This window comes from Salvelinus alpinus, chromosome 28, assembly GCF_045679555.1.
Source record: "Salvelinus alpinus chromosome 28, SLU_Salpinus.1, whole genome shotgun sequence".
Lineage (NCBI taxonomy): Eukaryota > Metazoa > Chordata > Actinopteri > Salmoniformes > Salmonidae > Salvelinus > Salvelinus alpinus.
In genome coordinates, this window is record NC_092113.1 from 36402773 (window position 1) to 36546951 (window position 144179).

Consider the following 144179-nt stretch of genomic DNA (forward strand, 5'->3'; position numbering starts at 1 on the left):
TGATACCCTCCTCTCCCACACGTCTGGAACCTCTCCTCTCCCACACACGTCTGATACCCTCCTCTCCCACACACGTCTGGTACCTCTCCTCTCCCACACACGTCTGGTACCTTTCCTCTCCCACACACGTCTGATACCCTCCTCTCCCATGCACACGTCTGATACCCTCCTCTCCCACACACGTCTGGTACCTCTCCTCTCCCACACACGTCTGGTACCTCTCCTCTCCCACACACGTCTGATACCCTCCTCTCCCACACATGTCTGATACCCTCCTCTCCCATGCACACGTCTGATACCCTCCTCTCCCATGCACACGTCTGATACCCTCCTCTCCCACACACGTCTGATACCCTCCTCTCCCATGCACACGCCTATTACCCTCCTCTCCCACACACATCTGGTACCTCTCCTCTCCCACACACGTCTGATACCCTCCTCTCCCATGCACACGTCTGATACCCTCCTCTCCCACACATGTCTGATACCCTCCTCTCCCACACGTCTGATACCCTCCTCTCCCACACACGTCTGATACCCTCCTCTCCCACACACACATCTGTTACCCTCCTCTCCCATACATACATCTGATACCCTCCTCTCCCCCACACGTCTGATACCTTCAACTCCCAAACGTCTGATACCCTCCTCTCCCACACGTCTGATGCCCTGCACTACCACACACACGTATGGTACACTCCTCTCCCCCACACGTCTGGTACCCTCCTCTCCCCCACACGTCTGATACCTTCAACTCCCACACGTCTAGTACCCTCCTCTCCCACACACGTCTGGGACCCTCCTCTCCCACACACAGGTCTGATACCCTCCTCTCCCACACACGTCTGGTACCCTCCTCTCCCACACACAGGTCTGATACCCTCCTCTCCCACACACGCCTGTTACCCTCCTCTCCTAAGTCCCGACCCGAAAGACTGAAACCAAATTATTTAAATACCCTCTGTGTCAGGAAACCTGCGCTAGTTGAATATACTACCCCCATATATAAACATGTGGATTCAGGTAGGTAGGCCTATGTTATCCCCACTTTCCTTTAACATTATCATGTTGTCACAAAACGACTCAATACATGGATGTGTGCCTGAATGATACCAGTCAGGGAAAATGACTCAATACAGGGATATGTGCCTGAATGATAACAGTTATGGAAAACGACTCAATACATGGATGTGTGCCTGAATGATCACAGTCAGGGAAAACGACTCAATACATGGATGTGTGCCTGAACGTTAACAGTCAGGGAAAACGACTCAATACATGGATGTGTGCCTGAATGATCACAGTCAGGGAAAACGACTCAATACATGGATGTGTGCCTGAATGATCACAGTCAGGGAAAACGACTCAATACATGGATGTGTGCCTGAATGATCACAGTCAGGGAAAACGACTCAATACATGGATGTGTGCCTGAATGATCACAGTCAGGGAAAACAACTCAATACATGGATGTGTGCCTGAATGATAACAGTCAGGGAAAACGACTCAATACAGGGATATGTGCCTGAATGATAACAGTTATGGAAAATGACTCAATACAGGGATATGTGCCTGAATGATAACAGTTATGGAAAACGACTCAATACATGGATGTGTGCCTGAATGATAACAGATATGTATCAGGGAAAGAGAACATGGCAATAAAAAGTATTATGAGAATTACAAACTCTTCTCAAAAGTAAACTCCACCATCGCCATGGCTACAATGGATACGCTCATTCCCAAGCCTATCAAACGCTTTTGCAAAATCCACGTGACATGTAATTAACTAGACATCATGGGCAACAAACATTTCAAAACACTCTACAAAATGTTTCCTGTGAAGTGCATAAAATGTAAATGTCCGACTGTCTTAGGCAGCTTGAAAGAGTTTGCATAGGAGAAAATGTGCTCTGGAGTCACAGTGCGCGACACGGTGTTGAATGGACATCTTGGGCAGTTTGTGTTTTTGTGGATGAGGTGAAGGACAGCCAGCTGGGAAGATGAGTGGGTTTCTCAGGCCTGTTGACAGTGTTGGGAGCCTTCGAGGTTCCCAGGCAGTAGTTAAAGATAATGTTATTGTTCCACCTTGCCCAGTTTTGGCCTTCATGTATTCAGCCAAGAGACACAGATGGAATTTTAAGTTGAGGAACAACCTTTTTAGCTCCAGACAGAGTTGTTAAGTTGTTTGAGAGTTCATCATATCATCGTGTTGCATTCTGTTACTAAGGGTGAATTTTCTTTAGGCTAAATATTATTGTTCTACTGTAAATACAATGAACCTCTGATGCAGTCTTGATAAGACCAGCTACCACAGTTTTGGCCTTCATTTATGGCCAGCAGTGGCCCGTATGAGTGAGTTACGGGCTAATCTTGGCACAGCATACAGCTGTTAAGCCTCAGTCAGTCAGTAGCTGACTGCTGTTCCAATGTGTGGTAACACGAGGAGCAGCCCCACAGACTCAGCTGCCTATGTTGACTGAGACCCAAGCGTGATGCGGAGTGTTTGAAAACTGGGTCAGAAGCATATCAAATATAGGTTGGATGTCATGGTATCACATAAATCTCTTTACTAGCCATGTTAAAAATAAACCGAGATAAATGTGAACCCTGCAAACAATAATGAATCATTAAGACGTTCCCCGTGACATCCCGAAATGTTTGCCTCCTAGTAGATAACCCTAGCATGCTAGTAGATACCCATGGACTTCCAGTCATTGCGCTAGCGCTAGTTAGCATTGGCTGGCAAAACAACCTCTAACTTCCTTCATACTGGACACAGAGACATAGAAATGGCATCCACAAGTTCATCAGACTCTGGGGAAGTAGATAAGGGCCTCATTGCCAAAATCACGAAGTATCGCTTTAAAACCCCTTTACCATTTCATTGCTTTACCTATAATGGTATGGGACCTGGGTCCATCACGTGACAAAAACTTCCAGGGAACCATGATGCAATCTCCCAAGAACATTCAGGGTCCTTCAGGGGACCAGGACACAACATCCCAAGAATGTCCTAAAAACTTCCTCGGGACAAACTGGGAACTAGACAAAACCTCCACGGGACCATGACACAACATCCGAAGAAAAGTCCTAAACATTTCCTTGGGACGTCCCCGGAACAAATCGGGAACTAGACAAAACCTCCTTGTCAAAGAATGTCCTAAAAACATCCTAGGGGACAACCATGGAACATCTGAGGGACCTTTGTCCCCCAGAGAACGTTCCCTTGGGACCATCATGCAACATCCTAGGGGCTAGTAAAATTAAAGTGCTGAGAACATCCTAAAAAGTTCCTGACATGGTCCTCAGTGACATCCTGGGAACATACAGGGAACAAGTTCCGACAGAGAACGTTCCCTTGGGACCATCAAGCAACGTTCTTAGAGCCTTCTCAGAACGTCAATGGGATAACCTGGAGCCGAAACCCTTAAGGTACCTAATGGGAACATCACCGAATGTCCTCAAGACATCCCGTTTGCTGGGAATCTCCCATGACGATAGGAGAGGGATCCTCAATACTTAGCAGGAACCAAAATGTTCCCTGTAGACATTGAGGTAGGCAGGCTACATACTGTAACTACAACTTAAAACTTAATTAAGGTGCATGTCTGGTAAAAACGAATTTCTGCCTTTCTGTATGCCAATTGCAAAACCAAAAACGAACACATGATCAATATCCAATTTTTGGATTTCCTACCACAGCTACTGTAACTGCACTATAAATGCCAACTGAGCTAAATCCGAAAACGCTACAACCATAGAGAAAACAGAACGTCAAGGTTACTTGTCATACACCTCAGCAGGGAGTTGAACACTCAGCAACAACAGGACAGGCCCCCTTGACCTTCACTTATCCGACCCAGACCCACCAACCTTTCCCTCTATAACCCAGAATCTTCATTAGCACAACCTCACTTACTTGCATTCATTTGATGTGACCTTTCCACTTTTGAACACAATGAACGTGCTGGCTCTTGTTAGAGGGGAGTGAAGCACATGCCACTGAGGACATGCTGCCAAGGCTATCTGGTTTTCATGAGCTCCGCTTAGACCACCTCATTACAGCAGTCAGCAGACAGGCATACTGAAAGGCCATCTGGTACGGAATATGTCACAATACCTTGGCTACAACAGCTGATTGATTGGCTGGAAGTACAGCATGACAAATAGAGCAATCAGAAAACAGAAAGCTATTGAAAGAACACACTTTACAGTAAACCACCGGCCAACATGAAGCCACAAACTTCACATTTTGAGACAACGGCACAAGGAGTGTGCTGCCATACCCTGTTGTTCCCTTCATCAAATATATCCACTCCGTGAGACACTTTCCAGAACTTAGATTAAGCCAGCTCCTGGACTAATTAGCAGGCCCATTGGAAAATCTGTCAGAGAAATAGGCCCTTAATGATGTGATGATGCTTCTTATGAACATTAGAGCCACTCTCATGACCGATTGAGTGAGTGACATGATGTTTATCATGATGTTTGAGTGAGTGATGTTTATCATGCTAGTAGCAGCTCTATAAAGGGTAGGCCTAACTACAGCTTGACTGGGTCTTGGTGTAGTTTGGTTGGTGCAGGGCACAACAAAGTTTCTCTAGGCTCTAAACCGGCAGCATAGTTCTGCAATGATCACTTTAAATACAAAACCCCAAATTACATTGACATTTGGACCATTTTATTGCACCACATTAGGTTGTCGTTAAATGTCTCATATCAAGCAGTTAGAGAAAGCTTACTTACATCGGTAAAGTACTTATAATGAAATACAAATAAGGCTTGGAGTCAGCAAGGAAAACAAACAATGATAGCAACAGTAATGTCCATGGCATCAATGATGACAACAGTATTGTCCATGGCAACAATGATGACAACAGTAATGTCCATGGCAACAATCATCGCAACAGTAATGTCCATGGCAACAATCATCGCAACAGTAATGTCCATGGCAACAATCATCGCAACAGTAATGTCCATGGCAAAAAATGACAGCAATGTAACCTACATGACCAAATGTATGTGGACACCTAGTCGTCGAACATCTCGTTCCAAAATCATTAATATGGAGTTGGTCCCACCTTTGCTGCTATAACAGCCTCCACACTTCTGGGAAGGCTTTCCACTAGATGTTGGGATATTGCTGCAGGGACTTGCTTCCATTCAGCCACATGAGCATTAGTGAGGTTGGGCACTGATGTTGGACGATTAGTTGGTGTTCATATTCATCCCAAAGGTTTCGATGGGGTTGAGGTCAGGGCTCTGTGCAGGCCAGTCAAGTTTTTCCACACTGATCTCGACAAACCATTTCTGTATGGACCTTGCTTTGTGCACGGAGGCATTGTCAAGCTGAAACTGGAAAGGGCCTTCTCCAAACTTCAATCAATCAATCAATTTTATTTTATATAGCCCTTCGTACATCAGCTAATATCTCGAAGTGCTGTACAGACACCCAGCCTAAAACCCCAAACAGCTAGTAATGCAGGTGTAGAAGCACGTAGAAGAACTTGCCACAAAGTTGGAAGCCCAGAATCGTCTAGAATATCATTGTATGCTGAATGCTGTAGTGTTAAAATTTCCCTTCACTGGAACTAAGGAGCCTGAACCATGAAAAAGAGCCCCAGACCATTATTCCTCCTCCACCAAACTTTACAGTTGGCACTATGCATTCTGGTAGCGTTTCTTGGCATCCGTCAAACCCAGATTTGTCCATCGGACTGCCAGATGGTGAAGCACTGCTCCAGAGTCCAACGGCAGGTAGCCTAGTGGTTTGAGTCTTGGGCCAGTAACCGAAAGGTTGCTAGATCGAATCCCCAAGCTGACAAGTTAAAAAGCTGTCGTTCTGCCCCTGAGCAAGGCAGTTAACCCACTGTTCCCCGGGCGCTGAAGACATGTATGTTGATTAAGACAGCCCCCTGCACCTCTCTGATTCAGAGGGGTTGGGTTAAATGCAAAAGACACATTTCAGTTGAAGGCATTCAGTTGTACTACTGACTAGGTATCCCCCTTTCCCCCAAAGGCGGTGTGCTTTACACCACTCCAGCCGACACTTGGCATTGTGTGCTTCCGGTGAACAGTTCTTGTGATGATGTTGCTTCCAGAGGCAGTTTGGAACTCGGTAGTGAGTGTTGCAACCAAGGACAGATGACTTTTATGCGCTACACGCTTCAGCACTCGGCAGACCCATTCTGTCAGCTTGTGTGGCCTACCACTTTGCAGCTGAGCTGTTGTTACTCCTAGGCGTTTCCACATCACAATAACAGCACTTACAGTTGACCTGGGCAGCTCTAGCAGGGCAGAAATTTTACAAACTGACTTGTTGGAAATGTGGTATCTTATGACGGTGCCACGTTGAAAGTCATTGAGCTCTTCAGTCAGACCATTCTACTGTCAATGTTTGTCAATGGAGATTGCATGGATGTGTGCTTGATGTTATACACCTGTCAGCAACGGGTGTGGCTGAAATAACCAAATCCACTAATTTGAAGGAGTATCCACATACTTTTGTATATATAGTGTACTTTACCGCACACATACCTTATTCTACATTACTAACAAACATATATTTCCTTATTATAGCTTGACTTGTATGTAAAAACTGTATGTCATTTTTTTTTGCATCTACAGTGTGTTTTTACATAAAAATTAATAATGAATCCAAAAATAACTAATTCATTTGGATGTTTTTGCAGAGGATGTTTTAGTTGCGCAATTTTCTATCTAACTAAGGTGTTTGGTGAAGTATTTCTCAAGTAGAAAGATGTGCGAGGTGTTGTCTCTCATGTAAATGAAGTTCGAGCTGCTGGGAAAGTCTATCTCACTGTCTATACTATTGAATAGCGAGCAATCACTGCAGCTGTTCACCCCATGTTAATGGGAAAATGGACATTGTCTCTTTTTTCTCTTTTTTAAACGAGACTGACTTTTTGACTAAAATGATCCTATTTACACTTTATAGTCAATTTTGACACTAGAATAACTGTTTCTGACTAATATCGATGCCACATAGGCGTTTTCAAAGGGATTCGTTGCGTTTTAAAGGCAGTCAATCTTTAAGGCAAATACAAAAGATTATTATAAGATTAAAGATTAAGATTAAATACAAAAAGAAATTACACACTTATAAAAAGTACTTATTATTTGTTTTTCAGTCTTTTAGCAAACTATATGTTCACTATCATTATACTTAAACACACGCACTTCAATTGTATATGCTTTAATTGTAATTTTGTATATTAATTCCTAATTCACTTGGAGTTGTTTTTCAGTTGAAGCATTGATTTTATGAATAAAAACTCTGCGGTAGAGATACTCTGAATGATCAGATATGAAAAGACAACTGACATTTACTCCTGAGGTGCTGACCTGTTGCACACTCTACAACCACTGTGATTATTATTTGACCCTATTATTTGATCTATGAACGTTTGAACATCTTGGCCATGTTCTGTTATAATCTCCACCTGGCACAGCCAGAGGAGGACTGGCCACCCCTCATAGCCTGGTTCCTCTCTAGGATTCTTCCGAGGTTCTGGCCTTTCTAGGGAGTTTTTCCTAGCCACCGTGCTTCTACACCTGCATTGCTTGCTGTTTGGGGTTTTAGGCTGGGTTTCTGTACAGCACTTTGAGATATCAGCTGATGTAAGAAGGGCTTTATAAATACATTTGATTTGATTCGATTTGCTCGTGGTCAAGTACAAGTATAAGTATAGTTTCCAATAATGAGTTTAGAAGTATTTTCTGAATTCCTGTTCAGAAGAGTGCAGAGAAAGTTGACAATGATATTGACTGTTTATTCCACATAAGGGAACAAGCACAGCTGAGGAACATGCTTCTTGAGAGAATGAATATTTCATATATCAAGAAAATGTACTTAAATGACAATTTCATCCAAACAGCTTTGGGTATTTGTTTCATTAGTCCATTGTTGATATTTGACACTGTGTTAACAACCCTCCAGGCGAGCTTCAATGCCATACAACTCTCCTTCCGTGGCCTCCAACTGCTCTTAAATACAAGTAAAACCAAATGCATGCTCTTCAACCGATCGCTGCCTGCTCCTGCCCGCCTGTCCAACATCACTACTTTGGACGGCTCTGACTTAGAATATGTGGACACCTACAAATACCTAGGTGTCTGGTTAGACTGTAAACTCTCCTTCCAGACTCACATCAAACATCTCCAATCCAAAGTCAAATCTAGAATTGGCTTCCTATTCCGCAACAAAGCATCCTTTACTCATGCTGCCAAACATACCCTTGTAAAACTGACCATCCTACCAATCCTCGACTTCGGTGATGTCATTTACAAAATAGCCTCCAAAACCCTACTCAATAAATTGGATGCAGTCTATCACAGTGCCATCCGTTTTGTCACCAAAGCCCCATATACTACCCACCACTGCGACCTGTACACTCTCGTTGGCTGGCCCTCGCTTCATACTCGTCGCCAAACCCACTGGTTCCAGGTCATCTACAAGACCCTGCTAGGTAAAGTCCCCCCTTATCTCAGCTCGCTGGTCACCATAGCAGCACCTACCTGTAGCACGCGCTCCAGCAGGTATATCTCTCTAGTCACCCCCAAAACCAATTCTTCCTTTGGACGCCTCTCCTTCCAGTTCTCTGCTGCCAATGACTGGAACGAACTACAAAAATCTCTGAAACTGGAAACACCTATCTCCCTCACTAGCTTTAAGCACCAGCTGTCAGAGCAGCTCATAGATTACTGCACCTGTACATAACCCATCTACAATTTAGCCCAAACAACTACCTCTTTACCTACTGTATTTATTTATTAATTTATTTTGCTCCTTTGCACCCCATTATTTCTGTCTCTACTTTGCACTTTCTTCCACTGCAAACCAACCATTCCATTGTTTTTTTAAAGTTTTTATTTTACTTGCTGTGTTGTACTCACTTCGCCTCCATGGCCTTTTATATTTTTATTTATTTATACATATATTTGTTTGCCTTCACCTCCCTTATCTCACCTCACTTGCTCACATTGTATATAGACTTTTTTTTTTTTTTCACTGTATTATTGACTATATGTTTGTTTTACTCCATGTGTAACTATGTGTTGTTGTATGTGTCGAACTGCTTTGCTTTATCTTGGCCAGGTCGCAATTGTAAATGAGAACGTGTTCTCAATTTGCCTACCTGGTTAAATAAAGGTTAAATAAAATAAAAATAAAATAAATATAGTCCCAACATGTTTTGCATCTCAGCAACCTTTTTTGAATGTTATTTGATTAGATTTTATTAATTAGGATCCCCATTAACCAACGCCAATGGCGACAGCTAGTCTTAGTGGGATCTGACACATAACGAAAAAGACATTACAGACAAAATACTTGATAATTTACATACATTTAACAAATATTAACATGTAGTGTACATATCAGTACATACACACAACAAGTAGGTCACATGGGGGAGAGACGTTGTGCCGTGAGGTGTTGCTTTATTTGTTTTTTTGAAACCAGGTTTGTTGTTCACTTGTACTATATGACATGGAAGGGAATTCCATTCACTCATGGCTCTTGAATTTGTTCTGGACCTGGGGACTGTGAAAAGACCCCTGGTGGCATGTCTGGTGGGGTAAGTGTATGTGTCAGTGCTGTGTGTAAGTTGACTATGAAAACAATTTGGAATTTCCAACACATACATTTTTATAAAAACAAGTGACGCAGTCAGTCTTTCCTGAATTTGATCTTATCCTTCTACACACAATACCACATAATGACACAAAAAAATTTAAAAAATGTTTTTAGATTTATTGAAAATGAAAGACAGAAATATCAAATGTACATACAGTACCAGTCAAAGGTTTGGATACACCTACTCATTCAAGGGTTTTTCTTAATTTTTTAAATATTTTCTACATTGTAGATTAATCGTGAAGACATCAAAACCATGAAATAACATATGGAATCATGTAGTAACCAAAAAAGTGTTAAACAAATATATTTAAGATTTTTCAAAGTAGCCACCCTTTGCCTTGATGACAGCTTTGCACACTCTTGTCATTCTCTCAACCAGCTTAATGAGGAATGCTTTTCCAACAGTCTTGAAGGAGTTCCCACATATGCTGAGCACTTGTTGGCTGCTTTTCCTTCACTATGCGGTCCTACTCATCCCAAACCATCTCAACTGGGTTGAGGCCGGGTGATTGTGGAGTCCAGGTCATCTGATGCAGTACTCCATCACTCTCCTTCTTGATCAAATAGCCCTTAAACAGCCTGGAGGTGTGTTTTGGGTCATTGTCCTGTTGAAGAACAAATGATAGTCCCACTAAGCTTAAACCAGATGGGATGATGTATCGCTGCAGAATGCTGTGGTAGCCATGCTGGTTAAGTGTGCCTTAAATTCTAAATAAATCACTGAGTGTCACCAGCAAAGCACCCCCACACCATCATACCTCCTCCTCAATGCTTCACGGTGGGAACCACACATGCGGAGATTATCTGTTCACCTACTCTGCGTCTCACCCAGACACGTTGGTTGGAACCAAAAATCTCAAATTTGGACCCATCAGACCAAAGAACAGATATTCACCAGTCTAATGTCCATTGCTTGGGTTTCTTGTCCCAAGCAAGTCTTTTCTTCGTATTGGTGTCCTTTAGTAGTGGTTTCTTTGACCATGACAGCCTGTATCACGCAGTCTCCTCTGAACAGTTGATGTTGAGATGTGTCTGTTACTTGAACTCTGTGAAGCATTTATTTGGCTGCAATCTGAGGTGCAGTTAACTCTAATAAACGTATCCTCTGCAGCAGATGTAACTCTGGGTCTTCCTTTCCTGTGCCGGTTCTCATGAGAGCCAGTTTCATCCTAGCGCTAGATGGTTTTTACGACTGCACTTGAAGAAACTTTCAAAGTTCTTGAAATGTTCCGCATTGACTGACCTTCATGTCTTAAAGAAATTATGGACTGTCGTTTCTCTTTGCTTATTTGAGCTGTTCTTGCCATAATATGGACTTGGTCTTTTATCAAATAGGGCTATCTTCTGTATACCACCACTACCTTGTCACAACACAACAGACTGGCTCAAACGCATTAAGAATGATAGAAATTCCACAAATCAACTTTTAACAAGGCACATCTGTTAATTGAAATGTATACCAGGTGACTACCTCATGAAGCTGGTTGAGAGAATGCCAAGAGTGTACAAAGCTGTCATCAAAGCAAAAGGTGGCTACTTTGAAGAATCTCAAATATAAAATATATTTTGATTTGTTTAGCACGTTTTTGGTTACTACATGATTCCATATGTGTTATTTCATAGTTTTGACGTCTTCAATATTATTCTACAATGTAGAAAATAGTACAAATAAATAACAACCCTTGAATGAGTAGGCGTGTCCAAACTTTTGACTGCTACTGTAACTATTCACACATACTTTGTAGAAGCACCTTTGGCAGTGATTACAGCTGTGAGTCTTTTTGGGTAAGTCTCTAAGAGCTTTACACACCTGGATAATGCAATATTTGCCCATTATTCTTTTCAGAATTCTTCAAGTTCTGTCAAACTGTATTTAGATCATTGCTAGATAACCATTTTCAGGTCTTTCAAGCAGATAAGTCAAAACTGTAAGTCACCCACTCAGGAACATTCACTGTCTTCAGTGTAGATTTGGCCTTGTGTTTTAGGTTATTTCCCTGCTGAAAGATGAATTAATCTCCCAGTGTCTGGTGAAAAGCAGACTGAACCAGGTTTTCCTCTAGGATTTTGCCTGTGCTTAGCTCCATTCTGTTTCTTTTTTTTATCCTGAAAAACTCCCTAGTCCTTAACCATTACAAGCATACCCATAATATGATGCAGCCACCACCATGCTTTAAAAAACGGAGAGTGGTACTCAGTAATGTATTGTTTTGGATTTGCCTCAAACATAACACTTTGTATTAAGGACAAAAAGTGAATTGCTTTGCCACATTCTTTACAGTATTACTTTAGTGCCTTGTTGCAAACAGGATGCATGTTTTGGAATATTTTTGATTCTGTACAGGCTTCCTTCTTTTCACTCTGTCAATTAGGTTAGTATTGTGGAGTAACTAAAATGTTGTTGAACCATCCTCAGTTTTCTCCTATTATAGCCATTATTTCCACTCTATTTGCCTCATGGTAAAACCCCTGAGCGGTTTCCTTCCTCTCTGGCAACTGAGTTAGGAAGGTCACTTGTATCTTTGTAGTGACTGGATGTATTGAAAGAACATCCGAAGTGTAATGAATAACTTCACCATGCTCAAAGGGATATTCAATGTCAGTTTTTTTACCCATCTACCAATAGGTGCCATTCTTTGCGAGGCATTGGAAAACCTCCCTGGTCTTGGTTGAATCGGTGTTTGAAATTCACTGCTTGATTGAGGGACCTTACAGATAATTGTATGTGTGGGGTACAGAGATGAGATAGTCATACAAAAAGACACTATAGTTGCACACAGAGTGACTTTTATAAGTAAATGTTTACTTCTGAACTTATTTAGGCTTGCCATAACAAAGGGGTTCAATAATTATCGACTCAAGACATTTCAGCTTTCGAAAAACATAATTCCACTTTGACATTATGGGGTATTGTGTGTAGGCCAGTGACAAAAAGATTCAGGCTGTAACACAACAACATGTGAAAAAAGAAACAACAAAATCTGGAAAAAAATCAAGGGGTGTGAATACTTTCATAAAGTACTGTATGAGAAAAGATACTTGAACAAGGAGAGGATGCAGGGCGGTAGCTTCACCCCACTCACTCTGCAAGTTTCGGTCAAATCTATGGGCCAAATGTCCCCTGCCCTTTCGAATTTCAAAAGATGCTTACACCCTGCTAAATCGTGATTTGTTCAAATAACCAGTGACCTAAAACCTGCGATCCGGAACAACTACAGATAGTTGAATAATCAAAATGTCAGAATGAACAAAATATTTGCATGATAACCAGGCATTTTCTGAACTCTTCCACCACATTTAGTTCTATGAATTGTTGTGTTTGATTACTACCTCCTGCTGCTCACGAAAGCTGTGAGAGCACCTTCTGGTCTGCCAGTGAAAGATAATGTGTAGTGTAGTCTGGCACAGTGCTGGGGATAAAACATTAAGTAGCTGAGATTTGTCTCTGGAGGTTTAGGGTAGAGATGTCTATCATAATCTCAGCATTAGGTCAGACACAATCAGTTTGGCTACTGTAGTTATAGGGAAACATAGAACTGCCTTTAGAAATGCACAACAATTACTTGTAGTCTAGATTATACATGATATTGGCAAGGAACATTCAAATCATACAGAATTCCAAAGCTGGGTGACCAGTAGGGGCAAAGGTACTACATGAAACAGACTTACATTTGTGTATAGCCAAAAAACACCGATGGGAGTGAAGAGGAGTGAAGACAATACTATCTCTCATTGAGCTTGTCGGAAACATCACACAATGTCTGTAAATGTTAGCTATATAATAAAAAGTAAGACTTAGAAAACGTGATTCAAAGAAACAGGAGGCATTCGATGACAATAGCGTCAATGCACTAACTGCTATTCAGTTCTCTCAAGTGCTGTAAGCTTTATAAACTTCCTCCCAGTAAGACTGACTTCCTGTTGCAGAGACTCTGCAGCCATGCAGAGTTCAACAGGGCTTTGCTTACTTACTCAGAATAATGTCTATGTATCTACACACTGAGCAGTAGCGGGAAAATGTAGTCAGGTTGCCATGGAAATGTCCTGTGCAGCTCATCAGGAGAATCTATGATCAGGAAGTCCACGAGGATGTGGCTATTGAGTGCCCCTCGACCATCTCCCTTCTTTCCTTCCTTCAGTCTGCCAAAAAGAGAGGGAAATCTCACCCTGTATGAAATCACACCCTGTATGAAAAAACACCCTGTATGTTCCTTTCACTGTCTTCCTCCTTTTCACACATTTCTTTCATTTGGGACTACTCATCTCAGCAGTTGTCTTCTCCTCAGTGTTGCGGCCTGTCCCCTGTCTCAGGGCCACTGTGTCATCTCGGTGTTGTGGCCTGTCCTCTGTCTCAGGGCCACTCTGTCATCTCAGTGTCGCGGCCTGTCCCCTGTCTCAGGGCCACTCTGTCATCATAGGTCAGTGACTTTATTCTCCACGGCAGCCGAGATCTGCTGGAGCCTGTATCCCAGCTGCATCTTCTGAGCTGTAGAGTCCTCCTCTAGAGCAGTGATGATCTGGGAGGAGGGAGTACCAATAACAGGTTCAAGTAACTGTCCAGTGAAAATCTCACATTTAAAATTTTTATTTTTATTTTTCACTTTCTTCATTTTTTTACATTCCAAAAACAAACTCATACGTACGAATGACAACTTACAGACACATACAAACAATGACTACATCTCATCTGTCCAGACCAGCCTGCTCACACCCCCATCCCTCGTGCATTATTGTTTGTAACTTGGTCTAAAACATTTTTTTGTCTCAGTCGTCCATGCTATTGCAATATTTAAATCATAAATAATTAGATTTTTCCATTGTGTCAATGATGGGGGATTGATTGACTTCCAAGATTTTAGTATACGTTTTTTCAAGATGAGTGATGAGAAGCGAATCGTCCAGACCATTGGGTATCTCACTACACCCTATATGTCATGTCTTGAAATATGCAGACAGATGGATTAAAAGTAAGTTTATATTGTAATACTTCCAACAGCAAACGTTCTAGCTTCTCCCACAACTTCCCGAACTTAATGGCATTCCCAGAAAGAATGGATTATTCAGTCTTTATTAGTTTTACACTTTTCCAACATGACTCTGCCGTTGTGCTGTATAATTTATGAATTTTGTCTTATGTATAATACATTCTGTACATTCGTTTATACTGGAGCGTACATTGCCGTTAACTGTAATTTCATTAGTTATGCTCCAACTCTCCCTCCATTTTATGCCAATATCAGTTCTTTTTAAATCTTGGTTCCAACAGTTTATATTGTTTTCTAAGAGATTGTCAGGTGGATATGGTCTGCAAGGTTTTGTAGATCTTTCATATGAACATCCTAATCTGACTCATATAAGATTCCCTCAAGGTTGCTCTGATGTCCAAAAGATTTCAAATCGACATTTGGTGATTTGTAACTTTTAAGTTGCATGTATTTGAAATTATCTACATTGGTCAGTACAAAATGACTCTTTAATCCTGTCATGGATTTTTAAAATTTTCGGTTACCAAGTCAATTACGGTTTCTATGCCTTTTGATTTCCATGTGGGCCTATTTCTTGATTCATTCTGAAAAGGTCTCCAAGGATTATTCCGTAAGGTTGTGTTTCTAGGGAGTGATATTGGTTCTTGTAAAATATTTTTCATTTTCTTCCATATCGTTATAGTGTTCTTAACTATATGTCGCAAGTAAAAGCCTTGGGTAGCGAGTTGATACAATTCCAAGTCTGGAAGGTTAAAACCTCCCTCAGACTTAAGAAGATGTAAAACTTGTATTTTTATTCTAAGAATTTTATGTGCCCATATAAAGTCTATAATGATCGAGTATACTTTTTTAAAGAATGTCTTCGGTGGGGTAATTGCTATTACCAAAAATAATACAGAAAATTGATACAAAAACTTTGGCAGCCATGCCATTCTAAAGAGGTTTATTCTACCTATAAGATTTTTGGGAATATTATTCAATTGAATTAAATCTCAACTTTATTCCATTACTCAACAATATGAATTATCTTTATATATTTGTTGATTATTGTCAATTATTAAGCATCCTAAATATTTCATATTTTTTGTGGTCCATTTAAAGGATTTAATTCATCAGTTATTCTTTTCCTTTTTCCTATTGCCATTATTTTGATTATTCCACGTTCATTTTATAACCTGAGATTTTTGAGTATTCTGAAAAAAATCCAATAACGTATTATTTGTGTATATTTTTGCTTTAGGATATTTATACAATATATTTTTTATTAAATGTATTATTTCAGCTGGAAAGTTAAAAGCTTCCAAAGTTTTGAATAGAAAAGGCCATTCAAGACGATCAAAAGCCATTATTGATTAAAAGTTAATATTCTGTTAACCTTTTGTCAATAGGGGGGGCGCCATTTCCACTTTGTAAAAATTCATTCCCAAATTAAACTGCCTCGTACTCAATTCTTGCTCGTACAATATGCATATTATTATTACTATTGGATAGAAAACACTCTCTAGTTTCTAAAACCGTTTGAATTATATCTGTGAGTAAAACAGAACTAATTTTGCAGCAAACTTCCTGTCAGGAACTGAAAAATCTGAAATCGGGGGCTCTGTTCCAGGGTCAGTTTATAAATTTGCATGTAATCTATGGGTCGACATGCACTGCATACGCCTTCCCCTAGATGTCAGTAGGCAGTGAGAATTGGAATGGGGTGTCTAGCTAGATCTGAGGCGGAACAAGGTTGGAACGGAAGGACTGGTCTTTTCATGGTTTGACCTGACGCAGGAAGGACCTCTCCATCGCGCTCTGAAAAGCTTTCGTTTTATAAGTTAGATATCTCCGGCTCTGATTTAATTTGATATATGTGTTAAAAACATCATAATGTAGTTATTTTAAACCGAGTTATATCAGTTTATATCAGTTTAATGCGATTTTCGGTATTTTCTTTGTTCAGCGTTATGCTGAGTTGGCCACTTATGCGCCACATGGCTAACGTTTGCTGCTAATTACACAGTTGAAGACGACCTTCTACAACCAAACAACGATTATTCTGGACAAAGGACAACTTGTAAAAGATTCTGATGGAAGCTCATCAAATAGTAGGAACAATTTATGATGTTAATTCGTATATCTGTCGAAATTGTTCAGACTAATATTCCGCCATTAATTTCGGGGCGGTCTCGCTATAACGTAAGCTGTATGTCGTAGTAACGTTAATTTTAAAAATCTAACACAGCGGTTGCATTAAGAACTAGTGTATCTTTAATTTGCTGTCCAACCTGTATTTTTTAGTCAAGTTTATGATTAGTTATTGATTAGATTAGGTGCCTCTCCAAGATTTCTCCCGACATTTTGTTTGCAGTTTGGCTACTATTCACATTGTTCAACCACGAATTGTACCGCTAAATATGCACATTTTCGAACAAACCATTTATGTATTGTGTAATATGATGTTATAGGACTGTCATCTGATGGAGTTTGAGAAGGTTAGTGAAAAAATTAATATATTTTGCTGGTTTATTCGCTATCGCCAACGTTATGTTGAATGAATGGGGCTGTGTGGTAGGCTATTGTAGTAAGCTAATATAATGCTATATTGTGTTTTCGCTGTAAAACACTTAAAAAATCTGAAATATTGGCTGGATTCACAAGATGTTTGTCTTTCATTTGCTGTACACTGTATTTTTCATAAATGTTTTATGATGAGTATTTAGGTAATTCACGTTGCTCTCTGTAGTTATTCTAGTTGCTTTGGTGAGAGTTGTGATGGTGGCTGCAATGTAAAACTATGATTTATACCTGAAATATGCACATTTTTCGAACAAAACATATGTTATACAATAAATATGTTATCAGACTGTCATCTGATGAAGTTGTTTCTTGGTTAGTGACTATTTATATCTTTATTTGGTCGAATTTGTGATAGCTACCTATGCAGTAAAAAAATGGTGGGGAAAAAAAGTTGGGTCTTTTGCTATCGTGGTTAGCTAATAGAAATACATATTGTGTCTTCCCTGTAAAACATTTTAAAAATCAGAAATGATGGCTGGATTCACAAGATGTGTATCTTTCATCTGGTGTCTTGGACTTGTGATTTCATGATATTTAGATGCTAGTATTTACTTGTGGCGCTATGCTAGGCTATGCTAGTCAGCTTTTTTACTGATGAGGGTGCTCCCGGATCCGGGATGAGTACCAAGTAGAAGTTTTAACTCATACCCAAATAATGTTGCTGACTCATCCTATACTCTTATTTGTGGCCAACGCATAAATTGAAAAACATGTATATCTGAAACAGACCGATTTAAAAAATGCTTGCTATTTCCTCATTGAACATGATGTCATTCTCAGCGGTCTACTCGCTTCTTTTAACATACTTAATCAAAACTATTTGGAAGAAAAACTATTTCACTCATATTGTAATTAATTATAGGTCATATTAGAGAAATCTGGAAACACTGGACAGTTACTTTAAGACAGACAATTGCTTTTGTTTATCTCAGCTAGCTTAATAACATCTAATGGAAATTACAAGGAAGGGGCTGAAAAGCCTCGATGGATAGAAAGGACTCACCTCATCATAGTACTTGTTGATGTACTTATACAGCTCATGCAGGGCCACAAGGTAGTTCACCTCGCCAGCATAATTCTGTAAAGAAACAAGGTGGAAATACTCAGTAAAACTTTGTTGGTACAGAACTTCTATGTGATCTATAGAAAAACAACCTAAGACCTACAGCACAATATTAACCTCAAAACATGCACCAAGGTGTAGTTATTTTAAAATGTAACATACTCGAGACAGTTCTGCAAGTGCAGAATTCATTTCCTGGTCACTGGCAGAAATGGTCTGCCTGATGTCAGCATAGTATCTGAAAGGAGGGGGGGGGGTAGTGAAGGAATGGGCATCTGAGATTATTGCACCCTCCATAATATCCATATGCTATCCATGTCTCATACAACACTAATTCATCAATTTCATGCAAATGAATACATTACAATTCTTCTGACATGAATTCCCTATATAGCTACGGCAGTGGTGTGTGCTGCCAAGCCGACAGACTCTCCCCAGAAGAATCCCTGCATGCTCAGTGAGCCCGCTCCATTGGCTGTGCCCTCTCTGCCTTGCCCAGGGTCGTATTCTCACCTCTCTACCATCTGCTTGTACCGTGGGATATCTCTGGCATACAGCAACTTGTTGATAGGAGAGTCCTAGAAGGAAAAAATAAAATGTTCTACTCAAAACACAGTACAGTTCCATGAGTGTTGAGAACCTGCATGCTCTCATTCTCTCTCTCTATTCTTCATTCAATCCCCCCTTGGCATCTCTACTTTCAACTTCATTTCTGCTAGACCTTCCATTCCCCCAGGCCCTTAACCTCCTCAGTAATGTCTCCTCTTCGTGTTTGTCTCACCCTGCCCAGCTTGTGCTCTGCAATGGTACAGGAGTCCATGAAGGTCTGGGCTATGACAGACAACACAGCGTCCACGTGGTCTGATGCCTGAACGTCAAAGATGAACTGAGGGTTTTTCAGGATGTTAATCCAGAACCTCAGGGGTAAACTGGTGGGAAAACAAACAATTAGCTCAATCAATTTAGGAGTCTACAATCTCACCATGTTCAACCTGTAGACCAACGTGCCTCACAGAGTGGAGTCTAACATTCGCAATGGCAGATGTACTTTTGAGAAGATGAGTAATGTTGCCCATGCTACGTCAATGGGCCACTCGGTGCATTCTGGGCGATTCTGGGACAAGCTCATTCAAGGAGTGAATGGGATTCTATTGAGCGCTAGCTCAAAAATCTAACATTAGCACAAATTTCCTCAACAAGAACTTCAACATTACAAATATTTTCAGAGATGTGAGATAATTGTAATAATAATGTAAGTAAGATGGCGCAGGAGAAGGCAGACGTTTCATGTGCCCCAACCGATTGTGTTATTTTGTTAGTTTATTTGCAACTTATTTTTTTACGTGTTTTGTACATAATGTTGCCGCTACCGTCTCTTATGACCGAAAATAACTTCTGGACATCAGGACTGCGATAATTCACCACGGACTGGCAGAATCCTTTTTTTCCTTTAACGAGTCTGACGAGGCCGACGCGAACGATATACTGCTTTCTCGGGAACAGACCCAGATCCCCGCGATTTGTGTGAAGAGGAGGCAGAGAAAAAGGGTCCAGAGGGTGGGCTGCCTTCTGAGAATTCGTAGGCAATCGAATAAACCCCCACTTCCTTCCATTCTACTAGCAAACGTGCAATCTTTGGACAATAAAATAGATGATCTACGTGGAAGATTACACTACCAACGGGATATTCAAAACTGTGATATCTTATGCTTCACGGAGTCGTGGCTGAATGACGACACTATCAACATACAGCTGGCTGGCTATACTCTGCACCGGCAGGATAGAACAGCGGCATCTGGTAAGACAAAGGGCGGCGGACTATGTATTTTTGTAAATAACAGCTGGTGCACGATATCTAAGGAAGACTCGAGCTATTGCTCGCCTGAGGTAGAGTATCTCATGATAAGCTGTAGACCACACTATCTACCTAGAGAGTTTTCACCACAGTCAGAGGCTGGCACTAAGACAGCATTGAACGAGCTGTATTCCGCCATAAGCAAACAAGAAAACGCTCACCCAGAGGTGGCGCTCCTAGTAGCTGGGGACTTTAATGCAGGTAAACTTAAATCTGTTTTACCAAATTTCTATCAGCATGTTAAATGTGCAACCAGAGGAGAAAACAAACTCTGGACCACCTTCACTCCACACACAGAGACGCATACAAAGCTCTCCCTTGCCCTCCATTTGGCAAATCTGACCATAATTATATCCTCCTGATTCCATAAAAAATTTAAGCAGGAAGCACCAGTGACTAGATCAATAAAAAAGTTGTCATATGAAGCAGATGCTAAGCTACATTACTGTTTTGCTAGCACAGACTGGAATATGTTCCGGGATTCCATCCGATGGCATTGACGAGTACACCACATCAGTCATTGGCATCATCAATAAGTGCATTGACGATGTCGTCCCCACAGTGACCGTACGTACATACCCCAACCAGAAGCCATGGATTACAGGCAACATCCGCACTGAGCTAAAGGCTAGAGCTGCCACTTTCAAGGAGCGGGACTCTAACCCGGAAGCTTATAAGAAATCCTGCTACGCCCTCCGACGAACCATCAAACAGACAAAGTGTAAATACAGGACTAAGATCGAATCGTACTACACCGGCTCTGACGCTCGTCGGATGTGGCAGGGCTTGCAAACCATTACAGACTACAAAGGGAAGCACAGCCGAGAGCTGCCCAGTGACACGAGCCTACCAGACGAGCTAAACTACTTCTATGCTCGCTTCAAGGCAAATAACACAGAAACATGCATGAGAGCACCAGCTGTTCCGGAAGACTGTGATCACGCTCTCCGCAGTCGATGTGAGTAAGACCTTTAAACAGGTCAACATTCACAAGACCGCAGGGCCAGATGGATTACCAGGATGTGTACTGCGAGCATGACAGCTTCACTGACATTTTCAACCACTCCCTGTCCGGGTCTGTAATACCAATATGTTTTAAGCAGACCACCATAAAGTCTGTTCCCAAGAACACTAAGATAACCTTCCTAAATGACTACCGACCCGTAGCACTCACGTCTGTAGCCATGAAGTGCTTTGAAAGGCTGGTCATGGCTCACATCAACACCATTATCCCAGAACCCCTAGACCCACTCCAATGTGCATACTTGCCCCAACAGATCCACAGAAGATACAATCTCTACTGCACTCCACACTGCCCTTTCCCACCTGGAAAAAAGGAACACCTATGTGAGAATGCTATTCAATGACTACAGCTCAGCATGCAACACCATAGTGCCCTCAAAGTTCATCAATAAGCAAAGGACCCTGGGACTAAACACCTCCCTCTGCAACTGGATCCTGGACTTCCTGATGGGCCACCCCCAGGTGGTAAGGGTAGGTAACAACACATCCGCCACGCTGATCCTCAACACAGGGGCCCCTCAGGGGTGCGTGCTCAGTCCCCTCCTGTACTCCCTGTTCACTCATGACTGCACAGCCAGGCACAACTCCGATGACACAACAGTGGTAGGCCTGATCACCGACAACGATGAGACAGCCCATAGGGAGGAGGTCAGAGACCTGGCCGTGTGGTGCCAGTACAACAACCTCTCCCTCAACGTGATCAGGACAAAGAAGATGATTGTGGACTACAGGAAAAATAGGACCGAGCACCCACCCATTCTCATCGACGGGGCTGCAGTGGAGCAGGTTGAGAGCTTCAAGTTCCTTGGTGTCCACATCACCAACAAACTAACATGGTCCAAGGCACACCAAGACAGTCGTGAAGAGGGCCCGACAAAACCTTTTTAGGAGACTAAACAGATTTGGCATGGGACCTCAGATCCTCAAAAGTTTCTACAGCTGCACCATCGAGAGCATCCTGACTAGTTGCATCACTGCCTGGTATGGCAACTGCTCGGCCTCCGACCGCATGGCACTACAGAGGGTAGTGCGAACGGCCCAGTACATCACTGGGGCCAAGCTTCCTGCCATCCAGGACCTCTATACCAGGCGGTGTCAGAGGAAGGCCCTACAAATTGTCAAAGACTCAAGCCACCCTAGTCATACCGGAGCGCCAAGTCTAGGTCCAAGAGGCTTCTAAACAGCTCCTACCCCCCAAGCAGAAAGACTCCTGAACACCTAATCAAATGGCTACCCAGACTATTTGCATCACCCCCTTCTTTTACACCACTGCTACTCTCTGTTGTTATCATCTATGCAGTCACTTTAATAACTCTACCTACACGTATATATTACCTCAATTAACCTGTTCCCCCGCACATTGACTCTGTACCGGTAACCCCTTGTATATAGTCTCGCTATTGTTATTTTACTGCTGCTCTTTAATTACTTGTTACTTTTGATTTCTTATTCTTATCCATATTTTTTTTAACTGCATCGTTGTTTAGGGGCTCGTAAGTAAGCATTTTACTGTAAGGTTTACACCTGTTGTATTCGGCGCATGTGACTCATAACATTTTATTTGATTTTAATTATCTTGCTATCTGTAGTATCGTATAGCTTTGGAATCGTAACATTACGTACTTTAAAGAAAAATAGACGTTTCTCCATATATACACTGACTTTAAGAAGGGACTGTGTTACGATTAGTTTAGCAACTGTGTGACGCAGCATGACAACGTGAACGAGATTGGTCGACAGTCTGTTGTGTGGGGAGATTTCTATCTCCTTTCTATAATATCTCTGGCAACGCACCATGCAATGCACCCTGGACTAAAGAGGCAGACAAATAGGAAAACATGTGCTGGACCCTCCATTAAATTACACATTTCTCGAGTTAAGAATATCGCAAAAAATATGATCAATGGCTAATTCAAGAGAAAACGTCCTCCTGAGTTATGACATTGGTCAGTATTGAAATCTGACATGTATAAAAGACGTTTTCACCATCTAAAAGTCATATTCCTATTAACTTCCAGTGTAATGAGAGAGACTTTATCACGGTGCTACGTCACACCGGACGGATTTCTGCCTGCTTGAACGCCAATAACTCAGATACACATAACATGAAATTACCCAGAAAATAGATAGAACGTCACTCAGAGACGCACAAAAACAATATAACATTCAAAATGGGTGAACCTTTCCTTTAATGACGAGGCCCTGATCTGTATTGGTTGCTATTATTATAAAAGATAGGAAACACTTCAGTGTTTGCAAGCAAATGAACCAGTAGTAGTGCTGAGTTGTTACCTGTTAGTCTTCCAGATGTGGATGGTCTCAGAGTCTGTGATGTTGTGCTGCAGAGCCTGCTCATCCAGCAGGTCAAAGAAGTACTTGACAGCCATGGGAACTGGCTGGTTAGTGCTCAGGATCACTGTGAACAAGTCATCCACAAACTTCTGCAGTGTGCCCTGGGAGGGAGAGCAGGAAGTTATGGGAATAAATATGTGCAAATGTTGAGTGTAAATTGTTACAAATACTGTTTGTGGTTGAGCCTATGTGTGTGTGGGATTGTGTTGCATGGGCATTCTGGCACCTTCATGGAGAGTAGGCGGGTGAGGTAGATCTCAGGGATGGCTTTGGCCCTCTCTCTCTCCCTCAGGCTGCCACGCCTGTGTTTGGGAAGGTCTGGCTCCTCGTTGGCTTTCACCAGGTGCCAGAGCTTCACGCCTCCCTCGTCCCCATCGTCCAACATGGGTGTCTCTGTAAGACAGAGGAACACGCATGGTCATATAGTGCCCCTGCAAGCCATCTCTGACCTAGTCTTGGTAGATAAGGTAAGGTCACCCTTATGCAGTTGAAGGGCAGTTTCTTCAGAAAAACACCATTGCTAGTTATACAGTATCACACCGTAACAAAATAATCTTGTGTGAATTGTCTGAATGTGGTTGTTGTGTTCTGTTGATGCTAAACACTATCCTATGACCATGCTGCCCTAGATTATAAATTAGTTGAGACTCACTCTCTCCAGGAATGTAATCATGGCTGTCATTGTGCAGACTCACTCTCTCCAGGAATGTAATCATGGCTGTCATTGTGCAGACTCACTCTCTCCAGGAATGTAATCATGGCTGTCATTGTGCAGACTCACTCTCTCCAGGAATGTAATCATGGCTGTCATTGTGCAGACTCACTCTCTCCAGGAATGTAATCATGGCTGTCATTGTGGACGTGTTTGGTGTTCCGGGGTACCAGTGCAACAGTGGCTCCATCCGGAACCTGCAGACCATTTGTGAAATCATGAAATCAAGTTAACAAAGTAACAAAAAGGAGACTTTACAGTGATGTAGTTAGTCATTCTGTTTAAAGGGATTGTTACACATTTTATCTACTTCCCCAGAGTCAGATGAATTCATGGATACCATTTGTATGTCTCTGTGTGCAATTTCAAGGTAGTTTCTGGAGGCATTGCTAACTGATGTTTGCACAATGACAAAGTCTGCAGGAGCAGCTAGCATGTTAGAAGAAAAAAAGGGCTTTATAGCCAAAATGTCGAACTATCCCTTTTAGGGGGATAGGGAGGGATATAATGTGATGGGATGTGTGGCCTGCTGTGTCTGACCTTGTAATGCTGCAGGGTGTTGAGGCGTTTCCAGGAGCCCTGCACCACTGACGTCAGGTCCTCGTCAGACAGAATCAGGTGACCTGCCGTGCCCGCACGCCACTCTGATCAAGGACACAATACAGAAAATGAAACCGTTCATTATAAATGTCACGACCAAGGAAGGATTCTGTTGGCTTTGTCAATTCTATAGTATGTCCATTAACTTGGATACATGTTATTTGGCTTGACTTCGACCTGGCATGCCAGGATGGACGAGGATGTCACCTTTTCATATTGAACAGTGAATGACAGAGAGCTGTAGCGGAGGCTCACCCAGGTGGAGAGAGTCTGTGTGGGGCCTCTGGGAGAAGGACATGCCCTTCCATGCTTGTTCCAGGAGCTTCTCCTTCACCTGGGTTATGGTGTCACAGTCCAGCACCTTGGCAGGAGCCGTCTGCGGCTCGCCAGCGTTGCCTGTCGCTGGCATGAGGACATTCAGTGTCTGAAAGGTTAATGGTGGATCATTATACCACTATCCTGAAACTAGGACTACTTCACCATGCTGCATAACTCCTTCCTTTCCAGCCTCTGCTTTGTAATGCAACAGAAAGCCTTGCATGTAGATGTGTATTAGTGGTAAAGGGACATCAGGGTTTGTGTGTGCTGTGCTCTCACCAGGGTTTTGTAATCTACGTCCTCGCGGAGCAGCCTGTTGTCGTTGAGTGTATACTTGGCCTTTCCTGTCACGACGTCCACCGGTCCCTTGTCCACCTGGTGTTTAATGGCTCTGAACAGCATGTAGAAGGATTCCCCTGCAGTGTCCTAATAACACAACACAGAGACATGGTTCCCTAACGGTCTCTAGTAAGGAGACAGGGAGGTGAATGGGGACATGGTTCTCTAACGGTCTCTTTATTAAGGAGACAGGGAGGTGAATGGAGACATGGTTTCTCTAACTGTCTCTTTAGTAAGGAGACAGGGAGGTGAATGGAGACATGGTTTCTCTAACTGTCTCTTTAGTAAGGAGACAGGGGGTGAATGGGAACATGGTTCTCTGTCTCTTTAGTAAGGAGACAGGGGGGTGAATGGGGACATGGTTCTCTGTCTCTTTAGTAAGGAGACAGGGGGTGAATGGGGACATGGTTCTCTGTCTCTTTAGTAAGGAGACAGGGGGGTGAATGGGGACATGGTTCTCTGTCTCTTTAGTGAGGAGACAGGGAGTGAATGGGGACATGGTTATCTGTCTCTTTAGTAAGGAGACAGGGGGTGAATGGGGACATGGTTCTCTGTCTCTTTAGTAAGGAGACAGGGGGGTGAATGGGGACATGGTTCTCTGTCTCTTTAGTGAGGAGACAGGGAGTGAATGGGGACATGGTTCTCTGTCTCTTTAGTAAGGAGACAGGGGGGTGAATGGGGACATGGTTCTCTAACTGTCTCTTTAGTAAGGAGACCAGGGGGTGAATGGGAACATGGTTCTCTAACTGTCTCTTTAGTAAGGAGACCAGGGGGTGAATGGGGACATGGTTCTCTGTCTCTTTAGTGAGGAGACAGGGAGTGAATGGGGACATGGTTCTCTGTCTCTTTAGTGAGGAGACAGGGGGTGAATGGGGACATGGTTCTCTAACTGTCTCTTTAGTAAGGAGACCAGGGGGTGAATGGGGACATGGTTCTCTGTCTCTTTAGTAAGGAGACAGGGGGGTGAATGGGGACATGGTTCTCTGTCTCTTTAGTAAGGAGACAGGGGGGTGAATGGGGACATGGTTCTCTGTCTCTTTAGTAAGGAGACAGGGGGGTGAATGGGGACATGGTTCTCTGTCTCTTTAGTAAGGAGACACAGGGGGTGAATGGGGACATGGTTCTCTGTCTCTTTAGTGAGGAGACAGGGAGTGAATGGGGACATGGTTATCTGTCTCTTTAGTAAGGAGACAGGGGGGTGAATGGGGACATGGTTCTCTGTCTCTTTAGTAAGGAGACACAGGGGGTGAATGGGGACATGGTTCTCTGTCTCTTTAGTAAGGAGACAGGGGGTGAATGGAGACATGGTTCTCTGTCTCTTTAGTAAGGAGACAGGGGGGTGAATGGGGACATGGTTCTCTGTCTCTTTAGTAAGGAGACAGGGGGGTGAATGGGGACATGGTTCTCTGTCTCTTTAGTAATGAGACCAGGGGGTGAATGGGGACATGGTTCTCTGTCTCTTTAGTAACGAGACACAGGGGGGTGAATGGGGACATGGTTCTCTGTCTCTTTAGTAAGGAGACAGGGGGGTGAATGGGGACATGGTTCTCTGTCTCTTTAGTAAGGAGACAGGGGGGTGAATGGGGACATGGTTCTCTAACGGTCTCTTTATTAAGGAGACAGGGAGGTGAATGGAGACATGGTTTCTCTAACTGTCTCTTTAGTAAGGAGACAGGGAGGTGAATGGAGACATGGTTTCTCTAACTGTCTCTTTAGTAAGGAGACAGGGAGGTGAATGGAGACATGGTTTCTCTAACTGTCTCTTTAGTAAGGAGACAGGGAGGTGAATGGAGACATGGTTCTCTGTTTCTTTAGTAAGGAGACAGGGGGGTGAATAGAGACATGGTTCTCTAACTGTCTCTTTAGTAAGGAGACCAGGGGGTGAATGGGAACATGGTTCTCTGTCTCTTTAGTAAGGAGACAGGGGGTGAATGGGGACATGGTTCTCTGTCTCTTTAGTAAGGAGACAGGGGGGTGAATGGGGACATGGTTCTCTGTCTCTTTAGTGAGGAGACAGGGGGGTGAATGGGGACATGGTTCTCTGTCTCTTTAGTAAGGAGACAGGGGGTAAATGGGGACATGGTTCTCTGTTTCTTTAGTAAGGAGACAGGGAGGTGAATGGGGACATGGTTCTCTGTCTCTTTAGTAAGGAGACAGGGGGTGAATGGGGACATGGTTCTCTGTCTCTTTAGTAAGGAGACAGGGGGGTGAATGGGGACATGGTTCTCTGTCTCTTTAGTGAGGAGACAGGGGGGTGAATGGGGACATGGTTCTCTGTCTCTTTAGTAAGGAGACAGGGGGTAAATGGGGACATGGTTCTCTGTTTCTTTAGTAAGGAGACAGGGAGGTGAATGGGGACATGGTTCTCTGTCTCTTTAGTAAGGAGACAGGGGGTGAATGGGGACATGGTTCTCTGTCTCTTTAGTGAGGAGACAGGGGGTGAATGGGGACATGGTTCTCTGTCTCTTTAGTAAGGAGACAGGGGGTGAATGGGGACATGGTTCTCTGTCTCTTTAGTAAGGAGACCAGGGGGTGAATGGGAACATGGTTCTCTGTCTCTTTAGTAAGGAGACAGGGGGGTGAATGGGGACATGGTTCTCTAACTGTCTCTTTAGTGAGGAGACAGGGGGTGAATGGGGACATGGTTCTCTGTCTCTTTAGTAAGGAGACAGGGGGTGAATGGGGACATGGTTCTCTGTCTCTTTAGTGAGGAGACAGGGGGTGAATGGGGACATGGTTCTCTGTCTCTTTAGTAAGGAGACAGGGGGTGAATGGGGACATGGTTCTCTGTCTCTTTAGTAAGGAGACCAGGGGGTGAATGGGAACATGGTTCTCTGTCTCTTTAGTAAGGAGACAGGGGGGTGAATGGGGACCTGGTTCTCTGTCTCTTTAGTAAGGAGACAGGGAGGTGAATGGGGACATGGTTCTCTGTTTCTTTAGTGAGGAGACCAGGGGGGTGAATGGGGACATGGTTCTCTGTCTCTTTAGTAAGGAGACAGGGAGGTAAATGGGGACATGGTTCTCTGTTTCTTTAGTAAGGAGACAGGGAGGTGAATGGGGACATGGTTCTCTGTCTCTTTAGTAAGGAGACAGGGGGTGAATGGGGACATGGTTCTCTGTCTCTTTAGTGAGGAGACAGGGGGTGAATGGGGACATGGTTCTCTGTCTCTTTAGTGAGGAGACAGGGGGGTGAATGGGGACATGTTTCTCTGTTTCTTTAGTAAGGAGACAGGGGGTGAATAGAGACATGGTTCTCTAACTGTCTCTTTAGTAAGGAGACAGGGGGTGAATGGGGACATGGTTCTCTGTCTCTTTAGTAATGAGACAGGGGGGTGAATGGGGACATGGTTCTCTGTCTCTTTAGTAAGGAGACAGGGGGGTGAATGGGGACATGGTTCTCTGTCTCTTTAGTAAGGAGACAGGGGGGTGAATGGGGACATGGTTATCTGTCTCTTTAGTAAGGAGACAGGGGGGTGAATGGGGACATGGTTCTCTGTCTCTTTAGTAAGGAGACAGGGGGGTGAATGGGGACATGGTTCTCTGTCTCTTTAGTAAGGAGACAGGGGGGTGAATGGGGACATGGTTCTCTGTCTCTTTAGTAAGGAGACAGGGGGGTGAATGGGGACATGGGGACATGGTTCTCTGTCTCTTTATTAAGGAGACAGGGAGGTGAATGGGGACATGGTTCTCTGTCTCTTTAGTGAGGAGACAGGGGGTGAATGGGGACATGGTTCTCTGTCTCTTTAGTGAGGAGACAGGGGGGTGAATGGGGACATGTTTCTCTGTTTCTTTAGTAAGGAGACAGGGGGTGAATAGAGACATGGTTCTCTAACTGTCTCTTTAGTAAGGAGACAGGGGGTGAATGGGGACATGGTTCTCTGTCTCTTTAGTAATGAGACAGGGGGGTGAATGGGGACATGGTTCTCTGTCTCTTTAGTAAGGAGACAGGGGGGTGAATGGGGACATGGTTCTCTGTCTCTTTAGTAAGGAGACAGGGGGGTGAATGGGGACATGGTTATCTGTCTCTTTAGTAAGGAGACAGGGGGGTGAATGGGGACATGGTTCTCTGTCTCTTTAGTAAGGAGACAGGGGGGTGAATGGGGACATGGTTCTCTGTCTCTTTAGTAAGGAGACAGGGGGGTGAATGGGGACATGGTTCTCTGTCTCTTTAGTAAGGAGACAGGGGGGTGAATGGGGACATGGGGACATGGTTCTCTGTCTCTTTATTAAGGAGACAGGGAGGTGAATGGGGACATGGTTCTCTGTCTCTTTAGTAAGGAGACAGGGGGGTGAATGGGGACATGGTTCTCTGTCTCTTTAGTAAGGAGACAGGGGGGTGAATGGGGACATGGTTCTCTGTCTCTTTAGTAAGGAGACAGGGGGGTGAATGGGGACATGGTTCTCTGTCTCTTTAGTAAGGAGACAGGGGGGTGAATGGGGACATGGTTCTCTGTCTCTTTAGTAAGGAGACAGGGGGTGAATGGGGACATGGCAGGCTGAGAGACTCACCCTCAGGAAGGTAAACAGACACATGGACATCCAGTTGGTCAGCAGCTTCTCCACCACTGACTCAGTTCTGAAACAGGACAACATATTCAATATGAATGTGTCTGATATTGATAAGAAAACCCATCCACAACAGACCTTAGAAGACCTCGCGAGAAGCCTGTCATTACCAAGACTGAGGAGACCATCTACTGATCATCCCCCTCACCTTCGCAGCATCAGTCTGGGGTTCTTGGCCATGTACTGCACCACCAGGTCGTTGAGCAGAGTCTTCAGGATGTCAGTGAAGTACTCCAGCTTCCCATGCAGGGCCACGGTGAGCAGGGAGGCCACGTAAGCCCGGTCCCGAGGCGAAAAGGTCCGCTGCACCTCCAGGGTGTGGATGAACTGGGAGAGAGGGACACAAAGGGGTCAAAACAGTGACACGGTGAAAGAGAAGCATTAAATATATGCATTATGATATTACTGTGATATTACTGTAGATGTTTTAGAGTCTGAATGCCATTGAGGTAGTTCGAGTTCAGTCAACAACAAAAGAGACTGGACATCATACTTATTCAGAGTCAGTTGAGGTTACCGTGGTGAGGAATAGTTTGCTGTTGAGGAGGTTGGACAACTGAACCAGCCCCTGCTCCACCGTCTGTCTACGGCACTCCGGCACGTCCAACTCTCGCCTCAGTGGTGACTCCCGGTGGCCAGGGAAGAAAATGCGCTCTGCATACGCCCTGTAGTCCAGGAAGGGGATACCAGAACCCACCAGGTCACTGGAACAGTCCATCATTTCAGTCATCAGGTCTGCACAGAGGAAGAGGGAGGGAAATAAACCACATTGAGATAGAATGAGAATCTTTTTAACAAAAGCATATGTAACCTACACCCGAAAAACCTTCCTTATTTAAGTCCACTTTAGGTTTTTGAGATATAAGATGCTGTTATGTCCAGGTCTCTCTTGAAAAATAGATGTTTATCTCAACAAGAATAACAAGGTTAAATATAAGTTAAATAAAGAAATAAAACATTTATATGTGAATGTATTGCTTCTGGTGCTTTATCATACCAGTGAACTCCTTCTTGCAGCGGTCCCTCACACTGGTCTCCAGATTCTCCAGCTGAATCTGGACCTTCTTGTAGTCCCTCACGGCCTGTTTGCTCTTCCTCCTGACAGAGAGACATATGGACAGACAGAAGAGCTCACATCCAGTATACCGAGCATTACTTTGAACAGATGAAATGGTTTATACTTGGTAGACTACAGTGACTGTGTCGACACCCACCTGTATATGAGCACTATGACGAGGATGATGAGAACTACGATGCAGGCCCCACCCCCACCTGTATATGACCACTATGACGAGGATGATGAGTGCTACGATGCAGGCCCCACCCCCACCTGTATATGACCACTATGACGAGGATGATGAGGGCTACGATGCAGGCCCCACCCCCACCTGTATATGACCACTATCACGAGGATGATGAGGGCTACGATAGAGGCCCCACACCCACCTGTATATGACCACTATCACGAGGATGATGAGGGCTACGATGGAGGCCCCACACCCACCTGTATATGACCACTATGATGAGGACAATGAGGAGGCCCCACCCCCACACCCACCTGTATATGAGCACTATGATGAGGACGATGAGGGCTACGATGGAGGCCCCCACCCCCACGCCCACCTGGGCCTCCAGGGGGAAGGTGGACTGGACCTGGGTGTCATACTGCACTCTGCCCAGGGAGAAGTTCAGGTTGCCCATCTGGACCTGGGACAAAACAGCGGTGGATTTTAGAGTGGGAGGATTGAAGTGTTTTATACATCTCAACCCTACTATCACCACAACTATAGTCACTAGATCATCCAGCAAAAGCATTACTCATCACATTCAGAGTTACTGGTGTGACTATCCTCCAAAATGTAAGACGTGCCCTCTCTGATTTCCAATTTCAACAGTGGTGACCCAAGGAGTGAGGACGTACAGTGAACTCGGGGAGAGAATCCATGCCCTCCTGCTTCTTGCTGGCCATCACTGAGGGCTGCTGGGATGGAGGCTCACAGTAGAGGTGGTTATGGGTCAAGGTCTTCACCGAGCACACCCCATCCCCGATAAGAGCCACCACCTCCTCCTTAAAGATGGCCAGGTCCAGGTTCTCCCCCTGATTCAGAACAATACCGATATTAGACAAAAACAGACAACACTCAGAGGCTCTGAAAAACTGTTGCAGAAGCTGTTATGGTAGGAGAGATGGGATGTAGCAGACACCTCCACAGAGATGATGCTGCCAGGTTTGTGCTGGTAGGGTTTGCTGGGGTCATTCTGGTTCAGTGGGATTAGGATGGGGTTGAGCTCGTAACTGAATGCCCCGCTGCCCACAGCGCTGAAGTCAAAGTGCAGGTTATCCAGTAGGAAGTCCACCTTGACCCGGGCATTGTGGGCCTCCGTCCCCACGGCAGGCGTAGGGCACAGCATCAGAGAGGAGCTGCTCACGGCGCAGTGCGTCTCAAACTGGAGAGGGAGAGATGAGACAGAGGAGTTGATTTATAAACTGGAGAGGGAGAGATGATACAGAGGAGTTGATTTATAAACTGGAGAGGGAGAGATGAGACAGAGGAGTTGATTTATAAACTGGAGAGGGAGAGATGAGACAGAGGAGTTGATTTATAAACTGGAGAGGGAGAGATGAGACAGAGGAGTTGATTTATAAACTGGAGAGGGAGAGATGAGACAGAGGAGTTGATTTATAAACTGGAGAGGGCGAGATGATACAGAGGAGTTGATTTATAAACTGGAGAGGGAGAGATGATACAGAGGAGTTGATTTATAAACTGGAGAGGGAGAGATGATACAGAGGAGTTGATTTATAAACTGGAGAGGGAGAGATGATACAGAGGAGTTGATTTATAAACTGGAGAGGGAGAGATGATACAGAGGAGTTGATTTATAAACTGGAGAGGGAGAGATGATACAGAGGAGTTGATTTATAAACTGGAGAGGGAGAAATGAGACAGAGGAGTTGATTTATAAACTGGAGAGGGAGAGATGATACAGAGGAGTTGATTTATAAACTGGAGAGGGAGAGATGATACAGAGGAGTTGATTTATAAACTGGAGAGGGAGAGATGATACAGAGGAGTTGATTTATAAACTGGAGAGGGAGAGATGAGACAGAGGAGTTGATTTATAAACTGGAGAGGGAGAGATGATACAGAGGAGTTGATTTATAAACTGGAGAGGGAGAAATGAGACAGAGGAGTTGATTTATAAACTGGAGAGGGAGAGATGAGACAGAGGAGTTGATTTATAAACTGGAGAGGGAGAGAGGAGACAGAGGAGTTGATTTATAAACTGGAGAGGGAGAGATGATACAGAGGAGTTGATTTATAAACTGGAGAGGGAGAGATGAGACAGAGGAGTTGATTTATAAACTGGAGAGGGAGAGAGGAGACAGAGGAGTTGATTTATAAACTGGAGAGGGAGAGATGATACAGAGGAGTTGATTTATAAACTGGAGAGGGAGAGATGATACAGAGGAGTTGATTTATAAACTGGAGAGGGAGAAATGAGACAGAGGAGTTGATTTATAAACTGGAGAGGGAGAGATGATACAGAGGAGTTGATTTATAAACTGGAGAGGGAGAAATGAGACAGAGGAGTTGATTTATAAACTGGAGAGGGAGAGATGATACATAGGAGTTGATTTATAAACTGGAGAGGGAGAGATGATACAGAGGAGTTGATTTATAAACTGGAGAGGGAGAAATGAGACAGAGGAGTTGATTTATAAACTGGAGAGGGAGAGATGAGACAGAGGAGTTGATTTATAAAATGGAGAGGGAGAGATGAGACAGAGGAGTTGATTTATAAACTGGAGAGGGAGAGATGAGACAGAGGAGTTGATTTATAAACTGGAGAGGGAGAGATGAGACAGAGGAGTTGATTTATAAACTGGAGAGGGAGAGATGAGACAGAGGAGTTGATTTATAAACTGGAGAGGGAGAAATGAGACAGAGGAGTTGATTTATAAACTGGAGAGGGAGAAATGATACAGAGGAGTTGATTTATAAACTGGAGAGGGAGAGATGAGACAGAGGAGTTGATTTATAAACTGGAGAGGGAGAGATGAGACAGAGGAGTTGATTTATAAACTGGAGAGGGAGAAATGAGACAGAGGAGTTGATTTATAAACTGGAGAGGGAGAAATGATACAGAGGAGTTGATTTATAAACTGGAGAGGGAGAGATGAGACAGAGGAGTTGATTTATAAACTGGAGAGGGAGAAATGAGACAGAAGAGTTGATTTATAAACTGGAGAGGGAGAGATGAGACAGAGGAGTTGATTTATAGATCAAGCACATAGAAACATGATATTTTTTGCAGCAAAAAGAGTAAGGATGTTTTGCCCTTTGCTATTTAGGGAAAGCAGTGAATGATTCTCAACTTTACGGTGATACATTACACGACATTATCAAAGAAAAGAGTGTCTATCCCTCAATGGAAGCAAGGAGACAACTGAACATCATATTAAAGGACTCAACGTGCATTTCCAGTTTACCTGTTTGACAACACAGAGCATGTCTTCAGGACAGTCTGGCTCAGGAACTATCCGTCTTTGCCTCTTGAGTGGGATTTCTCTACATCTCACTCTACTCTCTCCGTCTCTGCTGCTCCTCCTCGTCCTCCTGTTCTTCCTCGGAGAGAGGGACTCCAGAGGACTAACGGTCACCCGGATTCTGGGCTCCTGGACTACATCCAGGTTTTGTCCGGACACACGTATTAGTCTTCCACCACTGGACACACAGAGAGAAGACTTTAATAACAAAATGGTATATATTTCTGACACAATGTGTTGTGAGTGACAGTGTCCCACCCACCTGAGAAAGCTTTTGGAGGGTGTAGCCATGGTTACGTTAGGGTCTGAGGTGTAATAGTAAATGTCTCCCTCTAGATGGCGCTCTGCTCTACCAAACCGGACAGTGATTCCATGTGCTCCGGTTCTGTTGCTGCCACCAGTCATACATGTAATCTGGTCATCCATGACCTCCGAGGAGCTAGAGAATGAGTTGAACCAGATATCACAACTACTGCTACAGAATATTACAGGGCCTTTATTGAGGAAACTGACAAATTAATTATGAATTCTCTCACATAACGCAGACACCACTGTTTGATCTGGTGACTGAATGTTACAGATACGTAAGAGACTCACATGAGGCATGGGACCCCTCCAATCAGCACGCTGACCTCACTGAGGTGTCCAGTCTTCAGGCTCTGGCCCATTACGGTCAACGCAGAGCCCCCAGCCTTGGGCCCCTTATGAGGGGCTATCTCCATCAGAACTGGGTCCTGGGGAGAAGAGAAGGGGCATTAGAAAAGAAAACTTGATCAGACTTCATTTGAGGGCCAGTATTGTCCACTCGGCTAGATCAGCATTTTAATAGAAGATAACAAAGTCTGTTATAGTTACCTGGAAGCTGAACCTTTGACCGGAGAATCCAAGTCCTCCTCCTCTCACCTCGACTGAGGCCTGGCCACTCTTCTGTCCCCCACTGGCTGTGGTCTCACACACAATCCTACAGAACAATGGAGGATTAAAGCAGGTTGCTACTCTGAATGCAGATACAACTAGAGATGCAGAATATAGAAGAAATAAACCTTTTTGCATAAGAACAACATACCTTGAGGAGATCTCATATCTGCTGTTGATGACCGTGCAGGGGACACCAGCTAAAGTGACAGAGTTCTGGATGTCTTCAGCTTTCTGTCCCAGATTGGAGCCTGAGATGGTCACCACAGTACCACCATCTACTGGTCCAGAGATGGGCTCCATCTGCAACACAGTCATGGAGAAGTCAACAAACGAGCTTATTTCACTGTCTGAAGACGAAAACACATGAAAAGACAATGACCCAAATCAAGCCTCACAAAGTGGATGACGGGTGCTGGGCAAGACTGCTTGATCTCGCCAGCGCAGGAGTCCCGGAAACTGCATCTGGAACGAGTTCCCCCGCACCACACACAGCCGTACTTCTGATCAGCCGTACGACACCGGCTGCAGTCTGACCGGCCCACAGAGCAGTTAAACAACGTCACTGGAACAAAGAGGATACCAGAAGTCAACGACCCAACAACAGCACAGATCTACATCAATAGTTCTTCTCCTTTGTAACCTACCATGAAGGTCGTCAGCACTATCAATCTGAAAGGTGTCTCTCCTCCTCACATTGATCACGGCATCGTACTCCTCCACAAAGGCAGTATAGGCGTACTGCAACAACATGACAAAATAAGTCAGTCTTAGCCGTGAACGTAATCATAGCTTTCCTGCATAGCTGAAATATCACTCTTCAAAAAACATGGAACAACCTACAGACAAACACTGTTCAAATTAACAGCATTTTTGCAATACCACATAATCTGATATTGAATAGAGAGTGACCTGGTGTAGCTGGCAGGTGATGAAGTAGAGAGAGGGCTGGGTGTCCTCTGTCTCCACGTACGCGTCCACCACCACTGACCGCCCCTCGATGGTCAGGACACACTCATAGTCCAGACCCTCATCCTGATCACACACAGACACACGCACACACCAGTAGATGACACACAGACCGCATTTCACACACCACGCACCTGAAGTCAAGTAAACCATCAGCCAGCATTCCTCACCCACCTGGAAGAGGTGAAGGTGGCGTCCCACCAGAGTGATCTTCCGCTCCACATTAACAGGAAGTAGAGAGGCGCCCTGGACCTTCTCCACACACGGGCAGTCCTACTCACATTATAGGACATATGTTACAGGACACACATGGGACATCAAACGTAACGGCATCCTACATCTCCAGGTGATGTCTCGTCAATTACAGCCATTAAAATGGCCGTTCTGCAGCCGCTACATACATTTCCTTGACTTATAAATTAATGATATGTACCCTTTTATTCTTGAAAAATATAACTTATAAATGCCTCATGAACTTAATTCAACTGTCGTATCCCATCAGAACCCAAACATAAGCTTGTTTTACCCCAATGTTTTAAACAAAGTAAATAAAATAAAAACACTATATAACCTCAAAACATGGCTAAAACTATATTTTTTACATCACGGATGGTCAGTCCATGCATTCATAGCTACATTTCTCCAGCCCCATCCCTCATCTGTTGACCAAAACAGGCTTTGTTATTGTTTGAAACTGTAATTGCTGCTTTAAACCAGATTTACTGTTAGAACAATTAACAATTAATCCCACTCCAAAATGTTGCTCTATAATCTAAAGGTCTATAACATGAGATCGAGGAAAATAACAAAGAAACACTGACAAACAAGGTGTAAAAACAAAAAACAGCAGGTTTAGTGTGAACTGAAGACAGCCATGTTTTGATGGCTTGAGCTCCAAAGCATTGCCAGTTGACAACTTCAATGACACTCAAAACACACAACATAATGGTGATGCTGTTTTACACACAACACACATATCATGACATAAATAAGAGGGTAGGAATTTGGGATCAAATTAAGAGTAACCTATTTAACACGATGCAAATGCACTTATCTGATTAAACGCATGTCTTGTACTGGGTGCATCAGCTAGACAGCCACTGGCAGTGGAAGCCCTGGCCCACTCACCAGCAGAGCAAAGGAGCCAGACTGGTAGTCTGGTGGAGACTCAGACTCAGGGTCAGGTGTGAGGGTAAATGATTGAGAGGGCTGGTTTGGTTCATCAACTCCAGAGGGCACTGTGGCAGAGGATGTTGCAGGGTCCATCTTTGTCTCGGTCTCTCCCTCCCCCTTGTCCCATTCCCTGGTCCAGGGGGGTGAGGCTGTACCTTGGAAGGGGGCCAGGGGGATCTCATCCCTGTCAGAGCCAGTGGGCAGGTCCCCTAACAGGGGGACACCACTGGAGATGGTTGAGGTAGTGTCAGGGGACGAGGGCTCCATCCCAGTGAGGCCAGTCAGTCCAGCAGTACTACTAGGAAACACAGTCTCTAGAGCCTCGGGCCAGTCTAGCAGCTCAACCCTGGTGACTGTTGTCTGCTCTGTTCCACCAGTAGTCCTGGGGAGACTCCCATCTCCCTCCACTTTGGTCTCTTCTGCGATGGCCCCTGCCTGCAGACTGGTAGTCACTTCCAGTGTAGTCGTAGCCTGGGTGGCCAGTGTGGTTGAAGGTGTGGTGGTGGCAATGTTTTGTGAGAGGGTGGTGGGGACTGCAGTGGGCTCGGGGGTGGTGGGGGGAGTGGCTAAGGGCACTTCCGTGCTGTTTGGGACTGGGGGAGTGGTCCTAACAGATACCTTTGTGTATGGGAGTGTTGGAGCAGCCAGAACAGTTGGAGTTACAGTATCAGATTGTTTGGTTGCTGGGGGAGTGGCTGTTGGTGATTTCAACTTGAGATGGTAACAACATGACCAGAGAAGGAGAGAGGAGGGAACGACAGTAAAACGAGAGGATAGGCAAGAAATATATGCAAATAAGACTGACATCACACAAAAAACTAAACGTTTACAACAACAAAAAAACTAAAAACAGAGACAATGGAATACGACAAGACATGAATAATCTAACAGTTACCCTAGGGCAGTTACCAGTTTCTCTACAAAGCAAACCTGAATAGGCTGGTTAGTAGATATAGTACGTTCCAGTTAGCAGTCCTGTAACTGCACTGACTGATAACCGGAGGTGGACTTACGTGTTTGTTGTAAATTGTGACTCCCTCATCACAGGAAATGTTCGGGGTGCAGAAGTGCTGGTGAATACACCAGTTACAGCCCCAGCGACTGCTCACACACCCTCTGCACCTGAAAACAGAGAGAAGACGGAGACAGTGAAAGGTTAACAGGGAGAGAAATACAATTGTATTGAGGTAAAATGTCCGCATTTTAACTTACGGCATGCCTCCAGAGAGCTGTTGGACCACGCCACAGTCAAAGAAGGTGAACTCCCAAGCAGCCACTGTCACATTGAGGAAGCGAAGGGACAGAGGGACGGTGACGAAGTCTGAGTAGGAGAGGACATTAGTAGGATAGTTAACTATAGTGATAATTGAGAATGAGAGTGGAATCATTTTGCATTGTAATGTCCTATTGGTCTCCCACCAATGTCACTCACCTTCTCCTTGGCCAATAAGAGGCAGCCTGCTGGCGTCGGGGGTAGAGCAGGTCACACCAGTGTCTGTGACGTTGGCAGGACTTTCCACATCCTGGTAGAAACATTTGTATGCTTCGCCTTCCACTAGACTGGGCAACCCCTTCACTGAAACAGCAATCTGAGAGAGAGATAGAGAGAAAGATAGAGAGACCGAGAGAGAGAGAGAGAGAGAGAGAGAGAGAGAGAGAGAGAAAGAAAGAAAGAAAGAAAGAAAGAAAGAAAGAAAGAAAGAAAGAAAGAAAGAAAGAAAGAAAGAAAGAAAGAAAGAAAGAAAGAAAGAAAGAAAGAAAGAAAGAAAGAGAGAGAGAGAGAAAGAAAGACAGACAGGTGTCAAAGGGTATTCATAAAAAAATGTAAAGCTCAAAACAATCACTGTATCTTGCTCTTCTCATGTCTTACGTCTGTCTCCACTCCAAGGCTGATGTTATACAGGCTTAGAGATTGGATACTGAGACACTGCTGCTGCTGGTCAAAGCTCCACAGCCACTGGCCCTGCAGAGCCCCCCGACAGCACTGGGAACGCTGGCCACACCTGACATCACAGGGGGATGTGGGGGTGAGGGGTGGAACACAGGTCCAAAGAGAGGAACAAGTGAGAAGTTAACTTCTATTAACTTGACTCTCTGTGGTATAGAATTAGAATAGTCAGTTGGTGCTTCCTCACCTGCCCTCCAGAACACACCAGCCACAGTACGGCTCTCGGGCTGACAGACAGGACTGACAGTCCAGGTGATCTCCACACTCTGCCACCGGCCGCTTCTCCACCTGAAATGTTACCCACATCCCTTTCTTAAGAACAGCTGTACTACAGTACATACATGGACAATGAAGCCGTAGAGGTGCTCCAATTGTGTTTCCTAGCCAGGCTTTCTAATCTAAAAGGGAGAGTGCCAACGGACAAAATGCAAAAACACACCTGTACCTACCCTTGATCTACTTCACTGCATTCCGCCCACCCGATCAAGGAAAAGAACGACACGTGGCTAAATCTAGTTGATGATTCCTGCCCTATATTAGGAGAGTCAAGTAGCTGGTGATGATGTGTTTGAGCTGTGTTTTGCTGTGTGGTGTCCACTCAGACTAACCATTGTGCTGGTCATGATGTAGATGTGCGTCTCCATCTGGTCCAGGAGGAGGTCACTGCTGATGGGTGAGTTGGGCTGGATGAGTATGGAGGAGTACCTCTCCACCCTACCCCCAGAGCCTAGGAACACCTGGAGGGAAGCAGATGGTTACTGTCGTAAACTATCAATAATTTCCAGTTGGGCTGTGGCCGTCACAAAATTTTGTCAGCCGGTGATTGTCGAGCAAATAACTATTGGTCTCACGGTAATTGACCGTTAATTAACGTAAACACATCTAGCATCTCCTGGCTTCCACACATAACCTACAAGCCACTGATGCAGACTTTTGGAACATCTACATTTTAAAAAGTCTAATAAATCCATGTAATATAGCCTACACCTGCACAATAAATCCATTATTTATTTTAGGCAGTACTAAAGAAGCATGATTAATATTTCAGAAGAACAGCATACTCATAAGGAGTTGTCCTTATGTTAGGTCCTGATCTGGCTATGCCAAATGGTTGTGGGCTACACTAGTTCATTTAGCAGACAAGATTTACTTAGAATTCTGTGGCATTATTTTATAGTATGAAGAATACAATTGAACAAAGCTGAATAAAATAGAAAGGATGTGTTCTTCAAACGATTTGAGGGAGTGTGCACATGCGGCTATTCTGTGGCATTATAACCAGAGAGGTCCGGCTTCCGAGGACAAGCTCGGCATCAATTGGCCCGTTGAGTGTATTTTCAGTTTGCTTCAGGTGAATAGGATTGGTTGTTGGACTCCCAATAGTATTTTATACCTCATTCCCTCCTTCAGGGAACAGTAGTTATATTCATAACTGTACGTTTTATATGTTCTGTATGTGCTGAGTGTGTACTGTACGTTTATATGTACTGTATGTGCTGAGTGTGTACTGTATGTTTATATGTACTGTATGTGCTGAGTGTGTACTGTACGTTTATATGTACTGTATGTGCAAACCCCCTGACGGCACGGGGACAAAATATGTTATACCTCGTTCCCTCCTTCAAGGAACCATAGTTATATTCATAACTGTACGCTCCCTTTTAGGCATAAAATCACAACCCAACCCGGCTCAGAGGGTGCCAAACTAGGAGGCCCACGGAAGCCCGAGCACACACAGTCTCCACCGGCTCCAAATAGGGGTTACAGAAGCCACCTTCTTCCCTAATACTTACCCGAGAAGCCTAAACTGTCAGATCCCAATATAGGGAACCAGAACCTGCTGCAACTTGGCTTTGTGCACTGACATGCTGCCACTGCAGCCCAAGTCCCAAGATCCCACATTTCCAGAAACAATACTTAACTTGCAAGCCTGAAATGTCAGAACTCGAACAACGAACCGCAAGTCCAAAACAACAGAACACCTGTCGTGACTTGGTAAAGCGCACACGTACGCTGCATAGCATCGGCCGGATTCGATGAACCATGGCAGGCTGAGGGTCAAACCCACAGGGAACTGTGGTAACCCTACTTAATGCACACTCTGCACACTGCCGCACATCTCGGCAGCCCAAGGCTAAAACCTGCAGGGAAACTGTGATAACCCGGACAAAATGCTGCCTAACATCGACCAAGTCCATAAACCCTACTGGTTCCAAAAAGGCTCACACCGAGACCTGAGGAGTCTGGAATGCCAGAACACACACAAGGAAACGCAAGTCCAAGACAACAGGGCTTTTGCTGTGACTTGATAATGCGTTATCGACGAACCGCGGCAGCCCAAGGCTCACACCTAACACCCACTCCTGGACCCAGCCATAAGAACACTATGAGACACACTGGGAGCACCTACGCCCAAGCGATAAAACCTCACAAAGGTATGTGGGGAACCCCAACTCGCTGCAGCACAGATATCACCAATCTTCATGCCCTTGAACAATGCCCAAGAAGCCGTCACACCTCTAATGGAGTGAGCACGTACACAGCACTAGGCAACCCTTGTCCTTTGCTGTCACACGCCAGGGAAATGGCTTCCACAATCAATTGAGAAAAGCGCTGCTTAGAAAGTGCCCTACCCTAGCTGGATTAGGTAAACATGGACAAAAAAGCTGGTCACAAATGCAGATCTCCTTGTTCCTGTCCATATACGTGCATAGTCTGCACTGGACCCAGGCCATGCAACCTCCATTGTTCACTGGAAGCATACAGAGGAGGTGAGATAGGGAACAGCTTGAAAGCCAGGGACCTGTAAGACATAGGTATAACCTTTGGAGCAAAAGCTGCATTAGGACGTAACCTCACATTGGAGTCATCAGGCGCAAACTCAAAACAGGAAGGGTGTACTAATAGAGCGTGGAAATCCCAAACGCGCTTGACTGACGCCAAGGCCATGAGCAGGGCAGTCTTGTAGGAATAACCTTCAGGTCCACAGACTCCTTTGTTTCAAACGGAGGTTCATTCAATGTGGAACCGCACCACCAGAGGATGAGACCCTGGGGTAGAGCCATCAATCCCTACATGACATACCGAGATGGCTGCCATATAAACCTTCAATGTGGAAAAAGGCCCTGCTCAAAAATCTCTTGCAAGAATTTCAAAATGTCCACCAAAAGAGTTCTGAAAAAGGATAAACTCCTTTAACCTGACACCAACTCTCAAACGCAGTCATAATCACGTTCAAGGGTAAACCCCAAGCCGACAAATTCAACCATTCAGGGTCCAAACCCACAGATCCGTGCGCCTGGGACAATAGGTCCCAATAACCCAGCCCAACAGGCGGATGATCTCTGGGAACCAGGGTTGTCTGGGGCAACGGGGAACCACCAAAATTGACAACAGATCCTCCTGATGGACCCTATCTTCAATGGCCTGAATCAGGTTCACTGGAGAAACGCATAGAGACGTATACGAGGCCAGTGATGTGCCAAAGCATTCGTTCCCAATGGAGTGCCTGGATCCCTTATTGAGAAGAACAGACGACAATGTGTGTTCTCGCGATGCATAAGATCTACGTCGACTCTGACGAACCGGTCTCATATCTGGACCACCACCAAGTGGTGCACTCTCCACTCCGTAGAGATAGGATTACCACCCTTGAAAGTAGATCCACACCCGCGTTGAGAGATCTGGGAAGATACGTCACCCTGAGCAACAGGAAATGCACACTGGTCCATATGAGCAGATAACAGGCCAGAGAGAGTGACCGAGTCCCTCCCGGCATGTTGATGTAGCCACCACCATCCTGTTATCACCCAGCGCTGAAACAGACACATCAACAGAAGTCCCAGAGGCACCATGTAGAGGCCATCAGATCCAATAACCGCAGGCACAGAGAAAAGGCACAGAGTGTCCAAGCTGAAACCGTGCCAGACAGATCCAGAATGTGACCCTCCTCTGTTGGGACAAAAATAAGGTTCAGAACCGAGTCCAGAGCGAGACTCAGAAACAATGTGCTGAGCCGGAGTCTTATGATTCACTATGAACCCTAGAGACTGAATATGGGATACCAGCGTGGCAGTGTGAAGCTCCACAAGTTCCTTCAACTCCGCTACGACCAGCCAATTGCCCAGATAAGCCAATACCCTGATCCCCTGGCACCGCACCGGTGCCAAAGCCGCCTCCACCACTATAGAAATGGTGGCGGAGATGGGGAGGACATGAAAGCACATGAAAATATAGCACATGAAAATATCCATCCTTTATATCTATGGACATGAACCAATTGCTGCAATAGCCGGCGAAGTGTGAGCATTTCAAACTTGCAACCTTGAGGTGCTTGTTTAAAACACGGACCATTGACGGAGTGACGCCATGAAAAGGAGGAGGACGCACAGCAAACTGTTGAACTGGAAGAACTCCACTGCGGGGGAGAAAACACCATCAAAGCCACATTCAACACCAATGGTTCACTCTCCCCTGTCAAATCCAAAGCCAGGGCTTCAGGCTGGCCCAGACTGATGTGATCCGATTCACACTCTGAAAACCGTCCAGAGCCATTCAGGGATAGTATATCATCCCAGGAATCCTAACTCTGAACACTGCCAGAGAAACCGGAATGAGCTTCACTTGGCTGTCCACCAATCTTCTACAAAAAGTCAGCCCGGCTCCCAATGGAAGTTGAACCCAGCCGGAGACAATGGTCACACAACTGGTCTGAGCCAAGGCCTCCTGAGTGTGTTTCCACCCCAGGAAATAGGATAGCACTCGTGGGTATCTTTTAATTTTCATTGTGAAAACCACATGCCCTAGGGCACAGTCGGAGGTTCAAACTTGGCTGGTTATTCTTACCACTGGCCATCTTAGTCAAGCAAGGAAGCATTGGCTACACAAGCAGAGCAGAAAGTAGTGGGTTTTTAGCAAACACAAAAACCGATACCAAGACCCAAATCTTGTCACATCTAGGGCAGGGGTTCCCCATTTTGATATCAAATAATTATTTCAGGACAACAACATGTAAAAACAAAAAGTGATGTAATCCACGGCCAATGTTTACTTTTTTTATGTGACAGTCTATTACAAATCAGTCTGACAGTACTTTAATAACCCCTGTCCTATGAACCAAGTGCGATTTTAGTTATTTTATTTCAGAGTTTCTCTCGCGACCCCAGGAGGGGCTTTCGAGGGCGGGCTCGGCATCCATTGGCCTGTTGGCCGTGATTTTTGTTTGCTTCAGGTGAATAGGATTGGTCGTTGACTCCCCATAGTATGTTATACAGTGACTGACAAAGTCAACTGAAAAAGAGAAGTGACATTTGTGGCTAGAATATGTGGCTAAAAGCAAATTAAAGGTGCATTTGTACTGTCTACAGGATTGTGTTGGGAAGAGAACAGTTAATTTGATTGTCAGTCAGTAAATCTAATCTGGAGGATACCAAGACACCTTTTCCTAAGTGAATCATAAGCCCTCAAACTCTCAAATTACCTGAGTTTAATGAGATTAGCATAGATTTGATGTCGGCCTCCATAAGCCGCCAGTGAACTCAGTGCTGTAGGAATCTCTTTGGCTCGTCAAGTGGACTCTCAGAACATCTTAGCCAGCTGACACAATGGTTTAGAAACCTGCAGGTGGTACCCACATTGTGTGTGTGTGTGTGTGTGTGTGTGTGTGTGTGTGTGTGTGTGTGTGTGTGTGTGTGTGTGTGTGTGTGTGTGTGTGTGTGTGTTCACGCATGCATTTGCACATGTGTGTGTGTGTGTCTGAATGCTGTTTGTGGAATTTGGTGTACACAGATGAGATAATCCTTTTAAAATGGGTAACTTCAGTGGGCTGCATGCTGAGGGACTCAAAGCCCTCTGTTCTGTCTGGGGCTGAGGAGAGAAGGGCTGAGGGAGGAGGGCTGAGGAGAGGAGGGCTGAGGAGAGGCTGAGGAGAGGAGGGCTGAGGGAGGAGGGCTGAGGAGAGGAGGGCTGAGGGGAGGAGGGCTGAGGGAGGAGGGCTGAGGAGAGGAGGGCTGAGGGGAGGAGGGCTGAGGGAGGGGGGCTGAGGGGAGGAGGGTTGAGGAGAGGAGGGCTGAGGAGAGGAGGGCTGAGGGGAGGAGGGCTGAGGGAGGGGGGCTGAGGGGATGAGGGCTGAGGGGAGGAGGGCTGAGGAGAGGAGGGCTGAGGGGAGGAGGGCTGAGGGGAGGAGGGCTGAGGGGAGGAGGGCTGAGGAGAGGAGGGCTGAGGAGAGGAGGGCTGAGGGAGGAGGGCTGAGGAGAGGAGGGCTGAGGAGAGGAGGGCTGAGGAGAGGAGGGCTGAGGGAGGAGGGCTGGGAGCTCCCTCACCTCCCCTGGCAACAGCTTTAACAACGCTACTAGACGATATCTAGCTCCATTTGAGTAGAAGTTTGAAACACTGCTATCTTGATCTAAATCTCATGTATTAACTCAAACATGTATCATAACCTACTGTAACTTGGCATACCTTGTGCAAATTCCCTTTAGAGTCTCCTAAAAAGGCAATTGTGTGCCCCGCCCTCACACTGACAGCCACAGCAGTGAGACGGGCGGACGGGCTGTCCAATACCGCCTCAGCTTCTATGGGCACCCTGCTGGCCATTGGACTGGGGGTGTGGTCAGAGCCACAGGGATAAGCCTTCAGGGTGTTCTGGAACACAGAGAACAAACAATAGACTTCTCTCTAGAGAATGTCCATTTCACATTATCACCGGAACCTGGTTAGTCATTTCAACAGTATTTCTTCCATTCAGTAATAACTATTCACATCATTGACTCACAGTCTAACCAATCCTCTTAGTTATAATAAGAGGATTAATATTAGATTAGAAGCATATCAAAACTGCAATCTTGCTCCTTTTGATTTTGCGTAACACCCTTAAATCCCTACCAATAAGTCTTCAGCTAACTCCAGTAAATTGGGATGTCTTTTGATCCAGGACTTGTTTTCTTTAAGACGCATTGTTTACCAAATTAACTTTCTGTTACAATCCATCTGTCCGTCTCGTTGGACTTCAAAGGGCTCCTCCCCATCCTTGTCAGCCTTCATTTAACAGTCCGATAGCTGAGTTGGGACAGTTAGTTTTATTAAAATGCCCCAGGCAAGCAGGCCTGATGAGCTCTGGGCCCAGACGAGGTCATCCCGGGGTCGTAAGCCTGCATGGCTACTTCACTCACAGGCATCAGGGATCTCTTGGCTGTTTGACACAGGGTTCGTTAAGGCCCTTTATGTTCCATTGGCCTTCCTCTCTCTATGGCTGTTCTGCTTTAAGCATGGATCTAGTCCACTTCCTGACTGCGGAAGCCAATACGCATTACAGTGGCGAAGGTAGAGAATAAGTAGGATTTAACTAGATTATAAGGCATTCCATTGCTAGTACCCTGATGTTAGGAAAAATAAGGCAAATGCTTGACATTGAGCAGTGGAAACCTATACTGTCATTTCTTACATTCTGATGAACCAGAGGAATTATGTGAAAGGTTACATCTGCTCCTCTAAATAACTTACCATGGGTAAGTTGGCACAGCTGGACTTGACCTCGTACTCGATGTAGGCCACGTCCCCTCCTCCCTCCACCCGGCCATCCTGCGTGTAGCACAGGTCTCGTGTGGAGTCGATGTGTCTGTCCAGCTCGTCCAGGGGATACACACACAGAGCCGAGTCATCTGAGGGCCCGTTGGAGGAGCTGGCCCAGGTGGAGAAGACCCCAAGCAGTTTCTCCCCCTCTCTGCCGCCACCCTGACCCACCTGGGCTGCCTGCAGCAGGTTGTAGTTCCTCTCTGGGGAGGAGGTAGAGGAGGAGTGACACACCAGGGGTACCTCTACATAGGAATAGTAGGAGGTGTCATCCAGACACACGCGGGCAGCATACGTACGGTATTCCCGCGACACAGCCTTAATGTCACGACGATAGAACAAGAAGTACACATGCCCACGCCGAGCGAAGGCAGCTACAAAATGGTGGTCGTACTCCGAAAGCCTTCCCGCCACAGCCAGCTTGGCGGTCTCGTCATATGAGAACACAGGCTCGTGGGCCAGATGGCGTGTGGAGATGGGCGGATGGCTGCTTGTGTAACCACGGCCCACATAGAGCACGGCCCGCTCCCCGCCTCGGGGCCCCACCACCATCCCCACGGTGGACACCCCCGGGTCGTTGGCCGCCACGTACTGGGTATCCACCGGCCTCTCTGTGGAGAACAGCACCTCCTTCACAGCGGTTAGGCTGCGCTTCTGGCAGGTGCCTTGGTGGACACTACCACAGGTGATGAGCTCCATGGCTGAGGGGTCCACCAGGAGCAGCTTATTGTGGTTGGAGGTGTGCCGGGCCTGGGGGCAGTTGGCCTCTGTGACAGGGGGAAGACACTCCTTACTATCAGTCACTGGGCCGGTCCTCTCCTCCTGCTCCAGACGCAGGCCGTCCAACCCGTCCAGTTGGAAGAGATGGTCCCTGGCCCCCACGTAGACCGTGCCTACAGAGGGGTCTGGGTGTAGGACCAGGTGCTCAAATGAAGTGTCATTTCTGGAGAAACGGGGATAAGTGCAGACAGCGAGGGAGCATGTGGTGGTGACCAGGAGGAAGACGAGCAGGGCTGAGATCAGAGACATCCCAAGTGGCATTGCAAATATTCTACAAAGACAAAGTCAGTTAAAAGACGCTCAACATCAAGTTTGCTATACAAATATATTTCTATACAGTTATACAATGTCTAACCATTTGTGTCCGACGTTAAGCTCAAGTCTCCTCCTCATCCACAAACATAAACCATTCTTGTTCACTCCACCTGTAGAGAAAAGAAAACATGAAAAGATTATTACAATCTAATATCATCCAATAATCCATCAGGACTTACATTGGTTTGATCATGTTCAAGAACCTGCCATGCAGACACGTTCTCCATTTAGACATGTTCTCCATTTAGACACGTTCTCCATGCAGACACGTTCTCCATTTAGACACGTTCTCCATTTAGACACGTTCTCCATTTAGACACGTTCTCCATTTAGACACGTTCTCCATGCAGACACGTTCTCCATTTAGACACGTTCTCCATTTAGTCACGTTCTCCATTTAGTCACGTTCTCCATGCAGACACGTTCTCCATTTAGACACCTTCTCCATTTAGACACGTTCTCCATTTAGACACGTTCTCCATTTAGACACGTTCTCCATTTAGACACGTTCTCCATGCAGACACGTTCTCCATTTAGACACGTTCTCCATTTAGACACGTTCTCCATTTAGACACGTTCTCCATTTAGACACGTTCTCCATGCAGACACGTTCTCCATTTAGACACGTTCTCCATTTAGACACGTTCTCCATTTAGTCACGTTCTCCATTTAGTCACGTTCTCCATGCAGACACGTTCTCCATTTAGACACGTTCTCCATGCAGACACGTTCTCCATGCAGACACGTTCTCCATTTAGACACGTTCTCCATGCAGACACGTTCTCCATTTAGACACTTTCTCCATGCAGACACCTTCTCCATTTAGACACGTTCTCCATTTAGACACCTTCTCCATTTAGACACCTTCTCCATTTAGACACCTTCTCCATTTAGACACCTTCTCCATTTAGACACGTTCTCCATTTAGACACGTTCTCCATTTAGACACGTTCTCCATTTAGACACGTTCTCCATGCAGACACGTTCTCCATTTAGACACGTTCTCCATGCAGACACGTTCTCCATTTAGACACGTTCTCCATGCAGACACGTTCTCCATTTAGACACGTTCTCCATTTAGACACGTTCTCCATGCAGACACGTTCTCCATTTAGACACGTTCTCCATTTAGACACGTTCTCCATTTAGACACGTTCTCCATTTAGACACGTTCTCCATGCAGACACGTTCTCCATTTAGACACGTTCTCCATTTAGACACGTCTCCATTTAGACACGTTCTCCATGCAGACACGTTCTCCATTTAGACATGTTCTCCATTTAGACACGTTCTCCATGCAGACACGTTTTCCATTTAGACACGTTCTCCATTTAGACACGTTCTCCATTTAGACACGTTCTCCATTTAGACACGTTCTCCATTTAGACACGTTCTCCATGCAGACACGTTCTCCATTTAGTCACTCGTCACCTCACTACCCCAATCAATGGGCCAGCGGGACACCGGGAGTCCTCTAGTACAGCTGAAACCCTTCATTAATTAAACAGCTCTCCCCAGTCCTCCCCCTTAAGGAAGAACTTAGTGCAGTGGTCTTACAGTGTGTGACTGTAACCAGTGTTATAAGGATGGGGCATAAGAGGGTGAGGAGGGCCCTAGCTGGTGGACCTGAAGCAGGTGTGCTCTGATACTGTAGGTGGGTCTCAGTCAGACCCCTCTTTACTTATTCATGAAGGGATAAGAGGTCTGTTACTTCTTGGACAATAACCTCCAGGCCCACTGCCACAGAGGGTGGTTACTTCTTGGACAATAACCTCCAGGCCCACTGCCACAGAGGGACGTTACTTATTGGAAAATAACCTCCACACCCACTGCCACAGAGGGTGGTTACTTATTGGAAAATAACCTCCACACCCACTGCCACAGAGGGTGGTTACTTATTGGACAATAACCTCCAGGCCCACTGCCACAGGGGGTGGTTACTTCTTGGACAATAACCTCCAGGCCCACTGCCACAGGGGGTGGAAAGAAATCACCAAGAGGTTGAAGTAGTCCATGAAAAATACATACAACATACAATTCCATGTGCATCACATTTTATTGAGTAAAACCTACAGGTAACTGCCAAAATAAAGGATAGATCAACATAAAGTTCCTTAATAGGGTGTTGGGCCACCATGAGTCAGAACAGCTTCAATGCACCTTGGCATGTCTGGAACTGGAGAAAGCTCTGTCCCAGGGGCCGCTCCAGAATCTCCCAGAAGTAATCAATTGGGTTGAGATCTGGTGACTGAGACGACCATGACACATGGTTTACATCATTTTCATGCTCATCAAACCATTCAGTGAAGGGGGCATTGTCATCCTATGGAGGCATAGCCATGGTAGCCAAAATAATGGCCTGCCCAGTATTTTTTATACATGACCCTGAGCATGATGGGATGTTAATTGCTTGATTCACTTAGGAACCACACCTGCGCGGAAGCACCTGAGTTCAAAATACTGTATCCCTCATTTATTCAAGTGTTCCCATTATTTTGGCAGTTACCTGTATGTCCAGAAAAGTATGGGGGGGGGTCGCTTTCTAATTGCTTTATAGAGACATTATCCCTACCAAGATCACTCTATACATCTATTTGTGGGCCTCTAAATCCCTGCCACTGTTGTCCTTGATGCCCAGTTTCTGTCCAGACCAGCGGTTCCCAAACAAGGGATCGAGAACCCATGTGGGGTAGCCTGATATGAAAATGGGGTCGCAGGAGAATTTCCAAAATCCTTAAAAATATATTCTACAAAATATATATATTATAATATTGTCTTTGTACTGTATCTCATTATAATGTGGTTAACCTTAAAAATCGAAATTATTCAAATCTAAAAGATAAAATTCAACGAGAGAGCCCTTAGATCATGAGAAAGGCAGCACTTGAATAATTCTCAGGGTGAATGGCTAGGCCTGCTACGCTATGAAACCACACACTATTACAGAGACTGATATTACTGGCTGCAATTGATATGAGGAAAACAATGTGTGGGGGGGCAGAGAAACAGAAACTCACATCAGTAACTTTGTCAGATAACACTGTTAAACAAATCATTTATGCTCTGACTGAATGACTCACAAACTACCCAGCTAGCACAGTGGATCTGGGCCGGTTCCGGCTGAGAGTCGGGGCACTCGGCCGACGTCATGTGGCCCGAGTCTGGGCCGCCTTCGGCAGTATTACTTATGGCTAGGATGCGGGGATTGAGCTCGGGCCGATTCCGGTGTGAGTTATCTGGCCCAAATGTATTACTTGGGGCTCAGGCCGATTCCGGTGAGAGTTATCTGGCCCAAATGTATTACTTGGGGCTCGGGCCGATTCCGGTGATAGTTATCTGGCCCAAATGTATTACTTGGGGCTCGGGCCGATTCCGGTGAGAGTTATCTGGACCAAATGTATTACGTGGGGCTCGGGCCGATTCCGGTGAGAGTTATCCGGCCCAAATGTATTACTTGGGGCTCGGGCCGATTCCGGTGAGAGTTATCTGGCCCGAATGTATTACTTGGGCCTTGGACCAATTGGGGCAAATCTCTGGCAGATAATTACACAGGCTGCTTTATATAGTTAACAATTCTTTATTTATTTATTTTTCTATATTTTCCTCATTGTTTCTGTGATCAAAAAATACAATTAACATTTCAATGAAATTCTTTAAGAGTCCTGTGTAGTATTTTAGTATTGTGATACTTTGTGGAAGACAATTGATAAGCAGTACAAACTGAGTTTCAACAGAAGCTGGTTTGAGACCCGTGCCGGCCGCGACCTGGAGACCCATGAGGCGACGCACAATTGGCCCAGCGTCATCCGAGTTAGAGGAGGGTTTGTAGCGACTCCTGTGGCGGGCTAGGCGCATGCACGCTGACACGGTCACCAGGTGACAGTGAGCTTCCGGCGCCGACAGAGATGGCCGCTTCGCGTTCCGTGCATCAAAGCGGGGACCGAGAGACAGAAAAACAGCTTCTATCTCAAGGCCATCAGACTGTTAAACAGCCATCACTAACATTGAGTGGCTGCTGCCAACATACTGACTCAACTCCAGCCACTTTAATAATGGAAAAATGTATGTAATCAATTCATCACTAGCCACTTTATATAATGTTTACATACATACACACTCTACATTACTCATCTCATATGTATATACTGTACTCTATACCATCTACTGCATCTTGCCATCTTGATGTAATGTATCACTAGCCACTTTAAACAATGCCACTTCATATAATGTTTACATACCCTACATTACTCATCTCATATGTATATACTGTACTCTATACCATCTACTGCATCTTGCCATCTTGATGTAATGTATCACTAGCCACTTTAAACAATGCCACTTCATATAATGTTTACATACCCTACATTACTCATCTCATATGTATATACTGTACTCTATACCATCTACTGCATCTTGCCATCTTGATGTAATGTATCACTAGCCACTTTAAACAATGCCACTTCATATAATGTTTACATACCCTACATTACTCATCTCATATGTATAGACTGTACTCTATATCATCTACTGCATCTTGCCTATGCCGTTCGGCTATCACTCATTTACATATTTTTATGTACATATTCGTATTCATTCCTTTACACTTGTGTGTATAAGGTAGTTGTTGTGAAATTGTTAGGTTATATTACTTGTTAGATATTACTGCATGGTCGGAACTAGAAGCACAAGCATTTCGCTACACTTGCATTAACATCTGCAAACCATGTGTATGTGACAAATAAATGTGATTTGATTTTTCAGGTGTATGGTGAGGTTTATGGTGTTTCCTCCGAGACTAAATGTTTTTTTGTGGATGGGTATCATTTGTATGTATAATAGCAATATTTAAAATGACTAAATCGGGTAATTTTGTAAACATTTATTTAAATTTGCAGCGGGCCGCTTCTGGGGGGATTCTGGTAAGATGCCGGCAATGCCGGCTGAATTCTGGTAGACGGAAACGGGCCGGAAACGGGACGATTCTGGGCAGTCATTCATTTTGATTCCGGGCCAAGTCCGACACCCGATTCCGGGCCGATTCAATCAGTTCCGGCCCGCTTCTGGGCCAAGAGGGTCGCTTCTGAGCTAATTCCTCATTGCTAGCTGGGTCCCCAGCTTATGCTCTCCAAATGGACGTTAGCTGTGAGGGCAGAGATGCCAATGCATTGGCTTTTGTTCGATATACATGTTGGGGGATGCTATTCACGAGGACATAATGTTCTGTCTCACGATTCCCGAGCATGAAAAAGCTTAGGCGATGTTCAGTGTGCTGTGTGACTATATTGACGATAAACAGATTCCATGGGATCGAATGCTGGGCTTTTGCAAAGATGGGGCTCTGTCTTTGGCAGAACTGTGAGCAGGCCTCTGCACTGTAGATATGAAAATGGCTCCCTCTGCAATATGAACGTATTGTATGATACACAGAGAGCAACTGGTGGAAAAAAAGAGCTGAGCACAGAACTTGCGAGATATAATGCAGCAGGTAACTTCCATTGTAAACTACATCAAACCACATCCACTGCGTGCACATCTGTTCGCAAAACTATGTGGAGTTATGGGATCAGAGTATGACAATGTTCTATTTCAAAGTGAGGCTTGGTGGTTGTCGAGGGAGAGTGTTGGAAAGATTTTTCGGAATTCTAACTCGGGATCTCTGGCCTCTTTCTAGAACGCCGACTTTCATACCTAAAGATCATTGAAGTCATGATTTGACATCGCATTTTTCCGAGTTCCCAGTTGTCTTGAAAGGACCATAAAACTCAGGGTAGGCTACCCTTCGACAGCTCATATCTGTTTGAAGCTGGATTCATTGCTCTTGTCTGGATTAAAACCAAATATCGATCCAGGCTGGATGTGACAGCAGAGATGAGGTGCGCACTGTCAACCACGCCCCCTGACTTTGAGACATACCTCAAGCCACACCCATCTCATTAGTGGTGGTGAGATAAGATACATTGTCAGACTAATTTGCAGTTAACTGTCATAGTCCCACATTAGAAGTATGTGATGGTGAGTTGAGAAAATAATCAGAAATACTGTTAATGTTTTTCAACTGACTGCCATAGCCCATAATAAAGAAGTAAACATTGGTTGTTAATTCCATAATTTTTTTCACATGGTTGGGGTCATGAGAATTTTCAAATATCAATATGGGGTCAAAGAAGACCTAGTGGCCCGTGGTACACAGCTGCACTGTGAGGCCTGGGAAGACTAGAGAACACAGCCATGCTACTGGTCTGCTGTCCTCACCTGCTCTTTGACCGGCTGATGTCCCACTGTAGATATTTTTAGTGCAGCAGGAACAATAGTCATGGGAACTTCCTCTTAGTAACAGGAGTAGCAGCGTAGGACAGGACTGGGAAAACAAGAATTCCTTTTTACTAACATAAAAAGGAGCCTAATTTCCAATGTTTTCTTTACATCCTATCTCTTGTAGATCATAACTGGAGAGACCGAACAAGATTCTTCAGCTGAATAGCCACTATAATACTTCTACTACTACCATCAATCTGAATCTAAGTACTTCTGGAAATGTGGAGTGTCTGCCAAATGCCCAAATTGTAATAAGAATGTAGCCCTTAACTGTTACTACTACTACTGCTACAGTACAGTTTGTAATGATTAAACACAATGGGAGGAGAGGGGCTCTGGGACAGGGCACGCAGAGCCAACAACCTCCACAGTTCATGGGCCATGTCTGGAATGTATGGATCTGCCCTGGTGCAGTGCAAAGAACCTATAAATAACTACTGCTAGACTATTAGGCTGTCAACAGCACTGGTGGTCTGACCGGGGTTTTACAATCCCACTACACGACAGCCAAGTCCACTGACGCTCCACTGCTCTACGCATAGAGACCTCAGAAACAGAGAGATCGGGAGACTCTCCTCTATGTTGATCAATCATTGAAAACTGCAGTGCATGTTTGAACCTTCAACTCTTAATGACTTGTGACAGGGTTCTAAAGGCTAAGACCCCATAAAAATGAGAGATCAGCAGCGAATGCCTCCAAAAAGACAGGGGTGCGATTATTTTCAGGCGCCGTCTGAATGAAATGGGCCTCAGGCTCGGAGACCTGACATTGTTCTGTTGCTCCTGGCATCTCCCCTTTTGATACACGGCCAAATGGTACTGTACCGTCTGCTTGATTTACGACAGGCTCCGATGAGCACACACAGCCATCATAGTTCATAGTTTCATGACTACGAGGCAAAGGTAGTATCCAACTACAGTACAGTTAATCTAACACATAGATTTTCTGTTTTACAGAAAGCATAAATGTCACAGCATAGGGTGTAGTTGTCAGACTTCGAGGGTCTTTTCTATTGTAGTATATAATACAAAATGTTGGTATAGACAAAGATCAATGTAAACGAGCTGATATCAATGGTGGACGTACACACACTTGGCCCTCTGCCATTTCCGTCCACTTCTATAGGTCTATAGCAAACAGCTCTCACATAAAAACACAGAGAGTCTTTCTCTATGTCCCCAGTGTTGAAAGGCGGGGTCTGTGTAGCCCGTTGGTGGGAATAGTGTCCCTTTCAGTCCTTTCTGACCAAGTGGCTTCTCTGACCGGGTGGAGAATAAAGCCACTTCCTTGTGAAGAGCTTCACACAGTCGGTCTTATAACGGGACCCTTCATGTAGGCCTAGACGTTTCTGATGGTGGTTTGTCAGGGGGAATCAAGGTGCAGCAGAACTAACACAGACTTATTCCAGTTGGCTCTAGAGTCTGAGACCAAGCCAAACACTACACTGGTCTGCCTTATGCACGGTAAAGAGAGAGGGAGAGAGAGAGAGAGCAGGGTAGAGAGAGAGAGAGCAGGGGAGAGAGAACTAGAGAGCAGGGGAGAGAGAGAGAGAGAGCAGGGGAGAGAGAGAGAGAGAGAGAGAGCAGGGGAGAGAGAGAGCAGGGGAGAGAGAGAGAGAGAGAGCAGGGGAGAGAGAGAGAGAGAGAGCAGGGGAGAGAGAGAGAGAGAGAGAGAGGGAGAGAGAGAGAGAGAGAGAGAGAGAGAGAGAGAGAGAGAGAGCAGGGGAGAGAGAGAGAGAGCAGGGGAGAGAGAGAGAGAGAGCAGGGGAGAGAGAGAGAGAGAGAGCAGGGGAGAGAGAGCAGGGGGAGAGAGAGAGAGAGCCGGGGAGAGAGAACGAGAGAGCAGGGGAGAGAGAGAGAGAGCAGGGGAGAGAGAGAGAGAGAGAGAGAGAGAGAGAGAGAGAGAGAGAGAGAGAGAGAGAGAGAGAGAGAGAGAGCAGGGGAGAGAGAACCAGAGAGCAGGGGAGAGAGAGAGCAGGGGAGAGAGAGCAGGGGAGAGAGAGCAGGGGGAGAGAGAGAGAGAGAGCAGGGGAGAGTGAGAAAGAGAGAGAGCAGGGGAGAGAGAGAGAGAGAGCAGGGGAGAGAGAGAGAGAGAGAGAGAGAGCAGGGGAGAGAGAGAGAGAGAGCAGGGGAGAGAGAGAGAGAGAGAGAGAGAGAGAGAGAGAGAGAGAGAGAGAGAGAGAGAGAGAGAGAGAGAGAGAGAGAGAGAGAGAGAGAGAGCAGGGGAGAGAGAACGAGAGAGCAGGGGAGAGAGAGCAGGGGGAGAGAGAGAGAGAGAGCAGGGGAGAGAGAACCAGAGAGCAGGGGAGAGAGAGAGCAGGGGAGAGAGAGCAGGGGAGATAGACCAGGGGGAGAGAGAGAGAGAGAGCAGGGGAGAGTGAGAAAGAGAGAGAGCAGGGGAGAGATTATTCCGCAAGAATGATGGATGGAGGCAGCTGAAGGATTATGTATTCATACATAAATGACATATCAGAATAAATATACTTATAAATAGTCATGTGTAAAACTAAAGTATACTGTGCATCCAGAAAGTGTTCAGACCCCTTGACTTTTTCCACATTTTGATACGTTACAGCCTTATTCTAAAATGGATTCAATTACGTTTTTTTTTCATCAGTCTACACACAATACCCCAGAATGATAAAGCGAAAATAGGTTTAAAATAATAATTAAAAATATATATTTACATAAGTATTCAGACCTTTGCAATGAGACTCGAAATTTAGCTCAGGTGCGTCCTGTGTCCATTGATTATCCTTGAGATGATTCTACAACTTGATTGAAGTCCACATGTGGTAAATTCAATTAATTGGACATGATTTGGAAAGGCACACACCTGTCTATATAAGGTCCCACAGTTGACAGTGCATGTCAGAGCAAAAACCAAGCCATGAGGTCGAAGGAATTCTCAGAGAAGGTCCTGCTGAGAGACTGGTTCAGGTCCTGCTGAGAGGCTTGTGGTCAGATCCTGCTGAGAGGCTGGTGGTCAGATCCTGTTGAGAGGCTGGTGGTCAGATCCTGTTGAGAGGCTGGTGGTCAGATCCTGTTGAGAGGCTGGTGGTCAGATCCTGTTGAGAGGCTGGTGGTCAGATCCTGTTGAGAGGCTGGTGGTCAGATCCTGTTGAGAGGCTGGTGGTCAGATCCTGTTGAGAGGCTGGTGGTCAGATCCTGTTGAGAGGCTGGTGGTCAGGTCCTGCTGAGAGGCTGGTGGTCATGTCCTGTTGAAAGGTTGGTGGTCAGGTCCTGTTGAAAGGCTGGTTCAGATCCTGCTGAGAGGCTGGTGGTCAGATCCTGCTGAGAGGCTGGTGGTCAGGTCCTGTTGAGAGGCTGGTTCAGGTCCTGCTGAGAGGCTGGTTCAGGTCCTGCTGAGAGGCTTGTGGTCAGATCCTGCTGAGAGGCTGGTTCAGGTCCGGCTGAGAGGCTGGTGGTCAGGTCCTATTGAGAGGCTGGTGGTCAGGTCCTGTTGAGAGGCTGGTGGTCAGGTCCTGTTGAGAGGCTGGTGGTCAGGTCCTGTTGAGAGGCTGGTGGTCAGATCCTGCTGAGAGGCTGGTGGTCAGATCCTGCTGAGAGGCTGGTGGTCAGGTCCTGTTGAGAGGCTGGTTCAGGTCCTGCTGAGAGGCTGGTGGTCAGGTTCTGTTGAGAGGCTGGTGGTCAGATCCTGTTGAGAGGCTGGTGGTCAGATCCCGCTGAGAGGCTGGTGGTCAGGTACTGTTGAGAGGCTGGTTCAGGTCCTGTTGAGAGGCTGGTGGTCAGATCCTGCTGAGAGGCTGGTGGTCAGGTCCTGCTGAGAGGCTGGTGGTCAGGTCCTGTTGAGAGGCTGGTGGTCAGGTCCTGTTGAAAGGCTGGTTCAGATCCTGCTGAGAGGCTGGTGGTCAGGTCCTGCTGAGAGGCTGGTGGTCAGGTCCTGTTGAGAGGCTGGTGGTCAGGTCCTGTTGAAAGGCTGGTTCAGATCCTGCTGAGAGGCTGGTGGTCAGATCCTGCTGAGAGGCTGGTGGTCAGGTCCTGTTGAGAGGCTGGTGGTCAGGTCCTGTTGAAAGGCTGGTTCAGATCCTGCTGAGAGGCTGGTGGTCAGATCCTGCTGAGAGGCTGGTGGTCAGGTCCTGTTGAGAGGCTGGTTCAGGTCCTGCTGAGAGGCTTGTGGTCAGGTCCTGCTGAGAGGCTGGTGGTCAGGTCCTATTGAGAGGCTGGTGGTCAGATCACGCTGAGAGGCTGGTGGTCAGGTCCTGTTGAGAGGCTGGTGGTCAGGTCCTGTTGAGAGGCTGGTGGTCAGGTCCTGTTGAGAGGCTGGTGGTCAGATCCTGCTGAGAGGTTGGTGGTCAGGTCCTGTTGAGAGGCTGGTTCAGGTCCTGCTGAGAGGCTGGTGGTCAGATCCTGCTGAGAGGCTGGTGGTCAGGTCCTGTTGAGAGGCTGGTGGTCAGGTCCTGCTGAGAGGCTGGTGGTCATGTCCTGCTGAGAGGCTGGTGGTCAGGTCCTGTTGAGAGGCTGGTGGTCAGATCCTGCTGAGAGGCTGGTGGTCAGATCCCGCTGAGAGGCTGGTGGTCAGATCCTGCTGAGAGGCTGGTGGCCAGGTCCTGTTGAGAGGCTGGTGGTCAGGTCCTGTTGAGAGGCTGGTGGTCAGGTCCTGTTGAGAGGCTGGTTCAGGTCCTGCTGAGAGGCTTGTGGTCAGATCCTGCTGAGAGGCTGGTGGTCAGATCCTGTTGAGAGGCTGGTGGTCAGGTCCTGTTGAAAGGCTGGTTCAGATCCTGCTGAGAGGCTGGTGGTCAGGTCCTGTTGAGAGGCTGGTTCAGGTCCTGTTGAGAGGCTGGTTCAGGTCCTGATGAGAGGCTGGTTCAGGTCCTGATGAGAGGCTTGTGGTCAGATCCTGCTGAGAGGCTGGTGGTCAGGTCCTGCTGAGAGGCTGGTGGTCAGGTCCTATTGAGAGGCTGGTGGTCAGGTCCTATTGAGAGGCTGGTGGTCAGAACCTGCTGAGAGGCTGGTGGTCAGGTCCTGTTGAGAGGCTGGTTCAGGTCCTGCTGAGAGGCTTGTGGTCAGATCCTGTTGAGAGGCTGGTTCAGGTCCTGCTGAGAGGCTGGTGGTCAGGTCCTGTTGAGAGGCTGGTGGTCAGGTCCTGCTGAGAGGCTGGTGGTCAGGTCCTGTTGAGAGGCTGGTGGTCAGGTCCTGTTGAGAGGCTGGTGGTCAGGTCCTGTTGAAAGGCTGGTGGTCAGATCCTGTTGAGAGGCTGGTGGTCAGGTCCTGCTGAGAGGCTGGTTCAGGTCCTGTTGAGAGGCTGGTGGTCAGGTCCTGCTGAAAGGCTGGTGGTCAGGTCCTGTTGAGAGGCTTGTGGTCAGATCCTGCTGAGAGATTGGTGGTCAGATCCTGTTGAGAGGCTGGTGGTCAGGTCCTATTGAAAGGCTGGTTCAGATCCTGCTGAGAGGCTGGTGGTCAGGTCCTGTTGAAAGGCTGGTTCAGATCCTGCTGAGAGGCTGGTGGTCAGATCCTGCTGAGAGGCTGGTGGTCAGGTCCTGTTGAGAGGCTGGTTCAGGTCCTGCTGAGAGGCTTGTGGTCAGATCCTGCTGAGAGGCTGGTGGTCAGGTCCTATTGAGAGGCTGGTGGTCAGGTCCTGTTGAGAGGCTGGTGGTCAGATCCTGTTGAGAGGCTGGTGGTCAGATCCCGCTGAGAGGCTGGTGGTCAGATCCTGCTGAGAGGCTGGTTCAGGTCCTGCTGAGAGGCTGGTGGTCAGGTCCTGTTGAGAGGCTGGTGGTCAGGTCCTGTTGAGAGGCTGGTGGTCAGGTCCTGTTGAAAGGCTGGTGGTCAGGTCCTGCTGAGAGGCTGGTGGTCAGAACCTGCTGAGAGGCTGGTGGTCAGGTCCTGTTGAGAGGCTGGTGGTCAGGTCCTGTTGAGAGGCTGGTGGTCAGGTCCTGTTGAGAGGCTGGTGGTCAGATCCTGTTGAGAGGCTGGTGGTCAGATCCCGCTGAGAGGCTGGTGGTCAGATCCTGCTGAGAGGCTGGTTCAGGTCCTGCTGAGAGGCTGGTGGTCAGGTCCTGTTGAGAGGCTGGTGGTCAGGTCCTGTTGAGAGGCTGGTGGTCAGAACCTGCTGAGAGGCTGGTGGTCAGGTCCTATTGAGAGGCTGGTGGTCAGGTCCTGTTGAGAGGCTGGTGGTCAGGTCCTGTTGAGAGGCTGGTGGTCAGATCCTGTTGAGAGGCTGGTGGTCAGATCCCGCTGAGAGGCTGGTGGTCAGATCCTGCTGAGAGGCTGGTTCAGGTCCTGCTGAGAGGCTGGTGGTCAGGTCCTGTTGAGAGGCTGGTGGTCAGGTCCTGTTGAAAGGCTGGTGGTCAGGTCCTGCTGAGAGGCTGGTGGTCAGAACCTGCTGAGAGGCTGGTGGTCAGGTCCTGTTGAGAGGCTGGTGGTCAGGTCCTGCTGAGAGGCTGGTGGTCAGGTCCTGTTGAGAGGCTGGTTCAGGTCCTGTTGAGAGGCTGGTTGTCAGGTCCTGCTGAGAGGCTGGTTCAGGTACTGCTGAGAGGCTGGTGGACAGGTCCTGTTGACTCTGCTGTGGCCACAGCACCAGGACAGGAGTCAACTACTCCAACCAAATTACAGACAACACTACTGACTGTGGGGTTCTTCGGGGAATGATCTGAGCAAAATATGAACATTGAGGAGCGTGTGAATGCAGAAAATAACAAAGTAAAAACACATTCTGTCTTCCTGGATTTCTATCTGTCTTTTACACTCTTTCCTCTTTTCTCTGCTGTGAACTTGAAAGACCAAACCAACATGATCAGGTTGACCAATCCATTTGCAAGTGAAATATAGTTGGCATTTAGCAGTTCGGCCACAAGTGTTCTGCAGAGCAGAAGTAGCAACAATGGAAGTGAGATTAAAGAAGAATGTATGTTGTGTGATTGTGTCAATATGTTTTATTCAGATCATATGGCATTCTTAGCATCCTGTGAATAGGATATTGATAATGTATGTCTTTGTGTTGCCATCACAGGAGGCTGAAGAGGGGGAGAAACAGGCTTATTCATGCATTTGTGCCCTGGCTGCATACCTTACCACCTACTGCATGTGTTATTACATCTCTGTAAGTGGAGGCTGCTGAGGTGAGGACGGCTCATAATAATGGCTGGAATGGAGTCAATGGAATGGTATCAAACACACGGAAACCACATGTTTGATACCATTCCATTGACTCCATTCCAGCCATTATTGTGAGCCGTCCTCTCCTCAGCAGCCTCCACTGATCTCCGTCACACAAAACAGCCTCTCTTTCATATCGCTGAATAGACTGAGAAAGCCCTTTGTCATTTGTGGTTGTCTTGACGACGTCCCGTGGTTGGATGAAAAGAAAGTCTAGCGTCAACTCATAGGCAATTAAATTAGTACCAACTGTACAACCACTGATGCTTCCCTGACAAAATAATTCATGGTTAGGTTGATGGGATTATAATTTAAGAATAGAGGTCATGGTAAGAAACGCTACATGTGCTGCATTGAATTATTCCCCTCACTTGACGAGACATTAGTACTTTTAAACAAAAAGTACACCAATAAGAATGATTTTCGATGCACCACGCAAGCAAAAGCTATTTGTTTCCGTAATCTGGGAATCTACAAAGATGGACTGAAAATAACAAGACACATTTTTCATAGAGGAGTGAGGAAACTTAATAAACAAGCGCTCAGCAATTCATAAGTAAACATAGGCAACAGCAGAGGGGCCCCATGAGCCTATAAGAACAGAGATACATTGCACTCCTCCCTCTCCTCTTCCTCAGTGACTGGTATCACAGGCGCCTAGCAGAATGCCAACTATTTGTTTAAGGCTTGGCAGTGAGGACTTCTCCCAAGCTCTGGCCTAGAGCAGTGTGGATGAATGTATATTCTAACAAAACACTCCACTACTGGGGAATGTAAAATGGGGAAGCTTTAGTTTACTGGCAATAGAGGCCTCAATGACTAGAGTGGCAGGTAGCCAAGCGGTTAAGAGCGTTGGGCCAGTAACCGAAAAGTCGCTGGTTTGAATCCCTGAGCTGACTAGATGAAAAATCTGTCGATGTCCCTTTGAGAAAGGCAGTTAACCTTAATTGCTCCTGTAAGTCGCTCTGGATAAGATCATCTGCTAAATGACTAAAATGTAAAATGGAAGCACTTACATTAAGTGCACACAACATTAGAGACACCTTCCTAATATTCAGTTGCACCCCCTTTTGCCCTCAGAACAGCCTCAATTCATTGGGGCATGGACTCTATGCTGGCCCATCTTGACTCCAATGCTTTCCAGAGTTGTGTCAAGTTGCCTGGAAGTCCTTTGGGTAGTTTACCATTCCTGATACACATGGGAAACTGTTGAGCGTGAAAAACCTGCAGCGTCGCAGTTCTCGACAGTCAAACCAGTGCACCTGGCATCTACTACCAAACCCCGTTCAAAGGCACTTAAATATTTTGTCTTGCCCATTTACCGTCTGAATGGCACACATACACAATCCATGTCTCAATAGTCTCAAGGCTTAAAAATCATTCTTTAACCTGTCTACTCAACCTTCATCAACACTGATTGAAGTGGATAAAGGGTCATATCTTTCACCTGGATTCACCTGGTCAGTCTGTGTCATGTAAAGACTAGATGTTCCTAATGTTTTGTACACTGTGTGTACTTGGGCCTTAAGTACTCGGAGTAGACATAGGCCAGTCAGCCAAAAAGCCTATTCAGTTCAGCATATGTTTTATTTTCAAGAAGAAACAAGCACATCTCTGCTTAGTATCATGGTACTCCCTGTCTATAGCCATGTTATTTTCTACTCCCTGTCTATAGCCATGTTATTTTCTACTCCCTGTCTATAGCCATGTTATTTTCTACTCCCTGTATATAGCCATGTTATTTTCTACTCCCTGTCTATAGCCATGTTATTTTCTACTCCCTGTCTATAGCCATGTTATTTTCTACTCCCTGTCTATAGCCATGTTATTTTCTACTCCCTGTATATAGCCATGTTATTTTCTACTCCCTATATATGGATATAGCCATGTTATTTTCTACTCCCATTTTGGCTGTAGTGTTGTTGCGCGCGAAGGTGAGGGCGCGCACTTTGTTATATATCTCCGGTAATGAACATACTATTCTCCAGCTTAAATTGTATAGTTTATTTACATAATAGGGTACCTGAGGATTGATTAGAATCGTTGTTTGACTTGTTTGGACGAAGGTTATTGGTAACTTTCAGGATTCATTTGTATGCATTTTGAACGAGGGAAACCGGTGGATTACTGAGTCAAGCGTGCCAACTAAACTGACTTTTTTGGGATATAAAGAAGGACTTTATCGAACAAAAGGACCATTTGTTATGTAGCTGGGACCCTTGTGATTGCAAACAGAGGAAGCTCTTCAAAGGTAAGTGATTTATTTTATCACTATTTCTGACTTTCGTGACGCCTCTGCTTGGTTGGAAAATGTTTGTAATGCTTTTGTACGTGGCGCGCTGTCCTCAGAAAATCGCATGGTGTGCTTTCGCCGTAAAGCCTTTTGAAAATCTGGCAAAGCGGCTGGATTAACAAGATGTTAAGCTTTTAAACGATTTCAGACACTTGTATTTTCATGTATGTTTAACTTCTCTAGGGTAGGGGGCAGCATTCGGAATTTTGGATGAAATGCATGCCCAAATTAAACTGCCTGCTTCTCGGGCCTAGAAGATATGATATGCATATAACTGGTAGATTTGGATAGAAAACACTCTAAAGTTTCCAAAACTGTTAAAATAGTGTCTGTGAGTATAACAGAACTGATTTGGCAGGCGAAAACCTGAGAAAAATCCATTCAGGAAGTAGTTTTTTTTTGGTTTTGTAGTTTTCTATTCAATCAAACAAGCAAAGCGTCAATACAGGATTAAGATTGAATCCTTCTGCACCGGCTCTGACGCATCGCCGGATGTGGCAGGGCTTGAAAACTTTTACGGACTACAAAGGGAAACCCAGATGCGAGCTGCTCAGTGACGAGAGCCTACCAGACGAGCTAAATGGCTTTTATGTTCGCTTCGAGGCAAGCAACACTGAAGCATGCACGAGAGCACCAGCTGTTCTGGATGACTGTGTGATAACGCTCTCGGTAGCCGATGTGAGCAAGAACTTTAAACAGGTCAACATTAACAAAGCTTTTCATCCAAAATTCCGAATGCTGCCCCCTACCCTAGACTTGATGCTTGATGCGGATGTTGCCTGTAATCCATGGCTTCTGGTTGGGATATGTACGTACGGTCACCCTGTGGATGAAGTCGTCGATGCACTTATTGATGAAGCCGATTAACGAGGTGGTTTACTCCTCAATGCCATTGGATGAGTCGTAGCATCCGCGTCATCTGACCACTTCCGTATTAAGCGAGTCACTGGTACTTCCTGCTTTAGTTTTTTCTTGTAAGCATGAATCAGGAGGATATAATTATTGTCAGATTTGCCAAATGGAGGGTGGGGGAGAGCTTTGTATGCATCTCTGTGTGTGGAGTAAAGGTGGTCTGGAGTTTTTTTTACTCTGGTTGCACATGTGACATGCTGGTAAAAAATTTGGTAAAACGGATTTAAGTTGGCCTGCATTAAAGTCCCTGGCCACCAGGAGCGCTGCTTCTGGATGAGCATTTTCTTCTTTGCTTATGGTCTTATAGAGTTGGTTGAGTGCGGTCTTAGTGCCAGCATCGGTCTGTGGTGATAAATAGACGGCTATGAATAATATAGATGAGAACTCTCTTGGTAGATAGTGTGGTCTACAGCTTATCATAAGGTACTCTACCTCAGGCGGGCGATACCTCGAGACTTCTTTAATTATAGACATCACGCACCAGCTGTTATTGACAAAAAGACACACACCCCCAACCCTCGTCTTACCAGACGTAGCATCTCTGTTCTGCCAGGGGGCATGGAAAATCCCGCCAGCTCTATGTTATCCGTATCCGCCACGACTCGGTGAAACCTAAGATGTTACAGTTATTAATGTCCCGTTGGTAGGATAATCGTAGGTCATCAATTCTATTTTCCAATGATTGCGTGTTACCAAGTAGAACGGAAGGCAGTGGGAGTTTACTCCCGATCTGCGTCCTCCTTTCCTCTGTCTTTTCTTCATGCAAATGACGGGGATTTGGGTCTGTTCCTGTCACGTCTGCTCCTGCTCTCCCCCCCGGCTCCTGTATCACTCACTCCTATCATCCATTACGCACACCTGCCTTCCCTCGTCACACGCATCAGCGATATTAGATTCACCTGGACTCACTCATCACCTGTTTATTACCTCCCCTATATTTGTCAGTTCCACTGCTCTGTTCCCTGCTGATGCATTAATTGTTTTTCTCTTTTTTACCCTTGTGCCGATGCTGTTCCTGTTTCGTTCCATGTCCGTTCCTTATTAAATGTTTGACTCCCCGTACCTGCTTCGTCTCTCCAGCGTCATTCCATGTAACAGTTCCCGGGAGAGCAGTATATCCTTCTCGTCGGACTCGTTAAAGGAAAAATCTTCTTCCAGTTCGTGGTGAGTAATCGCCGTTCTGATGTCCAGACAAAATGGGGGCCGAGGGGGGTCTATAACAAATGGCAACGGTGAGAGACTTGTTCCTGGAAAGGTGGATTTTTAAAAGTAGAAGCTCGAATTGTTTGGGCACAGACCTGTATTGTATGACAGAACTCTGCAGGCTATCTCTGCAGTAGATTGCAACTCCACCCCCTTTGGCAGTTCTTTCTTGTTGGTAAATGTTATAGTTAGGGATGGAAATGTCAGGATTTTTGGTGGCCTTCCTAAGCCAGGATTCAGACACGGCTAGGACATCCGGGTTGGCGGAGTGTGCTAAAGCAGTGAATAAAACAAACTTAGGGAGGAGGCTTCTAATGTTAACATGCATGAAACCAATGTTTTTACGGTTACAGAAGTCAACAAATGAAAGTGCCTGGGGAATGGGAGTGATGCTGGGGGCTGCAGGGCCTGGGTTAACCTCTACATCACCAGAGGAACAAAGGAGGAGTAGGATAAGAGTACGGCTAAAGGCTAAAATAACTGGTCGTCTAGTGCGTTTGGAACAGAGAGTAAAAGGAGCAGGTTTCTGGCCGTGGAAGAGTAGATTCAAGACATAATGTACAGACAAGAGTATGGTAGGATGTGAGTACAGTGGAGGTAAGCCTAAGCATTTAAAAATCTTTTTTTTTTTTTTTTTTTTTTTTTACCTTTATTTAACTAGGCAAGTCAGTTAAGAACAAATTCTTATTTTCAATGACGGCCTAGGAACAGTGGGTTAACTGCCTGTTCAGGGGCAGAACGACAGATTTGTACCTTGTCAGCTCGGGGATTTGAACTTGCAACCTTTTTGGTTACTAGTCCAACGCTCTAACCACTAGGCTACCCTGAGTGATGATGAGAGAGGTTTTGTCTCTAGAGGCACCATTTAAGCCAGGTGTGGTCACCGCATGTGTGGGGTTGGAACACAAGGGTTAGCGAAGGCATATTGAGCAGGGCTGGAGGCTCTACAGTGAAATAAGACAGAAATTACGAACCAAAACAGCAATAGACAAGGCATATTGACATTAGGGAGAGGCATGTGTAGCCGGTGATCATAGGGTCCAGTGAGTAGCTAGACGAGCTGGAGGCACGGTAATTCAGACAGCTAGCAGGCCGGGGGTAGCAGCAGGCTAGCTGACGGGCCTCAGGGGTACGTCGCAACGGGAGAGCCTGTTGAAACTCCCTCGGACGGTTACGTCGGCAGACCAGTCGTGATGGATTGGCGGGGCTCCGTGTCGGCAGCAAAGGGTCCAGGCCAATTGGCAGAAGAGGTATTGAAGCCCAGGAATTATCTGATGAATTTCTTCGGCTAGCCGGGAGAAGGGCCTAGCTCAAGGCTAGCTCCAGGCTAACTGGGGCTTGCTTCGGGACAGAAACCCCCGTGGACGGTTACATTGGTAGACCAGTCGTGAAGGATAGATGGGGCTCCGTGTCGGCAGCAAAGGGTCCAGGCCAATTATCAAAAGAGGTAATTGAAGCCCAGAAATTGCTTGATGGATCTCTTTGGGCCTAGTTCAAGGCTAGCTCCAGGCTAACTGGTGCTTGCTTCGGGACAGAGACATTAGACAGGAGTAGCCACTCGGATAGCAGCTAGCTGTGATGATACGGAGTAAAGGTTCAGAGTGGTTGGAATCCGGAGATGTGGTAGAGAAAAGCAGTCCGATATGCTCTGGGTAGATATCGCGCTGTGCAGACTGGCAGGAGTTTCCCAGGCTGAGGCTGGCAGATGTTCGAGTTAACGGTGATGACCGCTAGCAGTGGCTAACTGACTACTAGTTGGTAGCTAATTAGCTGGCTAGCTCCTGAAAGGGGTTCCGGTTCAAACCACATTGGGTGAGGCGGGTTGCAGGAGAGTATGTTCAGTCCGTAGATGGACAATGAGATTAAAAATAATAAAAATATATACGAAGAAAAACGATATATACAAGGGACGGGACAAGACGGGACAAGACAATCAAAACAGACATCCCACTGCTATGCCATCTTGAATCTAAGTTTGAGGAGTTCGGATCACAAAGAAGAGCATTCGTGAGATGCAGAAAAAATGAAACAATGCTGGAGGAGTGCTTGACACCATCTGTCAAGCATGGTGGAGGCAATGTGAAGTCTGTGGGTGCTTTGGTGGTGGTAAAGTGGGAGATTTGTACAGGGTAAACGGGATCTTGAAGAAGGAAGGCTATCACTCCATTTTGCAACTCCATGCCATACCCTGTGGATGGTGCTTAATTGGAGACAATTTCCTCCTACAACAGGACAATGACCCAAAGCACAGCTCCAAACTATGCAATAACTATTTAGGGAAGAAGCAGTCAGCTGGTATTCTGCCTATAATGGAGTGGCCAGCAGTACACCGAATCTCAACCCTATTGAACTGTTGTGGGAGCAGCTTGACCGTATGGTACGTAAGAAGTGCCCATCAAGCCAATCCAACTTGTGGGAGGTGCTTCAGGAAGAATGGGGTGAAATCTCTTCAGATTACTTCAACAAATTCACAACTAGAACGCCAAAGGTCTGCAAGACTGTAATTGCTGCAAATTGAGGATTCTTTGACGAAAGAAAAGTTTGAAGAACACAATTATTATTTCAATAAAAAATCATTATTTCTAACCTTGTCAACGTCTTGACTATATTTCCTATTCATTTTGCAACTAATTTCATGTATGTTTTCATGAAAAACAAGGACATTTCTAAGTGACCCCAAACCTTTGAACGGTAGTTCCCTCAAAACTTGAGACATTTGTGGCATTGTGTTATGTAGCCTTCTATTGTCCCCAGCACAAGGTGCAACTGTGTAATGATCTTACTGTTTAATCAGATTCTTGATATGCCACACTTTGGCAATGGAGAAATGCTCACTAACAGGGATGTAAACACATTTGTGCACAAAAATTGAAAGAAAGCTTTTTTTTTCAGCTCATGAAACATGGGACCAACACTTTACATGTGGTGTTTATAATTTTAGTAGTTCACCTAATTTCAGTTTATGTGACAAAACAAGCAATTATCATGTATCGAATCATTGTACCATCTAAACTGCTGTGAAATATATTTTCCAAAACCCAACATTTTCAGGTGTTTGAAGCTGGTGTACAAAACCGAAACTTAAGAACAGGAAGCATAGAAAAAGCGCACATAGAACAGATCTACCGCTTCTTAGACTTGCTTTCTATGAGAATGACAGATTTATAACACACATTTCTATGTGAAGTTGGTTGGGTCACCCAAAAGTTACATATTGCAGCTTTAAACCTTCTGTTTAAATACGAAACTGTACAGAAGCAAGACCAACTGCAGTCATCTTGCTTTAAGCCCCATAGTAACTGATGCTTCTGGATCTACAGTCCAATCTCTTTAGTGGTCTGTAGCTAAACCAAAAGAGAAAAAAACTTGGCCAGATTACCTCATAGGCATGATTGTGTATGCAAAGACTGTTACTTTCCTCACACGTGTTTCATCGGTTGCCAGAGGCATCATGCAGAAATAATCTCTAATGGTTAAAGGTTCTTTGAGAAGCGTTCCAAATTCACTTTTCACTTTGGACTAGAGACCCGCAAAATAGGACTACTCATGGAGGATTGCTTTCGCACCGTGGCAATCAAATGTACCAAGTACATTGGTCAAACTATAAAAACATGTTTCTAAACTGATGATCATGTAGCTATGCAATGTGTTGTAATCCTTTTTTTTTTGTAGAAAATACACTAAGCTACATACTCTCATTACACACATGATGGATCTTTGACCCTTCACAAGGTGGCAATAATTCAGTAACACTGTTGAGAAACATACCACACTGAGGAGTGACTGAAAGTGGAGGGGTTGTTTCAATATGGGAAAAATGCCATAGAAGGTCAGCTTTTATGAAAGAAATACATATTTTGACATTGTTTTCATTGTCTATGCTCTCATAAAAATCATAGCATAAAAGGATCCCCTTCCAATTTGTTTTATTTTAGGCAGAGTCAGGCAGGTGAGAGCTGTCGTGGCCTTCTGTTCGTGTGCGAGGTGACAGACAGCTTAATTTAAAAGATAACGGCCGCCCTCAAGACACCCCTTCCTTTTCCCTGGCACATTGTAATTGGGAGAGAATCAGAGCAGGCCTCTATGAGTGGGAGGTCTTCAACTGTCAAATGGTTAATAGAGTGCACTCTCTCTCTCCTAAGTAGAAGCCACACACACACACAGACAACACACACACAACCCCTTTCTCTTATCCCTGACAGAAAATCATTAATGATTAATGTGCAGAGCTTGCTGTGTTTAACGCAAAGGTGCTTGATTGTGACCCGAGGACAATTAGGTGATGAAATCTAGGATCGAACCTGCAGAAGAAGACAGTGAAAAGATCTTCACTGAAATCCATGACAATCACATCTTTCAATAATAAAAATCAACTGCTTTCTGTAGATGTATGATACAAAGTCTTATGATCAGTCTTGAAAAACATGGCATGGAGTCGGGAGTGGTCAGACCAAGCCGGGCGCTCACCCCCCTGAGGTGCTGAGACAGTCTGCTAACAGGACTGACACCTGGGGACTGCATTAATCATTGATCAGACTAGTGTGAGGGAGTGGATGGGCTTTAATGGGATTTGCAGAGGGTTTAACTCCGCGTTGGTGTATTAATCATCAAGGCAGTGAGTCAAGTCTACCCACACAAAAAGGCCAAGCAAAACTCACATGGTCCGAGAAAAAAAATCCCTGCATACTGTAGATACTAACATCAAAGCATAGCCCTAAATACCGGTATGCTGCCAACGCCAGATCAGTGAAAGATAAACAGTGCACCACGGGGACTGAAATGCCATGGTTAGTTAGGTACACTCCTCTTCCACGCCACTCCTCCCTCTTCACTTCCCCGCACCCCCCCCTCTCCAAAACAACACCCAGTGTAAGCTAACTTTAGCCCAGCAAGATATAGTACTACTCTTTCTTTACGCCTTCACTGCTATAGTGTACTGTATGACGTACTGTAAAAAATATTGTAGAAGAAGACCAAAATAAAATGTCAGCCTGCTTTATTCTTCTAGGGCGGCTAGTCATGGGAAAGCCCAGGCGCCATACCAGTGTCTGGACTTTAGCTGAGAGTGAGCTGACGAAGAGTTTTGCCACGGCCATAACAATACAACAGAGGGAGGTCTGGGCTGGCGTCACTTCTAGGGCTGTGGCGGTCATTACATTTTGTCAGCCGGTTCTTGTCATGGAAATAGCTGCCGGTCTCACGGTAATTGACCGTTAATCACAGTTTTTCTTCTGAATGCTTAAACACTAACAGTGATTCTTGAAGCACTATCTCTGAAACCATTAACGCTTGTAGCCAATGCAATTACCAAGTGTGCCAATCTGAATGCATGTTCTCTGCTTACACTCAGTTTGCAATTTAAAAACACACTTATAGCAAAACTGTAAACATTGGTCTCTACATTGCTACACTATTTTGCCAATTGCCTTTCCATATCGACACATGTGAAAACACTTTTAGATAATGAGTTCACTTACAAATCCGAGCTTGAGCACTATAAATAGGCCACAGGTAAACATTTGGATTGGACAACAATGGAGGCCAATATTGGACAGAGAGTAAGAGGGGTGAGAACTAGAGGAGGGCGAGGAGGAGGAAGAAGAGGACGAGGAGGTGAAGAAGTAAGAGGAGGAGGAGGAGAAGGAAGATGTGAAGTAAGACGGGGGAGAAGGAGAGGAGGGGAAGAGGAAGGGGAGTCAGGAACGCAATAACTGATGAAATAGAGCGACTGTGGTTGACCATGTTGTCAACCATGGGATGAGCATGAGGGAGGCTGGGCAATGGGTTCAACCAAATTTGAGCCGCTATACTGTTGCATGTATCATCCGGATATTTCAAAATGAGAACCGGTAAGTAACTGTAAGTGCTGTAGTCTTACTGGTACAGTAATATGTACTGTACTTTCATAATGAGAAGGATCTATCACTAAAACCATTCAAATGTTTTTACAGAACTGCAAGAAAACCAGTATCTGGTGGAAGAGGTTGACTGCTCACCCCAGAGCAGGAGACCCACATTGTTAATATGGTCATTGCAAATAACTGCATCAGACTCAGAGAACTGCAGGACCACATAATGGTAGATAACACCATATTCCAAAACATCAACAGAGTGAGTCTCTGCACTGTCTCGTCTACTGAAACGCAATATAATTAGGATGAAACAGCTGTAGAGAGTCCCTTTCAAAAGAAACTCAGACAGTGTAAAACAACGGAGATATGAATATGTGCAGGTAAGCTATACTATCCTATCATTGGTACTGGATATGGAAGTGTATGGAGCTACATCAAATTGGCTGATCCCTGTCTTTTCGTACTGTGCTACATTGTTTTGTCTTGTCTCTTCCAGAGAGTCATGGAGCTAGAAGCAGATGCTACCGTCTCTTATGACCGTTAAGACCTTCTGGACATCAGAACTGGGATTATTCACCTCAAATTGAACGAGGAGTTCTTCTTCAATGAGTCGGACGCGAGGGATATACTACAGACTAGAGGTCGACTGATTAATCGGAATGGACGATTAATTAGAGCCGATTTCAAGTTTTCATAACAATCGGAAATCTGTATTTTTGGACACCGATTTTATTTTTTATTTTTTTCTTCTTTTTTAATTAAAAAAAAAATGTTATCCCATTTTCTCCCCAATTTTCGTGGTATCCAATCGCTAGTAATTACTATCTTGTCTCATCGCTACAACTCCCGTACGGGCTCGGGAGAGACGAAGGTCGAAAGCCATGCGTCCTCCGAAGCACAACCCAACCAAGCCGCACTGCTTCTTAACACAGCGCGCCTCCAACCCGGAAGCCAGCCGCACCAATGTGTCGGAGGAAACACTGTGTACCTGGCCCCCTTGGTTAGCGCGCACTGCGCCCGGCCCGCCACAGGAGTCGCTGGAGCGCGATGAGACAAGGATATCCCTACCGGCCAAACCCTCCCTAACCCGGACGACGCTATGCCAATTGTGCGTCGCCCCACGGACCTCCCGAACCCAGAGACTCTGGTGGCGCAGCTAGCACTGCGATGCAGTGCCCTAGACCACTGCGCCACCCGGGAGGCCCTGGACACCAATTTTTTATTCATTTTTTTTTTTTACACCTTTATTTAACTAAGCAAGTCAGTTAAGAACACATTATTATTTTCAATGACGGCCTAGGAACGGTGTGTTAACTACCTTGTTCAGGGGCAGAACGACAAATTTTTACCTTGTCAGCGGGATTCAATCTTGCAACCTTAAGGTTAACTAGTCCAACACTCTAACCACCTGCCTTACATTGCACTCCACGAGGAGCCTGCCTGTTACGCGAATGCAGTAAGAAGCCAAGGTAAGTTGCTAGCTAGCATTAAACTTATCTTATAAAAAACAATCAATCAATCATAATCACTAGTTAACTACACATGGTTGATGATATTACTAGTTCATCTAGCGTGTCCCGCGTTGCTGTCACGGACGTCGTCACGGAAATGACAGGACCAAGGTGCAGCGTGGTCAGAGTACATTTTCTTTTAATGTTATAAATGTCGCCAACAAAACAAGAAACAACAAAAACTAACGTGAAGCTGACTAGGGCTATACAGGCCACTAACACAGACAACTACCCACAACTAAGGTGGAAAAACAGGCTGCCTAAGTATGATTCCCAATCAGAGACAACGATAGACAGCTGTCCCTGATTGAGAACCATACCCAGGCCAAAACATAGAAACAGAAAACATAGAAATAAAGAAACTAGAATGCCCACCCTAGTCACACCCTGGCCTAACCAAAATAGAGAATAAAAGCCTCTCTATGGCCAGGGCGTGACAGTTGCATATAATCGATGCGGTGCGCATTCGCGAAAAAGGACTGTCGTTGCTCCAACGTGTACCTAACCATAAACATCAATGCCTTTCTTAAAATCAATACACAGACGTATATATTTTTAAACCTGTATATTTAGCTAAAATAAATCCAGGTTAGCAGGCAATATTAACCAGGTGAAATTGTGTCACTTCTCTTGCGTTCATTGCACGCAGAGTCCGGGTATATGCAACAGTTTGGACCGCCTGGATCGTTGCGAACTAATTTGCCAGAATTTTACGTAATTATGACATAGCATTGAAGGTTGTGCAATGTAACAGGAATATTTAGACTTATGGATGCCACCCGTTAGATAAAATACGGAACGGTTCCGTATTTCACTGAAAGAATAAACGTTTTGTTTTCGAAATTATCGTTTCTGGATTTGACCATATTAATGACCAAAGGCTCATATTTCTGTGTGTTATTATGTTATAATTAAGTCTATGATTTGATATTTGATAGAGCAGTCTGACTGAGCGATGGTAGGCAGCAGCAGGCTCGTACGCATTCATTCAAACAGCACTTTCGTGCGTTTTGCCAGCAGCTCTTCGCAATGCTTCAAGCATTGAGCTGTTTATGACTTCAAGCCTATCAACTCCCGAGATTAGGCTGGTGTAACCGATGTGAAATCGCTAGCTAGTTAGCGGGGTGCGCGCTAATAGCGTTTCAATCGGTGACGTCACTCGCTCTGAGACTTGGGAGTAGTTGTTCCCCTTGCTCTGCAAGGGCCGCGGCTTTTGTGGAGCGATGGGTAACGATGCTTTGAGGTGGCTGTTGTCGATGTGTTCCTGGTTCGAGCCCAGGTAGGGGCGAGGAGAGGGACGGAAGCTATACTGTTACACTGACAATACTAAAGTGCCTATAAGAACATCCAATAGTCAAAGGTATATGAAATACAAATGGTATAGAGAGAAATTGTCCTATAATTCCTATAATAACTACAACCTAAAACTTCTTACCTGGGAATATTGAAGACTCATGTTAAAAGGAACCACCAGCTTTCATATGTTCTCATGTTCTGAGCAAGGAACTTAAACGTTAGCGTTTTACATGGCACATATTGCACTTTTACTTTCTTCTCCAACACTTTGTTTTTGCATTATTTAAACCAAATTGAACATGTTTATTTATTTGAGGCTAAATTGATTTTATTGATGTATTATATTAAGTTAAAATAAGTGTTCATTCAGTATTGTTGTAATTGTCATTATTACAAATGAATTTAAAAAAATGGCCGATTAATCGGTATAGGCTTTTTTGGTCCTCCAATAATTGGTATCGGTGTTGAAAAATCATAATCGGTCGACCTCTACTACAGACACTCGACCAGGCCCAGATCCCCGTGATTCGCTGGAGAAGGAAACTGAGATTTCAAGGCAAAAGATCAGGATGCCTTGCGAGGATCAGGCGACGAGTTGCTAATCTGCCCTTGCCTTCCGTTCTGCTAGCTAACAATCAATCGCTGGAAAATAAATGGGAGGAACCTGAAAGCATATACAGTTTTTCTGTTCTTTTTTTCTAGCACAAATGTTTTTGTTTTCTTCTACCGCGCTTTTGTTGTTTGAGGAGTGTTAGAACATTTTGAGATTTTGTTTTTGTATTGATAGTGTGTTATGTTCGGAATACACATCCATACTTTACACATTTGGATACCTATGTGTATGTGTGTTTACTACATGTATGACAAAACTTTATTGCAAACTGCTATGCCCTGCCCACAGAAAAAAGGTGTTTTTCATTTGTACTCTCAGTGCGTAGTTGGTGCTTCGTGTGCTTATTCAAATGATGGTTTGTGTGTACTGTATTGACGCAAAAAAAAAGATTTAAGAGTTTGAAGAGTTTTGCAAGAATTGTTTGCTTTTGCAAGAGATGTATAATGTTTTGCTGGTTTGCTATAAGGTTTTGTGATTAGTGTGTAGAGTTTTAAAGGTAATGCCTAAGCAATCAGAAAAAAATGTAATATAAACATATTTAGCATCTCCTGGCTTCCATGCAAAGCAAAAAAGCCACTGATGCAGACCTTTGGAACATCTACATTTTAAAAAGTCTAATAAATCCATGTAATATAGCCTACACCTGCACAATAAATCCATTATTTATTTTAGACAGGTCTAAAGAAACATGATACGAAAAAATATATATTTCAGAAGAACAGAACAGCATACTCGGAGTTGTCCTTATGTTAGGTCCGGATCTGGCTATGCCATATGGCTGTGTGCTACACTAGTTCATTTAGCATAAAATGTTTTCTTAAGAGTTCCGTGAAATTATTTTATAGTATGACGAATACAATTGAACATTGCTGAATAAAATAGAAAGGATATTTTCTCCAAAACAATGATGGGAGCTGCACATGCAGCTATTCTGTGTTGAGCGGTTAACAAAGAAACAGGTCCTCCTATTTACTTAATTTAGAGTTATTTATGCAACTTTAGTTGTGATACAAATGTTGGACTATATGTTTTGATTTTTAATACAAAAGTTGCATGAAAGGCATAAGATCTGCAGTGTTTTTTTGCACAGGCTCTACACACTTCATCAGTCTCTCATTCACAATTTGACAAGCACTTGATAATTTTGAATTTATCCGTTATTTTACCAGGTAAATTGACTGAGAACACATTCTCATTTACAGCAATGACCTGGGGAATAGTTACAGGGAGAGGAGGGGGATGAATGAGCCAATTGTAAACTGGGGATTATTAGGTGACCGTGATGGTTTGAGGGCCAGATTGGGAATTTAGCCAGGACACCAGGGTTAACACCCCTACTCTTACAATAAGTGCCATGGGATCTTTAATGACCTCAGAGAGTCAGGACACCTGTTTAACATCCCATCCGAAAGACGGCACCCTACACAGGGCAGTGTCAATCACTGCCCTGGGGCATTAGAATATATTTTTTAAGACCACAGAGTGCCTCCTACACCACTTCCAGCAGCATCTGGTCTCCCATCCAGGGACTGACCAGGACCAACCCTGCTTAGCTTCAGAAGCAAGCCAGCAGTGGTATGCAGGGTGGTATGCTGCTGGCCTTTCCCAGCAGCATCCCCCTTGTGTAGCCGTAATGCCCCCTAAAAAAAGCCATGCCTTTTGTGGCCAGTGGCCGTTGTGCCCTTGAGCTGAATATAATATTCATAATACCTTCTCCCGTCTGCGTGCTCCAAAGCACCTCTTACTCACATGCCTCTCTTGGATATTTCCATTCTTATTAGCTAATGCCCGTTACGTGATCGGGCCCTTCTCACATCTCAGCTCTGAAGTAGGCTACAAGAGAAGACAGACACATCGAGGTGCATATTGAAGGTGTTGGAACAACTGTCCACATTTACTTTTCGTCAGCCAACAAGATGAAAGGCCTAACAAACAGCAAAAGCACTAGCTTATGTCAATCTACTATCCCCTAAGTACAAAAGTACAAAAGTTGACCTATTATATTCTAAACATATTCTAAACATAGTCTGGGACAGTTGTGGGATGCAATAGATCCCAAATTAATACAACCACTAGCATCAAAAAAACGTTTAAAAGCAATGAGGCTGATGCAACAGATCAGAACGTTTAGCTTAAAATGTTGATAAACCATTAGGCTATTTCTTCACATTATAAGTGCAGCAATGCACACACGACAGTAGGCGTGCGAATGCAGTGGTGGAAATAGTACCAAACTGTCATACTTACTTACTTTTACTTTACGTAAAAAGTAAAGATACCTTAATAGAAAATGACTCACGTAAAAGTCACCCAGTAAAATGTTACTTGAGTTAAAAGTCTAAAAGTATTTGGTTTAAAATATACTTAAGTATTAAAAGTAAAAGTATAAATCATGTCAAATTCCTTATATTATGCAGATCGCATCATTTTGTTTTTTATTTTATTTACGGAGAGCCAGGTGCACACTCCAATACTCAGACATCATTTACAAACAAAGCATTTGTGTTTAGTGAGTACGCCAGATCAGAGGCATTAGGGATGACCAGGGATGTTCGGTTGAATTTGACTATTTTCCTGTCCTGCTAAGCATTCAAAATGTAACGAGTACTTTTGGGTGTCAAGGAAAATGTATGGAGTAAAAAGTGCAATATTTTCTTAAGGAATGTAGTGAAGTAAAAGTAGTCAAAAATATAAATAGTAAAGTAAAGTACAGATAACCCCAAAAATGACTTAAGTGGTACTTTAAAGTATTTTTACTTAAGTACTTTACACCACTGCGCGATTGTTCCAAAATGCAGTCAATTAACAGGAAAAACCAATGTGATTGTGCATGTAATGCTTTACTATAAGGTGCATTTTTATGGGGGAAATTATTTCCCCCTAACTAGACACTCACGCGCCGCCTATGTATGCCAGTTAAGCTCTACACCGGTTGTAAAGCGGATTTATGTCATTCATTTGAAGAAATTATTTGGCCACTTAAGTTGTGATACAAACCTTAGTCACAATCAAAACATATAGGCCTATGGGTTAGGCTACATGGAGGTGTGTGACTATGATTTGAAAAAGTCACCAAAAAAAGGCATGTGCTGTTTCTTGCCTTACTGCACACAAGCTGGTCATCATTCACAAGTGATAATATATAATTCACAAGTGATATGCTAGTATTCTCACCCATCAGACTATTCTTGATTTAATCTTGTCTTTACATATACTAAATAATATATGTGTGGAATTAGTTTTGATTTAGAATAGACCATTACCATGCACCCATCTCGGAACAGGGGCACGGGGAAAAAATGTCATCTATGCACTTCAATCGCAAATGGAGGATGCTTTTCCCCGTGGTTCATTTTCATGCCAGCCAGGTAGGCTATACTTCTGTTGTAAAGCAAAGCAATGTGCTTAATATTTGGAAAGTTGAGAAATATAATACAGTAGGCCTAGCCTATAGAAAGCTGATGGGATCCTTCTCGTTTAATTAGAGGCCCTCAAAACTCACACATTTTCTCACGCAATTGCATAGCCTATAGAAATGTATAGCCTATAGCAACATGAGCTCATGGGCTCTCATGAAGTGTTTGATTTGATTTTCAGTTACATTTGCATTGATGTCAGAGTGATTAGAGTGACAGTGCTGAGTACCAGGCAGTTAGCAAGTTTGGTAGGCTACTAATGACCATCAGCAACATCAGAGCTTGGAGAAGCCTAGTTACTGTGACTAAACGGTCATGACTCATGACTGCCGGTGTGGCGGTAATACGGTCACCGTATCAGCCCTAGCCACCGCTGAATCTCTGAATAACGATCCAAATCACCAAACTGTGTCGTGACCCAGTCCGAATGCTTCATTAATGAGGATGCTCAGACTGCTGACTGAGATTAATTCGTTTAGTTAGCAGACTCTTTCTGAGCCACAATCCCTCCTCGCCAGGACTCTCAGAGCTAATTCACACAGATCTTTACTGGCAATTCATAAGCATTTTTCCTGAATAGAATTGCCTTCTGGGATTGCTTTTCCCTTGATGTACTCAAATAATGTTTTGATGAGGGACCGTTCGGTTAACATAATGACAATTTACAGAAAAAGTGCATACAGAACTTTTCAGGAATACAATATCTTTGCAGGTTGGTAAGGTAGTAAATGTTTCAACTTGGATGAAAATATAACTATATTAGCTATGATGTATATATATATTTAAAAAACTGAATACATTCAATAAATGACAGAATAACTTAGATCTTCTGGACATCCAAATTCCCAGTTGTTACTGTAAATTCTTCAAAACGCTGCTTTCTACTGTAATGCCATACAATAGCTATGAATGATAGGGCCAACATGTAAATCCTCTTGGTGAGGGGATAGCCTCTTGAGCCCAGGGATCTCTGCTGGGGCCTTTGAGGCAGAAGACAGGCTGAGTGCTCCGACTAGTTCTCACAGTTATTAAGCCAGCTAGCTACCCTTCATCCCTTTACCCCCCCTACCTTTCACCCCCCATACCACCAACCCCCTAACTCCTACCCACCAATTCCTCAGTCCTATGAGAAGCAGGGTTGATTCTGCTCTGGGCTCTCTGTGGGTTCTCCTCTCTGAATTAAAATTAACATATTCCCTCTGTTCACAGGTTAGCAAGATTCAGGATCCAAAACAAATGATTCGATCCACTTTTCATGATAAAGTTGGAGAAATTCTCCTAATAGCAATTATTCTAATGTTCCAAATGAAAACAACAATGCTGCATATTAGTCTAATGTGCATATTAGCCTATAGCCCCTCCATTCATGCATAAGCTGTAAGGAAGTCTGTGTGTAGCTGGTGTATAGGAGTCAGGCGCAGGACAGCAGATATGAGTAAATAACCGTATTTTAGTCAACATATAATAAATGCAATACAAAACAGAGCCCACAATAACAGACCTTCCTACATAGACACAATCACTCACAAACAAACATGGGGGAACAGAGGGTTAAATAATGAACAGGTAATTGGGGGATTGAAACAAGGTGTGTAAGACAAAGACAAAACAAATGGAAAATGAAAAGTGGATCGGCGATGGCTAGAAGGCCGGTGACGTCGACCGCCGCCCGAACAAGGAGAGGGACCGACTTCGGCGGAAGTCGTGACACAAGCTGAGTTGTTGGATTCAATTAGTGAGCTGAGACATCTGACATTGGACCCCGAGAGCCATATTGATTGGTTCAGGGTAACCAGGGTCAAACTGTGCACCTGGAAAAGAAAATATACAAGGAGAGAGGAGGAGAGGAGAGGGGCCAAGGGAGACAGGCAGACGTGGCTTTTGGACATGCCACTCTGAGTGAAGGTGAAAAACAGAACCTATTTTTGTTGTAACAAAGGAATATTGGAAAACTCTCAGTGAGTGTGTGAGTTGTGTGGGTTGTTAACTGGATTCCTCCTGACATTCATGATTTCTTGTTAATGATTTGTTATTATTATTTGTGTACTTGTTTGACATTTTTACTGCACTGTTAGGAGCTAGTAACAAAAGCATTTCGCTGCACCCGCTATAACATCTGCTAAACTGTGTAGGCAACCAGTAAACTTTGATTTGATTTTGAGTGAGTGTGTGCACGTGAATGCGTGTGTGTGATTGCACGTGTATTCAAAAAGACTGAGAGAGGAAGAGAGAAATGTGGAGGGGGTGAGAAGGGCGTGAGGGGTAAACCAGCAGCTGGACAAACAGACCTGGTCAGACTGAGGCACGTCTCAGAACAGGAGAGAGAGGAGAGGCCACTGAATGCCCTGGAGCGACCAATTAAAACACAGCCACCATGGGGGCTGCGCTCCTTCTCAAATTGCCATTACACACGCTGAGCTGAAAGCGAGATATTAAAACAATATGCTGCTTGTAGGGAGCGCAACACGGGGAGGCTCATCTGTATAAACACTGAGAGAACACTCCTCCTGGTTAGAAGACTGTTGCCACAATGGATGGATTGTATGGCGCTACTGTGTGGTCACAATGCATGATGGGGCTACAGCATCGGCATGTAGAGTACATGTACTACAGCAAATCAGATTTTATTTTGGCATCTGGCAACATATCCTCTTGCTTGTGGTGGGATTCCATGTCGCCAGCTAACGCTCATCCAATAGACTCCACTTTTGCAAACGTATGACATCTCCGAAATGTCATCCAATGTCTAAAAATGGTGATAGGCAACAAGCTGTGTGAAAGTTCAAAGTTACATTTCTGACAATGTGTGAAATTAATGCTGTATTAAAAGTGATATGGAAACATTTACCAGCCTAATTGGCTCTGATTTGGTCAGCAACAATGCCCACCCACCCAACCCTCCCTCCCCAGGTAATCTCTAGCTTGTCACGTCCTTATGTGTAATGTTTAACAAGGACATCTGCTGCTTGGTACAGTGTGTTCCTCTTTTTCCACATCAGTCTCCTCCACGGTGGCAGAATGAAACTGAGCCATCTACTTTCTGATTAGCCAAGTTTAAAGCTGCTGCTTTCAAGGAGCGGGACACAAATCCAGACGCTTATAAGAAATCCCGCTACGCCCTCCGACAAACCACCAAACAGGCAAAGTGTCTATGCGGGACTAAGATCGAATCCTACTGCACTGGCTCTGACGCTCGTCGGATGTGGCAGGGCTTGCAAACTATCACGGATTACAAAGAGAAACCCAAGCACGAGCAGCCCAGTGATGCAAACCTACCAGACGAGCTAAATGTATTCTATGGTCGCTTCGAGGCTAGCAACACTAAACCATGCATGAAAACACCAGCTTTTCTGGATGACTGTGTGATCACGCTCTCCGTAGCTGATGTGAGTAGAACCTTTAAATAGTTCAACATTCACAGGGCCGTAGGGCCATTACCAGGACATGTACTCAGAGCATGCCCACATTTTCAACCTCCGCCTGACCCAGTTTGTAATACCCATATGTTTCAAGAAGACCACCATAGTCCCCATGCCCAAGAACGCCAAGGTAACCTGTCTAAATCACTATCACTCACATCTGTAGCCATGAAATGCTTTGAAAGGCTGCTCATGGCTCACATCAACACCATCATCCAAGACACCCTGGACCCACTCCAATTCGCATATCGCCCCAACAGATCCACAGATGACGCAATCTCTAGTGCAGTGCCAGGACAACAACCTCTCCCGCAATGTGAGCAAGACAAAGGAGATGATTGTGGACTACAGGAAAAGGAGGGCCGAAAACACGCCCATTCACATCGACGGGGCTGTAGCGGAGCGGGTCGAAAGTTTCAAGTTCCTTGGTGTCCAGATCATCAACAAACTATCATGGTCCAAACACACCAAGAAAGTCGTGAAGAGGGCACGACAATGCCTTTTCCCCCTCAGGAGACTTGGTATTGGTCCCCAGATCCTCAAAAAGTTCTCCAGCTGCACCATCGAGAGCATCCTGACCGGTTGCATCACCGCCTGGTATGGCAACTGCTCGGCATCCGACCGTAAGGCGCTACAGAGGGTAGTGCTTATGGCCCAGTACATCACTGGGGGCAAGCTTCCTGCCATCCAGGACCTACAGTGGGGAGAACAAGTATTTGATACACTGCCGATTTTGCAGGTTTTCCTACTTACAAAGCATGTAGAGGTCTGTAATTTTTATCATAGGTACACTTCAACTGTGAGAGACGGAATCTAAAACAAAAATCCAGAAAATCACATTGTATGATTTTTAAATAATTAATTTGCATTTTATTGCATGACATAAGTATTTGATCACCTACCAACCAGTAAGAATTCCGGCTCTCACAGACCTGTTAGTTTATCTTTAAGAAGCCCTCCTGTTCTCCACTCATTACCTGTATTAACTGCACCTGTTTGAACTCGTTACCTGTATAAAAGACACCTGTCCACACACAATCAAACAGATTCCAACCTCTCCACAATGGCCAAGACCAGAGAGCTGTGTAAGGACATCAGGGATAAAATTGTAGACCTGCACAAGGCTGGGATGGGCTACAGGACAATAGGCAAGCAGCTTGGTGAGAAGGAAACAACTGTTGGCGCAATTATTAGAAAATGGAAGAAGTTCAAGATGACGGTCAATCACCCTCGGTCTGGGGCTCCATGCAAGATTTCACCTCGTGGGGCATCAATGATCATGAGGAAGGTGAGGGATCAGCCCAGAACTACACGGCAGGACCTGGTCAATGACCTGAAGAGAGCTGGGACCACAGTCTCAAAGAAAACCATTAGTAACACACTACGCCGTCATGGATTAAAATCCTGCAGCGCACGCAAGGTCCCCCTGCTTAAGCCAGTGCATGTCCAGGCCTGTCTGAAGTTTGCCAATGACCATCTGGATGATCCAGAGGAGGAATGGGAGAAGGTCATGTGGTCTGATGAGACAAAAATAGAGCTTTTTGGTCTAACTCCACTCGCCGTGTTTGGAGGAAGAAGAAGTATGAGTACAACCCCAAGAACACCATCCCAACCGTGAAGCATGGAGGTGGAAACATAATTCTTTGGGGATGCTTTTCTGCAAAGGGGACAGGACGACTGCACCGTATTGAGGGGAGGATGGATGGGGCCATGTATCGCGAGATCTTGGCCAACAACCTCCTTCCCTCAGTAAGAGCATTGAAGATGGGTCGTGGCTGGGTCTTCCAGCATGACAACGACACGAAGCACACAGCCATGGCAACTAAGGAGTGGCTCCGTAAGAAGCATCTCAAGGTCCTGGAGTGGCCTAGCCAGTCTCCAGACCTGAACCCAATAGAAAATCTTTGGATGGAGCTGAAAGTCCGTATTGCCCAGCGACAGCCCCGAAACCTGAAGGATCTGGAGAAGATCTGTAGGGAGGAGTGGGCCAAAATCCCTGCTGCAGTGTGTGCAAACCTAGTCAAGAACTACAGGAAACGTATGATCTCTGTAATTGCAAACAAAGGTTTCTGTACCAAATATTAAGTTCTGCTTTTCTGATGTATCAAATACTTATGTCATGCAATAAAATGCAAATTAATTACTTAAAAATCATACAATGTGATTTTCTGGATTTTTGTTTTAGATTCCGTCTCTCATAGTTGAAGTGTACCTATGATAAAAATTACAGACCTCTACATGCTTTGTAAGTAGGAAAACCTGCAAAATCGGCAGTGTATCAAATACTTGTTCTCCCCACTGTATATACTAGGCAGTGTCAGAGGAAGACCCAAAAAATTGTCAAAAACTCCAGTCACCAACGTCATAGACTGTTCTCTCTGCTACTGCACGGCAAGCGGGACCGGTGCAAAAAGTCTAGGTCCAAAAGGCACCTTAACAGCTTCTACCCCCAAGCCATAAGACTGCTAAACAATTAATCAAATGGCCACCCAGACTATTTGCATTGTACCCCCCGCACATTGACTCCATACCGGTACCCCCTGTATATAGCCTCATTATTGTGTCACTTTTTTAGTTGACTTTCATTTATTTAGTAAATATTTTTTAAACTCTATTTTCTTAAAACTGCATTGTTGGTTAAGGGCTAGTAAGTAAGCATTTCACAGTAAGGTCTACACCTGTTGTATTCACCACATGTGAGGCTTGGCAAAAACACATCAGGCACGCTGATCCTCAACACAGGGCGTGCTTAGCCCCCTCCTGTACTCTCTGTTCACCCACAACTACGTGACCACACACGACTCCAACACCATCATCAAGTTTGGCGACGGCACGACAGTGGTAGGCCTGAGAGACCTGGCAGTAGGGCTGGGCACTATAACAAATTCATTTGATTAATTCAAATGTATATTTTTGCGCGATATTCCAAATATCTGTATCTATGGTTTTGTTATTTTTTGTTTTTTTTATGAGTGTTTATGTCTGCTTGTTCTCCTGTTGTATTTTTGGTCTCATCCAGGGTTGCCAGAACTAGCACAATGACCACTCAAAACCCATCCAAAATGTTTTCACACAGCAAGAGAGGAGTAGCCACATTTTTCCAATAAACTCCTTTTCAATTACATTTTCAAGCCAATTGAGAAAAAATATCTACGTAACTAGTAACGATGTTAGAAGCAAACGTCGGTTTTCATCAAAATAATAATAATAATAATTATTGCGAACTATGACTTGACTTAATAAACAAATTTCTAAATGTCGCAAGAGAAAAGATAATTCGCCCTTATTAAACTCGCCAGATCAGGTTCCATCAATGGATATCGACTTAACTAATTTGACTGCTATGATTAAGCAATAGGGAACGGGGGGGGGGGGGGGGGGTCTGGTACAGTGGTTCTTCCTTTAAAAGTTTCAGCGTACTGCAGCACAGCTTGCATGGTGCCGCAGAATTCTATGGCACGTTATTTATGTGTCAACCACTGTTACCATTAATGCTAGTTTGACCACCAAAGGGCATCTTTGAGAAGCATTTGATAGCCTTCAATATAGTGGCTGTACTAAAGAATTTAAAACCTTTTTTTGTAAGAACATTGTAGATGGGACTGATTTTAAGAAATTTTGCTTAATTAATTTGCTTAATATTATGGTGTTTCTATTCCAAGAAAAACAAAAAACCCTCTGGGTTTCCATTAGGATGGATCGGAAAATATAGCGTTGTACAACGTGACAGTAGGCTACAGTACTGGGCAATTTAGCTAAAGAATCTCTGTGTCGTGTAGGCACGCGGGAGACCAGGGTTCAATTCCCCGACAGGGAGGAAGGAGTAGACTGTCCTTTTAAATAAGAATTTGTTCTTAACTGGCTTGCCTAGTTAAATAAAGGTTACACTAAGAGCATAACATTTCTACACCATAACTGTAGTCTAACCAATACCCAAACTGAGATTCAGTGAAAATAACAATGATTTAACAGGACCAGTCCCCATGCTTGTCTCAGAGCAGCGTGAAATAGTACTAAAATAGTTGTAGGCTATTGATTCAAATCCTATTACTTATAACTTCAATATGCTCTTTAAATAAATAAGATCTACACAACTTTTAACAGCACATTACTCAACACTAGTGAGACTCATGTCGCCTACGGTAGGCCTACAGTATATCGAACAATATGACGTGACTCTCCTCCAATAATTACCTATAGAGGATTCTAAATTTAAACCAAAAGCCGCCTCATGGGTCTCCCGGTGGCGGCCGGCACGGGTATCGAACCTGCATCTGTAGCAACACATTTTGCACTGCGATGCAGTGTCTTAGACACTCGGGAGGCCCCATCCACAAAGTATCAAAATACAGAGAGGTGTTGGTAAAGGTATATTGTCCTGCTAATAGCCCATAATGGGCTATTATAATACTGTACATGGTGTCCAGGTCAGGATAACCAAAACATTTCTTTATTAAATACTATAAGAAAGAATGTTGGTACTTATTTATCTTGATCCAAAGCCATGAATGAGTGAGTCACTCAGCTTTATGTAGGTGCCGGGCTATATGACTGTGCCATCAACTTGATAATATATAACGGTATTTTGGAGGTTAAAGTGAGCGATTGTAATCTCAATGAAGGCCAAAATAATATTTCTAAAGGCTAAAACATTTATTTCTGTTTTTAGAGGGAGAGAAACGCTGGGCCAAATGTGCGCCGCCCATGGGACACCCATAATAATAATAATACTTTGTGTTGTATTATTTGTTTTGTCATTTCTGGTGGATTAAACTGAAATTGCAACCAATCACGGCCGTTTGTGATACAGCCAACCTAACTAAGAAATACATTTGACGATAGAATTCTCCCCCTACCCTCCTTCTTGGCAAGTCTATTGTCCAGCTACCTGCTAATAGCCATAATTGTGCTGTACAACGTGACCGTGTGTGTTTGAAAGAGTATTTTCCAGTAAGCAACAATTTGTTTTCCTTCATTAGACAACTTTGTTCCAATATTTCTGTAATTCAGTGATATTTATTTCCATAGTAATTCGTTATGGATCCATAACTAAATAAACATCGTCATTTTGAAAGATTATTTTGTCACTATTTTATTAACGAAAGCATAAAGATGCTGATGAATAAATACAGTACTGTACAGTATATGCTTTTACATTTGGATAATAAAGCATTTAAAGCATTTTGAAGATATAAGCCACCTGCATTTGTTTATTAGGCTATAGTAGAACAACATAACGGTCCGGACGGCCCTTGCTGTGCCTGGTGAGCAGTTGGTCAAGTTCTGTTGTCAGAAGAGGAATGGAAATGTCAGGGTGAAACGACGACCTGATGAACCCGCCAGGTATGTTGACTCTGCCTGTCTGAGGTGAAGTTCCAGAGCTCACAGGTGTGCCTGGCATGGATTGTGACTCCATCTCGTTCCTCGCCCTCTTCAACGCGTCATTCTCCGCCTGACTCTCCGCCAATGCTGCCTGGCTCTGGACCAATGCATCAGCTGTTGCCTGTATCTCTGCATTCAGATAATGTGTCTCTTTCTGCTGGTCTACCTTCAATGACTCGATCTCAGTCATCAAAGTTTGAATCTGATCCATGTGCTCCTTCTTCAGATGAGCAGAATGGTACCGCCCTGAGCCCCCATCGATTACAGAGGCCTACGATAGAAACGGTAGATCAATAATGAATTAAAAGTGACTCCAGCACACAAATGCTGTGTACACATTTTAAGAATCTAGAAAAACGAACCGCTTTCTTGGCAACCATGCGTTTTTTCATTGCGGCCCGTTGTCCAGCCCTTTGTCCACTGATCTCCACGGATGGTTGTCGGCATGGCTGTATCCTCTGCAAAAACCCGTTCGCGTTTTTAGTATACAATTATTTTTATTTTTAACCTTTATTTAATGATCAATTTTATTGCACAGTATGCCTAAACAATGATAGGCTATATACATTTTTTTTTATATGAAAATGCACTGAAACCAAAAACCTTTATTTTTGGTGATCCTCTCAGCTCCGGCTCATTTTCAAGTCCTCTCATGGCTATGGTCCTAACCCTGGAACGGGTAGCACCATAGAAAGAAGCTGGCTTTATGAAAACAATATCCATTTTGTCTGTTCTCTTTGGTCGCAATGTCATTTTCTTTAGATAAACAGCTCGTTTTTGATTGGTAATTGTGTTGAGGGTGGAGTTTGGTGAGGAGTACTGGAAAAGTGAGACTAGCACACCTACAGTAGCCGGGCTATAAAGAGTCTATTGTCCTGCTAAATCGGGCTACAAGTGTTTGAAAACCTTTTTACAAAATGCCAACAGCTGTCCATCACTACTGTAAATAAAAACACAGCCTCTTGTTTACATTCTTTATTGTAACCACAATGTCACAAATAATTTGAATCTACCTTTCCAATTACTTTTAGAGTTTGCGATTTACAAATGTGTGCTTTTCATGTCATTTTTTGTTAAATCCAGTTCGGTTTTAAGTATAACTTTTTAGTGACGCCTTTAGTGAGAGGTCTAATGCTTTAATATTTAATCATATCTGCCCTCCGAATTCATATCTAAAGGGCATTTTCACGCCATTATTAGTTACATTATTTTAGTTTGAACATGCAGACTGGCACTAAGAACAGCAGGAACGTTTCCCTAGTCAATTATTAGTGCAATGCCCCGTAAAGTGTTTCTCTGTGCTACCCAGTAGGACCAATAAACCACGGCTCACAGCTGTATCCAGGCACCCCGCCTTGCGTCAGGCTTAAGAACAGCCCTTAGTCGTGGTATATTGGCCATATACCACACCCCCCCCCGGGCCTTATTGCTTAAATAAATCCCTTTTGTGCATGTGCATAACTATAGATAAATCTGACAGGAGAGTTGGACAGAGGATCTCAAAATCTCTGTGCAAGAAACACATGGATGAACTTAAAAAAGAAGAGTGTTAGGCTATTTTCTGGCAATTGTGCCATTATTATGTGCCAGATGTTGAGACTACAAACTTATAAATGGCCCATTTGCGAGATTGACTTGTCATTTCAATAGACATAGGCTATAGGCTAAAATCTGGGTTCATGATTGTAATTAAACTTTTCCATGGTTTGCTTAGATAGATGCAGGTAGCCTATAGCCCCTGATAGGACTACATCTTCAGATAGTCTACAGTAGCCTGGGCAAAATGTAGGCAAGATGTAAACTGAACAATTTAGCAGCGTGCTTAGTTCAAATTAACAGACTAATTTATTCAACATGAATAGCGAGGTGATTTTTAGGTAGGCATAAGAATTGCTTGTGTTTGGCAATAGCCGCTGGAATAACCTACTAAGGATTGGGTCGTAATTTCAATCACAGAATAAAATATTGATAGTATACAGTTGAAGTTGGAAGTTTACATACACTTAGGTTGGAGTCATTAAAACTCGTTTTTCAACCACTACACACATTTCTTGTTAACAAACTATAGTTTTGACAAGTTGGTTAGGACATCTACTTTGTGCATGACACAAGTCATTTTTCCAACAATTGTTTACAGACAGATTATTTCACTTATAATTCACTGTATCACAATTCCAGTGGGTCAGAAGATTACATACACTAAGTTGACTGTGCCTTTAAACAGCTTGGAAAATTCCAGAAAAGGATGTCATGGCTTTAGAAGCTTCTGATAGGCTAATTGACATAATTTGAGTCAATTGGAGGTGTACCTGTGGATGTATTTCAAGGCCGACTTTCAAACTCAGTGCCTCTTTGCTTGACATCATGGGAAAATCAAAAGAAATTAGCCAAGGCCTCAGAAAAAAGATTGTAGACCTCTACAAGTCTGGTTCATCCTTGGGAGCAATTTCCAAATTCCTGAAGGTACCACGTTCATCTGTACAAACAATAGTACGCAAGTATAAACACCATGGGACCACGCAGCCGTCATACCGCTCAGGAAGGAGACATGTTCTGTCTCCTAGAGATGAACGTACTTTGGTGCGAAAAGTGCAAATCAATCCCAGAACAACAGCAAAAGACCTTGTGAAGATGCTGGAGGAAACATGTACAAAAGTATCTATATCCACAGTAAAATGAGTCCTATATCGACATAACTTGAAAGGCCGCTCAGAAAAGAAGAAGCCACTGCTCAAAAACTGCCATACAAAAGCCAGACTACGGTTTGCAACTGCACATGGGGACAAAGATTGTACTTTTTGGAGAAATGTCCTCTGGTCTGGTGAAACAAAAATAGAACTGTTTGGCCATAATGACCATCGTTATGTTTGGAGGAAAAATGGGGAGGCTTGCAAGCCGAAGAACACCATCCCAACCGTGAAGCACGGGGGTGGCAGCGTCATGTTGTGGGGGTGCTTTGCTGCAGGAGGGACTGCTGCACTTCACAAAATAGAAGGCATCATGAGGCAGGAAAATTATGTGGATATATTGAAGCAACATCTCAAGACATCAGTCAGGAAGTTAAAGCTTGGTCGCAAAGGGTCTTCCAGATAGGCAATGACCCCAAGCATACTTCCAAAGTAGTGGCAAAATGGCTTAAGGACAACAAAGTCAAGGTATTGGAGTGGCCATCAAATCCCTGACCTCAATTCTATAGAACATTTTTGGGCAGAACTGAAAAAGCGTGTGCGAGCAAGGTGGGCTACAAACCTGACTCAGTTACACCAGCTCTGTCAGGAGGAATGGGCCAAAATTCACCCAACTTATTGTGGGAAGTTTGTGGAAGGCTACCCGAAACGCTTGACCCAAGTAAAACAATTTAAAGGCAATGCTACCAAATACTAATTGAATGTATGTAAACTTCTGACCCACTGGGAACGTGATGAAAGAAATAAAAGCTGAAATAAATCATTCTCTCTACTATTATTCTGACACTTCACATTGTTTAAATAAATTGGTGATCATAACTGACCTAAGACAGGGAATTTTTACTAGGATTAAATGTCAGGAATTGTGAAAAATGTTTAAATGTATTTGGCTAAGGTGTATGTAAACTTCTGACTTCAACTGTATATGTGAACGTAATATGTTTTTCAAGAACAGCCTGTGTTTATTCTCTGTTATCGTCAATCTATTGTGTTCTAACATCTGATCGGCAATTGGAATAGAGCTTTGATAACTTCCAATTTAATTAACTAAACATGGCCATTAATAATTGCACAATAACACAAGGCTACAACAACAATACAGGCTATTTATTCAATCTGTTTGCCAGCTCCAGGTAGTCTACACATTGATCTGCAATGACTCCAATGATATAGTTGTTTCAACATATTTATTATATCAAATGGTAGCCTACAGTAGCCTACAATGACATAGAAATGAATAGGCTACTTGATGGCCAACAGATGCAAATGTATCCTATCATTCTCCACATTTAATGTCAGATTAATTTCCCCCATAACAGAGAGGGAGTACCATAACTTCCATTTCAAATTTCTACTCGCGCAGCCCCCAAGAACACTTAACGTAAACTCACCCCATTCAGTACAAATGTGCGTAACCGCGACATTCAAACGAGGCTAAAAAAGAAAACTAATGGGACTGTAGCGACTGTGTTGACTTCAAAATCGGGGGTGTGAACTAGGTTTCTATTCAAGCGTTGATCGACATGGTAATGGCTCTATAGTATTGGAGAAAAGTTGAAAAAACTGACCCTCCGTTACATCTTGACGTGTCATGTCGTAACGTACAGCACACATAAAGCAACTATTTCTGTCTTACAATCTCTCTCCACCAGGTGTAGCACTTCTCTCATCGTTTAAAAACAAGAAATGTACAGTGACGGGGGTAAGGGGGGATACCTAGTCATTTTTTTCGTCATCATTGCATGCGATCATCATTCTCAAAGCCGCTGTTCACTTTAGCACTAAGATCACTTTAGCACCGCCCTAAAAACCCGATTCAAATTCGACACAAACCTTCAAATAGGTATGTAACAACACATTATATAAACTCTTTATAGTGTTTTATTTACATTTTAGAGGCGATAAGGTGATAAATTGGACAGATCGAGTGAAAAAAGCAATTTTCCCACACGACATCTGTCCCTCTCACTATAACGCATTAGTTTCGCTTCCCCACCCGCCATTTTTAAAAAGACCCGAAGGAGCTCATTGCCTTCTTGAATTATGCATAAACGGGCAGCGTGAAGGTCTCGGAATGAATTATGTTGGAAAGGGGAGAAATTGTGCTTTACAATGGTATTGAAATTACAGTTGATCTGGAAGTATTACGTTTTTGGGGCGCTAAAATAAGGTCAATTGTACGGACCAAGGCGATGTACGAGTTTACGTGAGTTTACGTTAGCTTAATACCATTTTCCATAAGCAAAGTCGACATTAGATTAGAATGGAGTTTAAAACACCACCGAGCAAACATATCTAATGCTCTCTTGTGCACCTAGACTTTTCCCAGTGTTTTATCGCCGTTATTTCCTGATGCGCATCGGTTTTAGCGTGTTAATGTTTTATGGAAAAAGGGTTGGGGAAAAAATGGCGTCGCTATAATGACAATCTAAATAGCCTACCTACAACTCTCACTCACGTGACTCAGCCAATAGTGGACAAAGCTGCCTGCTGCAGTGTTCTCAACACACACTCCCCTCCGGCCCATCCTCCGGCCCACCCTCCAACCCATCCCACCACTCACTCAGCAACAGACTGCCTCACTGCCTGAGAGTCAGCAGCAGCAGGTCACAGTGCATTCAGAAAGTTTTCAGACCAATTGACTTTTTCCACGTGTTTTTAAGTTACAGCCTTATTCTAAAATGGATGAAATTGTTTTTTTTGTCATCTACACACAATAACCCAAAATGACAAAGCAAAAACTGTTTAGTCATTGTTGCAAATGTATAAAAAAAATTGAAATATCACATTTACATAAGTATTCAGACCATTTACTCAGTAATTTGTTGAAGCACCTTTGGCAACGATTACAGCATAGAGTCTTCTTGTGTATGACGCTACAAGCTTGGCACACCTTTATTTGGGGAGTTTCTCCCATTCTTCTTTGCAGATCCTCTCAAGCTCTGACAGGTTGGATGGGGAGCATCGCTGCACAGCTATTTTCAGGTCTCTCCAGAGATGTTCGATCGGGTTCAAGTCTGGGCTCTGGCTGGGCCACTCAAGGATTTTCAGAGATTTGTCCCGAAGCCACTCCTGCATTGTCTTGGCTGTGTGCTTAGGGTTGTTGTCCTGTTGGAAGGTGAACCATCGCCCCAGTCAGGTTCTGAGTGCTCTGGAGCAGGTTTTCATCAAGGATCTCTCCGTTCACCTTTCCCTTGATCCTGACTAGTCTCCCAGTCTCTGCCGCTGAAAAACACCCCCACAGCATGGTGCTGCCACCACCATCCTTCACCATAGGGATGGTGCCAGGTTTCCTCCAGACATGACGCATGGCATTCAGGCCAAAGAGTTTAATCTTGGTTGTAAGTCGCTCTGGATAAGAGCGTCTGCTAAATGACTTAAATGTAAATGTAAATGTTTCATCATGTGCCTTTTACTGAGGAGTGGCTTCCGTCTGGTCACTCTCCCCTAAAGGCCTGATTGGTAGAATGCTGCAGAGATGGTTCTCCTTCTGGAAGTTTCTCCCATCTCCACAGAGGAACTCTGGAGCTCTGTCAGAGTGACCATCGGGTTCTTGGTCACCTCCCTGACCAAGGCCCTTCTCCCCCGATTGCTCAGTTTGGCAGGGAAGCTCTAGGAAGACTCTTTGTGGTTCCAAACTTCTTCCATTTAAGAATGATAGAGGCCACTGTGTTCTTGGGGACCTTCAATGTTGCAGACGTTTTTTGGTACCATTCCCCAGATCTGTGCCTCAACACAATCCTATCTCTACGGACAATTCCTTCGACCTCATGGCTTGGTTTTTGCTCTGACATGCACTGTCAACTGTGGGACCTTATATAGACAGGTGTGCACCTTTACAAATCATGTCCAATCAATAGAATTTACCACAGGTGGACTCCAGTCAAGTGGTAGAAACATCTCAAGGATGATCAATGGAAACAGGATGCACCTGAGCTCAATTTCTCACAGCAAAGGTTCTGAATACTTATGTAAATAAGGTATTTCTGTTTTTTTTTGTGAAGATGAGCAGATTGATTAGATATAACTTTATTATGTGGATCACATTTCCATCTTCATAAACCCTCAGGCATCCAGACAACATAGTCCTGTCAAGAGGAAAGGCCAAGACATACTTATTTTTTTAATGCCTGATTCCTTCTCTAGTAGCGTTGTGGTACTAGGCCTATATCATTATTGAATCGATCAAATGTATTTATAAAGCCCTTCTTACATCAGCTGATGTCACAAAGTGCTGTACAGAAACCCAGCCTAAAACCTCAAACAGCAAGCAATGCAGGTGTCGAAGGACGGTGGCTAGGAAAGACTCCCTCCCTTGCTGTGCTTAGAAATGATAGAAAACACATTAAAATCTTCAAATGCTGTCATCTAAAACCCAAATGGATAGTCTGTAGTCTCTTTCTAAACAGCAGCAATTAGAAAGGTCAATTACACACAATTGCCTAAGTTAACATTCAAGTCTAAAAAAGACAGAACACACTGGGCATTGTCTTTCAATGGGAGTTTTCCAACTATTCACTTAGTTTTGGAAAAAAACTCAAAGCTTAACCCACAACACATCCTCACGGACAACACAACGTTGCAGATAATGAGAGCTGACAGGGCTATGGCTCCCTGGAGCATGTAGCTGGATCACCAGAGAGTTGTGTCTTTGCCAAGTTTTACAGGGAGAAGCAGGCGGCAGAGCTGTGACTGAACAGAGAGAGGAGAGGTTTAAAGTATTAGACTGAGCTGGAGGATCTGTTAGCTTTGTGTGGCTCACTTCCCCCTTGACAAAGACTCTGTGGTCTACTGTAATACTGTCCCTTCCCCCTTGACAAAGACAGTGTGGTCTACTGTACCTTCCCCTTGACAAAGCCAGTGTGGTCTACTGTAATACTGTACCTTCCCCCTTGACAAAGACTGTGTGGTCTACTGTAATACTGTACCTTCCCCCTTGACAAAGACGGTGTGGTCTACTGTAATACTGTACCTTCCCCCTTGACAAAGACTGTGTAGTCTACTGTAATACTGTACCTTCCCCCTTGACAAAGACGGTGTGGTCTACTGTAATACTGTACCTTCCCCCTTGACAAAGACGGTGTGGTCTACTGTAATACTGTACCTTCCCCCTTGACAAAGACGGTGTGGTCTACTGTAATACTGTACCTTCCCCCTTGACAAAGACGGTGTGGTCTACTGTAATACTGTACCTTCCCCCTTGACAAAGACAGTGTGGTCTACTGTAATACTGTACCTTCCCCCTTGACAAGACAGTGTGGTCTACTGTAATACCGTACTTCCCCCTTGACAAAGACTGTGTAGTCTACTGTAATACTGTACCTTCCCCCTTGACAAAGACTGTGTGGTCTACTGTAATACTGTACCTTCCCCCTTGACAAAGACTATGTGGTCTACTGTAATACTGTACCTTCCCCCTTGACAAAGACTGTGTGGTCTACTGTAATACTGTACCTTCCCCCTTGACAAAGACTGTGTGGTCTACTGTAATACTGTACCTTCCCCCTTGACAAAGACAGTGTGGTCTACTGTAATACCGTACTTCCCCCTTGACAAAGACTGTGTGGTCTACTGTAATACTGTACCTTCCCCCTTGACAAAGACGGTGTGGTCTACTGTAATACTGTACCTTCCCCCTTGACAAAGACGGTGTGGTCTACTGTAATACTGTACCTTCCCCCTTGACAAAGACGGTGTGGTCTACTGTAATACTGTACCTTCCCCCTTGACAAAGACGGTGTGGTCTACTGTAATACTGTACCTTCCCCCTTGACAAAGACGGTGTGGTCTACTGTAATACTGTACCTTCCCCCTTGACAAAGACGGTGTGGTCTACTGTAATACTGTACCTTCCCCCTTGACAAAGACGGTGTGGTCTACTGTAATACTGTACCTTCCCCCTTGACAAAGACAGTGTGGTCTACTGTAATACTGTACCTTCCCCCTTGACAAGACAGTGTGGTCTACTGTAATACCGTACTTCCCCCTTGACAAAGACTGTGTAGTCTACTGTAATACTGTACCTTCCCCCTTGACAAAGACTGTGTGGTCTACTGTAATACTGTACCTTCCCCCTTGACAAAGACTGTGTGGTCTACTGTAATACTGTACCTTCCCCCTTGACAAAGACAGTGTGGTCTACTGTAATACCGTACTTCCCCCTTGACAAAGACTGTGTGGTCTACTGTAATACTGTACCTTCCCCCTTGACAAAGACAGTGTGGTCTACTGTAATACTGTACCTTCCCCCTTGACAAGACAGTGTGGTCTACTGTAATACTGTACCTTCCCCCTTGACAAAGACTGTGTGGTCTACTGTAATACTGTACCTTCCCCCTTGACAAAGACGGTGTGGTCTACTGTAATACTGTACCTTCCCCCTTGACAAAGACTATGTGGTCTACTGTAATACTGTACCTTCCCCCTTGACAAAGACTGTGTGGTCTACTGTAATACTGTACCTTCCCCCTTGACAAAGACTGTGTTTTCTACTGTAATACTGTACCTTCCCCCTTGACAAAGACTGGGTGGTCTACTGTAATACTGTACCTTCCCCCTTGACAAAGATAGTGTGGTCTACTGTAATACTGTACCTTCCCCCTTGACAAAGACTGTGTGGTCTACTGTAATACTGTACCTTCCCCCTTGACAAAGACTGTGTGGTCTACTGTAATACTGTACCTTCCCCCTTGACAAAGACAGTGTGGTCTACTGTAATACCGTACTTCCCCCTTGACAAAGACTGTGTGGTCTACTGTAATACTGTACCTTCCCCCTTGACAAAGACTGTGTGGTCTACTGTAATACTGTACCTTACCCCTTGACAAAGATGGTGTGGTCTACTGTAATACTGTCCCTTCCCCCTTGACAAAGAATGTGTGGTCTACTGTAATACTGTACCTTCCCCCTTGACAAAGACTGTGTGGTCTACTGTAATACTGTACCTTCCCCCTTGACAAAGACAGTGTGGTCTACTGTAATACTGTACCTTCCCCCTTGACAAAGACAGTGTGGTCGACTGTAATACCGTACTTCCCCCTTGACAAAGACAGTGTGGTCTACTGTAATACTGTACCTTCCCCCTTGACAAAGACTGTGTGGTCTACTGTAATACTGTACCTTCCCCCTTGACAAAGACTGTGTGGTCTACTGTAATACTGTACCTTCCCCCTTGACAAAGACAGTGTGGACTACTGTAATACTGTACCTTCCCCCTTGACAAAGACTGTGTGGTCTACTGTAATACTGTACCTTCCCCCTTGACAAAGACAGTGTGGTCTACTGTAATACTGTACCTTCCCCCTTGACAAAGACTGTGTGGTCTACTGTAATACTGTACCTTCCCCCTTGACAAAGACTGTGTGGTCTACTGTAATACTGTACCTTCCCCCTTGACAAAGACTGCGTGGTCTACTGTAATACTGTACCTTCCCCCTTGACAAAGACTGTGTGGTCTACTGTAATACCGTACCTTCCCCTTGACAAAGACAGTGTGGTCTACTGTAGTACTGTACCTTCCCCCTTGACAAAGACTGTGTGGTCTACTGTAATACTGTACCTTCCCCCTTGACAAAGACTGTGTGGTCTACTGTAATACCGTACCTTCCCCTTGACAAAGACAGTGTGGTCTACTGTAGTACTGTACCTTCTACCTTGACAAAGACTGTGTGGTCTACTGTAACACTGTACTGTTCTATGAAAAACAAATGTTATTCTATACCTAGTTACCTAATTAGAAACACATAACAATCTCCTTCTTGTTTCCATACCCCCCTGCTGTCCCTCTCCCGCAACTTTGACTTCCGCTCAAGGGTCCCCAAGAAGTATTTCCAATAGAGGGTAGACGGATGAAGGAAGGTGCTGTGACTGCGAGTTAGGTCTTAGATTTATAAAGGTGTTAACTGTTCATTTAAGTACAAGCCTCTCGTGCGATCCCCTACTCTGCTCCTACCATAATGGCTTTAATTTTGGTCTCTGACAACCATGTCATTTTCTTTGGGATCAAAAGGGAATGTTTGTGAAGTTAATTACTTGCCTTTGACTCTGAGCCCTAAGCACAAAATCGTTCAAAACACGCAAAGACAAAAACATATAAATATTTTTTGTTATCTTGCTTTCCTTGTTGCTGAGTTTTTCCCCTCTAAATATCTAAACAAACTGGCCAGTCAGTTATTGGGTGACCCAAATGTTGTAGAGACATAGCCAGTTTGGGCCAGATTGGGCTGAGCATCAAGACTGGGAGGCCTGTGGCATTATCTTTAAACCAAGCCAGAGTTCAACTTAAAATGAATTACTCTTTAACTTTTTCCTTAATCAAGGGACAAGGGATTTAACTAAGATCTGAACAAGAAACTCTCTGTGGAGAATCTCATAGCAATTCCTATGACGATACTGAAACAACCCTCCAAAACAACGTGGCAAGGCAGGGAGGTCATTTAAATATTAGCACTATATTCCAATATCGAGCCACGGGGTAGCTAGCAACATCATTGATGAGGAGGATTTATCACAACCTGTCAATGTGCTTCAGGCAGTTAGATATGGGAAGTAGAGAGAGAGAGAGACTAAAGCAGCTTGACAATGGTGCAGGACTCTTAGCCTTTGTTTCCAGTGCAGAGTTCCTCTTCCTCAATCTCATTGTCTGAGGTAAAGGGGATAAAAGCAATCTCCTATCTACCCAGACTCTCTCCAAATCTCATTCCCTACTAATTAAGATGAGAAACAAAAAAATTGTGAGAAGCCAAGCTGACTTTACAATACACCACTCTGTACAAGTGCAGTAATCCCATATCCATTAACTCGATTGGCAGATGGATAAGATGAAGACGCTTGGAGGTTTATGTTTGATCAATCGATCCCCCTCCCAAAAAAAACACACCTGACAAATGTTCAGAAGGTATTGATCATAGGCTGGTTGAAATCATTACTTGTGTGAATATAACTTGATGCCTTACTGCATAAACGCCATTTGTCAGTGATGTCATTGAGAGTCGAGACCACAAGAGTCTACTACAGGGATGTCTTTTAGCAAGGGAACGCTAACAACTGGGAATGACAACATGCATAGCTCAGCTGGGCTCACAGGCAAGTGTCCAGAGGGAGGGAGGCTGTTCCACTAGGGCACAATAACCACCCCTTCCATTTCTGGGGCTTCCCATGTGACTGAATAGAGGCATGATAGAGGGGGCATTTTCAGCTGACAACCCTTATTAAAGCTTAAATGACGGTTTTGAATAAATGTCAACAGTGTCAACGTGGATCATAGGGACATTATTAATTGAAATTCACTGTAGAACTTGAACTGTCTTTATATAAAGCCGAGACGGAATACAGCATAGAATGTGATGACACCAGAATACAGTGGAAAAACAGCCAATAAGAATATTTTATGTCATAATAATTATTTCTTAACTTATCATACCACCTGAAAGCTCTTGGTGTTTTCCAGGGGTTCAACTTTGGTTTTAGAAGTGGGGAGGGGCATAACTTTTTTAATTTTTTAATTTTTTTAAATGTATCCAGTCGGATAAAAACTGCAAACAACTGACTCTCGGTGGCATCCGAATGGTCCTAAAGCACACGTTGCCTCGTTTCATATCACATTCCAGTGATACAAATGTTGGGGGGACAAAAATGCAATTTCAGAATATGGGGGGAGGGGTGGGGGCGACCTTGGTGTTCTCTATGTGTGTCTGTCCTTGTTTCCTCAGTCTCTAAAATCACCTGTTTCCAAAGGCCAGAGAAAGAACAACAAAAAGCCAGTAACTTCCCACTGAGGACACACTGGTTGAATCAACATGGTTTCCACGTCATTTCAATTAAATAATGTTGAACGAACGTGGAATAGACGTTGAATTGACGTCTGTGCCCAATGCGTTGGTCTCCAGACAGTGCTCCTCTTCAAACTGCTCACTACCAGACCAGACACCAGGGAGGGTTCTCTTCAACCCATCCTTCACCAGACCAGACCCCAGGGAGGGTTCTCTTCAACCTGTATATCACCAGACCAGACCCCAGGGAGAGTTCTCTTCAACCTGTATATCACCAGACCAGACCCCAGGGAGGGTTCTCTTCAACCCGTCCATCACCAGACCAGACCCCAGGGAGAGTTCTCTTCAACCTGTATATCACCAGACCAGACCCCAGGGAGAGTTCTCTTCAACCTGTATATCACCAGACCAGACCCCAGGGAGAGTTCTCTTCAACCTGTATATCACCAGACCAGACACCAGGGAGGGTTCTCTTCAACCCGTATATCACCAGACCAGACCCCAGGGAGGGTTCTCTTCAACCCGTCCATCACCAGACCAGACACCAGGGAGGGTTCTCTTCAACCCGTCCATCACCAGACCAGACCCCAGGGAGGTTATAGAACATAAGCACTGTCCCTAGATAGGCCAGGAGACGAAAAACCTCATCATGGGTAAGCAAAACACAGAAGATGCTTACAACTATTTATTAGGAAGCCAAATCAAATGGGCACAGCCTCAGAGGAGGATCAGCAGCCGGCGTGTGTTCCAACTTCCACACAGTGACTTGCAAGAAGGAGAGGAGAGCCATGAAGGAAAGGGGAGCCATGAAAGAGAGGGGATCCATGAAGGAGAGGGGAGCCATGAAGGAGAGGGGAGCCATGAAGGAGAGGGGAGTCATGAAAGAGAGGGGAGCCATGAAAGAGAGGGGAACCATGAAGGAGGGGAACCATGAAAGAGAGGGGAACCATGAAAGAGAGGGGAGCCATGAAAGAGAGGGGAGCCATGAAAGAGAGGGGAGCCATGAAAGAGAGGGGAACCATGAAACAGAGGGGAACCATGAAGGAGGGGAACCATAAAAGCAGAGGGGTGCCATGAAAGAGAGGGGGGACATGAAAGCAGAGGGCATGAAGAGACCCTTTTGCCTAACAAGAAGGAAACTATGCAGGGCTTTCACATGTGTTAGCGTCAGCTAATGAATACCCCATCCCGGGTGGGCTTAGTGATGCGATGAAGAGCAGACAGGGAGTCGGCTGCTTCTGAGATCTACATGGTAACAGTAATGTACACTCCCCCTGTGCAGTGCATCTAGCTATAGGTCTGACTGACAGATGTAATTACCAAAACAGCAGGATGTATGTTCATCATAATCAGTGACATCACATTGTGGTGGACATAATATTATGTCACTGTATCAAATCAGATCAAAACCTTTTGACTGTTAAACACCATAAGTGTTACAAACAATTAGCAGACATTGTATTTCAATACTTATAATATTCCTTAAATATTTCTCACGGTGATGTTCTGAGCAGTATGTCCAAAGTGGTGCTCCCTGGTTAGTGCCCCCTGGTTAGAGCTCCCTGGTTAGTGCCCCCTGGTTAGAGCTCCCTGGTTAGAGCTCCCTGGTTAGAGCTCCCTGGTTAGAGCCCCCTGGTTAGAGCCCCCTGGTTAGTATCCCCTGGTTAGTGCCCCCTGGTCAACCTTCCATACCATCATAAAGCACACCCTCAGCACAAGAATGCACCATGAGACCAGAGCAGCTGCTGCTAGAGTGACTGATGGGGTGGAAGCCCCAAATACCTCCTTCCAATCACCAACCTCTCAGATCTGCCACCATCCCCCAAATATCAAGTTGCCCATCTTCTCCCCAACGAATCTTTCTTGAAGTAGATTAGTAGAAGATGTGTCATTCTGTCTAGATATGCTTGGAGTTCTTTGACCCTCTCTCTTTCTATTGCCACGTCTCTGTCATCTAGGGCTGCGCTAGTGTTTGTTCCACTGTGAGAATAATTACTTTAGATACATCTACTGCTGCTACAGAGGACCTTTGCAATGCTACACTTGTACTGTGGCTTGGATCTCCACCAATCCAAGATGTCAATCGGCTGTGTCTCTGGGGCCTAGCATACAAATCTACACAACAAGTCTGAAGAGGATGAGGAGGAATGGCTAGACCAGTTGGGCAGAGCCACAAATGTCAAAAGCACCATTAATGGTCATGTTACATGTGAACAGCTACTTTTTATGATCTCAGGACATACTTGTTTGCAACAGTCACTCTGGGTAACCCCCTACTCCTATTTCAAAAGGGCCGACAAATCTCTCCTCTGTCTGCTTGTTCTCATGTTGATAAAATCAAAGGGGCTCGCCTACATCCGTAACATGTGACTGTTATCAATCAAAACAGCCTCTCTATGTAGCCTGTAGATGACAGCCACCCTTCTATTGCTTGTAAAAATAGCTTTTTACAGAAATCATCAGTCACAAAGCAAGACTGATATAGGAACTGTTGTTGAAGTGTTTAATTTCATCTGCCTGAGAAGTCCTAGTGCCTGCAGACCTCCTGAGAGGTCCTAGGGCCCTCCTGTCCACCTGAGAGGTCCCAGTGCTTGCAGTTCCCCCTGAAAGGTCCCAGTGTATGCAGTGTGCCTGAGAGGTCCCATTGCCTGCAGTGTGCCTGAAAGGTCCCATTGCCTGCAGTCCGCCTGAGAGGTCCCAGTGTATGCAGTGTGCCTGAAAGGTCCCATTGCCTGCAGTCCGCCTGAGAGGTCCCATTGCCTGCAGTCCGCCTGAAAGGTCCCAGAGCCTGCAGTCTGTTTGAGAGGTCCCAGAGCCTGCAGTCTGTTTGAGAGGTCCCAGTGCCTGCTGTCTGCTTGAGAGGTCCAAGTGCCTACAGCATTAGATTTTTTCATCCCTGTTACCTGCAAACTTGACATAGGCCTATGGATCAAATAGGCAGACAGTTTCGAAGACATGATCAAAAACACACAGCAATCCAAATCGGAGACTTATCCCAGGTGGTGCCCATTGCCAGCCAAGGAAAGTGAGCCCACAATTCTCAACCAATCAGATGGCAGGCTTTTTAGATGGAAGCAAAGATGGCCTGAGCGGAAGCCACCCACACAAATGATAAAGCCTTTTACCAGGGACTCCCGAGTGGTGTAGTGGTCTAAGGCACTGCATCGCAGTGCTAGCTGCGTTACTACAGATCCTGGTTTGATACTGGGCTGTGTCGCAGCCAGCCGTGACCGGGAGAACCATGAGGCGACACACAATTGGCCCAGCGTTGTCTGAGTTATTGAGAGTTTGGCCGGCCGGGATGTCCTTGTCCCATCGTGCTCTAGCGACTCCTGTGGGGCTGGGCGCATACAAGCTGCCACGGTTGCCCAGTGTACAATGTTTCCTCCGACACATTGGTGCTTCTGGGTTAAGCGTGCAGTGTGTCAAGAAGCAGTGCGGCTTGGTGGGGTTGTGTTCCGGAGGACGCACGGCTCTCGACCTTCGCCTCTCCCGAGTCTGTACGGGAGTTGCAGCGATGGGACAAGACTGTAACAATCACTTGGATATGATGAAAAAGGGGGTAAAAAAACATTTTTACCAGACATTGTGTCTAAGAGGGGAATGAGACTGTTCCCCCTTGCCAACCAATCATATCGCCACACACTTTTGCACAGTGATCTGAGGGTAATGAGATATTGTGCACTTGGACTAGCAGATGGCCTGCTATTCAAGAATGTCCGTCTGGGTTTTGAACAGCAAAACAAGTGAAAGAGTGTGTAAGAGATCGAAGGTCATGCTCATGGCCATTGTACTATAAAGTCTTCTGCTAGTGATGTCACTGGGCTAGGTTAAAAAATGATGGTTAATATATATATACATCTTTTTTAAACACTTTATTTGGATGGTCCCATATAGATGATCTACAGATGGCCATACTATCAGCAAACTATCTGTTGATAAGAAACTGCCTGCTAAGGTTAGGGTTAGGTTTATAATAAGGGTTAGGGTTAGGTTTATAATAAGGGTTAGGGTTAGGTTTATAATAAGGGTTAGGGTTAGGTTTATAATAAGGGTTAGGGTTAGGTTTATAATAAGGGTTAGGGTTAGGTTTATAATAAGGGTTAGGGTTAGGTTTATAATAAGGGTTAGATTTATAAAAAGGGTTAGGGTTAGGTTTATAATAAGGGTTAGTTTAGGAGTTAAGTATGGGTTAGGGCTAGGTTTTATTTAACACCGTTTGGGTCAAATAAGCTTTTAGTTTGAATGTTGTGTGCTCTGAAATTGTATGAGCAAGCCAAGCGCCACCACTACGGTTAGTAGCAACAAAATCTGCAAACAAGCACACACACACCGGCCACGATGTGTTTACAATTCCCGCGTTGGTAATAAACCATTATTTGTTCGACCCGAATGACAAAACGTCTGTGTGAGCATTTGAAATAAGATCAGGATCAAACGGGCAAAATGTAAAATGTTAGCTAGGTAGTCCAACATTCTCCATGACATACAACCAGACTACAGGCAGGGGAGAAAGGATGGAAATCCTGCTTCTTCTGCCAGCCAGCCACATCCAAAGCAGTTGCACCTGATTCATCCTAGCTAGTCAAAATACAGAATAGTAGTCAAGCATTTTGTCAACATTGATGACAGTTTTGGAGCAGGAGGTTGGTTTTCTCCTTACTAAGTTGACTTCGGTTTGCAGTATGACAAAGTCACTCACAAATGTATTTGATACAGATGTTTTTTAGCAACTTCTGGGGTAGCTAGTTAGCTAGCTTTAGCTTGGTACCTAACTAGTACCAATTCAACCAGCCTGAAAACAATGACCAGAAACTGCAATAATTGTAAATATTCTTAGCAATAATTTAGGAATGTGACTAGGCACCAACTTGTTGTTCTCCTATTGAAATTGAACTTCAGTTCATGAAAATAACTAGATAGCTAGCTACATTCAACAAAAATATGAACCCAACATGTAAAGTGTTGGTCCCATGTTTCATCAGCTGAAATAAATGATCCCAGATATTTTCCATATGAATAAAAGCTTATTTCTCTCAAATTTTGTGCAATGAACATTTCTGCTTTGCCAAGATAATTTATCCATCTGACAGGTGTGGAAATCAAAAAGCTGATTAAACAGCATGATCATTACACAGGTGCACCTTATGCTGGGGACAAAAAAAAGGCCACTAAAATATGTAGTTTTGTAACACAACAAATGTCTCAAGTCTTGAGGGAGCGTGGAATTGGCATGCTGACTGCAGTAATGTCCACCAGTGCTGTTGCCAGAGAATGTAATGTTCATTTCTCTACCATAAGCCGCCTCCAATGTCATTTTAGAGAATTTGGCAGTACGTCCAACTGGCCTCACAACCGCAGACAATGTGTATGGCGTCTGGTGGATGAGCGGTTTGCTGATGTCAACATTGTGAACAGAGTGCCCCATGGTGGTGGTGGGGTTATGGTATGGGCAGGAATAAGCTACGGACAACAAACACAATTGCATTTTATTGATGGCAATTTGAATGCAGAGAGATATTGTGACGAGATCCTGGGGCATGAGGCAAATGGGTCACACCAGATACTGACTGGTTTTCTGATCCACGCCCCTGATCCACGATACCATTACTGTATCTGTGACCAACAGGTCTGTGTTCCCACTCATGTGAAATCCATAGATTACAGCCTAATGAATTTATTTCAATTGACTGATTTCCTTATATGAACTGCTGAGGCCCATTATCAGCAACCATCACTCCTGTGTTCCAATGGCATGTTGTGTTAGGGGTCACTTAGAATTCACACCCCTCAGTCAATACTTTGTAGAATCACCTTTGGCAGTGATTACATGTCTCTAAGAGCTTTCCACAACTGGATTGTGCAACAAATGCTCATTATTCTTTTCAAAATTTTTCAAGCTCTGTCAATTTTTTTGTAGATCATTGCTAAGCAACTATTTTCAGGTCTTACCAAAGATTATCAAGCAGATTTAAGTCAAAACTGTTTAAGATTATTGTCCTTCTGAAATGTGAAATAATCTCCCAGTGTCTGTTGGAAAGCAGACTGAACCAGGTTTTCACCTAGGTTTCTTTTTTATCCTGAAAAACTCCTCAGTCCTTAACAATTACAAGCATATGTAACGGATGTGAAATGGCTAGCTAGTTAGCGGTGGTGCGCGCTAATAGCGTTTCAATCGGTTACGTCACTCGCTTTGAGACCTTGAAGTAGTGGTTCCCCTTGCTCTGCAAGGGCCGCGGCTTTTGTGGAGCGATGAGTAACGATGCTTCGTGGGTGACTATTGTTGATGTGTGCAGAGGGTCCCTGGTTCGCGCCCGGTCGGGGCGATGGGACGGACTAAAGTTAAACTGTTACACATACCCATAACATACTGCAGCCACCACTATTCTTGAAAATATGGAGAGTGGTACTCAGTAATGTGTTGTATTGGATTTACACCAAACATAACACTTGGTACTCAGGACAAAAAGTTAATTGTTTTGCCACATTTTCTGCAGTATTATTTTTGTGTCTTGTTGCAAACAGGATGCACGTTTTGGAATATTTGTATTCTGTACAGGCTTCCTTCTTTTCACTCTGTCAATTAGGTTAGTATTGTGGAGTAATTACAATGTTGTTGATCCATTCTCAGTTTTCTCCTATCACAGCCATTAAACCCGGTAACTGTTTTAAAGTCACCATTGGCTTCATGGTGAAATCCCTGAGTGGTTTCCTTCCTCTCTGGCAACTGAGTTAGGAAGGATGCCTGTGTCTTTGTAGTGACTGGGTGTATTGATACACCATCCGAAGTGTAATTAATCACTTCAACATGCTGAACTGGATATTCAATGTCTGCTTTTTTTAACCCATCTACCAACAGGTGCCCTTCTTTGCGAGGCATTGGAAAACATCCCTGGTCTTTATGGTTGAATCTGTGTTTGAAATTCACTGCTCGACTAAGGGTCCTTACAGATAATTGTATGTGTGGGTACAGAGATGAGGAAGTCCTTAAAAAATCATATTAAACACTATTATTGCTCAGAGAGTGAGTCCATGCAACTTATTATGTGATTTGGTAAGCAAATTATTACTCCTGAACTTATTTACGTTTGCCATAACAAAGAGTTGAATACTTTACAGCTTTCTATTTTATTAATTTGTAAAAATTTTCGAAAAACATAATTCCACTTTGACATTATGGGGTATTGGGTAGGGATGCACGACATACCGGTGAACATATCGGGATGTCTAGTTTAACGCCAATGTGCAAAACCGATGTCAAAGCTGACGTGCATACTTATATAACGTAGGTACACGGCGTGATGACGTCGCGGAAAATTTTGCACTATATGTGCAACACAGCATTCCTAAACTAGCCCACAATGTCTGCTGTGTGGATCAAGCAGTCAACAAGTCGAGCAGTCATTTGAAAGAGTAACAACATTTCAGCAAGACAACTCGAAGGCGAAACCATTAAAGCCAAGATAATGAAATTCATTGCCCGTAACAATCAACCATTCTCTGTCGTGGGTGATGTTGGCATTCGCCGACTGGTTGAGCACCGGTACACACTACCAAGTGTGCTATTTTTCAGATGTTGCCCTACCGGAGTTACACAGTAATAGCGTCAATGCTATTAGCTTCATGACATACGGACATATGGAATGCCATTTGGGTCTTTGCGTGTCAAAAAAGATACAGTAGCACTGTCAAAGCTGTACAAAAAAGTCTGCAAACAAGCAACACCGGCCACGAACGATGTGTTTACAATACCGCGTTGGTAATAAAGCATAATTTTTTCGACCGCAACTTCTGGGGTAGCTAGCTTTAGCTTGGTACCTAGCTAGCACCAATACAACCAGCCTGAAAACAATGACCAGTAGAAACTGCAGTCATTTTCATTATTCTTAGCAATGATTTAGGAATCCTTGTGAGTAAGTATTAGCTAGGTTGCCACTCGTTGTTGTTCGCCTATTGAAATTGAACTTCAGTTCATGAAAATAAATAGCTAGCCAGCTACTTAACCCTGTTGCCCAAAGCTAATGTTATAAGTAGCCAGCTAGCTTCATCTGGCTAGTGAGGCTCGACCGGACCGGGTTATGTGTTGTGAAGCTAGCCACAAGTAACACTTAAGTCGTTTTTTGGGGTATCTGTACTTTACTATTCATATTTTTGACAACTTTTACTCTACTACATTCGTAAAGAAAATTATTGACTTTGTACTCCATACATTTTCAATGACACCCAAAAGTACTCGTTACATTTTGATTGCCTAGCAGGGCAGGACAATTGTCCAATTTATGCACTTACCAAGAGAAAATCCATGGCCATCCCTACTGCGTCTGATCTGGCGAGCTCACTAAACACACATTTTTCATTTTTAAATTATGTCTGAGTGTTGGAGTACACCCTTGGCTATCTGTAAATTTTTAAAAAACAAGAAAATTGTGCTGTCTGGTTTGCTTAATATAAAGAATTTGAAATTATTTAGACTTTTACTTTGATACTTAAGGATATTGTAACGGCGTTCTAAATCTGCCTCCTCCTCGGACGAGGAGGAGCATGGGTCGGACCAACACGCAGCGAGGTATGATGACATAAATGATATTTATTGAAATACGAAATGAACACGAAAACATTTGAAAATTACAAAATAACAAACACGACGTAGACAGACCTGAACATGGAACTTACATACTACACGCAGAACTCACGAACAGGAACAGACTACATCAAACGAACGAACAGCCAAAACAGTCCCGTGTGGTGCACATACACTGACACGAAAGACACAGGAGACAATCACCCACAAACAAACAGTGTGAACAGCCAACCTATATATGGTTCTCAATCAGAGGAAAACGTCAAACACCTGTCTCTGATTGAGAACCATATAAGGCTGATTACAAGACCTAAACATAGAAACACAAAACATAGAAATGCCCACCCACACTCACGCCCTGACCGACTAACACATACAAAACAACAGAAAATAGGTCAGGAACGTGACAGATATTTTAGCAATTACATACACTTTTTAAAACCAAATACTTTTAGACTTTTACTCAAGTAGTATTTTACTGGGTGACTTTCACTTTTACTTGAGTAATTTTCTATTAAGGTATCTTTACCTTAGTATGACAATTGTGTACTTTTTCCACCACTGAAACAGATTATGTCGTTTTGCTATGTTTAGAGGATTTTTTTTTTGCATCCATCAGCTAGCTAGCTTTTTTCTGACCAGCACTGTCCCAGTGCTTCGGGAAGTGTGTGTTTGCCTTATGCGGCAGCGGCAGGTACGCAAGACAACTTTCCAGCATCATAGCATATGTATCAGTGAATCGCTGTGACATAAGACATACGAGTGATCAATGTGTATTCACTATGTATTTGTATTTATTATGGATTCCCATTACTCTTCCTGGGGTCCAGCAAAATTAAGGCATTTTAGAAAATGTAAAAAAACATTACAATACATTCACAGACCGTGTGCCCTTGTAAAAAATGTATGAACGTGTTAAATTATTATGAGATGTGCAGTCATATTCAGATCCTGATTGGTCAACAAGCTTATTTGACGTGTCAAATAGTGTTATTTGACTTGTATCTTTTTTAACAAGCAAAGACCCAAATGGTGTTCCACATGGTTTAAGGTAAGGGCTAAGTTTAGCATTAGGATAAGGTTTAAGGGTTTGGGCTAGAGTATACACTATATGCAAAAGTATGTGGACACCCCTTCAAATGAGTGGATTCGGTTATTTCAGCCACACCCTTTGCTGACAGGTGTATAAAATCAAGCACACAGCCATGAAATCTCCATAGACAAACACTGGCAGTAGAATAGCCTTACTGCAGAGCTCAGTGACTTTCAACGTGGCACCGTCTTAGGATACCACCTTTCCAACAAGTCAGGAGCAACAACGGCTCAGCTGCAAAGTGGTAGGCCACACAAGCTCACAGAACGGGACCGCGGATTGCTGAAGCGCATAAAAATCGTCTGTCCTAGGTTGCAATACTCACCACCGAGTTCCAAACTCACAGCTTTAGACAGTAGGAAAAGTTTGACTGTTTGTCCCCAAGAGATTGTGACAGCAGGTGAAAATGGCATTTGAAACGTCACACAACACATCCAGTACTGTATAACAGGTGACAGTGGAGCCCAAATGTGTGGGCTCCATCAATCCCTGCATCAAGAAAGTAGAATGGACCTATATGGCTAGCTACACATTGTAACAGTGATAATGTGAATTATTCCATAGAACTGTTCCACCTTAGCTAGTGGAAAATCCCGGCATCAATTTTTCAAATAACCTTTTCTTGGCAAAACTTTCTTTGTTCTCGACTTGGAAGAAACTTGTCTCATTAAACGCCTGTGTTCAGTTACAGGCCGAACTCCAAAAAACCTATTCAGAAAGATATTAAATCCACTTTTTGCACCAAGTGAGGAATTCCCTCGCCATTTTAGCTGCCAGACATCTTGCATTTCCCAACATCTTTGCAGGAACTAGTTGTTTCATTGTGACTTGGCCCACATGTAGTAGATGACAGAGCTTCACACAGTGCGACCAAAAACAAAGATCTACACAAATGAAAGAGGCCTTTCTCACTCAATACAAAAAAAGTGGATTTAATATTTATTCTCTGGGGGTACTTTCCCACATCTGCAAATAGGACATTATTTGTCTTTTTACCTAAACATGCAAACACCATCAGAGAATTCATAGCAAGCAGTGCATTGGAATGGCATTCAGATTAACTGCAATGACATTGATTCTCATGTAATGGGTGGCCAAAATAACTAAGAAAGTCACACCCCCAATAAGCCACCAATATGACCACATTGAGGCATATGTCACTGTGCTTCTATTGCTGTATGCACCATGCCACCGCCTACTTCAGTTGTTCATTTAGCAAACAAGACAGCTCATGATCCAGTGCCTTAATCACAGTCAACAAACCTATATTTTTAGCTTTAATTCATCATTTTCTCTAAGCCTCATGGCAAAATGTGTAGAATAGCATGAGATAAACTATTGAACTGCACATTTTTCTCTTTGCACCATGGCAACACGTGTAGAATTTTTGGTTATCATGTTTCTTTACACACATTTCTGCAGGCCCACCCACTGGCAACGCTACTGCTATAACAAATCATGCCACCTTCCTATCTGAATGTGGAAATCGGTTAGATTTGTAACCACCAGCTAGCTGCACAACCATTCTAGTGCAGTTTCATTCAAATGTGTTTAGTAGTCTGAATTGTCAAGTTTGTTTCTTCACTATTAAATTTATTAGGCACTTCAGACAACTTTTCTTGTAATTATTTGCTTAAGTACACTCTAATCAAACTGTATTCTTACCTTAAATAGCGAGAAAAGGTGTCTCTGTTCTGTCCAAAAGGAGGACCGTTACTTCCACTTAATCCAAGTGCCTGCGTTTGTTTTACTCAGGTGCTCCTTCCTGTTCTTTACCTGGCAGCACTTTGCTCGTTGTTATGTGGGTACATTCGTTGTGTCTTTAAGGATCCCCACAGCTGACCATCCGCCTGGCTGTGCGCACGAGGAGTACAGAGGAACAGTTACCAAAACGCTCTAGCTGAGTGGCATAATCCTTTTTAGGCATAACAAGTGGGGCCCCTTCTGTTTTTGTGGTTTGATAACGCAGTAAATGTATAACATAGGCCTACGTTTTGTCGAACTTTTACAAATAGCTTCCATGCTAAATAATAATAAATAAATAAAAATGATTAATATTTTTTCCCTATTTGTAATTATTTAATGGTTTACCAGATTCCCAATAGGCTATGTATCCCCTGCCCAAAATATTAGTGATTGTCACCACCACAGACATATTTAATTATCAACAACAAAGAACGGTATGAATTCACAGTTCCAGGTGGTAACACAAGAGGCAATTCATTGATAACGTCACAACACCCTCTCTCAGCATTTCTGTGATGTAGACGTATGTTAGATGAGCCTCCTCTGGTGGTTGCCAGTGGGACTGAAAGCAGTTAGACAAAACAAAACAGATTGGATTACCACTAATAATTGTATAGCATGACTTTCATTCTTTATTGTGCATGAGCCATTTTTGTCTACATATGTGTCTACCTTTGGGGCGCAGGTAGCCTAGTGATTAGAGCGTTGGACCAGTAACCGAAAGGTTGCTGGATTGAATCCCTGAGCTGACAAAGTAAAAATCTGTCATTCTGCCCCTCCCCACTGTTCCCCGGAAGGCTGTCATTGTAAATAAGAAATTGTTCTTAACTAACTTGCCTAGTCAAATTAAATGTGGATTGTGTTCTGTTGTATGTCCACTATATGATGGGGTCAGTGGTCACATGTTTGGAGGGAATGGGCTTTTCTTGTTTGGGCAAAATACCATCCTCTCTCCTCAGTGACCCGGAAACCGTTAAGTTGACGAGTGGTCGAGCTGTGTGTCAATTTGTTACTAATCAAATGAAAGAGTTTCCTCCCCTCCTCGATAGCCACTTTTCATCGAGGATACTCATGTGTATCCAACCGCAGAAGAGTTTTCAAATCTGCCTCACCCCCTTTGAGTCAGCTTTTGTTTTGTCAGAGGGGAAAAACATGAACACGTTTAAAAACAATATGCTACTTATTGTTTTATCTGTAAAATGTCTTCCACAGCTAACTTAAGTCCTTTTGATCTCTTAATACATTCATTTTGGGATCCATCCCTGTAAACATAATTTGCCTAATGACACGCGAATGGAGACTGACCTTTTTCAAAAGGAGGTGAGAGAGGACAGAAGAGAGGATGTGAGGAGTCGAGCAAAACCAATTCAGATGCTCCCATAGAGAGTATACGACCCAATCCCAAGTGGACCCCTAAGCTCTATACACTTTTGTTTTTTGACAATAAACAATATGGTAGCAGCTCCACTTTGCACTCCGATAGGCTGGCTGGAAGTTTCACCATATTGCTTGTACCAATCCAATACTCTCAGATCTCCACAAGTGCATGGTGGTGTAGGGTTGATGTGGTTCCTTCCTTTCCATCTACAGTAGGTGCTCTAAGATCTACACAATGTGTCTACTGTAATTATATCTGCCTGTATGGAATTATTGGTATGTTTTTATCTTTGCTGCTAAAACAAAAGACCAAAGATGGATGTTTGGAAAGGGATTATTTTGCACGTATGAACATGTTGCAATCCCACCTTTACTAGAACGGCTATCAGGAACCTTTTGAATAGGTTAGCCTCTACAACTTAGAAAACGACTTTTCAGATAATCATATTACAGGGACTCAAATGAATAATGCAACGTTCTCAGAAGTGCCCGCACTTGTAGTCCGTCCCACTACAGTAGGCTTTACGCTAATAAGGTCTATTTAACAGTGTCCAGCAGTATGCATTATGACCAATAAGGTCTATTTGACAGAGTGTCCAGCAGTATGCTTTATGACCAATAAGGTCTATTTGACAGAGTGTCCAGCAGTATTCTTTATGACCAATAAGGTCTATTTGACAGAGTGTCCAGCAGTATTCTTTATGACCAATAAGGTCTATTTGACAGAGTGTCCAGCAGTATTTTTTATGGCCAATAAGGTCTATTTGACAGAGTGTCCAGCAGTATTTTTTATGGCCAATAAGGTCTATTTGACAGAGTGTCCAGCAGTATTCTTTATGACCAATAAGGTCTATTTGACAGAGTGTCCAGCAGTATTCTTTATGACCAATAAGGTCTATTTGACAGAGTGTCCAGCAGTATTCTTTATGACCAATAAGGTCTATTTGACAGAGTGTCCAGCAGTATTCTTTATGACCAATAAGGTCTATTTGACAGAGTGTCCAGCAGTATTCTTTATGACCAGTAAGGTCTATTTGACAGAGTGTCCAGCAGTATTCTTTATGACCAGTAAGGTCTATTTGACAGAGTGTCCAGCAGTATTCTTTATGACCAATAAGGTCTATTTGACAGAGTGTCCAGCAGTATTCTTTATGACCAGTAAGGTCTATTTGACAGAGTGTCCAGCAGTATTCTTTATGACCAGTAAGGTCTATTTGACAGAGTGTCCAGCAGTATTCTTTATGACCAGTAAGTGTCTCCCTCACTCCGGCTGCTGGTGGTCAATTCAATCTGAACATTCAGATGAGAAAATCTGGGCTGGCTTTGAATCAATAACTTGTTGTATTTGTTTTGTTGCCAGGAGTGTCCATAGGATGCCCATATTCCACAAATGTTCATGTTATAAGTCCCATAGTAAATCATTTAATGAGCTCAGACAAAGGTCTTACAATAGTAATCAAGGCCTGAAGGGGTGTGGTATATGGCCAATATACCAAGGCTAAGGGCTGTTCTTTAAGCACAACACACCACAGAGTGCCTGGACACAGCCCTTAGTCGTGGTATATTGGCGATATACCACAAACCCTGTGCAGCCTTATTGCTATTATAAACTAGTTACCAACGTAATTAGAGCAGTAAAAATAACTGTTTTGCCATACCCGTGGTATACTGCCTTATATGGGGCGGCAGGTAGCCCAGTGTTTAGAGCGTATGACTAGTAACCGAAAGGTTTCAAGATCGAATCCCCGAGCTGACACGGTAAACATCTGTTGTTCTTAAAAAGGCAGTTAACCCACTGTTCCTAGGCTGTCATTGAACATAAAAATGTGTTCTTAACTGACTTGCCTAGTTAAATAAAGGTTAAAAAAATATGGCTTACAGCCAATCACTATTCAAGGCTCAAACCATCAAGTTTATAATGTACAGTATGGATTTTACAGTAGCCTTTGATTTGTAATACCTAATACATACTAGTTATGTCATTAGCTTTCTGTACAACCAACCACGGACCAATCGAAAACTGTGATCTGTGTGACTCCATTAATAAGTGTGCAATCTGTGCATGACAGAGATTTTCCCAGGAACAAGACGCCTTATTCATACCTGATCTCACACACAAACAGAGATTTTACTAGGAACAAGACGCCTTATTCATACCTGATCTCACACACAAACAGAGATTTTACTAGGAACAAGACGCCTTATTCATACCTGATCTCACACACAAACAAAGATTTTACTAGGAACAAGACGCCTTATTCATACCTGATCTCACACACAAACAAAGATTTTACTAGGAACAAGACGCCTTATTCATACCTGATCTCACACACAAACACAAACCTTTTTCTTACACATCTGATTGAACAGAAGAGCAAGAGGAATTTGGCAGCCTTTGATAGCATTTAGACTGGTGCTACAAAAAGAGAGGAACATTAAAGGCTATAGATGTGATGTTTGTGAGTATCATGAATGAGCACTGTTGAAATGCTTTAAAAGAGATTCCTCCATTTTTTACCCCCCCCAAATTGTTTTACTTAGTGTTGCTTTAACTGTATAGGTAATCAGAGATTAGTTTATGTTGATGATTCAAGGCCAGAGGTATACAGAGCCTCTGACAGGTGACTGTTTACACATTGCAGTGCAGCGGAAAGGACAGGATGTGGTGTGTTTGTAAATTCATCCTGAGGTGCCAGAGTGCGCTCAGATTGCTCTCTGGGCATTCATAAATTCAGAGCATTGTCAGATTGTCTGTTCAGAGCATTGGGTTCTCAAAGTGTTCAGAGCGCAGATTGGACGCTCTGGCCTAGGAGTACAGAGCGTTCTGACCTTACAACGGCAGTCAAGCAACCAAGCTAACTTGGCTAGCATGCCAACTACTTCCAGACACAAATAAGAAAACACCTCACTCGGACCATTTTACTCGAAGTTGCAGAGATGATTAGGCTGTTTTCATGTTATCCAGCCGTTGGTGGTTGTAACTGTGCTGCTGGCAATAATTGAATTACGCTTTTTGGCCGACATTTACTGACACTGGCCATATTCAGAAATTCAGCAGTTATTCTGCGCTCTGGCACACTCAGACAAGAGCTCTGAAATCGTAGTAGATAACCAGAGTGAATTTTACGAACGCACCCTCAGGGTGGGCGTCTCCCAGCTACCTTTGCTTACCTGTCATGTTAAAATCTTAAGGCCATTACATATTTCCAATAGGTACTGCACTGGTTTGAACTAAAGGGACATTTTGTATTGACAAAATGGAATCGCCCGTGAAGAAAGGTTTCCTTAGACTGGAAATACAGAAAACAACATGGGAGGTTCCGGAGCAATATACCGCACTGAAAGCTGTTGGCTCAGGTGCTTACGGGACAGTATGGTGAGTTGACTTTGTGAACGGTCAGTGCATTCCGCGATTCTTGGGACATCACTACCCTAAACCCTAACCCTAACCTTAACCCTTACGCTAACCTTAACCATATCCCTTACCAAATCATATCCTTAACCCTTACCTTAACCATTTTAAATGTAACCTTCAATGGGGGTAGGGATATCCCAAGGATAGCACAAACCCTTTGGGTGAAAGGGTAATTATTGGCAGGCATTGCAGGAATAACGTCACGCCAAACCAGCATGTATTTGTATTCTTTAGAATATACCTCTGTATAAATACAGTTTTTCTCAATCTCAGTCATTGCAAAAATATGTAGAAAATAAAAATAATGGAAGGAACAACTTTCCCTTAGCCTATAATTGCTTATTTATTTTCAATAAAATGCAAACCTCTACATTATTGGATTTTGACAGTTATTTTGTTGCATTTGTTCAATACTGAATAGACTAGTCATTGCTAACAGAGGCACTATTGTATTGCCTCAAGCAAATAAGCAAGTTGAAGCAGGTTTCAAGATAAGACAAGAATTTTGCTCTCCCAACCTGGAGCAAGCCCCGTAATCTTGAAACACAGTTTTACCTCTGCCAGATATAGGTCATATGGAATGTCTGAAATCAAATGTTATTTGTAGGACTACAGATAATAATTTGTCAAACTCTGACATAAAAGTCAATCAAAGATTTTGCAGTCTTTGATGACTTGGTATTGAGAGTAAATCACAGGAGGTTGGTGACACCTTAATTGGGGAGGATGGGCTCGTGGTAATGGCTGGAGCAGAATTAGTGGCATGGTATCAAATACATCAAACACATGTCATTCCATTTGCTCTGTTCCAGCCATTATTATTAGCCGTCCTCCCCTCAGCAGCCTTCACTGGAGTAAACCATTCTATCTATATCCCCCACAGTCTGTTGCTATTGAGAGTAAACCATTCTATATCCCCCACATTATGTTGTTATTGAGAGTAAACCATTCTATATCCACCACAGTCTGTAGTTGTCAAGAGTAAACCACTCTATCTATATCCCCCACAGTCTGTTTCTATTGAGAGTAAACCATTCTATCTACATCCCCCACAGTCTGTTTCTGTTGAGAGTAAACCATTCTATCTATATCCCCCACAGTCTGTTTCTATTGAGAGTAAACCATTCTATCTATATCCCCCACAGTCTGTTTCTGTTGAGAGTAAACCATTCTATCTATATCCCCCACAGTCTGTTGCTATTGAGAGTAAACCATTCTATCTATATCCCCCACAGTCTGTTTCTGTTGAGAGTAAACCATTCTATCTATATCCCCCACAGTCTGTTGCTATTGAGAGTGAACCATTCTATCTATATCCCCCACAGTCTGTTTCTATTGAGAGTAAACCATTCTATCTATATCCCCCACAGTCTGTTTCTATTGAGAGTAAACCATTCTATCTATATCCCCCACAGTCTGTTGCTATTGAGAGTAAACCTTTCTATCTATATCCCCCACAGTCTGTTGCTATTGAGAGTAAACCATTCTATCTATATCCCCCACAGTCTGTTTCTATTGAGAGTAAACCATTCTATCTATATCCCCCACAGTCTGTTTCTATTGAGAGTAAATAATTATATCTATAACCCCCACAGTCTGTTGTCATTAAGAGTAAACCATTCTATCTATATCCCCCAGAGTCTGTTTCTATTGAGAGTAAACCTTTCTATCTATATCCCCCACAGTCTGTTTCTATTGAGAGTGAACCATTCTATCTATATCCCCCAGAGTCTGTTTCTATTGAGAGTAAACCTTTCTATCTATATCCCCCAGAGTCTGTTTCTATTGAGAGTGAACCATTCTATCTATATCCCCCAGAGTCTGTTTCTATTGAGAGTAAACCATTCTATCTATATCCCCCAGAGTCTGTTTCTATTGAGAGTAAACCATTCTATCTATATCCCCCAGAGTCTGTTTCTATTGAGAGTAAACCTTTCTATCTATATCCCCCACAGTCTGTTTCTATTGAGAGTGAACCATTATATCTATATCCCCCACAGTCTGTTGCTATTGAGAGTAAACCATTCTATCTATATCCCCCACAGTCTGTTGCGATTGAGAGTAAACCACTCTATCTATATCCCCCACAGTCTGTTTCTATTGAGAGTAAACCATTATATCTATATCCACCACAGTCTGTTGCTGTTGAGAGTACACCATTCTATCTATATCCCCCACAGTCTGTTGCTATTGAGAGTAAACCATTCTATCTAATTTGTAAGTCGCTCTGGATAAGACCGTCTGCTAAATGACTTAAATGTAAATGTAAATGTATATCCCCCACAGTCTGTTGCTATTGAGAGTGAACCATTCTATCTATATCCCCCACAGTCTGTTTCTATTGAGAGTAAACCATTCTATCTATATCCCCCACAGTCTGTTGCTATTGAGAGTAAACCATTCTATCTATATCCCCCACAGTCTGTTGCTATTGAGAGTCAACCATTCTATCTATATCCCCCACAGTCTGTTGCTATTGAGAGTAAACCATTCTATCTATATCCCCCACAGTCTGTTGCTATTGAGAGTCAACCATTCTATCTATATCCCCCACAGTCTGTTGCGATTGAGAGTAAACCATTATATCTATATCCCCCACAGTCTGTTGCTATTGAGAGTAAACCACTCTATCTATATCCCCCACAGTCTGTTTCTATTGAGAGTAAACCACTCTATCTATATCCCCCACAGTCTGTTTCTATTGAGAGTAAACCATTCTATCTATATCCCCCACAGTCTGTTTCTATTGAGAGTAAACCATTATATCTATATCCACCACAGTCTGTTGCTGTTGAGAGTACACCATTCTATCTATATCCCCCACAGTCTGTTGCTATTGAGAGTAAACCATTCTATCTAATTTGTAAGTCGCTCTGGATAAGAGCGTCTGCTAAATGACTTAAATGTAAATGTAAATGTATATCCCCCACAGTCTGTTTCTATTGAGAGTGAACCATTCTATCTATATCCCCCACAGTCTGTTTCTATTGAGAGTAAACCATTCTATCTATATCCCCCACAGTCTGTTTCTATTGAGAGTAAACCATTCTATCTATATCCCCCACAGTCTGTTTCTATTGAGAGTAAACCTTTCTATCTATATCCCCCACAGTCTGTTGCTATTGAGAGTGAACCATTCTATCTATATCCCCCACAGTCTGTTTCTATTGAGAGTAAACCATTCTATCTATATCCCCCACAGTCTGTTTCTATTGAGAGTAAATAATTATATCTATAACCCCCACAGTCTGTTGTCATTAAGAGTAAACCATTCTATCTATATCCCCCAGAGTCTGTTTCTATTGAGAGTAAACCTTTCTATCTATATCCCCCACAGTCTGTTTCTATTGAGAGTAAACCTTTCTTTCTATATCCCCCACAGTCTGTTGCTATTGAGAGTAAATAATTATATCTATAACCCCCACAGTCTGTTGTCATTAAGAGTAAACCATTCTATCTATATCCCCCACAGTCTGTTTCTATTGAGAGTAAACCATTCTATCTATATCCCCCACAGTCTGTTGCTATTGAGAGTAAACCATTCTATATCCCCCACAGTCTGTTGCTATTGAGAGTAAACCATTCTATCTATATCCCCCACAGTCTGTTTCTATTGAGAGTAAACCTTTCTATCTATATCCCCCACAGTCTGTTGCTATTGAGAGTAAATAATTATATCTATAACCCCCACAGTCTGTTGTCATTAAGAGTAAACCATTCTATCTATATCCCCCACAGTCTGTTTCTATTGAGAGTAAACCTTTCTATCTATATCCCCCACAGTCTGTTGCTATTGAGAGTAAACCATTCTATATCCCCCACAGTCTGTTGTCATTAAGAGTAAACCATTCTATCTATATCCCCCACAGTCTGTTTCTATTGAGAGTAAACCATTCTATCTATATCCCCCACAGTCTGTTGCTATTGAGAGTAAACCATTCTATCTATATCCCCCACAGTCTGTTGCTATTGAGAGTAAACCATTCTATCTATATCCCCCACAGTCTGTTGCGATTGAGAGTAAACCATTCTATCTATATCCCCCACAGCCTGTTGCTATTGAGAGTAAACCATTCTATCTAGTCTGAGACATAAATGTTATATCCAGCACTAATGTACTTTGACTTCTGACCTTGTCTCATTTATTAGTTCTGCTATTGACCAGCAGACCAAGGAGAAGGTGGCCATTAAGAAGCTCTATCGTCCATTTCAGTCCCTGATCCATGCTAAACGGGCCTACCGGGAACTACGACTGTTGCGCCACATCCAGCATGACAATGTAAGTACTTGTTACCTACTATTATAGTGGGACATCTGAGATGCGCTCCCCTAGACAGAGATTCCAGTCACTCAAAAATGTAGCGGCTTTTCATTACAATGCAGTAATTGTCATTCTACAGTACTTCACATCAGAATAATTTGCAGTCCTATGGACACTATTCAGCATCCAGTTGTATTGCTTTGCCTCTTTCCTATGTGTTTATTTATGTTTAGGGGAAAGGAGTAGCAGCCCTTATGGGCCAGTGTTTTCACTCAACATTTCACAGTGCACATATTCCTAGAGAACTGTTCATCAGGCCCACTTGTTCTGTTACGGGTGATGAATAAGTCTTACTGCAATGTATAATGTGCGTGTTCTCACTTATCGTGGGAATAAACCCTTCCTTTCCTCTCCTACTCCCTGTTGTTTTCCTCAAGGTGATCTGCCTCCTCAATGTCTTCACACCTGATTTCTCCCTGGAGAAATTCCAGACATTGTGAGTGTTGAGCTGTGAACAGCATTCCTCTGTCAGTTGTCTCAGCTTGTTGAGACAGGCTGCTCAGAGTGTATCTTGGACTTTTAGTTTCATAGTGTGTGTTTTATGTTTGTGTGTGTCTGTGTCTGTGTCTGTGTGTATGTGTGTGTGTGTGCTTGCAGGCGTGCAGGTTTGTTCATGTTTGTTTGTGCTTGGGTATGTGATATCTTCTCTTATCTGAGATAAAACATAGATTTGATGTCTGGTTTAGGATTCTTACCATGAGACACAGTATATGATGTACCCTGCATTGTTTTGTCATATTATTATACACTTGTAGCACTTAGTTGTAGGAGGTAGAATTAGTACATTATGTTTTGTATCATTACATTTCCCTGCTCGTATTCTCTGTCACAGTTACATGGTGATACTGTTTGTATCTGGCTACTGTCCTCCCCACCTCTCTCTCTCCTTCATGTCACAGTTACATGGTGATACTGTTTGTATCTGGCTACTGTCCCCCCCTCTCTCTCTCCTTCATGTCACAGTTACATGGTGATACTGTTTGTATCTGGCTACTGTCCCCACCTCTCTCTCTCCTTCATGTCACAGTTACATGGTGAATCTGTTTGTATCTGGCTACTGTCCCCCCCCCCTCTCTCTCCTTCATGTCACAGTTACATGGTGAATCTGTTTGTATCTGGCTACTGTCCCCACCTCTCTCTCTCCTTCATGTCACAGTTACATGGTGATGCCCTTCGTTGCTGAGGATCTCGGTAACATCATGAAGAGGAGGAGATTGACTGATCGCGTCATCGTTTACCTCTTCTACCAGCTTCTATGTGGCCTCAAGGTGTTTGCTACCACTCATTAAGTTTATACACAGGCCTTTAAATAATGGTATTACCAATGTGAAAATGAAAATGATTCATCACAAATGTATATTTTTCTATCCCTTAGTATATCCATTCTGCAGGGATCATCCATCGGGTTTGTATTAGGTTCTTATCAATATACATGAAACACATTTCTAAGTACATTTGAGTGACCAGATCGTATAAAATCCTACAATACTTTGCTTTATTCTTTAGGACCTAAAACCTGGCAACCTCGCCGTGAACGATAACTGTGAATTGAAGGTATATAAGAACTGGGCAACAACCTGCATGTCCATGTATACTGCACTTTTCATTTTATAACCTTCAGACAGTGAGAGAAATGTAATGTATTTGAATTAGAAAGATGCCACACTGGTGTTTAAAGACTACACTTTATTGTTTGATTGTTGTGATTAAATATAAGCCTCTCTTTTAATAACCTTTTCCTCACTTTTCCTTCACATTCCCTCGCTTTCTCTTTCTATCTCAGATCCTGGACTTTGGTCTAGCGAGACATGCAGAGAGTGAGATGACGGGCTATGTGGTGACACGCTGGTACAGGTCACCAGAGGTCATCTTCAACTGGATGCACTATAGCCAGTCAGGTGACCTATCGCCAACGCACAATGAAGACCGTTTCATATATCTGGGCTCCACTTTCCTTGCATTGCAAACACTCCTGGGGTTATCTTACTCTTGTACTATTGGCTCATTGGTATCTCATGTGTTATATATTCTGTGTGTCTGTCTCCCTCTCAGTGGACTTGTGGTCAGCAGGCTGCATCTTGGTTGAGATGATCACAGGCCAGGTTCTGTTCCCAGGCAAAGACAGTATCCTCTAATGTTCCCTCTGACACTTCCACTGTATAACTCACTCATTCTACATAAACTCAAACACATAGATTCTGTACCCCATCCAGTGTATATTAATAATGTACTTATCATCTAGTTATCTGATGTACGTATCATTTAGTTATCTGATGTAGTTATCATGTAGTTATCTGAAGTAGTTATCTTGTGTAGTTATCATGTAGTTATCAGGAAGTTATCTGGTGTAGTTATCTGGTGTAGTTATCATGTAGTTATCTGGTGTAGTTATCATGCAGTTATATGATGCAGTTATCTGATGTAGTTATCTGATGTAGTTATCAGGAAGTTATCTGATGCAGTTATCAGGAAGTTATCTGATGCAGTTATCTGGTGTAGTTATCATGTAGTTATCTGATGTAGTTATCTGGTGTAGTTATCATGTGTAGTTATCTGGTGTAGTTATCATGTGTAGTTAGCATACAGTTATCTGTTGTAATTATCGTGTAGTTATTATGTAGTTAGTTATCTGGTGAAGTTTTCTGATGTAGTTATCATATAGTTATCTGGTAGTTATCAGGTGTAGTTAGCGTGTAGTTATCATGTAGTTTTCTGATGTAGTTATCATGTAGTTATCTGGTGTAGTTAGAGTGTAGTTATCTGGTAGTTATCAGGTATAGTTATTGTGTAGTTATCTGGTGTAGTTAGCGTGTAGTTATCTGGTGTAGTTAGCGTGTAGTTATCTGGTAGTTATCAGGTGTAGTTATTATGTAGTTATCAGGTGAAGTTAGCGTGTAGTTATCTGGTGTAGTTAGCGTGTAGTTATCTGGTAGTTATCAGGTGTAGTTATCATGTAGTTATCCGATGTAGTTATCAGGTGTAGTTATCAGGTGTAGTTATCATGTGTAGTTATCATGTAGTTATCAGGTGTAGTTATCAGGTGTAGTTATCAGGTGTAGTTATCAGGTGTAGTTATCATGTAGTTATCATGTGTAGTTATCAGGTGTAGTTATCAGGTGTAGTTATCGTGTAGTTATCAGGTGTAGTTATCATGTAGTTATCATGTAGTTATCATGTAGTTATTATGTAGTTATCAGGTGTAGTTATCAGGTGTAGTTATCAGGTGTAGTTATCGTGTAGTTATCAGGTGTAGTTATCATGTAGTTATCAGGTGTAGTTATCATGTAGTTATCAGGTGTAGTTATCATGTAGTTATCTTGTATAGTTAGCGTGTAGTGCGCGTGTAGTTATCAAGTGTAGTTATCCTGTAGTTATCTGATGTAGTTATCAGGTGTAGTTATCATTGTGCAGTTGCACAAAGTACAACACCAATCATGCAATCAGACTGTTCACTGATCATTGCTGTAACTATTTTGCTTGAAACGGTTTCCACTGTCTGCCTTTGTGTGTCTCCACCCCCTCCTTGACCGTCCTGTTCAGGCATTGACCAGTTGAAGAAGATCCTCCACGTAACAGGAACACCACCGTCCTCCCTGCTGCAGAAGATGCAGAGCAAAGATGTAGGCCTACTGTCATCTCAGTCTAATGGCAACTATTCAGCTTGCAATGATTCAATGTAGCTTGGTGTTGAAGTCACAAGTTATGGTCAGTATGGGATTGACAGTTGAACGTTGTTGGTATTGTCTTGCAGGCTCGTTCATATGTGCAGGGTCTCCCTATCCAAAAGAAGAAAAACTTTAAGGAAGTCTTTCCCTCCTTGGATGTAAATGGTGAGTTGGTCTATCTATCATTATTTTGCCAATGGGACATCCTGCACGGTGGTTATGAATATCCAGGTGTTCAGTGATGTTTTTCTGCTTTGTATTGAGAACAGTTGAGGGCTGTGATGACTCTACTTCATGCTCTATTTCCTATTATAAACTGGGTGGTTTGAGCCCTGATTGCTGATTGGCTGACAGCCGTGGTATATCAGACCGTATACCACGGGTATGACTAAACATTTATTTTTACTGCTCTAATTACATTGGTAACCAGTTTAAAATAGCAATAAGGCACATTGGGGGTTTGTTGTATATGGCCAATATACCACGGCTAAGGCCTGTATCCAGACACTCCGTGTTGCGTCGTACGTTAGAACAGCCCTTAGCCGTGGTATATTGGCCATATATTGGCCATATACCACACCCCCTTGGGCCTTACTGCTTAAATGCCTCCCTCTCTCTCTCTTCATGTCCTGTGTGTACCTCTGTCCAGCGGTGGATCTGCTGGACAGCATTCTGCTGCTGGACCCAGACACCAGGATGACAGCTAAAGAGGGCCTCTCACACCCCTACCTCTCTGAGTTCCATGATCCAGAATCTGAACCCAACTCCCCACCGTACGACGACTCCTTTGAAAGCATGGAGCTTGATGTGGGAGAGTGGAGTAGTGAGTATATCTTACCTATGACTGATTACCTTGTTCTACATGTTGATGGGATTGATCCTGAATTACCCACTGCTTTTAGAGCCCTACACTTACAGTTCTGCAAAGTTTCCCTTTTAGGAAATTCAATTCTAAAATACTGTATGGTATGCTTCATGTGGTAAAATTCTAAAAAATATTTACTCTTTTCCTGTTAGGTCTGATCCACATGGAGATTATGACTTTTGACCCCAGAAACCCCAGTGCCACTGCAATGTAGCGGACAGACACAACAGAACACTGGCTCCCCCATGGCTCCACCATCACTCCATCGTATAAAAAACATCACATTTCACAACATGGTTTTATGACTTCATGGAACATGATACTGGAAAGAATGGCGCCGAAGGAGATGGCTGTCGTTTTACGATCCCGTAACTAATTGTGCGACTGTTTAAAAGCATTGTTGGTTAAGGGCTTGTAAGTAAGCATTTCACAGTAAGGTCTACACCTGCTGTATTCGGCGCATGTGACAAATACAATTTGATTTGATTTGGTATGTCATCATTTTTATGGATCCCTCATGTTTTAAGGGTAGGTCATGGTTTTAACTTGTTTTAAGGTATACATTTTCAGAATGCTTTGTAAATGCATATGAATGATGTACAAACTTTTAATATATTAGTAGTATTATCATATTAAATATAGTAACGTGGTAATCGACCACACCATTTGCATGTTTATCCAATTGGCTACAATCTATGTGTGAACAATGTTTTTTATCATGACTGAGTAAAACCTCACACCTCAAATCAATCTCATCTATGAACACATTTTCATCTCTGACTCAATTAGCATTTTCCAAAATTAAGCATGTTTTGGTATCTTAACTGAAAAATGATGTTTGATGCTAGAACACTAAATCTCAATCAGTAGATCCACATAGTGTAGAGTAGACGTGTTCAGTACATGTTCAGTATAATGTATAATGGTCTCTAGCTGCCCCTTTTTTTGTGAACAGGTTAGATAGGTCAAGTTATCATTTCAGTTCTGTTACAGCAATGGTGTTAAGGTAATAAGTAAAACTACTTTAGGGTACTACTTAAGTCATGTTTGGGGGTATCTGTACTTTTCTATTGATATTTTTGACAACTTTTACCTTCACTTCACTACATTCCTGAAGAAAATAATGTACTTTTTACTCCATACATTTTCCCTGACACCCAAAAGTACTTGTTACATTTAGAATGTTCAGGCAGGACAGCAATATGGTCCAATTCACGCGCCTATCAATATAACGCATTGTCATCCCTACTGCCTCTTATCTTGCGGACTCACTAAACGCAAATAGTGCATTTGTAAATTATGTCTGAGTGTTGGAGTGCATCCCCTGGCTGTCCGTAAATAAAAAAAACAAGAACATTGTGCCATCTGGTCTGCTTATTGTAAGTATGATAATTGAGTACTTTTTTCACCACTGTTACAGTAGATGTACGTGTGTCTTACGTTAGTTAAAGTTGTCTGCCTGTATCCCACCTGCTGAAATCGAAGTAGATTAAATTAATTTAAATTGAATCAGGTTTAATTTAATTTAAATTAAACAGTACTACTGCTTTTGTATGTAACGATTCACTAGCATTCCAAAAAGGCAATATGAATGTTTGATTGTATTGTTTTGGGTGCTATGAATGCTATCCCAATTTCCTCAGAAAACATCCATACATGGTTAATATTTTTTTCATAGTAAAGAGATGTAACACAAGTTCACACTATCTAATACTGTCAGATTCATTGTAAATCCCATTTAAAGGGACAGTTCATCCAAATTTCACAATTATATTGTTTTCCTTACCCTGTAAGCAGTTAATGGACAAGGTATGACAGCAATCATGCTTTGTTTATTTCTTTACCTGGTCACTGTTTCAAATGCTAAGTTTTCTGCATTTTTGGCTCAAATCCAATGCAAGTCATTGGTACCTATATTATAATTGTTGCTCTTTATAGCATATCATCTATAAGAAACTTCAATGAGTTGCGATACATTTTTACATGATTCGGACATGAAGCATAAAAATGCTAATATAGGTACCATTGACTTGCATTTAATTTGTGCTACAAATGCTAAAAAGAAGCTTTTGAAACAGTGGCTAGGTAAACAAAACCAAAGCATGGACTACGGTCATACCTTGTCCATTGACTGCTTACACAAGGTAAGAAAACAATGTAATTTTGTAATTTGGATGAACTATCCCTTTAATAACTTGGTGGTTAACTAGATTATAGTGAGGATAGATTCCTCTATGTTGTGTTACAGGCCTTGACGATGTGTCATTACATTTGGCTATTTTGTGGTTTGAAATCTAATCCTTCACACTTTGACATTGCAAAGAGCCGTTCACCTTTTGATGGCATCTTGTTTTCCTGGTTGCTAAAATTCTAATAGTTCGCTTCATTTCAGTTTTTGTGGCAAAACAAGAAAGAATCATGTAGAGAATCATTGTACCATATTAACCGCTGACATATATTTTCCATAAACAAATATGTTGTATTTTCAGCTGGTGTACAAAACCAAATGTAAAAGACACAAAAACAAAACTCAGGAAGCATAGATCTATCGCTGTTTAGCCTTGCTTTCAATGAGCATGACAGATCTGTAGCATGTACGCTGGGAGTCAGAAAGCAAGTGGAGGTGGTGCGTTTAATAATAAACAGACAATATGCCACTATAACAACCACGACTCATGTATAGACATGACACACATAGTCAATACTGCCTGGAGACTGGAACTAAGGGAGTGACAGATATAAGGGAGGTAATCAGTGAAGTGACGGAGTCCAGGTGTGCCTAATGATGAATGCCAGGTGCGCGTAATGATGAGTGTCAAGTGCGCGTAATGAGGAATGCCAGAGGTTGTAATCTGAATATTGGGAAAAAGGCCATTTCTAAACACGGCGCGAGCCATTCTTACTAATCTGTTCGAAAACCCATTAGGATTTAAGTACAACTTTTGTATTACTGAATCCTTTAGTGAGAGGGTCAATGCTTTCTTATCTAATAATTTCAGCCCTCCGAATTCATATTCATTATATAAATTGTCACGTTTAATTTTTGGTCTTTCTTGCTGTTCCAAATCCAATGTAATATTTTTGTTCATAGATTTTTTTTAAACAAGTTGTTTGGTGTAGTCAGGGCCATAAGTAAATAGGTCAACTGGAATATGACTAAAGAATTAATCAGGGTGATTTTTCAACAAATACACAGATATTTACCTTTCCATGGTAGCAAAATCTATTATATCTATCTATTTTTGATAACTGTCACGTTCGTCGTATGGAGGAAGAGAGAAGGACCAAGGTGCAGCGTGATACGAATATATTCTTCTATTTATTTAACACGAAAAGAAGAACACTTAAACCAATATATAGACAATAACCCACGACATACCCAACGGAATATGGCTGCCTAAATATGGTTCCCAATCAGAGACAACGATAAACAGCTGCCTCTAATTGAGAACCAATCTAGGCAACCATAGACATACAAACACCTAGACTAGTAAACACCCCATAAACATACAAAACCCCTAGACAAGAAAACACATACATCCCCCATGTCACACCCTGACCTAACCAAAGTAATAAAGAAAACAAAGATAACTAAGGCCAGGGCGTGACAATAACTTTCTGTAAAAATGTATTACAGTTCGATCGTTTCTTTCTTTTGTATGTAAATACCGAGTATGTCCACTTCACCGTTGGACATTTTTATTGGTAAACTACACGGTAATGAAAAAGTAGTATTTTTTTGCTATCCAATACGTAATATGGTACAGTTATCATACAGTTGAAGTCGTAAGTCGGTTAGGACATCTACTTTGTGCATGACACAAGTAATTTTTCCAACATTTGTTTACAGACAGATTACTTCACTTATAATTCACTGTATCACAATTCCAGTAGCTCAGAAGTTGACTGCCTTTAAACAGCTTGGAAAATTCCAGAAAAGGATGGCATGGCTTTAGAAGCTTCTGATAGGCTAGTTGACATCATTTGAGTCAATTGGAGGTGTACCTGTGGATGTATTTCAAGGCCTACCTTAAACTCAGTGCCTCTTTGCTTGACATCATGGGAAAATCAAAAGAAATCAGCCAAGACCTCTGGTTCATCCTTAGGAGCAATTTTCAAACACCTGAAGGTGAAGATAAAAGGAAACACTGCTCTTTCCTTCACCTTGTTCAACTGCTGCAAAAAGGTCTGCTCAGATGTGCAAGTGGCTTTTGAATTTCAAACACCTGAAGGTACCACGTTCATCTGTACAAACAATAGTACGCAGGTATAAACACATTGGGATAACGCACCGTCATACCGCTCAGGAAGGGGACGCGTTCTGTCTCCTAGAGATGAACGTACTTTGGTGCGAAAAGTGCAAATCAATCCCAGAACAACAGCAAAGGACCTTGTGAAGATGCTGGAGGAAACAGGTACAAAATTATCTTTACCACAATAAAACCAGTCCTATATTGACATAACCTGAAAGGCCGCTCAGCAAGGAAGAAGCCACTGCTCCAAAACCGCCATAAAAAAAGTCTGACTACGGTTTGCAACTGCACATGGGGACAAAGATAGTACTTTTTGGAGAAATCTCCTCTGGTCTGATGAAATAAAAATAAAACTGTTTGGCCATAATAACCATCGTTATGTTTGGAGGAAAAAGGGGGAGGCTTGCAAGCCGATGAACACCATCCCAACCGTGAAGCACAGGGGTGGCAGCATCATGTTGTGGGGGTGCTTTGCTGCAGGAGGGACTGGTGCACTTCACAAAATAGATGGCATCATGAGGTAGGAAAATTATGTGGATATATTGAAGCAACATCTCAAGACATCAGTCAGGAAGTTAAAGCTTGGTCAAAAACGGGTCTTCCAAATGGACAATGACCCCAAGTGTAACAGTATAACTTTAAACCGTCCCCTCGCCCCGACACGGGCGCGAACCAGGGACCTTCTGCACACATCAACGGTCGCCCACAAAGCATCGTTACCCATCACTCCACAAAGGCCGCGGCCCTTGCAGAGCAAGGAGCAACACTACTTCTAGGTTTCAGAGCAAGTGACGTAACTGATTGAAACGCTACTAGCGCGTACCCGCTAACTAGCTAGCCATTTCACATCCGTTACACTCACCCCCCTTTCAACCTCCTCCTTTTCCGCAGCAACCAGTGATCCGGGTCAACAGCATCAATGTAAGAGTATAACTTTAGTACGTCCCCTCGCCCCGACCTCGGGCGCGAACCAGGGACCCTCTGCACACATCAACAACGGTCGCCCACGAAGCATCGTTACCCATCGCTCCACAAAGGCCACGGCCCTTGCAGAGCAAGGAGCAACACTACTTCTAGGTTTCAGAGCAAGTGACGTAACTGATTGAAACGCTACTAGCGCGTACCCGCTAACTAGCTAGCCATTTCACATCCGTTACACAAGCATAACTGAAAGAATGTGTGCGAGGAAGGAGGCCTACAAACCTGAATCAGTTTCACCAGCTCTGTCAGGAGGAATGGGCAAAAATTCACCCTACTTGTGGAAGGCTACCCGAAATGTTTGACCCAAGTTAAACAATTTAAAGGAAATGCTACCAAATACTAATTGAGTAAACTTCTGACCCACTGGGAATGTAATCAAAGAAATAAAAGCTGAAATAAATCATTCTCTCTACAATTATTCTGACATTACACAATGTTAAAATAAAGTGGTGATCCTAACTGACCTAAGACAGAATTTTTACTAGGATTAAATGTCAGGAATTGTTAAAAACTGAGTTTAAATGTATTTGGCTAAGGTGTATCCAGAGAGGTGAGAGAGATTATCTAGATCCTCTTTGAGGCTGTGTAGGGTTACAAATTGCAGATTTAAAAGAAAACATGACCACTTTGTTTTTAAGCCTTTTAAGTTTTTAAGTTAGAGTGTTGGGCCAGTAACCGAAAGTTTGCTAGATTGAATCCCTGAGCTCACAAGGTATACATTTGTCATTCTGACCCTGAACAAGGCAGTTACCCACTGTTCCTAGGCATGTCATTGAAAATAAGAATTTGTTCTTAACTAACTTGCCAAGTTAAATAACGGTAAAATAAAAAAAGCCCTGGATTTCTAGCCCATTGATATTATTGTTGTATCTAATATTAATAGCTAGCATTTCAATGGTCATAATAAACACATATGCCGATAATGGACAACCTTGTTTCACTCCTCTTGACAGTTTAATACTTTCTGAGAAGTAGCCATTATTTACTATTTTACACCTGGGGTTACTATACATAACTTTAACCCATTTTATAAGAGAATCTCCAAAATTGAAATAGTCCAGGCATTTATATATAAAATCTAGTCGTGCTTTGTCAATGTCCTTTTCAAAATCAGCTGTGAATACCAATACAAATACAAAGAGTTAATTTACAAGTGTGGTTGCTTTTAGTAACCCTATCAGCCCTGTCAGTAATGTCATCGTGTCTATGTAGAACAGATATAGTAAGAAGAGAGAGTGAACACAAGTATTTTATAGAACTCCGATTTATTCACAATGTTTTGGTTGTACATGATCAATAACATTCAATAAATCTGGGTGTACCAGTCAGAATGAAAAGAAAAACAATGTTTGCAAACATCAGTGGAGAACCCATTGTCCCTATGATAGGGAGAGTTAAGAGTTAATGCTAGATTATTTACCTCAGAGCAAAGGGCGACACTTTAGTATGGCTGCTTATGTTGATCTCCTGGCATTCCCCACAATGCATAGCAATATGGGGGCAGCGAAGCAGTGGGGGTGGGGGGTCGGGAGGGGGGGGGGGGGTGTTCTCTGTACTTGTTAACTGTCTCAACATTGAGTGAACAGCATGGCACCTCTCTGCCAGGCCCATTTGGAGGCTATGTGTGCAAAGGGAACCTACTGTTGCCTTATGAAGATGCACTGTCACAGCACTGTCAACCAATATTGTGTCTCCATGACAGGCACCATCCAGCAACTAAAAGACAGCCAGGCTGAATGTAGAGTGAGCAGACTCACTTCTCTGCTGCCGGTTCTTACTATCTCTCTGCCTCCATCTTTGTTGGTGTATGTTCTGAATCTGTGAGGGACAGGATACTCAGCGCAGGAATAAATCACATGAAATATTGGGCTGGAAAAGATCTGTCAGCTGCATTCAAAGTGCATCCTCTGATGTGCATCCAGTATTTCCTATCAGCCAGTAACTACGGGGCATACGCAGCTAAGAAGGGGGTCAAACCACCCTGGGTTATAGTGTAGATCAATAGATGCTCTGTGCCTGCATGTGACAAGAGGAGTTTGTAACTTGCTTTGGTTGTCGAGGAAGAGAGGGGGAGGAGGAGGTGAGGGGGAGGTGGGGACAGCCAGACAGACTTCTGTTTTTAGAAGCGTCTGGATGAGGAGGTCATGGAGGAACGGGACTGTGAGACACTACCACCGCCGCCGCTCATGCCGTAGCCACTGCCGCCGCCGCCGCCACCGCCGCTCATGCCGAATCCACCGCCACCGCCGCTCATGCCGAATCCACCGCCGCCACCGCTGCTCATGCCGAAGCCGCTGCTGCTTTTCATGGACATGCCACTGCCTCCGCCATATCCGAAGCCACCTCCACCGCCTCCACCACCACCACCCATGCCGAATCCACCGCCGGAGCCTGGGAGAGGAAGATGGAAGGGGCGAAGTCAGTACTTGGACTAATCAGACAGAATGTCTTCACTGTTATCATTTTCTTGTCTAACTGAATTTAAATGCATATGTATGAGGTTCTTACCGCCGCCGCCACCGCCGCTGCTGGAGGTCTGTACGTGGATGGTTGCAATTCCACCTCCAGTTCCACCTCCGGTAATCCTTTGAAGAGATTCATAGATTAGTTGACATGATCACTAAGCACATACTACAGTGAAAGAGCTGACTTCAATTAAAAGATTTTCAATTACTTGTGTTGTGCCTTTACCTTTCCTATCCATGCATTTGGTACATTTTGTTTCACTATCTCTTTATTTGATCGTGTAATTACCTGCTCTCCTCTCCTTCCAGTAGTTTCCTGTAGGTGGCGATCTCAATGTCCAGGGCAAGTTTGACGTTCATCAGCTCCTGGTACTCGCGCACCTGCCGGGCCATGTCCTGCTTGGCTCTCTGGAGGGCTTCCTCCAGGTCCTTGATGCGGAGCTTGGCGTCCTTCACCGCCATCTCCCCGCGCTCCTCAGCCTCGGCGATCTGGTTCTCCAAGTTGGCACGCTACAAGGTAAAAGAAAGACCAGATCAGAAATCAGATTGATATTTTCACTTAATGGAATATTAGTGTCGTGCCAGACATGATACTATTTTGAATTGGCCGTCATTTGCCAACCTACTGTACCTGTCCTTTGACGTTTTCGATCTCGTTTTGGAGACGGCTGATCATGCGGTTCAGCTCGGCCATCTCTGCCTTGGTGTTTCGCAGATCATCACCATGTTGTCCTGCAGAGGACTGCATCTCTTCAAACTGGAGGAATAGAGGATTGGCCCAGGCATGAGTCAGTGTGAAGCCTATATGTTATTATGTACTGTACCTAATTAAAGGAAATCTATAGAAATCAGTGGAGGCTGCTGAGGGGAACGGAGCGAATGAAATGGAATCAAACCATGTGTTTGATGTATTTGATACCATTCCAATCATTCCACTCCTGCCATTACTACGCACCCATCCTCCCCAATAAAGGTTGCCACCAACCTCCTGTGATAGAAATATACTGAAGTCTCCTCATACCTTCTGCTTGTACCATGACTCGGCCTCGGCTCTGCTGCGGTTGGCAATGTCCTCATACTGGGCACGCACTTCAGCCACGATGGAGTCCATGTCCAGGTTACGGCTGTTGTCCATCTCAACCACCACTGAGGTGTCCTTGATCTGTCCCTGCAGCTCACTCAGCTCCTGGAGAGAGAGAAGAAGATAGGAGGAAGTCAGGAAAGCCATAATGTGGATATTGTTTTTTCAAATGTAAAGCTTATTGTATTTTGACATGGTCCTCACCGCTTCATAGATGGCCCTGAGGAAGTTGATCTCATCCTGAAGGGAGTCAACCCTGGCCTCCAGCTCAACCTTGTTCATGTAGGCGCCATCAACATCCTTCTTGAGGAGGACAAACTCATTCTCCACTGAGGCACGCTTGTTGATTTCATCTTCATATCTACAAAAACACATTGCATATGGTTATATGGGTTCAGCATTTAGGACAGTTAGAGCATCCATACAATGTCTGGTGTCAAACTCACTTGTTCTTGAAGTCCTCCACCAGACCCTGCATGTTCATCAGCTCTCCTTCCAGCTTGACCTTCTCTCCTCCCAGGCCGTCCAGCTGTCTGCGCAGGTTTGCGATATAGGCCTCGAACATGGCGTCGATGTTGGAGCGGGTGGTGGTCTGGTCCTGCAGGAGGCTCCACTTGGTCTCCAGCATCTTGTTCTGCTGTTCCAGGAAGCGTACCTGTGTGTTGTGATGCAAATAGAACAGTTACAATCAGGTGTCATATTTACAACTACAACCAGGGTTGCACACATCTTCCACTACAGAATACCAATCCGGGTTACGTAATATTATATCACCTTGTATCATGTGATGTAGAAGCCACCATGCTTCTACATCTGCATTTCTTGCTGTTTGGGGTTTTAGGCTGGGTTTCTTTATAGCTGATATAAAAAGGGCTTTATAAATACATTTAATTGATTGATATGCATTGCCATATGAGTTGCCTTGGTAACATCTCCCTGGCAACGTTAGCTTGTGTATTTATTTTGTGTTTCAAGACTTGCATTCACTTAGTTAATGAAGACGGTATGCTTGTAGCTGTTTATTGAGTCTCAGACAAAGCTGCCATTCTCCTACACCTCTGTATAAAAGGTCCCTCTGTGGGCCCTTGTTGGCAGGTACTGAGCTGAGTTCTTCCCTCAGGGCTGGGGCGGACAGGAAGACATCCATCCACTTTATATCTCTCTGTACTATAAGTGTGTTCTGTTCTAGTGAGGTCATGTTGCCTTGACTTGCCATAACCTGAACAAGTTTCAACAGTTTCCTGCTTACAGAAGATTCCTTCCATGTGAGGTACATGGGCGAGGCTGCACATCCCTGAGGAGGGAGGGAGTCTTAGCCTGCCACACCCGAGCCAATCCTCCCTTATTATCACCAATGGCAAGCCCCAGCAGATATGGCTGGGTTGCCCCGCCTTAGCCTGAGGTGGAATGGCCTAGTGAATGAACTTGCCTGCTGCCACACCCTGTAATTATAAGACATTATTCTACAGAATCTGAGAATTACCTGCCTGAGGGCATTTACTGTCCTGTTTTGGGTAAAACAACCCACTTGGCAAAGTCTTCATTGATTTACATTTGGTTGAGTTACGGAATTAAGGGTTTATTAAATACAAATATTTTGCAGAAGAAAGACAAATGAGATGACTGAATTTGATCTGTTCAACCGTCCAGAAAAAAAGCAGTTCCGTGTCTGTGAAAAGATGAAAAGATGCATTTTCACTAACAGGGCGAGGCTAGGTGATTTCTATCACTCCCTTGAGAAGATGTCTGATCTTCACTATTGTCCATACCGTCGTAGTCTGAAATATTAAAGTATTTAGGAACAACCTCTAACACAACTTGGTGTTTCAGACAGATTGATAAAGTATATTATTAGCCATATTAACTTCAAACATGTGCAGGTGTGTCTCTGCCAGTTCTGAGGGAGAGATGGGAGAGAGGAGAAACTCAGGTGCACCATCAGAGACAGCATTCTATTGAAAGCCAGTGAGTCCCTTCCTGCTGCCATGGGAATGGGGCTATAACCTGATCCCTCACTCCACTCAGAGTGGGCCCGTGGTTATAGGATCCGCCTGGGCTAGGGTTTCCAAACTCACTCCCCTCTAACTCACAGAGCCAGGGCAATTACAGTCTAACAAAACTACTCAAGCAGTGATGCGCTTTCAGTTTCAATGCAACAGGCTGCACATTGGAACTTTGACCACCTGTGACAAGGTGATATGCCCCTGTTTATACATTAAGGTAAAGGATACACCCTTGTTTTTACATTAAGGTAGAGTATATGCCCATCTATACATTAAGGTAAAGGATAAGCCCCATGTTTATACTTTAAGGCAAAGGATGCAGCCACTACAGCATTCAGTGTATTTGTTTTCACAGCCAGTCCTAACTGGTTCCTATATGGTTAGGATTTCGGGGTGTTGCATAATGAGTGGCTGTGAAATATTTAATGAGCCTTACAATAGCGTGCAACCGACACAGTCTTGCAGCTATTCAAGTGTGCTATTTGCAACCTGTACCATAAAACAATATCCCAGCCATCAATTACTATTGCAGATACTTCTCAGTATCTCTTTGCAGTATCTGATTTGTAGTCTACTGTATATGCATCCTGTCTATGCTGGCATATGGTAGATGATGATCAATGCAGTATATTTCATTTACTTAGACAGGCCCATAGTTATGGCATACTTAATACTTTTACCATCCTGTTAGACGGAAGGGCTTTCAGAGAATAGAACAGTACTGACCTTGTCAATGAAGGAGGCGAAGCGGTTGTTGAGACCCTTGATCTGTTCTTTCTCTTGGGTACGGACGGTCTGGATGTTGGGGTCGATCGCCAGATTGAGGGGGGCTAGCAGGCTTGTGTTGACTGTGACAGCTGTGATTGGGGCGAAGCCGCCGCCGCCGCCGCCACCCATGCCGAAGCCTCCACCGCCGCCCATGCCGTAGCCTCCACCGCCACCACCCAGGCCGAAGCCTCCACCGCCACCGCCCAGGCCAAAGCCTCCACCACCGCCGCCCAGGCCGAAGCCTCCACTGCCGCCGCCCATGCCGAAGCTTCCACCTCCACCGCCACCGCCCATGCCTCCGCCACCGCCCATGCCTCCACCACCGCTCATGTAGCTGTAGCTGGAGACTCCTCCACCACCACCACCACCGCCCAGGCCGAAGCCTCCTCCACCACTGCCGCCTACAGAGCGTCTAACCGACGAGCTGCTCATACGGCTGGAGCCCATGGGAACTGCTGAAGAGGAGAAGCTGGAGAAGCTCTTCCTCACACTACCGCCGCCGCCACCACCGCCGGAGCTGAATCCTCTGCTGGAGCCGAAGCCTCCGCTCATGCTGCCACTGCTCTTGTAACTGATGCTCATGGCTGCAGCTGTTCTGGTCCTCTGATGGGGGTAGTAGAAATGGTGAGACAGAGAGGATTAGTGGAGCAGGTGATCTCACTAAGAGGAAAGTCAAGTGCCTCTGAGTGACTGCTCTCTGGAGGCGGCTGGCTTATATTTCCCTCTCAAGGGGTGGGTCTGCATGGTACAGGGCTCCTCCCCAGCATCTGCCTGCCTCCTAGTTCTCTCACCTGCAGGCTGAGGGGTCGGAGCGACCCAGCTCGTCAGACGGGTAGCCGCTGTAAACTAATCAGGCTTCCGGCACACCCAGGTACACACACAGAGAAATGGCAAACCCATTCAGTTGTTTCCGGGGGAGAGGGGGAAGGGAGGTTTCTCAGAGTCATTACTTTCTCATGTGTATTGAAGACTAAATGTTCATCACATAATTTAATCTGGGGTTTTGTGCATGGTGATATCCAAAAGGTCAGCTACTCTTTGCACGATTGAGCAAAGACTAATATCTGCATGGACTGTATAGGATAGGATAGCCGGTTGTGTTGTGTTGGAATTGTTGAATGTGTAACGTTTGCTGAAGAGACTGTACCACGCTTCTTAATCTCTCATCAGAAGAGGCTAGCATCTCACTCATCCCCACGGAGACAGAGACTACAACTGTCTGGAAAACACAAACACTTCTCTGTTCCCTCTACTCAATGCCTCACTCACGGATACACAGACTGGATTGGTCGTCCGGGAGACTGGTCCTATCAAAATGCCTAAGAATAATTCAGTGTTTTGTTCACATTTATCATTGTTTGTTAGGATCTGTGACATTTTTATTTACAGATTGATAAATCCCTAACTACATTGTAGGTTTCATCTCTGCAGCACTACCGTAAGGGTTGTTCTTACACCGTAGTGGGGTGACAGAAATGTATGACACTACATTCTGGACAACAAGTTCTGTAGGTGGCGTTTCAGTGCTAGGAGGAATGTAACTGCCTGCCTCTGTCTCAGCCTGTCTCTTGTATGTTTACTGTCTTGGTTACAGGGAGTTGTTCTGGAGTTACTCTTGATCTTGGTTGAGGGAATGACAAAAGTTTGAAAAAGAGCTGAACTGTGGGAAGGCAATGGAGATAAGGAGGGGATGCAGAAAAGGCATAGAAGAAGACTAACTTTATTGTAGGCTTAGACAATATAAGAGTTATATATTGATAATTGTAGTCCTTGTGTTGCTATAGTTACCTTGTGAAGTCAAAACACTGTAAGCTCAGTGCTGTGTGGACACATACAGATGTAGGATCTTAATTTGATCATTATTTTGTTCCTGTTAATTTTTCTGCACTGCGGGAAATGCAAACTTGTAGTGTATTCAGGGTTTAAAAGGTCTCTATAGTTAAAAAATATATATATATATATATGTTTAATTGAAATTTCCACTCTAAAATGTCAGACTTGATTTGCCCTAAAGAAAAATGTATTAACCCCTACAATAATTATAATAATAATGATATATATTTCCTGTTGTTGCAGGATTATTTTCCTGCTGTAGCAAACTGGCTCAAATTAAGATTCTACAGCCGTACTGTAAGTAATTTGATCCGCTGAGAGAACCAGGGAAATAATGCATAGAGAAAAATATTTACTCTGTGGGAGTGATTGAGTTGTCGGTGTTCTGAATACATTTTTATGAAGTAAGGAAGGTGCTTTTCTCACAGTTTACTGGAACTTTGACAGTATTATGACAACAGAAATAACAACAAGGCTAGGATTCTTTTTTTTACAAGTACCTTACTATTAGACATCTGATTTATTTATTGGCTCATATTCTCCTGGTGAAAGGCATAGGAGAGAAGCTAGCATGATAAAGTGAGCTGGTAGCATGCCCCAAGCCTTCCAGTCATCCTCTATGCAGGGGTGTTCAACTCTTACCCTACTAGGTCCGGAACCTTCTGGTTTTCTGTTTTACCCGATAATTCATTGGACACACCTGGTGTCCCAGGTCTAAGTCAGTCCCTGATTAGAGGGGAACAATGAAAAAATGTAGTGGAACTGGCTTTGAGGTACAGAGTTGAGTTTGAAGGGATCTATGGCATTGGCATTGGCTGTCTTCTGTGTCTAGCCCTGCTACTGTATAGGCTGCAATGGGAAAGCATACAACCTACCGCTTTGGTGCCAAAAGACGCTAACATCTTGAAACGTTTTTTAGGGAAGTTACACTATATGCAATATTCAGCGGTTTGTTATTATACTGTAAATGGTCCTATACCTTAAAGGCTATTTCTGGGTTACTAAATGCACTTTAAGTTGGTTTATTGTGCAAAAACTGGAAGCTTAAACATGGCAGAGTATCGCATTGACAGTTTAGAAGAAAGGACAGCGGTAGTGAAAATGAGAAGGAAATACTTGTTCAGACTTATTAAGCCAGAGGTGGAGACATCCCTTTCTCCGTAGTACACCTAGAATGTCCGCAGGGTGCAAGTGAACTATGGGCGGGACACACCCTTCATGCCGTCACCTACAGAGGGCTTACACAGACATTTTTCTCCCAAGCATGGTACTGTCAGAAAAGTGCAACGTGATAGAGACACTGTCAATGTCATATCAGTGTCAATGCCATGTCAATTGAAAAGGTCTGCATGGTCTTTACAGTATGCTTGCATGCAAATGTACCTGTTTATTATCTATGCATGGTCACTTTACCCCTACCTACATGTACAAATTACCTTGACTAACCTATCCCCCCGCACATTTACTTGGTACCGGTAACCACTGTATATAGCCTCGTTATTGTTATGTAATGTTATTGTGTTACTTTTTATTTTATTTTTTACTTTAGTTTATTTAGTAATTATTTTCTTAACTCTATTTCTTGAACTGCATTGTTGGTTAAGGGCTTATAAGTAAGCATTTTACTCAGCTCATGTGACAAATACAATTGGATTTGATTTGAATGCTTGTATACCCTCTCAATGTCTAATGACTGTAGCATCTTAATGTCCCTGTATACCCTATCAATGTCTAATGACTGTAGCATCTTAATGTCCCTGTATACCCTATCAATGTCTAATGACTGTAGCATCTTAATGTCCCTGTATACCCTCTCAATGTCTAATGACTGTAGAATCGTAATCTGTAGTGGAGGCACTAGCTTTGGCACCATGGTCGTTAAAATCAGGTCACACCATTTTATTTAATTGTATTCATTATCTCTGTGCACCTATTGTTGTTAACATTCTTCCAAGATAGTAGATGGGAATCAGCCTGTCACAGGATCTTAGAAGATCTTCTCAGCTATGACATGTGACAAGTTAGGTTGCCTTTTGGTACGGTATGTTGCTCTTGTTTCATTGAGGGCCCAGCTCAAATTCAGTTCATCTCCAGATACTTGGCAGGTTTTACTGAGAAAAACTAGAGTGATTATTTGAGCAAAATGAGCCTCTGGCGGAATATGTCCTATTAAAATGGAGGAACTGTTTTGTTGCGGTCTGAATGAATCATTGCATCTCACACCTCCGCCAGCATTTTGGAGTTCTACCGTTAACTGAACATTCTAAAGCATAGGCCCTACTGTACACACATGGTGTTTAGGTCTAATAAGTAACACTGCTGGTCACTTTGGATAAAAGCGTTCACTAAATGGTATTTATTTGTGTATATTTTATACTCAAAATAGTCAAGGGTATACTTCCACTGCAAGACCATGGTACAGGCCTACTGAGGAACTGCCCCTCCCTACCTTCAGGCTATGCTCAAAACCTACACCCCATCCTTAGCACTCCATTCTGACACCTCTGGTGTCTTTGCCCTCCCACCCCTACGGGAGGACAGCGCCCACTCAGCCCAGTCCAAGCTATTCTCTGACCTGTTACCACAATGGTGGAAACCAGCTTCCCCCTGAAGATAAGGCAGCAGAGTCCCTGTCCATCTTCCTAAAATATCTGAAATTTAAACAATCTCACAGCAACCCCCCTTTTGTGAACTAATATTCACACTTAACCTTTCCCCCCCGGTACCAGCTCTGACTTTGCTGATTGCTATGGAGGAAAAATATACTTACTATGACTGTGATATGTGGTTGTACCAGCTAGCTATCTTAAGATGAATTTACTAACTGTAAGTTGCTCTGGATGAGAGCATATGCTAAATGACTTTAATGTACATGTAAATGTAGTACAGATACTTTACAGGCTTCAACATGAGACATTGTGTCTAATGTGGATGAATGCAAATAATCATCAAATACTTTCCTAATGTCTCTGTATACTCTTTCAATGTCTAATGACTGTAGTATCTTAGTGTCCCTGTATACCCTAAATGTACATGTAAATGTAGTACAGATACTTTACAGGCTTCAACATGAGATATTGTGACTAATGTGGATGAATGTAAATAATCATCAAATATTTCCCTAATGTCTCTGTATACCTTCTCAATGTCTAATGACTGTAGTATCTTAGTGTCCCTGTTTACCTTCTCAATGTCTAATGACTGTAGTAAATATAGGCCTAACTGTACCTGGACACTCATGAACAAGAGTAATCCCAGATCAGCTCTACACTGCATCTGGGTTCAGAACCACAATTACAACTCTAGTGAAGGAGGCATTCTGATCAGATTGACTTCATTTCACCTCCCTGTCTCCAAATTATGGGAGACTTCCGTTGGACAAGGCACATCAGAATGCTCTAAAGGGATTTGTATGGTCTCAGACCATGGACACCTGTGGTACTACATCTCTGCAGAGCATTGTGTCATTATGTTCACGCCAAAGTAAGTCCACTACCTTACCGTGCTTCTACACCTGCATTGCTTGCTGTTTGGGGTTTTAGGCTGGGTTTCTGTACAGCACTTTAAGATATCAGCTGATGTAAGAAGGGCTATATAAATACATTTGATTTGATTTGATGTCAACAAAGGTCAGGGTCAGGATTAAGTATAAGGTTAGATACAAAAACCCTCTCCTGCATGTTTCTTCCTATCAGCCTCTGTAGGGGCTAAAATACCCCTCTCAGTCAGGCAGCTATAACTCTTGTGACTGTGGATGGGCGTGGTCTTTCCAGACTCGTTAAAGTGACTTACTGCTGAGATAGAAGTGTCTTGTCAATCTCACCACAGAGACGAAAACAAGTATGTTATTATCATTAATAGATCTTGCAGGCAATCAAACACAGGTGAAGCCGCTCCCTATAGAAGTGATAAAAACATTTTAAATGGTTGGTTTTTATTGTCATACTATGGCATGTGCTTTCCCCCTAGGAGTTAGGCCTTAGGCATTTATAAATATGAAATATTAAAATTATAGTGGATGTTAGAATGGTACAACTAAAGGAGAAGCAGCCCTCATTAAATGTGGTAAGTGAGACATACTGTTTGACATCAGAGAAAGCAGTACGGGAAAGGTTCAGAATACCTTCCTCGAGCTGAAAAGGTTCAGAATACATTCCTCGTGCTGCTAAGGTTCAGATTACCTTCCTCGTGCTAACTAGGCAAGACAGTTCTTATTTACAATGATAGCCTACCGGAAAACAGTGGGGTTAACTGCCTTGTTGAGGGGCAGAACGACAGATTTTTACCTTGTCAGCTCAGGGATTTGATTCAGCCACCTTTTGGTTACTGGCCAAACGCTCTAACCACTAGGCTACCTGCAGTCCCAATAAAGCACTAACACGAGTAAAAGGCAGGTAAATCTCTCATGGTTCAAAGTGCAGGCTTCAGCAGTTACTTACTGAAACGAGTATGACCTCAGAGGAGTTACAGCACAGAGTATGGCCTCAGAGGAGTTACATCACAGAGTATGACCTCAGAGGAGTTACATCACAGAGTATGACCTCAGAGGAGTTACAGCACAGAGTACGACCTCAGAGGAGTTACAGCACAGAGTACGACCTCAGAGGAGTTACATCACAGAGCATTACCCCAGAGGAGTTACAGCACAGAGTATGACCTCAGAGGAGTTACATCAGAGAGTATTACCCCAGGGGAGTTACACCACAGAGTATTACCCCAGAGGAGTTACAGCACAGAGTATGACCTCAGAGGAGTTACAGCACAGAGTATGACCTCAGAGGAGTTACATCACAGAGTATGACCTCAGAGGAGTTACAGCACAGAGTATGACCTCAGAGGAGTTACATCACAGAGTATGAGCTCAGAGGAGTTACAGCACAGAGTATTACCCCAGGGGAGATACATCACAGAGTATGACCCCAGGGGAGTTACATCACAGAGTATTACCCCAGGGGAGATACAGCACAGAGTATTACCCCAGGGGAGATACAGCACAGAGTATTACCCCTGGGGAGTTACATCACAGAGTATGACCCCAGGGGAGATACAGCACAGAGTATTACCCCTGGGGAGTTACATCACAGAGTATTACCCCAGGGGAGTTACAGCACAGAGTATGACCCCAGGGGAGTTACATCACAGAGTATTACCCCAGGGGAGTTACAACACAGAGTATTAGCCCAGAGGAGATACAGCACAGAGTATTACCCCTGGGGAGTTACATCACAGAGTATTACCCCAGGGGAGCCTTTCAGTGAAGGGGTGTGGAGCAGAAGGTGAGAGTGGCTGAGGATTGTTCTGTGTAAAATAAAAATAAGGTAGAGCTTCCAATAATAAAACTGTAAACACAATTGTAGTGTTTCAGTCACTAGGTAGGCGATGCCAGCTCCTTGAAACCAATAAAACATGTCGAATGGAGTGATAACATGGTTGGAGAGTAACTGATTACATATAATCAGTTACATGTAATCGGATTACAAAAAAAAGATAACTGTAATCAGTTACGTTACCATATTATATGTTAAATAGTGTAATCAAAAATATATAAAAAATACATTAAGACACCTTTCTGTTTTCTCAATGACATTCAGTTCAGCATTGAAAAAGGGCTCAAATTTAAGTTTGTTCCACCTGAGCGGTCTGACCACAAGTCAGAGACCACTATGATGAAACACCAAATGCGT

General features: G+C 43.7%; 3 protein-coding genes across 3 annotated transcripts; 1 reads left to right on the forward strand and 2 right to left on the reverse strand.

The window, feature by feature from the left end:
* Nucleotides 1-12446: 12446 nt before the first annotated feature.
* On the reverse strand, nt 12447-111643 carry LOC139557789 (plexin-B1-like). Its single transcript, XM_071372972.1, has 38 exons — nt 111388-111643; nt 48301-48370; nt 47097-48216; nt 46056-46238; nt 40205-40333; nt 39784-39884; nt 39519-39651; nt 39081-39237; nt 38861-38969; nt 38662-38770; nt 37604-38359; nt 36650-36748; nt 36419-36541; nt 36154-36247; nt 35905-36071; nt 35658-35809; nt 35447-35552; nt 35189-35325; nt 34854-35030; nt 34535-34769; nt 32245-32487; nt 31961-32137; nt 31598-31746; nt 31037-31137; nt 30557-30774; nt 30188-30366; nt 29983-30049; nt 25414-25560; nt 25072-25240; nt 24757-24860; nt 24329-24413; nt 23731-23897; nt 23445-23605; nt 19056-19203; nt 18788-18852; nt 18437-18512; nt 18215-18289; nt 12447-14181 (listed from the first exon to the last, which is right to left on the reverse strand). Exons 3-38 carry the CDS (start codon nt 48204-48206, stop codon nt 14077-14079), a joined length of 6513 nt encoding a protein of 2170 aa, XP_071229073.1. The 5' UTR covers nt 48207-48216; nt 48301-48370; nt 111388-111643; the 3' UTR covers nt 12447-14076.
* A 4256-nt stretch (nt 111644-115899) lies between these two features.
* On the forward strand, nt 115900-126470 carry LOC139557790 (mitogen-activated protein kinase 14A-like). Its single transcript, XM_071372973.1, has 12 exons — nt 115900-116221; nt 120410-120539; nt 120959-121017; nt 121738-121849; nt 121957-121986; nt 122088-122135; nt 122365-122479; nt 122634-122705; nt 124122-124201; nt 124333-124411; nt 124896-125069; nt 125264-126470. Exons 1-12 carry the CDS (start codon nt 116103-116105, stop codon nt 125323-125325), a joined length of 1080 nt encoding a protein of 359 aa, XP_071229074.1. The 5' UTR covers nt 115900-116102; the 3' UTR covers nt 125326-126470.
* A 5121-nt stretch (nt 126471-131591) lies between these two features.
* Nucleotides 131592-137360, reverse strand: LOC139557784 (keratin, type II cytoskeletal cochleal-like). Its single transcript, XM_071372965.1, has 8 exons — nt 136621-137360; nt 134338-134546; nt 134096-134252; nt 133832-133996; nt 133442-133567; nt 133100-133320; nt 132854-132930; nt 131592-132736 (listed from the first exon to the last, which is right to left on the reverse strand). Exons 1-8 carry the CDS (start codon nt 137242-137244, stop codon nt 132465-132467), a joined length of 1851 nt encoding a protein of 616 aa, XP_071229066.1. The 5' UTR covers nt 137245-137360; the 3' UTR covers nt 131592-132464.
* Between the last annotated feature and the right edge of the window lie 6819 nt (nt 137361-144179).

Coding starts and splice junctions, on each gene's coding strand:
- LOC139557789 (XM_071372972.1), bottom strand. CDS start 48,206: ATGCCACTTGGGATGTCTCTGATCTCAGCCCTGCTCGTCTTCCTCCTG. Junction 36,542..36,649: donor GCCACCTTCACCTCTTCCAG/GTGGGTGAGGAA, acceptor GTGTGTGATCAG/GATGAGGGTCTGGACTATGA. Junction 18,513..18,787: donor TACAAGCAGATGGTAGAGAG/GTGAGAATACGA, acceptor CCCTCCTTTCAG/ATACTATGCTGACATCAGGC.
- LOC139557790 (XM_071372973.1), top strand. CDS start 116,103: ATGGAATCGCCCGTGAAGAAAGGTTTCCTTAGACTGGAAATACAGAAA. Junction 124,202..124,332: donor AGAAGATGCAGAGCAAAGAT/GTAGGCCTACTG, acceptor ATTGTCTTGCAG/GCTCGTTCATATGTGCAGGG. Junction 124,412..124,895: donor TCCCTCCTTGGATGTAAATG/GTGAGTTGGTCT, acceptor ACCTCTGTCCAG/CGGTGGATCTGCTGGACAGC.
- LOC139557784 (XM_071372965.1), bottom strand. CDS start 137,244: ATGAGCATCAGTTACAAGAGCAGTGGCAGCATGAGCGGAGGCTTCGGC. Junction 134,547..136,620: donor TCGCCTCCTTCATTGACAAG/GTCAGTACTGTT, acceptor CACAACACACAG/GTACGCTTCCTGGAACAGCA. Junction 134,253..134,337: donor GTGGAGGACTTCAAGAACAA/GTGAGTTTGACA, acceptor GTGTTTTTGTAG/ATATGAAGATGAAATCAACA.